The sequence below is a fragment of the Hyla sarda genome, chromosome 10, assembly GCF_029499605.1.
Source record: "Hyla sarda isolate aHylSar1 chromosome 10, aHylSar1.hap1, whole genome shotgun sequence".
In the NCBI taxonomy this organism is placed as follows: domain Eukaryota; kingdom Metazoa; phylum Chordata; class Amphibia; order Anura; family Hylidae; genus Hyla; species Hyla sarda.
The window spans coordinates 80,762,658-80,906,836 of record NC_079198.1 but is presented as its reverse complement, the minus strand read 5'-3'; the positions used below and the strand labels follow the sequence as shown (position 1 = coordinate 80,906,836).

Sequence of the window (144,179 nt, the reverse complement as noted above, 5' to 3'; positions counted from 1 at the left end):
AGCAATTTTGTGCATTAGATTGCTTATAAAAGTCCATATAAAGCATTTTGGTATCATGGCATACAGAATTGTTGAAGCATAAGAATATAACATTATTCATCCTGTAAATGGAAAAAGACAGAAAAAAAGCTGAATTAATGAAACTTGGTCACATTCCATATTAGAAAAAAATATTATGGAAAAAAAATGGTTCAATAAAAGCTATAGATCACTGTACTAAAATTTAGTCCTCAAACAGCCCCATAAACAGAGAATAAAAAGGTTATTGTGATCAGAATTAGGCAAATTTAGACATACTTGTTTTGTTAACCACTTAAGGATGCAGGGCATACATGTACACCCTTGTCCCCTGGGCCTTAAGGCATCAGGGCATACCTGTATATCCTGACGTGTTCTGTACGCTCTGACGCGTTAAGTAACTTTGAAGCGAGCCAAGGAGCTATGCTTGCTTCAGAGCAGTGAGTATCAGCTATTCTCAGCAAAGATCGCACTGCATTAAAAATAAAAGAACTCAAAAGTTGTAAAATTGAATTTTTTTCACCCCACAAATATTTTTGGGTTGCACTATACATTTTATGATAAAATGAAAGATGTCATTGCAAAGTACAATTGGTCCCACAAAATACAAGCCCTCATATGGCACTGTAGATGGAAAAATAAAAGAGTTATGGATCTTAAAAGGCAAAGAAGGAAAAAACTAAACTGAAAAAATGGAAATTGGCGCAAAAAGGGCTGTGTCCTTATGGGATTTTTTGCCTTGGGTTGTGCGCCAAAGATTGCGCCAGAATTTGAACCAGAATTTTAAAAAACCCTGATTACTCTCCATTTTGCTAAGAAAATCAGAAAAAGGGGAGTGACTGTCAGGAAAAGGGGGCATGGTCGCCAAAAAGGGGCATGTTCCCGGCATTTAAAAAAAAAAAACTGCGTATTTACAAAGGTGTCCACAGAAAATTTTGTGGATTTCAGGAAAACCCTACAGATCAGAGCATGTGTAAAAAAAGCAAAATGTAGGGAAAGTGGAAAATGTAGTAAATACCGTGGAAAATAAATTTTAGGGAATCAAAACCCACAAAGAAACCTACACTCCACTCTTCGTAAATAAGGGCCAATGTCTGTTGCTGAAAGGAGCTTCATTGTTGACTGGTGTAAAAAAAAAACAATGTATGGCAATAAAATAAAACAGATAAGGCATTGCATAAAGCTAATCTGTGAACGATACTTACATACCTCTGCTATAACCTGTCAGCGCATACTTAGAGAAGATAAAAGGAAGCACAGCTTCTCATAAGGCAATATGTTGATAATACAATTATTGTGTAAAAATAGTGGAGACCCCCTAAGGGTAACTGCTCACGTTCTTGGGTTGTGTAAACAGACACAACCACTATACAGGAATGAAGAAAGAGATGGAGCATCCTTCCAGGAAGCGACATTAGTCATTCCTGGTCAAGAGATACACAGGATTTTTGGCACAGTCCACCAAACAAGGATTAGTCTGTATAATCACAACTAAACTTTTATTTCAAAGCAAGTGCATAACGCATTTCAGGGTTATAGAATCTCTTCATCAGATAAAAGTGGCGTGAGTACTGCAGACACTGTTAGATAGCTGTTAGGGTATAATAGCAAACTGTACTTTTCCTGGAGCTGATGGTAGTGGCCAAACTTAATAAATTTCTATCCAAGTGTCAAGGAGGTGGGACCATACAATGGCTGGTCAAGTGCCAAAACCTGGCACACCTCATTGCTTACCCTTTTCTTTTAGTTCCCTCCTTGATTGTCATAAAGAGGCCTGTATATCAGTGAAGGGGGGCTTGAAGGTAACAGTAAGCAAGGAGGCATGCCAGGCTTTGGCACTTGATAAGTACAGCCCCATATACTTCACACTTGATTGGAAAATAAAAAGAAACCTTTTATTGGTTTGGCAACAACCATCAGCTCTAGAACAGGCACAGTCTGCTTTTGAACCCTAAGGCTAAGTTTCCACAAAATACTTACCTGTCATATTACACTCCCAAGATTTTTTGCCATTTTTTTTTTAAATATTGTTGGTTTTATCATGACAAGTCATGTGATTATTTCATCATGTGACCTAAGGATTTCCATGAAAGAAATGAGGATAAAAAATGCCAATGCTAAATCAACATCGCATTGGGCTTCTATTGGGAAAAATGTTGTTGTCTCAACATGCTGTAACTTTGGAAAACTGCTATTGATCCCAAAACCGCAAAAAAAACACAAAGATGAGTAAAAAAGGCTAAGTGGGTTTGGTGTTACATTAATTCCTATTGACTTTCAGCTAACATCTGTCTGTGTTGTTTTTCACCCAAAAACGCTGTGCTGCTTTTTTCAAGTAATATACTAGCCTAACAGCTATTCAAGAATGCCTGCAGCTCTTCTTAGCAAACATTGCTGGCAGATACCTTTTAGGTTTTAAAGGGGTACTCCACTGGAAAACATTTTTTTTAAATCAACTGGTGCCAGAAAGTTAAATTGATTTGATAATTACTTCTATTAAAAAATCCTAATCCTTCCAATACTTATCAGCTGCTGTAATGATCCACAGGAAGTTCTTTTCTTTTTGAATTTCCTTTCGGTCTGACCACAGTGCTCTCTGCTGACACTTCTGTCCATTTTAGGAACTGTCCAGATAGGAGAGGTGTTCTATGGGGATTTGCTCCTTCTCTGGACAGTTCCTAAAATGGACAGAAGTGTCAGCAGAGAGCACTGTGCTCAGATAGAAAGGAAATTCAATAAGAAAATAACTTCCTGTGGATCATAACAGCAGCTGATAAGTACTGGAAGGATTAAGATTTTTTAATAGAAGTGATTTATAAATCTGCTTAACTTTCTGGCACCAGTTGGTTTAAAATAAAATGTTTTCTAGTGGAGAATCCCTTTAATTTCAAGAGGCCCAATGAGCGATTTTCCTATGTCCAAAGGCCCCATTTTTCTCGTCTATTATGATTTCTGGCTTCTCATTATAACTGGTTTATTTTCTCTACCCAGGTTGACATAGCTGGATATATCTTCTTACAACCCTGTGTAACAACTGCAGGAAATGTATGAATGCTTGCGCAACAAATCTGGTGTACAAAAAAAATCTGCTAATTTTAGAGGAAAATGGGACATGTTCAAAAATGTATGACTTTTTAGGCCTTAAAAATGGCAAAAAAAAGTCTTCATAAATGTCATTATATATTTGAAACTTTCTTTGTGGAATTTTTTTTTACAACAGATTAAAAAGAAATCATATTTTCTGTAAAAAATTAAAAATATGCCTATTCAAATAAGGCTCCAATGGCCTCTTATGCTGACCGCATACCTCATAGCATATGCTACAGTTTAGAAGATCACACATGCGGAAACATGAGTTGCTTCATTAACTGAAATATATGTAACAATTTCCTGTATCGAGACGCTGCCTATGCATAATATAATGTGTAGTCAAAGAGAGTAGGTGTTAATAACAAGTGAAGGTGACATGACTCATTGTCATGAAACAGGTTTATTCCATGTTGCTGTTGGACACATTTTTATGTACAAACTAAAAATTTGCCTTGTGCTTTTTTTTTTTGTCATTCTTTCTCTTTGTTCACCAGAAGTATATCTACCATGTTTCTACACTGATACTTCTCTGCTTCTCATTTTTTCTCGCTTCTAGTCTTTAAAGTGTACTTCATACCAAAATTAAAACCTCATGGTGTTCCTATTTTCTTATAAACGTTATTTTAAGTGATTTTCTCGATTTCCCGGTTACCAGCTTGGTTTTTCATAGTACACCAATGTTGTCCATGTACACGGTTGTTTTAAATGATCTCTGTTGTTTCAGCAGCTTCCCTCCAGTGTCATTTTTAACATAAATCATTTTATTAACGAAATACGCCTCCTTACCCCAGAAAAAAACTGCTCTAAAGTCTTGGCCAGTAGTTGTCTGCCTTCTCTGCAATCTATCCACTGCTCGTTGTCAGGAGACATCTGTCTCTCATAACAGACCCAGAGCCTGAGCTGTATACCTGCAATCTGTGAGCCAGTCTGCCTGCGGAATATGATCTGCAGTGTTCCTGAAAGGTAAATCAAGGCTTCACTTTATTCTCTTACTACCCATAAAGCTCTAGACAGCTGTAATTTCCCCCTTTAGATTTTCAGCAGCAGCAACAGTAGCTGTATAGAGCTATGTGTAACCCTTTCCTTGCTATGGTCTTTCTACTTGTGTTTCCTTCCTTTTAGCTTACACAACACCTTGCAAACCCAGTGTGTCAATGCCCCATTATACCTCAATATGCAATCTAGTCAGCGGTCAAGTCCTGGAAAACAAAAGTGAGGGAACTCATCCAAGATTTCCACTCAAGGACTGGTCCTGCAGGACTCCTGCTAATGGGAATGGTGTTCCTGCTGTGAAAAAAGTGCAGGAACTCAGTTCCCATGCGTTCCTGCAGGACTTGAGCACTGAATCTAGTACTGTACTATGGAAATCATCAGATCAGCGCAATGTCAGCCTTTTCAGTCCAGTGCATTTTCTACAGCACTATTTTATGGCACTACAGAGAGAAGTATGTTGTGCTGTGCTCAGGGGCATCCCTAGGTGCCCGTGCCCCGAATATAAAGACCAGTGCCCCTGTCAGCTGCCTGTCAGCAAGTGTACTGCCTCTAGGAACGCAGAGGCAGTACACTAGAATGGTTGAGCAGGAGCTGTCAGCTCCCGCTCCTCCATTCATTAAAACGCTGCAGACACTTCATGCTTGCAGAGTGTGAGCGACAGAGACGCAATCCCTGGCAAGCCGAAGTGATGTTGTGACATCATCGCGCCTGCCAGAGATCCGTCCCCGCGGCTCACACACGGCAAGCCAGAAGCAAGGGAAAGACCTGCTCATGGGAGTGTGGATTAGGTGAGTATAATTGTTTTTTTTTTTTTTTTTACTGTTTGAGGCACTATAAGGGCATTATACTAGAGGCATTATATCTGAGGGGCACATTACAGGGGACATTATATCTGAGGGGCATATTACAGGTGGCATTATATCTGAGGGGCAGAGGACAGGGAGCAGTTAATGTAAGGGGCACAGAACAGGGGGCATCATAAGTGAGGGGCACATGACAGGGGGCTTTATAAGTGAGGGGCACATCACGGGAGGCATTATATGAGAGGGGCACATATGACGGGGCATTATATGTGAGGGACACAGGACAGGGGGATTATATGTGGCACATGACAGGGGGAAATATATGTGAGGGGCACAGGGTTACGTGCAGTGGGGGAACGAGGGCATTAGTATTATATGTGGGGGCAAAGAAGGAGGGAATTATTATGTGTGGGGAACAGGACGAGGCATTATTAAGTGGGGCATTTTTATATTTTTTATTTGGCCCTGAGCTGGTCCTGCATCCCATGCCCCCAGTACATGATAAAAGACATCCATGAACCAGTCAAGGATTTTTTGTATAAATAGAGTCCCATAGAAACCCTGCTCCCCCCTTTTTTCCACCACCGAACCTAAACCTAAACCCCAACACAATGTGAAAAACCAACCCCTAGTAAAAAAAAATGCTAATAATATGTAAACACTAAATATATATATATATATATATATTTATATACACAAACAGATATATAATATAAAAAAATTGTAAAAGCTATACAAACCAATCAACAAACAACAATGAGGCTTTCCAGCCACAGAAAGCCCAATTTCAGCGCCTGCAAGCCCTATATTACCATATACCTACAGCACAAAACAAAAAGACTAATGTGTCAGCATCAGCCCACCACCATTGAATTAGACAACAGGCTAAGGCACTTTAACCTGTTAAGGACCCAGGGCGTACCTGTACGCCCTGAGTCCGCTCCCAATCTATAACGCAGGGCCACGCCATAGCGGTTGGGCCCGGCCTCTAACAACCAGAGGCCGGGACCCGTGGCTAATAGCGCGCGGCATTGATCGCACTGCCGCACGCTATTAACCCTTTGTTAGAGGACTTTTGCAGATTCCTGGGGCTCTGGAAGGGTGTCCGGGAGATCAAAACCAGGATCTCCCTCTCCCAGCCAGAGACTCTCACACTTATCCTGATTGATCTTGGACTCGGTTGCCGCCGAGTAGCAGTTCACCTCTGACATCACCCATTGGCCCTCCTCTTGTGAGGAGACAAACACGGCAACATAATCAGCATACGCTACTGCCTTCAGAGCCGAATCCGGCACGCCAAGTCCATTCTCCCATTCTCACCCCCGCCAACAGTCCACAATCAATCCTCCTAAGGAAAGGATCAATTGCAAACACGAACAGCAACAGGCTCAAAGGACAACCCTGACAGATGCCTTATCCAACCTCAAAAAAGCGGCTAATCCAACCATTCACAAGTGGGAAACTCTCTGCCCCTGCAAACAAAGTCTTAAGCAGCCAATCAACAACCCCTCCTCATGGTTAACTGCTTTTGCCTGCTCCAAGGACAGAAAGTACCCCTTCCAGTGGCCAGCCTTACCCTGCTCAACAGCCTTCCGGACACTAAGCACAGCACTAAATGTACTGCGGCCTGGAACAGAGCAATGCTGAGCCCCCGAAAGGAGCAGGAGTGCAAACTCCACCAGCCGGTTAAACAGGACTTTTGCCACAATCTTTCTGTCCGCATTGAAAAGCGCTATGGGATGCCAATTCTCAATGTGGGACCGGTCATTACCCTTAGACAGGATGATCAGTGCTGACCTCCTCATTGACTTCGACAGAGTGCCCGAGGATAGACACTCTTTAAATACCTTGGTCAAGAGGGGAGCCAAAGTGTCCTTAAAGGTCTTATAGAACTCAGATGTTAAGCCATCTGGACCGGGTGACTTCTTGAGGGCAGACCCATCAATCGCCATCCTGACTTCCTCTTCCCGGATCATCTCTGTCAAAATGTCAAGAGAGGGGTCTACTCCTGGTTCAGGGACAGTTTCAGCTAAGAAAGCTGATACCTTTTCTCGATCTAGATACAGTGGGGATCAAAAGTTTGGGCACCCGAGGTAAAAATTTGTATTAATGTGCATAAAGAAGCCAAGGAAAGATTGAAAAATATCCAAAAGGCATCAAATTACAGATTAGACATTCTTATAAGTCAACAAAAGTTAGATTTTATTTCCATCATTTACACTTTCAAAATAACAGAAAACTAAAAAATGGCATCTGCAAAAGTTTGGGCACCCTGCAGAGTTAATATCTTGTGCTGCCCCCTTAGGCAAGTATCACAGCTTGTAAACGCTTTTTGTAGTCAGCCAAGAGTCTTTCAATTCTTGTTTGAGGAATCTTTGCCCATTCTTCCTTACAAAAGTCTTCCAGTTCTTTGAGATTTCTGGGCTGTCTGTCATAAACTGCTCTTTTAAGGTCTATCCATAGATTTTCAATTATGTTGAGGTCAGGAGATTGTGAAGGCCATGATAAAACCTTCAGTTTACGCCTCTTGATGTAATCCCCCGTGGATTTCTTGGTGTGTTTAGGATCATTATCCATTTGTAGAAGCCATCCTATCTTTAACTTCAGCTTTTTCACAGATGGCATCAAGTTAGCATCCAAAATGTTATTGAATCCATTTTTCCTTCTACTCGTGAGATGTTTCCTGTGCCACTGGCTGCAATACAACCCCAAAGCATGATTGATCCACCCCCATGCTTAACAGTTGGACAGAGGTTCTTTTAATTAAATTCTGTTCCCCATCTTCTCCAAATGTACCTTTGCTCATTCCGGCCAAAAAGTTCAATTTTAACCTTATCAATTCACAGAACTTGCAAAGTTCAAACACTGATTTTTGTGGTGAGGACGTAGAAGAGGTTTTCTTCTGGTGACTCTTTCATGAAGACCATATTTGTACAAGTATCTCTTTATAGTTGTTACACTGAGCACTCCGGGTCTCTCTCCTCCCCCGGAGCGTTTGCAGTGTTCTGCTCGCAGTGACCCGGTGAGACTTGCTGACCGGGAGCACTGCTCTGATTCCCCCGGCGGGGATGCGATCCGCGTGGCAGGACGTACCTGCCCGCGGGTTGCATCCCGTTCTGTTTACCTGCCCTGTCCCCCGCCTGCACAGACTCTGCCGGGTCTCTCAGATTTAAAGGGCCAGTACACCATTAAGTGGTGTCTGGCCCCAATCAGTTCTAATCACTCCTACACTATATATACCCACTTCCCCTTCCTGTCCTCGCCGAATATTGTTGCCTTGTGCCAGTGAAAGCGTTTATTGTGAGCCTATTGCCTGTGTATCCAGACCCTTTGCCGTTGCCCCTGACTACGAACCGTTGCTGCCTGCCCTGACCTTCTGCTACGTCTGACCTTGCCTTGCCTTGTCCTTGTGTACAGCGCCTGTCTCAGCTGCCAGAGAGGTTGAGTCGCTATCGGGTGGAACGACCTGGGGTTTACCTGTCGCAGCAAGTCCATCCCACTTTGCGGCGGGCTCTGGTGAATACCAGTAATCCCTCAGACTCCGTTCCCCTGGTACAGCCCACGTCATCGCCTCTCTGGCACAGAGGATCCACTATCCGTGTCCTCCTCGCATACCAGTCCGGATCCTGACAATAGTGGAATAGTGTACCACAACTCCAGTGTCTGCCAGATCTTTCTGGTGGGATTGTGCAGTCAAACGTGGGTATTGAATTGTTTTTCTCACAATCCTGCGAGCTGTTCTGTCTGATATTTTTCTTGGTCTTCCAGATCTTGCTTTAACTTCCACTGTTCCTGATAACTGCCATTTCTTAATTTCATTCCGAACAGAGGATATTGCCTTCTGAAAATGTTTTGCTATCTTCTAATAGCCTTCTCCAGCTTTGTGAGCGTCAACTATTTTTAGTTTCAGTTTTCTAGACAACTGCTTAGAAGAACTCATGGTGCTGATTGTTGGGGCAAGGTCAGATGAGTCTGGGAATTTAAAACCTTTGAGATTGACATCACCTGGTGTTCCCAGATGATGATTGAGAACAATCCATGACAATGACAGGTCTCAGTTTTGCAAAGGGGGCAGTGCATGCTATAAATTCTGCAGGGTGCCCAAACTTTTGCAGATGCCATTTTTTTTGTTTTCTGTTATTTTGAAAGTGTAAATGATGGTAATAAAATCTAACTTTTGTTGACATATTATAAGAATGTCTAATCTGTAATTTGATGCCTTTTGGAGATTTTTCCATCTTTCCTTGGCTTCTTTATGCAAATTATTACACATTTTCACCTGGGGTGCCCAAACTTTTTATCCCCACTGTACTTCCTTACCAAGAGGTGCGAGTAAAATGATCTGATGACCTCCAGGATCCCTGATCTGGACCTCTTCAAGGATCCCATACTATCAATCAGTCCTGAGACTACTTTACTTTTCACTGACATCTTGCAGTTTCTGTAAGGGTCGGGCGAGTGGTACTTCCCTCTCAAAAACCAAAGATGCATGTTTGTCGTACTGGCACTTCATCAGCAAGGACTTTACTCTGGAGATATCATCACGACTGCCTCCAGTCAAGACGAGGTGCTCAAGTTTCTTCCTCAGGCCCTGGTACAAACGTTACCTGTTTAGGCTTCTGAAACCCGAGAGCTGGCGGAAGAATCTCACAACCCTTTTTTAAAGATCTCCCACCACTCTGACTTACTGCTACAAAGGCCCAGCAATGGTACCTGGCTCTGAAGAAAATCCTTAACCCCTTAACGACGCAGGACGTATATTTACGTCCTGCGCCGGCTCCCGCGATATGAAGCGGGATCGCGCCGCGATCCCGCATCATATCGCGTCGGTCCCGGCGCTCATCAATGGCCGGGACCCGCGGCTAATACCACACATCGCCGATCGCGGCGATGTGCGGTATTAACCCTTTAGAAGCGGCGGTCAAAGCTGACCGCCGCTTCTAAAGTGAAAGTGAAAGTGACCCGGCTGCTCAGTCGGGCTGTTCGGGACCGCCGCGGTGAAATTGCTGAGTCGCGAACAGCTGACCGGACACTGGGAGGGCCCTTACCTGCCTCCTCGGTGTCCGATCGGCGAATGACTGCTCTGTGCCTGAGATCCAGGCAGGAGCAGTCAAGCGCCGATAACACTGATCACAGGCGTGTTAATACACGCCTGTGATCTGTGTAAAAGATCAGTGTGTGCAGTATTATAGGTCCCTATGGGACCTATAACACTGCAAAAAGAATGTAAAAAAAAAGTGTTAATAAAGGTCATTTAACCCCTTCCCTAATAAAAGTTTGAATCACCCCCCTTTTCCCATAAAAAAAATTAAAACAGTGTAAAAAAAAAAAAATTAAACATATGTGGTATCGCCACGTGCGTAAATGTCCGAACTATAAAAATGTATCATTAATTAAACCGTACGGTCAATGGCGTACGCGCAAAAAAATTCCAAAGTCCAAAAAAGCGTATTTTGGTCACTTTTTATACCATTAAAAAATGAATAAAAAGTGATCAAAAAGTCCGATCAAAACAAAAATCATACCGATAAAAACTTCAGATCACGGCACAAAAAATGAGTCCTCATGTCGCCCTGTATGTGGAAAAATAAAAAAGTTATAGGGGTCAGAAGATGACATTTTTAAATGTATAAATTTTCCTGCATGTAGTTATGATTTTTTCCAGAAGTGCGACAAAATCAAAACTATATAAGTAGGGTATCATTTTAACCGTATGGACCTACAGAATAATGATAAGGTGTAATTTTTACCGAAATATGCACTGCGTAGAAACGGAAGCCCCCAAAAGTTACAAAATGGCGTTTTTATTTCGATTTTGTCGCACAATGATTTTTTTTCCGTTTCGCCGTGCATTTTTGAGTAAAATGACTAATGTCACTGCAAAGTAGAATTGGCGATGCAAAAAATAAGCTATAATATGGATTTTTAGGTGGAAAATTGAAAGGGTTATGATTTTTAAAAGGTAAGGAGGAAAAAAACGAAAGTGCAAAAACGGAAAAACCCTGAGTCCTTAAGGGGTTAAAGGACTGTCTTATATCCTCTTCTTCCAAGAAAGACGAATTGAGCTTCCAATAGCCTCTGAGCCTCTGCCCATCCGGGGGGGGGGGGGGTCTCTGTAGCATTCAGAGATAACAAAATTAAACAGTGATCGGAGAATTCCACCTCAACAACAGACACTGCTGAAGAGAGACGGCTTCCTCGTTTAAATAAAATCTGTCTATTTTGGACCTACAACTACCCCTATGATAGGTGAATCCCGCCTGGCCTGGGGTGTGCCGGATGTGGACATACACCAGGCGAGCCGGACTCACTACGCTATTAAGGGCGACGCGATCATAAATCTGCTTGTCTCTGGAACCTCCCCAGTCTTGGGACAGCATTAAAGTTCCCTCCAAAGACCACCTGCCGACTTGTTAAAAGATAGGGCTTGATCCTCATAAAGAGATACTTCCGGTCCCACTTAGACTGTGGGCTGTAGATGTTAATAAGGCGAAGTTCTTGTCCCTTCATGAGGACATCTAAGATCAGGCACCTCCCCATTTCTAACTCGATAACCCGTCGGCATTCTACTATTGTGGTAAAAAGGACCGCCACTCCGCTTTACGGCTCTGCTGCAAGAGACCAGTAGGAGGGCCCATTCCTCCACTCTCTTTTAGCCTTATATATAGATGACATGTCTGTAAGCCTGGTCTCCTGCAAAAATAAAATATCAACATTAATAAGGGCAAAAAAATCATAGACCGCAAATTGAGCCATATCTGACTTAATTCTGGCAACATTAATGGATGCCAGAGTCAACGGTGAGGGTGCCGCCATCGAGGGTGATTGAGTTAGACAGCTTTCTTTTTCCCACCATCCTTCCCATTCACCCCACCACCCTCCTCATCAGATGACGGTTTACCCCTTTTTAGTGAAATGGATGTGTCCATTTTTCCTTTATTTACATTTTCCTCATCCCCTGACTCTGAGCCAGTCCCCCCCCTGAAGACATAGGTTCCCCAGGGAGAGGGGACTCAGCGTCTCCTGTGGGCCCCACCGCAACATCCAGAACCACACCCCTAGCCTCCCCCTCTGAAGAGGAAATTTCGCAGAGGGCTCGGAACCTGTTTGAGAGACCAATCAGAGGGAGGTCAGTTGTACCTTCCTTTGGCATCTGGCGGGTGGGAGATGATCTTAAATCTCCCTTTTTCTTATTCTTTATACCCTGCTTTGTTTCTGCCCATCTCCCACTGTCCTCATCCGTGCTCTCACCATGGAAGGACAGCTAGGAGACAGCATCCTCCTCTTTGTGGATCCTCGCAAACTCCTCATTCAGTTCACTATCCCCCAGGGCCTCAGCAGTAAGACTGTCAACAGGGACAGGATCAGAAATCACCTGATTTGGCTGATGCTCCTGTGACTCTTGAATCTCCCTATCCCTTTGGCGCTTCTTGAGATGCCTCAGTTGGGCAGGTGTCTTTTGCTTACTTTTCTTCCCTTGCCCCTGCACCCCTTCATCCCTGCCAGCCATCCCCCCAGCAGAATCCACCTCATGGCTTACGCCCACCGGGGCAAAAAAAACGTGTTGACAAAGGAACGAGGGCAGCGACTAAATGGGTGACCTAAGTCACCACACAGGTGACACCTAATCTCCGTGCAAGATGCAGAGAGATGGTGTATCTCTGGTGTACAACTGGCACTAAAATGTGTGGGGTTGCCACATCTGTGACAGAGCTTCGACTATCCCTGGTAGAAGATCTGGATATGATCTCTTCCGAGGAAGGTCCCAGATGGTATATGGGTAACCGTGTTTCCTGAACGCCTAAGCGAGACCATAAATGTCCAGGCCCCTGACCAGATGACATATTCATCCATGTTCTTTTTTGAGACATCCACTACCTCTCCATACCGACCTAGCAACATCATTATGTCAATACAAGAGAGTGATTTGTTACGGGTTAAAATGGTCGCTTTCTTAACATTGTTTTGGCGAGACACCGCATGAATGGCAAAGTCTTGCCAGCCGGGCTCGTTCTTTGCCAGCTCATAATTCGACCGGAAGAGCTCAAACCCCTCCTGCCGAAACAAAGCTGATATTGAACTATGTGCTACCATAAGGATGTATCAAGGCTTAGATGTCAGTTGCCTTAAAGCCCAACTTCAGCAGAAGCTCAACAACTTTAGATCTTGGAGGACATGTATCACTGCCTCTCCAGCTCAGCCGGACCACATTCCTTCGGAGACCACCTGGCCCGGCTGTCGGGAGGGACCACACAGTATCCCCCTCTTTCCTCTCGGAAGGCCTAAAGACCATGTCTCTCTATCCAAAAGGATAGATCAACCTCCCTACCCTCTACATAGATTGATCTCTCCCCTCTCTGAGGCCCCCAGGAGACACTGCTGCAAATTGCTCTCCCCAGAGCCAAAAGACGAGGAAGGTGCCCCCTCCCCCCAGCGGTGACATTTGCGTAGCTGCGTAGTGGTGCTGCCACCTCTGGGGGTGCAACTGGACCAGGCCCTATATCTCCACCACTAATCTGTACGCCTTCACCACCCTCTTCCACATAATCCTTACTCAAACCATTATTACCTGCTTTAGCTGATGTGCCCCCCATACCTCCACCAGTGCTACAGCCCACACCACCATTTAAAGCCCCCAACACATCCACTTCATTCACCCAAACATTAACCTTCTAATTCATACTGGCTGGACCGATGTGTTCTGGTGCAGATATTGTACCATCAGCATTGGGCACCAGGGCTTGAGCCACCGCCACAAGACAGGCCACCAGTCTCTTATACAAGACTGGGAAGCCCGCCTGTTTATTAGCGGCCCCAGCCCTGTACTGGAATTTTCTCCTCCTGAGCGCCGCTGATCCAGATAAGCGGCGCCAATACAAAATAAAGGTTTAAATCCAGTCTTTCTGGGAGGCGAAGACATCTTAGCCCCAGCAGCTCTTTCACGACAACACCTTTGCTCCAAAGGAGCAACAGTGCCAACGCTCAGAGCCACTGGAGCTCCTGCAGCCGACTCTGGCAAAAAGCCACCCCCCCCCCTCCCGTTAGGGAGCAACCTAATGTGCCAGAGCCTTTACTCCCCATCACTGGGCCAATACTACTGTCCGACCTCACAGCCGATACATTGTCTGCTCCACCACTGTTGCTGCAAACAGCGATGGAGCTCACCACCACACTAGACACATACTCTGCACACTCTCCTGCACTGAGTACACAGCAGAACTCAGGCTGGGCTGAGAAATGGGGTTCACACAGTGAGCTGACCCTGCGGCCAGTCCGGGGGGCTCAGGGAGGGGGGTATATACAAATGTTAATTGCTCCTGAAGCTTTGTCTTCTTTGTCTTCTTCTTTTTCCTTCCCCCAGGTGCCTCCTCTGGTAACTCATTCCCAAACGTGAAGTCTTGGAGGCGACCTGGGGACTCTACGAACTGGATCTGGGCCATCAGTGCCCCTCCCCAGTGACTGGTGCTGCTTTCATCCCCCGAACCGCCAGAGCCATGGCCAGATGAAATCGCCACTTGCCCTGCAGGGAGCCCACTTATGGGTTCAGATGTTGCAGACCCCTGGGTGGATTCGGCTCAACATTATCGGCCTCCGCAGCCTCTCCTTCCTCCTCCACCCATGGCTGAAGCCCCCTCAGCTGTCTCTGCTTCTCTCTCTCCATTGTTTCAAAGTGGTCTTCATTTAAAAGTTTTTCTTTAAATGGCCCTCTTTTCTCGAAAATAAAAGTTCTCTTCTTCTCCATATTCCTAATATCACTTTTCAGCTGTTTAATCCTGGCTGACAGCTCAGCTTTCTTGCGTTTGGGCACAGTGTCCATCAAGGCTTTTGCCTCGCGTACCTCCTCCTTGAGCCTATACAAGCTGATCCTTGCCTCCTCATACCCATGAATGTATTCTGCACACGGGAGCTTTAGGTGACTCCAGGCTCCCGGGCCCTAGACATTCCCCAATCCTCCTCCACACCTCCATGGGCATTTAGCTTTGCCCCAGAAGGAGTATCACAGTCCACGTTATCCAGGCTTGTTCTAACAGTAACTGCACTTCCAGAACTTGTAGCACTTATAACTTTGCTGCTTTTCAGAGCAGCCTTGCGGCTATTTTTTATCTCCATGGGCTCATCGCTGCATCTCCTGGCAGAGTGCCTTAATCTGGAGACCTCTGGTGCAGTTCCTGACGCTGGTCCCTCTGCAACTGGTCGCTGGCTTCCCCTGCCCCCCGCGGACCTACTTTGGGGGGCAGGTGTTGGGGTTCTCCCCAACTCTCCTTCTAGGGAAAGGAAAGTCACTCCGAGCCGAGCACACCAAACGCTCACAGCAGACCCAAACAGGAAGATGGTCCCTCTAGTGGCCAGACTCCAGAGCTGTACTCACTTTTCTGCTGGTCAGGTCACTGTGTACATGCATTACTTATCCTGTACTGATCTTGAGGTATATCCTGTATTATATTCCAGAGCCGAAAATTTACCACCAAAATAAAGTAGAATATGTCACGAAAAAACAATCTCAGAATCAGAATATTCGGTAAAAGCATTTTAGCATTATTAATTTGTAAAGCGACGGTGGTCAGAATTGCGAAAAAGGGCTCAGTCCTTAAGGTGAAAAAGTGGTGCGTCCTTAAGGGGTTAAAGGGGTATTCCAGGAAAATACTTTTTTTTATTAATATATATTAACTGGCTGCAGACAGTTTAACAGATTTGTAAATTACTTCTACTAAAAAATCTTAATCCTTCCAATAATTATCAGCTGCTGAAGTTGAGTTGTTCTTTTCTGTCTGTCAACAGTGCTCTCTTCTGACATCTCTGCTTGTCTCAGGAACTGCACAGAGTAGAAGAGGTTTCCTATGGGAATTTGCTTCTAAACTGGGCAGTTCCCGAGACAGGTGTCATCAGAAAGCACTTAGACAGAAAAGAACAACTCAACTTCAGCAGCTCATAAGTACTGAAAGGATTCATATTTTTTAATAGAAGTAATATACAAATCTGTTTAACTTTCTGGAGCCAGTTGATATATAGAAATGTTTTTTTTTCCTGGATAACCCCTTTAACCCCTTCCCGCTATAGGACGTATGCATACGTCCAATCATCTGACACGTTCGCGCAATTGGACATATGCATACGTCATAGCGATCTCCGGCACTGCCAATGGCAGCGCAGGAGATCGGCGACGGGACCCGGCTGTCAATCACAGCCGGAGTCCCGCCGCAGCTGCCGGAGCCGCGATCGGGCCGGTCCCGGCAGCATTAACCCCATAGATGCCATGATCAATCCTTATCACGGCATCTATGGTGTTGACAGGGGGAACGCTCTCCCCCTGTTCTCCAACGGCGGTGTAGCTGTTGGTTGCTATGGTAGCAGGAGGTCAGATCATGACCTGCTATGGAAGCCAGAGGCTGGAACGCACAGGCTGTAGTGTCTGCAGCTCATCAGGTTATACTGTGCTGCAGTACAAAGGTATTGCAGCATAGTATAACCCGTAAAAAATGCCCCTTTCCCATTAAAAGCCCTGTATTATCACCAAAAGATCCAAAACACAAATCATATACAAAATTGGTATTGCCATATCCATAATGACATGTACTATAAAACTATAATGTAAATTATCCTGCACGGTGAACGCCGTAAAAAAAACATAAAAAAAGCGCTAAATTCGCCAATTTTGGTACAAATAGTGGAATAAAAAATATGAAGAGGTAGCACGTAGCACAAAAATGATACCAATAAAAAGTACAGCTCATCCCGCAAAAAATAAGCCCTTATAAGCAGTTACGGCTGTTGTAAAATGAATGGCAGAAAAAGAATTTTGCTCAGAAAGGGAAAAAGAACATAGAAAGCTATATAAAATGGATATCACCATTATCGTACTGACCCACAGAATAAATATAACATCACTTTTACCGCACAGTGTACACCATAAAAAAACGCCAGAAATTTTCCAGTTTTTCACAATATTTTGACGTTTTTCACAAAAAATGCTTCATGTGTCAAAAAAAATGCACCACTTATATAAAGTACAATATGTCACGAAAAAACAATCTCAGAATCGCTCAGCTCAGAAAAAGCGTTCTAAAGTTATTACCATTTAAAGAGATACATGTCAAATAAAAAAAAAAAAGAGCCTGATCATAGAGGTAAAAAATGGGTCGGTCCTTAAGGGGTTAAGGACGCAGGGTTTTTCCATCTTTGCATTTTCATCTTTTCCTCATCACGTTCTAAAAAATCATAATGCTTTAAATTTTGCACAAAAACTCCATATGATGGCTTACTTTTTGCGCCACCAATTCTACTTTGCAGTGATATTAGTCATTTTACCTAAAAAATCCACGGCGAAACAAAAAAAAGAAATCATTGTGCGACAAAATTGAAGAAAAAATGCCATTTTGTAAATTTGAGGGCTTCCGTTTCTAGGCAGCGCATTTTTCGTTAAAAATTATACCTTATCATTATTCTATTGGTCTATACGGTTAAAATTATACCCTACTTATATAGATTGGATATTGTCGTGCTTCTAAAAAAAAAACATAACTACATGCAGGAAAATTTATACGTAAAAAATTCTCATCTTCTGACCCCTATAACTTTTTTATGTGTCCACGTATGGGCCGGTATAGAGCTCATTTTTTGCACCGTGATCTGAAGTTTTAATTTTTGTATTGATCAGACTTTTTGATCACTTTTTATTCATTTTTTCATGATATAAAAAGTAACCAAAAATACGGTATTTTGGACTTTGGAATTTTTTTTGCGCGTACGCCATTGAGCATGCGGTTTAATTAAACAAATATTTTTATAATTTGGATATTTCCGCACGCGGTGATACCACATATGTTTATTTTTAATTTTATTTACACAGTTTTTTTTTTTTTTATGGGAAAAGGGTTTGATTCAAACTTTTATTAGGGAAGGGGTTAAATGACCCTTATTAACTTTTTTTTCCCACTTTTTTTTGCAGTGTTATAGCTCCCATAGGGACCTATAGCACTGCACACACTGATCCCTGTAAAGCCATAGCTTTGCATTGATCAGTGTTGTAGGCTGTCGATTGCTCAAGCCTGTATCTCAGGCTTGGAGCAATCAATCGCTGATCGGACACGACAGAGACAGGTGCGGGGACCTCCGCTCGCGGCGTGCTGATCGGGACATTGCGATTTTATCACGATGGTCCCAATCAGCCCGACTGAGCTGCCGGGAAGCTTTCACTTTCATTTTAGACACGGCAATCAACTTTAATCGCTATTAGCCCATGGTCCCGGCTATCATTAGCCGCCGGGATCGACCCCGTGACCCCGCATAATTTACCAGGACTGGGCGCAGGGTGTACAGGTACGCCCTGTGTCCTAAAGAGGTTAAAAAAAGAAGAAGCAATCTGATTGTTTGTTATGGGCAACTGCAGCGCTCGTCTTCCACACAGGTTTTGATAAATCTCCCCATTGATTTTTATTATGCCTATTATGTTTTAGTGTCAGTCATGACAGTAGTGGTTAAATAGTAAACTCTTGAAACTTTTTTAAAACGTTTGTCAGTGACTTATTTCCAGAAGGAGTGTAAAGCTATGTGTCATTATATTTACCATCATTATTTGTTAAACACTTGACTAAATATGTGTCTGTCACCACACTTTTAATTTATTCCCACAGGTAAATTAGTACAGGCAAAGATCTCATGCGCTGAACATTATACATTAAAAAATGCCCATAGGAAATGTTATATAAACAAATCCTTCCACAACTCGTATGTCAATGAAGACAAAGGTCCCAGCCTAGGTTCACACATCACTTTTTTAATTGGTGGTGAGGATCACTTTTCTATCAGTCCTTTAACCCCTTGGGGACCAAGCCCATTTTGACCTTAAGGACCAGAGTATTTTTTGCAATTCTGACCACTGTCACTTTATGCATTAATAACTCTGGGATGCTTGTACTTATGAATTTGATTCCGAGATAGTTTTTTCGTGACATATTCTACTTTATGTTAGTGATAAATTTTCGTCGATACTTGCATCATTTCTTGGTAAAAAAAATTCAACAGTTTCATAAAAATTTGAAAATTTAGCATTTTTATAATTTTGAAACTCTCTGCTTGTAAGGAAAATAGACATTCCAAATAAATTATACATTGGTTCACATATACAATATGTCTACTTTATGTTGACATCATAAAGTTGACATATCATTACTTTTTGAAGACATCAGTGGGCTTCAAATATAGCAGCAATTTTCCAAGCAAATTTTAGTTCAGTTTTGAAGTGAATTTGAGGCTCTTTATCTTAGAGATGCCCCATTATGAAAACTGCACCCCGCAACGTATTCAAAAAGACATTCAGAAAGTTTTTTAACCCTTTAGGTGTTTCACAGGAATAGCAGCAAAGTGGAGGTGAAAATTCAAAATCTAAATTGTTTACACTAACATGTTCTTGTAGACACATATTTTTTTTATTGTTACAAGGGGTAAAGGAGAAAAAGACCCCAAAATTTATAACCCAATTACTCTCGAGTAAGGAAATACCTCATATTTGTATGTAAAGTGCTCTTTGGGTGCACTAGAGGGCTCAGAAGGGAAGGAGCGACAATGGGATTTTGGAGAGCAAATTTTGCTGAAATGGTTTTTGCGGGACATGTCGCATTTAGGAAGCCCCCATGGTGCCAGAAGAGCAAAAAACACCCCACATGGCATACTATTTGGGAAACTAAACCCATCAAGGAATGTAACAAGTGGTACAGTGAGCCTTAACACCCCACAGGTGTTAGACAAATTTTCAATAAAGTTGGATGTGAAAATGAAAAATTTTATTTTTTTTACTAAAATGCTGATGTTACCCCAAATTTTTCATTTTTACAAGTGATAATAGTGGAAAATATCCCCCCAAATTTTAAACCCCATTTTCCTCGAGTAAGGAAATATATCATATGTGGATGTAAAGTGCTCTATGGGTGCACTAGAGGAGAAGGGAAGGAGTGACAATTAAATTTTGGAGAGTATATGGTTGGAACAGAAGTTGGGGGTTAAACATGTGTGTTTACAAAGCCCCCATGGTGCCAGAACAGTGGACCCACCCCACAGGTGACTCCATTTCGGAAACTACACCCCTTATAGAAAGTAACAAGGGGTGCAGTGAGCATTTATACCCCACTGGCATTTGACAGATCTTTGGCATAGTGAGCGGTGCAAATGAAAAATTACACTTTTCATTTTCACGGACCACTGTTCCAAAAATCTGTCAGTCACCTGTGGGGTGTAAATGCTCACTGCACCCCTTGTTATGTTCCACGAGGGGTGTAGTTTCCGAAATGGGGTCACATGTGGGTATTTATTTTTTTGCGTTTATGTCAGAACCGCTGTAACCAGCAGCCACCCCTGTGCAAATCACCAATTTAGGCCTCAAATGTACTTGGCGCTCTCACTCCTGAGCCTTGCTGTGCGCCCGTAGAGCATTTTACACCCACATATGGGGTCTTTCCGTACTTGGGAGAAATTGTGTTACAAATTTTGGGGGTCCTCTTACAAATTTTACCCTCTTATAAAAATGAAAAGTATGGGGCAACACCTGCATGTTAGTGTAAAAAAAAAATTTTTTTTACACTAACATGCTGGTGTAGACCCCAAGTTTTCCTTTTCATAGGGGGTAAAAGGAGAAAAAGCCACCAAAAATTTGTAGCACAATTTCTCCCGAGTACAGAGATACACCATGTGTATTTTGTAACAGCTGAAGACTCCGTTTTGGAAAAACTGACGTACAAGACGTTTTTAATTTTTATTGTGTGTGTGTGTGTGTGTGTGTGTGTGGGGGGGGGGGGGGTGACATTGACAGACCGTGCATCCTGGATGTTGTAGTTATGCAACAGCTGGAGGCACACTGGTTGGTATTGGGAAGCACTGAGTTAGGTAACAGTCTGTTTACTAACTCAGTGTTTCCCAACCCATGTGCCTCCAGCTGTTGAAGAACTACAACTCCCAGCATTCATGGTCTGTCAGTGCATGCTGGGAGTTACAGTTTTGCAACAGCAGGAGGCACAGGGGTTGGGAACACTGAGTTAGGAAACAGACAATGTTTCCCAACCAGTGTGCTTCCAGTTGTTGCAATACTACAGCTCCCAGCATGCCCAGGCAGCCAATGGGAGTTGTAGTTATGCAACAACTGGAGGAGAACAGTTTGGAGACCACTGTGTAGTGGTCTCCAAACTGTGGCCCTCCAGATGTTGCAAAACTTCAACTCCAAGCATGCCCAGACTGCCCAGGCATGCTGGAAGTTGTAGTTCGGCAACATCTCAAGGGCCAGATGTTGCCAAACTAAAACTCCCAGCATGCCTGGACAGTCTCGGCATGCTTTGAATTGACATCTAGAGTGCTAAAGTTTGGAGACCACTGTATAGTGGTCTCCAAACTGTGCCCTTCCAGATGTTGCAAAACTACAACTCCCAGCATGCTGAGACTGTCCAGGCATGCTTGGAGTTGTAGTTCTGCAACATCTGAAGGGCCAGATGTTACAGAACTACAACTCACAGCATGCCCTCCAGCTGTCTGGGCATGCTGGGAGTTGTAGTTTTGAAACTCCTAGAAGCAGCAATCAAGATCACTTTATGGCGATCTTCACTGCTGCCTCTTCACATCACCGACGCTGGATCCACTTACCTGCTGCCTCTTTTCTAATGCCGTTTCCTTGTCCCCGCGTGGTCCCCGCAGGTAACTGCCGCTGGTCCCCCCCACACCATCGCCGCCGGGAAATGAGCTTTCACCTCCCCACCCTTGCACTGCGATTCGCCGGTCACTCCTGACTGGCGAATCATAGGGGATGGGAGCGAGGTGGCACCCCTACCACCTCACTCCTATCCTTCAGGATGATCGAGGATGGCTCTGACATCTCCGATCATCCCTATTGTCCGGGCTATCGGGTCATCAGAGACCCGATCAGCCCTGAATTGCCACAAATCGCTGATCTGAATTGATCGCCGACATGGGGGGGGGGGGCCCTAGGGGTTTGCACAGGATGCCTGCTGAGTGATTTTGCTTCCGTTCCCATCCCCATCTGGCTAGTGGCGGGGATCAAAATTCTCACGGGCGTACAGGTACGCCCTGGGTCCGAGTGGTACCAGGGTGCAAGGGCGTACCCATACGCCCTTTTCCCCTAACAGGTTAATGTTAGCAAACAGGGGTGTGGGGAATAAAGGGTCAGGTATCATGGAAAATAATCAAATATAATATGTTTAAAGTGTTACTGTCAATAACAAAATCTTTTGACATGTCACTCAGACATGTCAAATATTTTCTTCATTCGGGGTCTCAGTGCTGAGTCCCTACTGTTCTCTAGATATAGCCAGGAAAAGCATACAATTGTGCACTCTACCCTCTGGTTGCTCCCTGATCTGACTCATTAAAGGAGACCTATCTAGAAAACTGTGATGGTCTCAGCACTGAGATCCCGACTGATCAAAACTTTTGACATGTCTGTGTTACATGTGAAAAGGACTTGAGCCAGTAACTGTCTGAATGGGGCAGGTCCAGGAATGATGTGCCATAGGAAGCAGAATGCAGCAAGTACAGAGCAAGAGCCCTCAGAACAGCAGCTACGGGGGATCAGAGCAGGTTAATATGGCTTGTTATATTTGTATATCCCTCTAACCCATATTTGAACTGGGAATACCACTTTAATATGATATTAGTGAGATAACAGAAAAGTTCAAATCTAAGACCTTCATGGTAAGGTATTTGGATATATTACCAGTGCCACATGCATCACATGAATTTTAAGTAGTTAAATAAGTCTTTAATAGGGATGAGTGACTTGATTGGAAACAAATCTAATTTGCTCCGAATTTTCCCAAAAATTCTGATTTGTCTAAATCAGACTTTTTTGTGACTCGCTTCAGGTGAATCAAGAAAATGATCAGGGAGTCCTGTCAAATTTAGGACTCTCTGCTACCAAAAGTGGAGAACAAGAAGTATGACATTGTATGCATTGGCAGCTTATCTCCCCTGCTGTTTAATATACTGTATGTATTCTTATGCAAAAGCATTGTAGTAGCACATGTATGCACTGAGCCTGGGATTTTTACATATAGCCTTAAATGCTGTGGAGTTTCCATAAGTAAACAGCCACTGAATAGACATACTGTGGTTTGCAAAGAGCCCTTGGAGTTCACTCATATACACCTCCATAGTAGACACCTCAATCTGAAGATGACAGTAGGTAGATAATCTTCATCGATCATGGCCACATCTTATGCTGTTGCTCTTTTCATACTATAATAAATGCTATTAAAGCTGGGCCTATACAGTATGGTTCCTTTTTAGCAAGAAAAGTGACCTTGGAGGCCATATAGAGGAAAATCTTTTCTTTTTGGAACACAGAGTTCTCTGCTGACATCATGACCACAGTGCCCTCTGCTGACATCTCTGTCCATTTTAAGAACTGTCCAGAGTAGGGGAAAATCCCCATAGCAAACATATGCTGCTCTGGACAGTTCCTAAAATGGACAGAGATGTCAGCAGAGAGCACTGTGGTCATGATGTCAGCAGAGAGCACTGTGTTCCAAAAATAAAAGAATTTCCTTTGTAGTATTCAGCAGCTGGAAGGAATATATATATATATATATTTTTTTTATAGAAGTCATTTACAAATCTGTTTAACTTTCTGGCACCAGTTGATTTAAAAAAAAAAAGTTACCACCGGAGTACCCCTTTAAAGACTGGTCATAGAACAATTTTATTTGTCCGATGACAGGTTACAAAATTCTTTACAGAACATGAAATTGCAATGTGAATTTATCTTAAATGGGCACTGTCAGATCCATTGTCTGTGACTCCACATCCTAGTGAAGTGGAGTCACAGACAATGAACATGTAAATTGAGTGGGTGAAGCCCCTCCCCCTATATCCTAGTGAAGTGGAGTCACAGACAATGAATATGTAAATTGAGTGAGCGGAGCCCCCCCCCCCCCGTGCGTGATTGACTGAATTTAACAGAAAATCTTTTGGGAGACATATATCAGGACCTACGGGGACCCTGGTCTAATAGCGTGCGGCACCGATTATTGTGCCGTGCGCTATTAACCCTTTAATCAATTTTCCAATCCCCTTCTGGGAGGAAATCCTCCCTTCCGGGGAGCAATACCCTGTCTGTAACCCAATTAAAATATAGCTTTTATTTATGTTACTTAAAAGTTTGACTGTGGTTGTGAAACTTATATATGTTTAAAATTATCAGGAAAGGCAGTGTTCCTTTTGTATATGCCCACTTAGTGGTGCTATATTGCTGGTGCAAGAGTTATCCAATTTCTCGCTGTGTGTGGTGAGTATGTTACTCTACTGACACACAGTAACTCTGCACTTATTGGACACTGTCTTCCTGTCTAAAATCTAGATGCTTTGCTCTAACGTTTCGTTAGAAAACTAACTTCCTCAGAGAGCTGCCTACTGTGGCGTTCACGTGCGGCACTATCTTTTATAACCCTGTATCGGCGCATCACTTCCGATGCGCCGAGTGAGGTGTTTTGATCCAATCAGGGCTTGGTTGGCAGACTGTGTGTTCCGGCCGCCATTCGCGCGCATGCCCTGTAGTACTATAATCCCGGGCATCTCCTTATCGCTATTGCGCACGCGCATCTTCTCGCGCGTGCGCCGTGTTTCCTGTCCCGTTCTCAGTGGAACGCAAGCTCCGTCTCCTGACACGCAGACTCATTCTTCACTCTCAATATGCGCATTGGTCCCTGATCGGTCTCATTACTCATAGGTAATGTCTATTCTTCATGTCCTTCATATATTTTAGCCTTCCTTGACTATTTCTGGTGCACTATTGTTGTCATATATACATATGGTGGGTAATCTAGATATTAGAACCTTGATTGCTTTTGTTCTCATTATAGGTTTTATTATACATCATTGGATCATTCCTTATAATTATTTTAATTATTTTAATTTTTGTGAGTCTTTTATTGTTGTAGTGATATTGTTTTTCTTGTGTTTATCATTATGTCTCATTTGCTCCTTAATTTCTATAATTCTGTTAGGTTAGACGTATCTAATCCTTCTTAATTTTCATTTTGTGGAGTTTGTTGAGTCATGATGTTTTATATGTCTATTTTTTGTCCTTTTGGTTTTATTAGTATTATTGATTATAAAAATCACATATTATTTGTTATTGTTGATTCCAGACTCACATCCTCCAAGCTCACACCCTTCATCCGTGGGTCCCCATCTTCTCCCAAGGTAATTATTGTATTTTTCTTTGTTTTCATATTTAAGTGTCCGGGGTCGCTTTTTTTATGTATAGATTTCTAGGTTTCCATGTGTCTAGATGTAAAGATTCTCCTACTAATATATATCTATCACCATATGTTATCCTTTCCTTTTTCCTGTCATGTCGGCTAAAGTAAAGGTAGTTGCCAGCACGTGAAAGAAGTATTCACAAATTCACAGATTAGTCCCTATATACTTTTGTTATTTCCAATATTTCCATATACAGGCATCTTCCTCTTTATTCGAGGAAGGGTGTGAAAGAAAAACCTTCATTCAATCCTCCGGGATTTTTACTGTTGAGGCGATAAATCCATTTCGCCTCCTCCTTCAGTAGAGTCTGATTTATATCTCCTTTTCTTGGGCCTATTTCATATTTCTCCAGACCCCAAAATTTTATCTCATCAAGCTTGTTATTGTGTTTTGCTCTCATGTGCCTCGCTATGGGGGTGTCCGTCCCTGTTCTGATTGTACTAATATGTTTACTGATACATTTTCTCAACTCTTGAATAGTTTTTCCAACATATAGTTTGGGGCATGTACATCTTGCTATATATATTACATTCCGGCTACTGCAATTTATAAATTTCCTAATGTCATATTTTCTCCCATCCTGTGGGTTGGTAAAATTCTTTGTTTTTATCATGAATTTGCAGGAGGCACAGTGACCACAGGGATATGATCCCTGTGGGGGGGCCGGCAACCATGTCCCCGATCTTGACTCCTCTCTTCTTTCTTGGTGATGGCTGTGGACAAGTAAGTCTCGTAAGTTCTTGCCCCGTCTGTACGTAATACTTGGCCTCTCTGTCAACGTCTCATTCAGATCTGGGTCTGATTTCAGAATCCTCCAGTATTTTGTCAGAATTGTCCTAACTTTTGAGGCATAGGCATCGTATGTGCCTATGCATCTGATGGTAGGTTTTCCAATTGGTGCTTTCTTTGGTCCCAATATGGTTACACGGTCACTTTGTTTTGCTCTATTATAGGCCCTTCTCATACATCTCTTCGGGTACCCTCTTGCGGTAAATCTCTCCATTAAATTGCTACTTTCTTTCTGGAAGGGGCCATCCTCTGAGCAATTGCGTTTTGCTCGGAGGTATTGACCCACTGGGATGCTTCGTTTCAGACTTTCAGGATGCCAGCTCTCCCAGTGTAAGAAACTGTTGGTCGAGGTTGGCTTTCTATAGATATCCGTTTGGATCCGCTGATTTCTATCTATATAGATAGTCAGGTCCAGGAAATTAATGCTTCGTCCCCCTGTCTCTGCCGTAAACTTCATGCCAATATCATTGTTATTAAGTTCATCTACAAACCTTCCAAACAAAGGCCCATCACCATCCCAAAAAATTAAAATGTCATCTATGTATCTTCCCCAAAAAAGAATGTGCTCCGTGTATTGTGAAAAAACGTCACTAAAAACAATCGTGCTCTCCCACCACCCTAAAAATAAATTAGCAAAAGACGGTGCACAGGCTGTCCCCATGGCGGTGCCCCTCGTCTGTCGATAGAGGGCACCGCCAAAGAGAAAGTAATTGTGTGTCAAAATGAATTCAAGAAGTGTCAAGACTAATTGATTGTGTCTATGAAAATGTGTACTCCGTGTAGAGAGGAAAGTGTTCACCGCTGTGATCCCTAAATCATGTGCTATGTTACTATAGAGGCTCTCTACATCGAGGCTCATTAGAGAGGTGTTCTTATTCACTGTCAAGTCATTTATTTTAAGGACAGTGTCCTTTGTGTCCTTTAAGTGTGAGGGGAGGGAAGATACAAAAGGAGTAAGGATTTTGTCCACATACTGGCTTATTTTCTCCTTCAAATTATTGTTGCCGGAGACTATGGGGCGGCCTTTAACTGGGTTTGTTGATTTGTGTGTTTTTGGTAGGGCATAGAAGGTTGATATTGTAGGGTGAGTATTGAGTAGAAAGGTATATTCATCCTCTGATACTAGTTGTTCATCCTTTGCTGACTTGAGGAGGGCCTGTAATTCACTCAAGAAAAAGTCTGTTGGATCCCTGTCCAGGGGTTCATAGGTGCTCCTATCTTCTCGCACGCGCGAGAAGATGCGCGTGCGCAATAGCGATAAGGAGATGCCCGGGATTATAGTACTACAGGGCATGCGCGCGAATGGCGGCCGGAACACACAGTCTGCCAACCAAGCCCTGATTGGATCAAAACACCTCACTCGGCGCATCGGAAGTGATGCGCCGATACAGGGTTATAAAAGATAGTGCCGCACGTGAACGCCACAGTAGGCAGCTCTCTGAGGAAGTTAGTTTTCTAACGAAACGTTAGAGCAAAGCATCTAGATTTTAGACAGGAAGACAGTGTCCAATAAGTGCAGAGTTACTGTGTGTCAGTAGAGTAACATACTCACCACACACAGCGAGAAATTGGATAACTCTTGCACCAGCAATATAGCACCACTAAGTGGGCATATACAAAAGGAACACTGCCTTTCCTGATAATTTTAAACATATATAAGTTTCACAACCACAGTCAAACTTTTAAGTAACATAAATAAAAGCTATATTTTAATTGGGTTACAGACAGGGTATTGCTCCCCGGAAGGGAGGATTTCCTCCCAGAAGGGGATTGGAAAATTGACTATTGAACCCATAACCCAATGGGACTACTGGTGTTGCTATTAACCCTTTAGACGCGGTGCCGCTACTAAAATGAAAGTGAAAGCTTCCCGACAGCTCAGTCGGGCTGATCGGGACCATTGCAATAAATGTTCCGATCAGCTAGCACGCGAGCGGAGCCCCCCTTACCTTGCTCCGTCACGTCCGATCGGCGATTGATTGCTCCAAGCCTGAGATACAGGCTTGAGCAATAGACCGCCTATAACACTAATCAATGCAAAGCTATGGCTTTGCAGTGAACAGTGTAAAAGATCAGTGTGTGCAGTGTTATAGCCCCCTATGGGAGCTATAACACTGCAAAAAAAAAAGTGAAAAAAAAAGTTCATAAAAGTTATTTAACCCCTTCCCTATTAAAAGTTTGAATCACCCCCCTTTTGCCATAAAAAACTGTGTAAATAAAAATAAACATATGTGTTATCCCCGCATGTAGAAATGTCCAAATTATAAAACGATATAATTAATTAAACTGCACAGTCAATGGCGTAAAAAAAAGTCCAAAATAGCGTATTTTTGGTCACTTTTTATATCATGAAAAAATGAATAAAAAGCGATCAAAAAGTCCGATCAATACAAAAATGGTACTGATAAAAACTTCAGATTACAGCGCAAAAAATTAGCCCTCATACCGGCCCGTATGTGGAAAAATAAAAAAAGTTATAGGGGTCAGAATTTGAGAATGAGAATTTTTAACGTATAAATTTTCCTGCATGTAGTTGTGATCTTTTTTTTTCAGAAGTACGAAAAAAATCTAACCTATATACGTAGGGTATCATTTTAACCGTATGGGCCTACAGAATAAAGATAAGGTGTAAATTTTACAGAAAAAGAATTTACAAAATGGAATTTTTTCTTAAATTTTGTCGCACAAGTAATTTTTTTTCCGTTTCGCCGTGGATTTTTTGTTAAAATGACTAATGTCACTGCAAAGTAGAATTGGTGGTGCAAAAAATAAGCCATCATATGGAATTTTATGTACAACATTTTAAGCGTTATGATTTTTAGAAGGTGATGAGGAAAAAAGGAAAATGCAAAAACGGAAAAACCCTGCGTCCTTAAGGTGTTAAGTGAAAATCGTGAACACTTTACAGTATAAGGGCATATCACATATATCATGTCTGGCTCAGTACTGAGACAGATCACCAGCTACAACTGATGACAAGTACATCAGTCAGTTGTGTATGGTTCGGCACCCAGTTATTTCTGTTTCTGTAAATCTGTTCTGGGATAAAATTTGGCGCATATTTTATTTTACATGCTGTTTTGCCATGAACATGCAGCCATAAATCAAGAAAAATTTGGAAAATCAGAGCAGAGAATAAAATATGTGCCTTATACAATTTGTAGAAAGTTTTTTCTCTCAGCCACACATCAACTTCTTAAAGGAGTTCTCTAAGCTAAAACTTTTAACCCCCACTGTGCCCGGGCTGTAAAACTATTCATAATAACCTTTCACTTACCTGCCTACGATCCCCCGTTGTTCCGATATCGCCGTCCCGTTCTCCGGTCCCGGTCTCTTCCACTTCCTGCGGGTCGGTGACTTCACTCTGCGCTCAGCCTATCAAGTGGCCGCAGCAATGTCCCGTCGCAGCCGCTGATAGGCTGAGCACAGAGTGAAGTCACCGACCCGCAGGAAGTGGAAGCGACCGAGACCGGAGAACTGGACAGCGATATCGGAACAACAGGGGATCGTAGGCAGGTAAGTGAAAGGTTATTATGTATAATTTTACAGCCCGGGCACAGCGGGGGTTAAACGTTTTAGCTTAACGAACTCCTTTAAAGGAGTCCATTTTAAGAACTGTCCAGAGTAGGAGAAAATCCCCATAGCAAACATATGCTGCTCTGGACAGTTCCTAAAATGGACAGAGATGTCAGCAGACAGCACTGTGCTCGTGATGTCAGCAGAGAGCACTGTGTTCCAAAAATAAAAGAATTTCCTCTGTAGTATTCAGCAGCTAATAAGTACTGGAAGGATTAATATTTTTTAATAGAAGTAATTTACAAATCTGTTTAACTTTCTGGCACCAGTTCAAAAAGTTTTCCACAGGAGTACCCCTCTAATGCATGAGTCCTGTAAGCCCCTTTAAGGTTGCATGGGGGGTTCCAGGACCTGTCACTTGGACCATTTTTCAAGAGTTGAAATAATGTTTCCATGATTGAACAGAAGGGTTTATACATCTACTTTTTTAAGCAATAAACAATATAAATATTAATACAGGATGTATGTCCTGTGCTGTGTAGATAATATAAACATGATTTACACTGTGTCTTGATCAGTCAAATGGGGTAGGCAGCTGCCAGCGTGCCAGTAGGTGGTAATAAAAAAGACCGGACTTGGGCATGGGCTGTACTTACCTGGACTCTTGACCTGTTGGGGAAAGGCCCCCTAGGCTTTTAGCCTAATTTGCGTTATAACAAAAAGGCTTATATCTTAGCACTGGAAAGGACTATGGACAGGCCTGCTTTAGGTTTAGCAGCTCAGTACATTTTTATCCAAGCAGACTCTTTACAGTAAGCAGAATAGCAAAATATACTTGATATTATGGGAAATTATGGGAAAACGGTATTTAGCAAAGCTCAGTAGCTACATAGCACACAAGACCATACAATACAGTGCACTTAGATATCAGGCATCCAAGAACTTTAACAATATCTTCTTTATTAGGCAGTAGTCCCAGGATGTAGATTACAGACCAACAGTTGTTTTTGGTACAATACAATAGCTGCTCATTATATGCGTAAGGACTGATGGTCTGTAATCTACATTCTGGGACTAATGCCTAAAAAAGGAGATGTTGGTGTAGTTGTGCTGTGGCCATTTTTTGTCCCAATGCACTATAGAATACGGATAACATGTTGGATTACATATTTTGTTCACACCAAGGAAGTAACTATTTCTACATCTAAATGGAATCAATATTTTCTTACTACACCTAAAATATAAGATTTGACATATGTGAGCTATGAGGAGCTTGTTTCACATCTAAATTAAGTTTCTCTGATCTGATATGTGACAAATGTTGTCGAAAAAGAAGTAAAATAGAGAATGTTTGAGGTTCAGTGAAGCATGAAGCCCCTGCAGGTGCTTCCTTACAAAAACTAATGTCCTTGGGGGTATGGTTCAAAAACAAAATAATATTTTTAAAAAATTTAAAAAGTTGTCAACTGAATTAAATTTGAAAACTGTTTTTAGTTTACATAAATAATAACTTATATTCAAAGTTAATGGGCAGTTTTTACTACATAATTGGAAACATAAGACATTTGGGAATAGATAAATAAGAGTTACACACATTGTTATACATCTACTGACAACCGAACTCTTCAAAAAAAAAAAAAAAAATAACATATTTCATACTTTCTTCTCTATCGTTATAACTCTAGACTATCAAGTTTTAGTTTCCAGAAGCCACATGGGCTGAAGATGGTTTCCTTTCATGTGTCTTTTTGTTTGACACATTTCTTGTGGTCATGTGATGATGATGACATGTACATATCGGGCACTTGGGGGTTATAAAACCCTGAAGGAAACATCCTCTCTTTTAATTGTTAAACTGCGATTAAAAGGTGAGAAAAAAAAAGTTCCACACCGAAAGCCTACAAACAGCCAAACTGTCTACTTCAAAGAAGAAAAACTCCAACTTGCTGTCGCAGAACATGCACTGGCAAAAATGTAAGTTTCTTTTCCTTTGCTAAGACAGATGAACATTAAGAATCTCCTAACAGCGAAAAAATATGTTCATATGTCTATTTTTATCAAATCTGATCGTCATAGTGTACCTGACTGATTAATTTACCTACATAATGTAAATACATTAGGGGAGTAAAAAAATTCTCTTTTTTTTCTTACATTTTTTTTTCATAATACACTTTAATTCATTTAGAATTCAGCTTTACTTTTATTTTTATTTTTTTACAAAAATTCAGCTACATCAAATTTTCCTCTTCAATTTGTTTTTTCTAATCCAGTGACAAATATTAAATATTGATTATGCAAATATTTCAAAGATATTAATTCATTTATTTATTTATTTGTTTATTTATTTATTTATTGGATATGAATGTATGAAATGTAAACATACAAAAATATTAATTCATACAAGAATATTCACTGTAGACTGCAGCAGCATCCTCAATGTGGTCATACTATGACGATGGGTTTTAAGAGTTATGTTATTTGACCCGAAGTGTTTAATCGGTGCTTATCATTGCTGACAGTAACCTGTGTGTTTGTCAATGTGAGTTCCCATTGTTATTGGTGACCAGTTTTATTATGTTGGGTAGCTAGGGTAAAAAACATGACAATGCCATTTTTATAACTAACTTTATTGTCAAAAATAAAACAAGCAACACATTTTTCAAATGTTATTAAAGATATACTTTGCTATTTAGCCAAGTATCCGCATCAGCATGGATGGTACCAACCTGACTGTATCTCCCGCCTACACAATGCCCAATGCAAGCCTGTTGAGAGACCTTGACCTCCCCCCTTTCTCTACTACATAAATTGCAGTAGGGGTAATCCATGACTGATGGTGGAATGGCTTTGCATTCAATTGCTTATGGTTGAAGTGATTTATAGTTTTATGTGGATTGTGGATGATGTATTTTTATGTCTCAACCTTTAATCAGATTTCGTGATCAATCCAAATCATCCAAAAAGGCTGAGTCCAAGGACAATATGGCTGCATATAGTGTATTTCTTTCTATTGTCCCTTATTTTCTATTATTTCCCTTGATGGTATGAAAATATAGATCAGCAAATAAAATAAAGTGTAAGATATGAGCCCCATTTCTCATAAAAACTAAATATTATTCCCTCCACTTCCTTCGATTTGCATCTTATAATCTAAAAATATACAGTAGATAAAAAATGTGAGCCCTCAAATTGATAGGTTATGCTTTATTCAACCCCATAAAGGGGTACTCCGCTGCTCAGTGTTTGGAACAAACTATTTTGAACACTGGAGAAGGGGCCGGGAGCTCATGATGTCATAGCCCCGCCCCTTCATGTGGGGACGTGGCTATGACGTCACGAGCTCCCGGCGCCGGCTTCAATATTTGGAACAGTTTGTTCCAAACGCTGAGCAGCGGAGTACCCCTTTAACCACCCATATTATGTTTATTTTCATCAAGGGGCCATTAAGGGTGTATGGAGAGGGCTTGTGAACCAAGCCCACTTTAGTAGCCGAGAGCCGCACTAATTGTATCAGTGATCTCTACTGTTAACCATTTTGATGCAGACAGTGGCATTTAAATGCCTTTACGTGCTTTATTGATGGTATAATGATATACCTCGCAGCGACTCTGCTAGATCTCTGCATGGCAGGCCTCCTATGGCAGGCTCTACTAATAGAGCACAGATGTAACTGATTACTGCATAGATTTGTATGAGCAAATAAACAATTCCAAAAGTGTTTTAAAAATATAAATGAGCCCCTTCCCTTATAAAAATTTGAATCACCCCCTCTTTCCTATACTTGAAATAAAAACAGAAAAAACAAATGTAACCCCCCGCCCCCCCCAAAAAAATACGTGTTTTGTATCAAAGAATGTGGAATTGTCTAAACTATAGGAATACAACATTATTCATTCTTCTCAGTAAATGGTGTCAATGAAAAAGACAAAACAAAAAACATATACCAGAATTGCTTTCTGTTTGGTCACATCCAGAAAAAAAATGGAATAAAAAAGTAATTAAAAATTTAAATCTATGCCAAATTGTTACTAATGAAAGCTACAGATCAGGGCGTAAAAAAGTAGCCAAATTATCCAAAACTGCTCATTAGGTGGAAAAATAAGAAAGTTATAGGGTTCCAGTTTAATTCTAAGCATACACATTTTTACGTTCTAAATTTAAAGAACTAGTAAAAAAGAAAAATATATATACATAAATTATGTATCGTTGTAATTATACTTAGCTGATGAATCAAGATAACATCAGTCCTCCACAATTTTTTTATTTCACATTACAAATCATTTTTTGGGCAGATTTGCAGCATATTGTATGCTATTTTATGGAAAAATGAATGATGCCATTACAAAGTACAATTGGTTAAAAAACTAAAGTACTCATATGGGTCTTTAGAATGAAAAAAAAAGAGTTATGGCTATTAAAAAGCGAGGAGGAAAAAATGAAAATGCTAAAATTTTAATGTTCTGGGTCATTGAGGGGTTAAAGATATGGTAACATTGCTTTATGCTCCTTACTGGCAGGTTGTATGACTCATCAGAATAAATGCAATCATGGCAAGAACACAACCCAAGAATACTATTATTATGCAAATACAGCAAGATGATGGGAATACGGCTGTCTACATTACCCTTTCCATCTGGGTTCTGGTACTATTGACAGTAAGAGAAATGCAGTCTGCAGTTATTCTTGTCATGTAAAATACCAGAACTGAACAATAAACCCCAGTGGCCTCATTATTAACCCATCAACGACCACGGACGTATATTTACGCCCACGGCTAGCTCCCAATCTGTGATGCGTGCGTCGTATCTGCGGGGTCCCGGTTGCTATCAGCAACCAGGACCTGCCGCTAATACTGGATATCGCCAATTGGGCTGATGTCCAGTATTAACCCTTCAGATGCCGCAATCAAAGTTGAACGGGAAAATACACTGCCGGTTAGCTCAGCGGCGCTGTTCGGGACCGCCGCAGTGAAATCACAGCATCCCGAACAGCTGAGAGGAGAGCGAGAAATGTCTTACCTTCTTCCCGGCTGTTCGATCGCCATTTGATAGCTCCAAGCCTGAAATCCAGGCTTGAACAATCAAGCGCAGAAAACACTGATCAATGCATTCCTATGGCAATGCAGTGAACAGTGCCTGAAATCAGTTTATGCTGTATTATAGCCCCTAGAGGGGGCTATAACTCTGCAGAAAAGAAGTAAAAAAAAAAGTTTATAAATGTGATTTAACCCCTTCCCTAATAAAAATCAGAATCATCCCCCTTTTCCCATAAAAAAAAAAGGTGTAAATAGAAAAAAAAAAACATACGTGGTATCGCGCGTGCTTAAATGTCTGAACCATAAAAATATATTGTTAATTAAACCGCACGGTCAATGGCACAAAAAATTTCCAAAGTCCAAAATAGCGTATTTTTGGTCCCTTTTTATACCATAAAGAATGAATAAAAAGTGATCAAAAAGTCTGATCAAAACAAAAATGGTACCAATAAAAACCAGATCACAGCGCAAAAAAGTCACTTTCTGGGAGTGACTCCTAGACAGGCAGTCTCTGAGTGAGAGAAGCAAGGGAGAAGGGGAGTGAGTGCAATAGGCAGGAGTGGAGTGTGCCTAACCATGTAGCAAGTGTGAGCAGCCTGAGACAAAAAGTGTCAAGACCAAGAGACATTTTGAGTTCTTTTGTCCAGGGGTTGGCTTGAAAATTTAGCCCAGAGGGCAAGCACACAGCACTGGCCTACCTGTTTTAACATGCCTTTCTATAACACCCCCTGCTTTCCTCAGTGACTGTACTAATAGGGTATATAACAAAGAAAAGTTAACAAAACTCTGATCAAAGACAATGTTACCTATGAGTGACTAGATTGACCTGTAATGACCTATATGGGTTTTTGGAACCTATGTAGAGCAGGTATTCACCATGATTTTGTCACTGTATTGGGGAGAATATTGGTGTCTGTTAAGTAGATCTGATTCAGCAGCAATGTAGTGACATTATTCATGTGGTGGTAGTACGTGATCATGATGTGGCAGTATTATTTATCCCCGGAATATTGATGATGTATGGTGATAATATTGGAACCTAATACAGTCTAGCCTAAGTCAATGTGATATATATATATATATATATATATATATATACACACATTTGTCTTTGCTCCTGCACCCTCCTCACTTGTTTAAAAACTACCTATCTGTATTGCCCCACACAGTAATAGTGCCCACTTTGTGCCACCATATGAGTAGGGCCCTATGCGTCCCTTAATACTTAAAATCCCCATATATTATTACGCCCACCTCTGTGTCCTGATATAGGATTTAAACCCACCTCTATGTCCCATGTAGTATAAGGCCCGCCTCTGTGCTTTCATTTAGTATAGGCTCTGTATGTGCCCCTATATTGTAGTTAGGTCCATTTTGTGCCCCATATAGCATTAGGCCCAGCGATCTGAACAGCTACTCTAAGCTGAGAAAAGTCTAGCAGCATTCCGATAAGTGGGAAAAACTTAAAGTTGTTATTTAAGAAATTCAGTTTATAGGGCCGGTCGCCCTGTAGATTGTAGGGTTATGGCCACTAGGGATGTGATGATTTCTCCTGGCTGCTGTGGCCCTCCTGTGAATCCTGGACACATATCCTGGATCCTCATGATAGCTACAAGGCTCCCTTCTAAGCTCCAATATAGTAGTATATCCTCTGTGAAACCCTATATAGTAGTTAGCCCCTCTGTGCCCCCACATAGTATATTGGCCTCTCTGTGCCCCCATGTAGTAGTTAGGTTCACCTCTGTGCCCCCATATAGTAGTTAAGCTGCTCTTTTCCCCCATATAGCAGTTAGGCCCCCCTTTGGCTCCCATATGTTATAAGGCCCCTCTGTGCCCCCATGTAGTGTTTGGCCCCTTGAAAAAAAAATAAAACTTACTTATCCCACTTAAAGCTCCTCCTATCTCTCTGTTCCTCTGCAGGTCCTCTTTTCTCTTCTGGTGCAGGCAGAATGGCCCAGAGGGGCTGCCTGTACCAGGCCCGTCGCTAAAGGACAGGCAAACCAAGCAATTGCTTGGGGCCCCGAGCTGGCCCGGGGCCCCAAGCAGAGCAGATGCTTGTTGTGCTTCCTACAACGCTGCACCCGCCTGAGCGCTCTCTAGAGAGCCTCAGGTGGCTGCAGCACTCCTGGTCACCTCCAGGGTTCCTCCCCTTCCCTGTAGCGTGGCCGAGCTCCTCTTCCTCCTTCCTTTCAGTCCGGCCGGGAACAGGAAACTGAATCTCCTGTACCACGAGGTTCCCGACCGGACCGAGTGACAGCCAGGGCCCCCAAATTTCTTCAAAACGGCCCTGGCCTGTACCCAAAGTTCTGTTGCATTTTCCCTCAACTGTGTGTCTTAAAGATGCGCACACAGCTGAAAGATGCTATCATGAGGATCTAGGAGGGCCAAATGTCCATAGCCCTGCAATCTACTGGGGGATCGTCCCTATTAAGCGAAGCTCTGAATTTCTCTTTACAGTTCAGTGTAGAAATCCAATATGGAGCAGCACACCAAATTGCGGTGGGTGCTATCAGTCAAACCCAGGTCACGGGATACAGGTAGATATATTCCAAAAGAACTGCAGCACTCCAAGTTCAAGTGAAATTAAAGGTAGCGTTTATTCCATCTAGTTCAAAGGCAACATTTCAGCTGCGTACCTGCAGCCTTTATCAAGCCATATCAAGCTTGATAAAGGCTGCAGGTACGCAGCTGAAACATTGCCTTTGAACTAGATGGAATAAACGCTACCTTTAATTTCACTTGAACTTGGAGTGCTGCAGTTCTTTTGGAATATACAGTTCAGAGTAGCTATTCAGATGGCCGGCCCCATATTAATGTACAGTAAATAGAATAAAAATTATACGACCAGAAAATGTTAATAGATTAAAAAAAAAACAGTATTAAACGCATCCATTTTTTAGTTTGTGACTTTTATCTAAGTCATTATTACTGATGGGTCATGATGAACTGTTTTACGTTTCTCATTGCTGTTCTGAATTGCAGTGGGACGGTGATGCAATCTATTGTTCTACATTATGCTACATAGAATAGATTTCCAACATTTCATATCAAGATATACAGTAACTTTTTGACATGACACGATTAGTAATATGCTAAATCTGTGTCAGATTGCAGTTCCCACAGAGATAGCATCTATGTACAATGATGTGTGCTAATTCACAGGGTGCATTCATATGTTTCTACTTATATTTTCCAATGACTGTGATTTTACATATGCAAAAAAGAAAACAAAGAAAATGTTCAAATAGCTTTCAGACACTTTTAAGTACTGATTTCATTACTCCTTCCTTCCTTTTTAACTTTGTAATGCCCTGCATAAAGAGGGATTGATGGTATTAGCAATTAAAGGTGTACTCTGCCACAAGACATCTACTCCCTTAACCAAAGGATAAGGGATAACATGTCTGATCATGGGGGTCCCCGCTGTGGTACCCCAGTCATCTGGTGCATGGAGCGAATTCTGCTCCATGCCGGATGACTGGCGATCACAGCTGCCATGCCCCCTCTATTCATGTCTATGGGAGGAGGCTTGCCGCTGTTAACTAGTCATTACTCCCCCTCCCATAGACATCAATGGAGGGGGCATGGCATGACGTCCCGATCACAGAAGCCCCAGGCAGCCGGACTCCCTGAATCAGACATGTTTTCCACTATCCAAAGGACAGGGGCATGTCTAGGGGTGGAGTACCCCTTTAAGTAGAAACATCCTCTTTAAATGTGCTTAGCACCCCACAGTAAACTTTTACATAGTGGTTGTGCCTGTTTAATCCCCCTTTGGGGCAAATAGAAAAAAGAGCCTCCAGCCCTTCGTCCAGCAGCAATACACCTGTTTAAATTCCAAAGCAACTTCATAGTCTGAGACTTGCCCATTAAAGCAATCAGAATATGGATTTGCCAAAAAGTCCCATAACATCTCTGCCCCCACAACCCCTAACTCCCACAACAACGTCCTACCACCCCAAAGATGAGTCTCGTCACACAGTAATATACATACAGTTTAATGAAGTGACTCACAATTGATGTCTTTTCTGATCAGAGTTGTCCTCCTTTCTTCCCTATCAGGCTTAGACCGGCAAGACAAAATGTCTGGGCAAAACTAATCTCTTCAGCATTTGCAAGACAAACATGTTAGACGCTGCATTTTTCCAGTGCCCTCCTCACCTTTACACAATCTCCCCATGTATAGGCCCCCCTACTAAAATAATGGTCCCCCTTGTTGTCCAGCACAGTAAAAGTGGGTAGGTTAGTAGGTCCCCTATTAAGTAGGTATATCTCCCACAGTAGGCAGGTAGTTCCCCTATTAGGTAGGTATTTCCCCTAGTAGTTAAATATATCCCTTATCAGGTAGTCCCCATAGGCAGGTATGGCCTCAGATAAGGAGTCGCCCCCTATTTAGTAAATACAACCTTAGGCAGGTAGGTAGATTGACTCCTCCCTAAGTAGGTAATTATGGCGAAGGGTAGATAGCCAGGTAGGTAAGTAAATAGGTAGGCAGGTATGTATGTAGCCAAGTAGCTATGTAGGTAAGTAGATAGATAGCCAGGTAGTTAATCAGGTAGTCATGTAGGTAGAAAAACAAAACAACGTAGTCTCAAGGTGATAACAGGTGCTCAACCCCAAGTGCAATTGTGCACTCATACAATGGGGTAGAGGACCCGCACCTATGGACAAAAGTGGGGTTTCAATCCTGTGGTAAATATATACAATGATATTAGCTAATCCTCAAAACTGATGTAAAAATGAGACATTAGCCAGTATATCCTTATATGAAGGACATACCTGAGTTATGTAGGTAGGTAAATAGGTAGCCAGGTAGGTAACCAAGTAGCTAGTAAGGTAAGTAAGTAGATTGCTAGGTAATTAGCCAGGTAGGTAACCAGGTAGCTAGGTAAGTAAGTAGGTGATAAGGTAGCCTCGTAAGTAGCTAGTTAGCTAAGTAGATAGGTAGGTGGGCAGTAGCTAGGTAGCTACATAGGTAGGTAGTCAGTGTACCTGTCAGATCCCACAAAAAATATATATATGTAACTCAGTACCTAATCCTGACCATGTAAATAAAAAATGTATGCCTCTATCACCTATATTTATTATAAAAAATACTTCTTGTCATTAGCTCATAGGTTAGAAATCCTCTCAGGGGAAGGGAGCATGTCCCAGTAGGTATGGAGACCCCGGGTAGTGGTATTTCTTTTTTTATTAAATATAAAAAAAATAATTAAACAACCATATTACAAAAGGTCTTTAATTTTCATCAGTAACAACATATAAAACGTTTTTGTATCTAAAAGTGCCCATTTAATGCCAGAATGAAAAATAGTTCAGATGCTCATGAGTGACGTCAAAGGCAGAGGTAACAGAAATGCAACGCTTTGATGGTCTGCGCCCCTCCCACCAGGTGTGTGCCGGGAGCTGGGTTCATCTAGCTATGGCACTGCTTATGCTACGAATGTCCCTGTCTTGTCTATATGCTTTTTTGAGCACCAGAACTACAGACTACTCAGGACCCCCTTTGATCTGGAATATAGATTTAGTTTCTATTAGGGTTATCTTCTTGAGACTGCCCCTTTGTGAGGCTACCTGACCCTTTGGGAAATATTGTGTTGTAAATGAAGAGTGATTGATCCAGGACTAAATGATGTTTCTCAGAAGAATGGCATTATGCACCATTATTTTAATGAACAAATTCTTATTTACTTCATATTTTGCGTTATATACGCACTCACCGTTCATGCTTTCCATGCTTCTACATTATGTTTCTACCTGTATATTTTGTCAGTGTGATACCGTAACAACACCTTGGCAGGCTTCCTAAAACAGAGCACAATACCACATAAAAAATTCTAAGATTTAAAGAAAGATTTGCAACTAAACTATTACAATCACTTTCATATAACCTGCTGATGGTAGAATTCTTTAGATGTCTTCATTTAGAACAGTACTAGTTTGCTGTAATTTTCAGAATTTTGTGGTTTAGGTGTTTGCTAAATTAATTTTCATGTGAGCTGTCACTATTTAAATGATTGCTTGAAGGAGTTTTCTGAGATTTCATATTGATGGCTCATTCTAAGGATAGGCAAACAATGCAGGTCATCCGCAAGGACCCTGCCAAACAAACAAAGTGTGTGTCAGGATTCGGCAGGCTGGAGGTGGATCCTCTGTGCCAGAGAGGGATTGGCGTGGACCGTGTCGGTGGACCGGTTCTAAGTTGCTACTGGTTTTCACCAGAGCCCGCCGCAAAGCGGGATGGTCTTGCAGCGGCGGTAGCAATCAGGTCGTATCCACCGGCAACGGCTCAACCTCTCTGACTGCTGAGATAGGCGCGGTACAAGGGATTAGACAAGAGCAGGGTCGGATGTAGCAGAAGGTCAGGGCAGGCAGCAAGGATCGTAGTCAGGGGCAACGGCAAGAGGTCTGGAACACTGGCTATGGATACACAAGGAACGCTTTCACTGGCACAATGGCAACAAGATCCGGCAAGGAAGTGCAGGGGAAGTGAGGTAATATAGGGAAGTGCACAGGTGAACATACTAATTAAAACCCATGCGCCAATCAGTGGCACAACCAGCCCTTTAAATTGCAAAGAACCGGCGCGCGCGCACCCTAGGGAGCGGGGCCGCGCGCGCCGGGACAGCACAGACGGGGAGCGGGTCTGGTAAGCATGTCGGGATGCGCATCGCGAGCGGGCGCGTCCCGCATCGCGAATCGCATCCCGGCTAGGGACATTATCGCAGCGCACCCGGTCAGCGGGTCTGACCGGGGCGCTGCGAGTAGGAGAACGCTGTGAGCGCTCCGGGGAGGAGCGGGGATCCGGAGCGCTCAGCGTAACAGTGTGCATTAGATTTTTAACAGTGGCTCTGGCTGTTTTAACATGCACCTAACTGTCATTTTTAAATTGCCTTACTTTTAAGACAAAAATGTGTGCCAGTTTGGCACTCTTTTTGATGTATAGAAGAGCACTTAAAGAGAACATGTCAGCTCTATAGCATGCTCAGAGCTGCAGACTTGCGCAGATGGCTGATAGGAAGATAAAACAAATTATATATGATGGTTATAAAATTACGTTTTTCTTCTAAGCTCAAAATTCATAGAGGCTGTGCTGAGTTTCAGCATACAAATCATCTTCCACCCACCCCTCCATGCTGTGCATGATTGAAGTACAGGGATTAGTGCTGGAGGCAAAGCAGAGAGGGGTTGGTGGGTGAAGGTGTGCATGTTGCAGCTAGGCAATGCCTCTATAATTCTGAAGTTTAGTAGAAGAGCATGTTTTTACAACTTGGCAAACAGCCATCAACTAAGAGACAGTTATTACTTGTTTTATCCCCCCCTCAGATATCTGTCCATGTCTGCAGCTCTGAGCATGATATAGAGTTGACTGATTTTCTTTAAAGGGGTTATCCAGGAATAGAAAAACAAAGCTGCTTTCTTTAAAAAAATGCTCCCCATCTGTGTTCAGGTTAGGTGTGGTTCTGCAGCTCAGTTCTGTTGAAGTGAATGGAGTCAAGTTGTAAAACCACACCCAAACTGAGGACAGGCAGGGAGCTGTTTTGGAAAGAAATTAGCTGTGTTTTTTCTATTCCTAGATAACCCCTTTAAGCCACTGTCCAAACAGTCTAACACTTCTCAAACCACAACAGACACCAGCAGAGGCCACAAACTGGACTATATACATATAGTGCTTGAGAAAGGCTCTATTGAGGAGCCGAAACGTTGCGTTTTCCTACAGATGTGTGAATAAATACACCCTCACTGGGTTACACGTACCTGGAGTGCTGCTCTCTTTGTTCTTTGGAGGATTTCTTTGGGGCCTGAGTCGGACCCTGGAGCTGAGCACCCGACGGGATCTGGAATCCTTGGCAACAGCCACGCATGGTGATTCTTCATCTGGATTGTTTTATATATATATATATATATATATATATATATATATATATTCCAAACAAAAGAATCACTTGCAGCACTCCAATATATGCAAAACATGGACAGCTTTATTCCATCATGTGAACAGGATGCAATGTTTCGGTTGCACTCACAACCATTATCATGCTTGATAATGGTTGCAAGGGCAACCGGAACGTTGCATCCTGTTCACATGATGGAATAAAGCTATCCACGTTTTGCATATATTGGAGTGCTGCAAGTGATTCTTTTGTTTGAAGTATACTATGAAACCTTGACCTGGATTTTCCACTTGCTGGCCCCCTAGCATCATCCTTCAGCAGTGCTGCTCTTTTTCTCCTTTGTGTGTGTGTGTGCATATATATATATATTTTTTTTTATATATATATATATATATACTTATTATTTTATTTTTAACTATGGGCAAAAGTGACAGCCCCAAATATATAAACCAGAGTAGCGTAAATCCCCAGTGATACACTTACTAAAATATATTTTCTGTAGGTTGATATAAATGTGCCGCCTTACATTCATGATGCGTCTACATGGAATGTAATAAGTGACAAGTTTCTCTTCTAGATTGAATCCTTTTTTATGTGGGTTTCTTGGGTTTCATAGGTCATGGTCCTCAAAAAGCACATAGTTTATTCAATTGTGCTTTCTCTTAGTTCCCTTTGACATGTCTAATACTAACATGTTTGTTGAATTTTAGCCTGGAAGTTTTCTAATGATTCGTTTCTATATAACGTATAGTCATTTCACCAATGAGTAAATAAATAGAATCTTAAAACTGAAATTAAGGTGATCGGTGTGAGGTATATTGTAATATACCTTTGGATACTAGTAAAACAAATGACATACAATAATATTGAGTCCATGTGTTAAAGTCTGCCTAAAGGCGGCTTATTTGTCCTCCTAGACCTAAGTTGGTATCTTTTCCTTTGCTTCCCACCATTCCTAAGGACATGACCTTTTTCTATTTTTTTGTTGTTTTTTTTAAATTTTTTGTTAGTGACATAGGTGTGGTCTTTTTTTAGCAGGACCTATGTTAAGCACCATTTTACGTATAAACATTATGGGGGAGATTTATCTAAACCTGTGTAGAGGAAAGTTGCCTAGTTGCCCATAGCAACCAATCAGATTGCTTCTTTCATTTTGCAGAGGCCTTGTCAAAAATATAAGAAGGGATCTGATTGGTTGCTATGGGCAACTAGGCAACTTTTCCTCTGCACAGGTTTTGATAAATGTCCCCCTATAGACATGTTAATGTTTGACTCATATAGAGTTGCATTTATCATTCCCTGCACAAGTGCAGACTGGCAATATTACACAAGTTTTTTTTGGGAGCCCGGTTAAACTACCAAAAAGTTTGCACAAAAAAGGAACCTTTTAAAGAATGTTTTGCACAATATTGCCTTTCTGTACTGGTGATGGGAATGAAAAATTTCCCCCATAATGTTTTATAAAATTGAAGATGAATATCTAACACAGAGTGAAGCAGAATCTGTTGGTTGTTCCCAGTCAGCTGTGTGAAAGTTAAGAAAAATGGTGAGGTAATGAGTTCATGAACCCCATGAGGGACATTTAGCAATGTTTGCTTATGTATTCTTTTTTTTAGTAATTTTTTTCCTTACTTTTTTTTTTGCTTATGTGTGACTTATTTATCAACTGGTTTCAGCCTGTTGATAATTTTCTTTCACGTAAGCAATTTTTCCTTTTTTTTTACTTTGGTAGTAGCTTTTTCTGCTCCATGTTTGAGCTGGAGTAAATTTAGTAAATTTTTTGCCTTGTTGCGACTTTTTTTTGCGCATTTGCGACTGTAGCAGTTGACAAATACCCGACTAAAGCAAATCCATTTAGAAAAATTTACTACGTAAGAAATTTAGAATTTTCTTGCTTTTCTTATTCTTCATGCAAATGGGGCATGGACATGGGGCAAGGAACTCTGGGAAGGCGGGAACAAGGGTAGTAGGGATGACCCTATATCACATGCAAGCTATCAGTAGCCAGTCCCCCTTGATGTCACGGCCCGATATATTCGGCAGCCATATTCTGGCTTGTCACTTCATTCATTACACTGCAGAGAGATAGAACAGACAGCGATGTGTGTTACACAGACATGCTTTTTCCAGCAGCGTTTCACCTCCTAGTCACGTCAACGTTCTGTTGGACAGAGAGCAGTGCGTTTTTCACAGAAAATTATTTTAACTGCAGAGATTAACCTCCCAGTCGCTTTCTACAGCACTGTATTACAGAGAGGGGCAAAGAGCTATGTGTTGCATTTGAACAAGCTGGTTTAGCTGTAGAAACGTTAGGAGAGGTGGAGGGGAATAAGTTTTTAGCACAAATCTGTGTCTTAGTTCCACAAAAAATGGTCTGCTGGTTATACTTGTCTGTAGACGGTATAATACATACCCAGCAGTCCATTCCTAATAGTCTTTGAGAGAGAAAGTGCAATTTTGTGTTTAGTACAAAGCGAGTGCTGCAGCACTGTTTTGTACTGCTGGTGTTGTGCACAAATACTTATTTAAGTGTACTGTAGCGCATTTTTCTGCCCTTATATTTGCATACCCCATACCTACATTTAAGTGGTGTACTATTTTGTACCTATTAATCTGTTAAGGGCCTAGGTACTGTTAAAGTCCAGGCAAAAGTAATCACCAGCTGGTGTTTTACTTATATACTTTTTTAAGCGTACTGTAGCACATTTTTCTGCCCTCATAAGTGCATACCACATACCTACATCTAAGTGGTGTACTATTTTGTACCTGTTAAACTCTCAAGGGCCTAGATAATGTGAAAGGCCAGCCAAAAGTACACACCTGCTGCTGTTCTAGACAAATACTGTTTTAAGCGTAGTGAAGCGTATTGTACTCCCCTCATATACGCACTAAGTATGTCAGGCAGAGAAGTGCGAGGACATGTACAGAGGAGTGGTGAAGGCCTAAATTCATCAGGCGCAGCCAGAGGTCTCAGCAGAGTAGGGGCATGCGGTAGCATGAGTCGTAGTGAGAGATCTGAGCTCCCAGTGTCAACTAGCATTCATGTCTCGACCAGCAACCCAGCAGCCGTGATTGATTGGTTAACTTGGTCATCCACTTAATTCCAAGTGACATCCGACAACCCCAGTCAACAGTCGGTGGGTTCCTCAGACTCAACCCTCAGTTGGCATAGCCCTCATGCTGCTGCTGCTACCTCCAGGCTCTGTCATTGTGCTGCCACATGGTCTCCTCATACTGATGCTGCCACCTCCAGGCTCTGTCATTGTGCTGCTATATGGTCTCCTCATGCTGATGCTACCACCTCCAGGCTCTGTCATTGTGCCGCCATATGGTCTCCTCATACTGATGCTGCCACCTCTAGGCTCTGTCATTGTGCTGCTATATGGTCTCCTCATGCTGATGCTACCACCTCCAGGCTCTGTCATTTTGCCGCCATATGGTCTCCTCATGCTGATGCTGCAACCTCCAGGCTCTCTCATTATGTTGCTCTATGGTCTCCTCATGCTGATGCTGCCACCTCCAGGTTCTCTCATTGTGCTGCTTTATGGTCTCCTCATGCTGATGCTGCCACCTCCAGGCGGCTCTGTCATTGTGCCACCTTGGATACTGCAAAACATAATTAAGGTGCTGGTCCCCAGTTACAGAACATCCTCTGCATTAGACCACAAGTAAGTATTGAGGATATGCATTAACTAAAACTTAACTTTTCTTAGGATAAAATATATTTACCCAAATTGTTTTGAAATCTAACAAAAGGAAAGGAGTGCAAAAAACACGATGTGCCACCTACAACACCAAGTACTGATGCGATGCAAAGACCTCTAAAAGTTGGAAGGGATCAACGTATGGTACATTGTAACAGGTGGTGGTAAAAACTTCCCCTGTAAGTCCCTACACTCGCACTATTAATTCCTTTATTGGCAAATGAATTAAAAGGGTGGCCCCACATAGGAACCTCTCCCTATTTTCACCTAAAAACACTACCATTTCCCAGGGTTCTTAGTTGGAAATAGGGACTGTCTGGGGCTGCCCTTTTTAGGACGAGCAACACTTGCCAAGAAGGGAATTAATAGTGCGAGAGTAGGGCCTTACAGGGGAAGTTTTTACCCCCACCTGTTACAATGGCCCATACGTTGTTTCCTTCCACCTTTTAGAGGTCTTTGCATCCCATCAATACTTGGTGGTGTAGGTGGCACATGGTGTTTTTTGCACACCTTTCCTTTTGTAGATTTCCCAAAAATTTGGGGTCCATATATTTTATCCTAAGAATAGTGTTAAAAGTTACGTTTAACGTAGTGCATATCCTCAATACTTACTTGTGCAAACCAACACTTTGACAAAAAAAGACCGTTTTCTTCTGCCTACCTGCCCCAGCTACTATTCTGATCCTGCCACCCACCTGATGCTACACATCTGATGCCGAGTTCTCCTTCTTTCACCCACCTTCGTCACCAGGTACTGGTATTAACACCCACCACCCCACTCTACAAAAGTGAACGGCAGCGCCGACGTGTGGAGCTGTAACTATGGTCAGGGACAATACAAGTCCTTTATGGCCCACTGGGTGAATGTGGTTCCTGCACAGCCACAACAGCAACTTGGAAAGGTCACGCCGTTTCCGCCTCTACACTCTCAAGCCATTGGTCCTGCGACAGTGTGCGACTCCGCCTTCTCATCCTCCACCGTGTCCCATAGTCACCCCAAGGAGAACTCTTCTGTCCACAAAAAATGTGGAGAGACTGACCTTTGTGAAGATGAATCAGGCATGGATCAGCTAGGATTTCCACCCACCAATGCCTGATGCAGAGTATATTGATCATGGTGCCAAACCAACACTTCACAAATATGGATAGTGCCAAACAGATTTAAGCCTCTGCTCCCCAGTTGCAAACATTCATCCACATCAGACCTTTTTTCACCCATCTTCGTCATCACCGGGTACTGATATTGCCACCCACCGCACCACTCTGTCACCGGGTCACTTGCAGAACTTCTGATGCTGCTGCTGCCACCTCCAGGCTGTCTCATTCTGCCATCATATGAACTCCTCATGCTGCTGCCACCTCCACACTGTGTCATTCAGCCACTTTATGTTCTCCTCATGCTACCACCAACTCCAGGCTGTGCCATTCAGCCACTATATGGTCTCCTCATGCTGCCACCACCTCCACGCTGGTGATCATTCAGTCACTATATGTTCTCCTCATGCTGCCGCCAACTCCGGGCTGTGCCATTCAGCCACTATATGGTCTCCTCATGCTTCTGCCATCTCCAGGCTGTGCCATTCTGCCACTTTATGGTCTCCTCATGCTGTCGCCACCTCCACACTGTGTCATTCAGCCACTATATGTTCTACTCATGCTGCTGCCAAATCCAGGCTGTGCCATTCAGCCCCTATATGGTCTTCTCAGGCTTCCGCTGCCTCCAGGCTGTGTCATTAAGCCACTATATGGTTTACTCATGCTGCTGGCCCTGGGACATTACCTAAAAAATGTTATGGTAGCACAAGCTACCATAAATCATCAATTTAAATTTGAAAATTCATCTTTTAATCTTAGGGATTCTGAAGCCCTATTGTCTCCTCATGCTGCCGCCAGCTCCAGGCTATGTCATTCAGCCACTATATGGTTTACTGATGCTGCTGTGCCTGGGACATTACCTAAAAAATGTTGTGGTAGCACAAGCTACTATAAATCTTCAGTTTAAATTTGAAAATGAATCTTTTAATCTTAGGGATTGTGATGCTCTACTGTCTCCTCTTGCTGCCGCCAATTCCAGGCTGTGTCACTCTGCCAGATTATGGTGACCTCATGCTGCTGCCACCTCTAGGCTCTGTCATTGTGCTGCCATGTGACTCCTTTTTAGATTGGGTTTTGTGGTCATACAGTATTCATTCAAAGTATACACGGGGACATTAAACTTGGGAATTTAATATAAATCTTAAATTTAAAAAAAATCGATGTAATCTTTTCAAGACTGAGGCCCTATGGTTGTCGATGTCATATTACATGTGGAATTATCACAAGAATCCAATTAAAGAGCTGGTAGCGATAATAATGAACCATAACTGATTAAATGAAACATTTGCACTTTCACAGTCGGGGGGGGGGGGGCGTTGCGAGTCAGGGGCTGGAACAGGTGGTATCTCGCCTGACCGTCAGCTTGATGCTCTCCAAAATGGGTAATCAAAATATTTAAATAAAATGAAATAAAAATTACATTAAAAATCTGACACGTCCAGATGTTCTGTGGCAGTGATTCTAATAGTGATGACTGTAATCAGCATGTCATACTGAATGACAGTATTATTTCACCAACACAGCACATTCCCTATGTGTGTTAGGACAAGGCAAAGTGATCTCCACCTCTATTGAGCCTCTCAATAATAGCAGTTTTTAATAGCGATTTGCCGCAAATAAATTTGGTCCGAACTGAATTTTTCAAAAAATTCGGCGAATTGTCCAAATCAAATTTTTCAGAAATTCACTCATCTCCAGTTGTAATGAAATAATTTTTCAGGGTGATTATGCATCTTGCTACAAATCAAAGATTGTTTAAATGGTTAACTAGGGATAGAAAAGCTGAGCTAATTTCCTCCAAAAAAAAGGAACCACCTCTGTCTTCAGGTTGTTTGTAGCATTGCTGCTCAGTTCCATTAAAGTGAATGGAGCCGATATATAATTCCACACACAACTTGAGGGCAGGTGTGGTGCTATTTATAAAAGAAATTAGCTCTGTTTCTCTATCCCTGGATAAAACCATTTTAGGCTTTTCAACAGAAATGACATAGTCAAGTCAATGACATCGGTACAAATCCTGGCTTACAAAAAGTGCTGGAATTTTAGCCAGTGTGGAAGTTTATTGCAGGGATGTATATTGTGATAGATTTATTAAATAGGGCACAAGCAGCCAAAAATCACACATTTCAATAATTTAGTGTTGCTTTAGTTTAGAAATTGGTTAAATTACATCATTTTTGTTAAAGGAAAATGGTCATCCAGTTCACCCATATCAAACCCAATACACTGGGTTATAGTGTGGGTGAACAGGAGACTGATGAGGGGTCACTGACTCCAATAAGTACCTTCGCTCTGGAGATATGTCCCTTCGAGATCCCCTTCATCTTCTGTGAATTGTGCGTGAATTGTGAACTGAGAAGTGGTCTGTGGTCACCACCTGCAGAACCACTCCTTTATTGGGGGTGCCTTGCTAATTGCCTATAATTTCCACCTGTTGTCTGCTCCATTTGCACAACAGCATGTGAAATTGATTGTCAATCAGTGTTGCTTCCTGAGTGGACAGTGTGATTTTACAGAAGCGTGATTGACTTGGAGTTACATTGTGTTGTGTAAGCGTTCCCTTGAGCAGTGTATATTATATCAAAAGTCTATGCAGAAATTTCTCTCATCATTAATTTTAATCCAGCACTATAACTAAAACAAGTGGACAACTAGAAAAAGGTTTCTACTCCAACATAGAAAAGAAAAACAGTGAGACTATGAAATTTTATCATGCTAAATTTTCTGAGAAAATTGTGATAGCTAATTCAATAAAACAATTGTTCTGGATAGCTTTCTTAAAGGGGTACTCCGGTGGTTAATTTTTTTGACTATATGGCATCTTCTTTGTAAGTTTAGTTTTTTTGCAATATACATGTGTTATATGTTTTGGCAGCATGTGTGTGTTTTTCTTACCTGTTTGTTGGGCAGGAAGTTCTGTAGTTCAGAGGGTTTTCTTTTACTGTTGTCCACAGTTCTGAGTCTGTTGTGGACAAGATGTCACAGCTTTTTTTTTTCTCTGTCTGCATGAGAGGAATAAGCCACGCCCCCTGATCTCATCCAGCTGAGTACACAGCTCCTCACCTCCCCTCCCCCTGCTCTGTATTCTAAGGACGCAGGTCTGCACAGGAGAAGGACCTCACAGAGAAAGATAAGTGTTATCTGAAGGGGAGGATGAGAAGGTGCACGGGCTGGGGATGTATGGACTGCAGGGGAATAAATCTCATACTGGGAATGATCTCTACAGGGGAGATTTATCAAAACCTGTGCAGAGGAAAGCTTGCCCAGTTGCCCATAGCAACCAATCAGATCGCTTCTTTCATTTTTCACAGACCCCTTAAAAATGAAAGCAGCAAGCTGATTGGTTGCTATGGGCAACTGGGCAAGTTTTCCTATGCACAGGTTTTGATAAATCTCCCCCTATATGTGAAGGGGGAGGGGGGGACTCCTGAATGACACATGCTGGGAGTCGTAGTCCCTGTTGTGTGTGTGTGTATGCTAGTGTTTACAAACCAGTGTGTCTCCAGCTGTTGCAAAACTACAACTTCCAGCATGCCCTGACAGACTTTGGGCATGCTGGGAGTTGTAGATTTGCAACAGCTGGAGGTACACTGGTTGGGAAACACTGTTCTAGCCTATTCAGCATACACATCATGTTACACCAGTGTTTCCCAACCAGTGTGCCTCCAGCTGTTGCAAAACTACAACTCCTAGCATGCCCAAAGGCTGTCAGGGCATGCTGGGAGTTGTAGTTTTGCAACACCTGGAGGCATCCTGATTGGGAAACACTGGTGTATGTCCTACAGAGGTGTGCTGAACTACAACCCCCAGGAGACTACAGAGGCAGCATTCTGGTGTTATACCACAGACTGAAGACTCCTGAATGACACATGCTGGGAGTTGTAGTCTCTTTTGTGTGTGTATGACAGTGTATCCCAACCAGGGCTGATTTATATTAGTGTGCTGTGTATAAGGGGGCTGACCCGGGAAAAGAGTAAGGTGGGTAAAGGGCGGAACAAACAAACAAACAAAAAAAGGAGCCACCCCAAACCAGCAAGGCATGTGGCATGCTGGGATTTGTAGTTTTCAGGAGAGCAAGAAACAGGAAATAGAAGCAAAGATAGGAAAACAAAGTGGGGGATAAAAAGACAACAAAGAACGGAAATAGAGTAGCCTAAACAACAAGAATAGAAATGAAACAAAACAAATAGGGTAAGTCAAAAACGGAAAAACACGTTGACCACCGGAGTACCCCTTTAAAATCAATAATATTTTTTTACTGGGTCATTGCAGAAGGGTCATTTAGCTTGGAATTCGTGGATTCTTATACATATATACTTGTATATCAGGAAGCAATTGTTGCCCTATGATAAGGAATACTTGCTTCCATCTTATGGGGGGGATTCGACTTCCTCTGGATCAACACTCTAGGGGAAAAAAGTTTAGCTGGTTGGACTTTTTAACATCACCTTGTTACTTTACTAGAGAAGTAGCTCTTATTCTTGCATTTCTCTTGGAAAGATGATCTCTGTGTTAAAAAGAGGTAGTAGGTCAAAGGAGACTGTTAGGAAAAGGATCGTTTTTAAATATTTGGAATAGAAGAATATGTAATAATATCCTAATAACTATCAAAGAATCAACTCGAAATACCTAATTCTCGATGTTGAGAGGGGGAAAAACCTTATAAAACATAGCTTTTAATATAATACTCTAAAATGCACCACACCTTGTGATAAAGAATAAGTGCCCAAATAGTAAAGCAACACAGATAGCAGTTACCACACGTAATGTGGATTTACGATAAAGGAGAAGCATAACTATTGCCAAAGACCACCCAACGCGTTTCTGCCAATACGTGGCTTCCTCAGGGGAAATGTATACAGTATGCAATAGATAGTAATACTGCTATATGACAGAATATCAATAGAGTATAAAACGAAATAGTTTGATTCATAGGGAAACACCCGGTACACAGTGTATATCCCTTAATTATTTTAGCTCATCCAATAGGGAAACACCCGATATATAGTGTAAATCCCTATTGCCATAGTGTGGCTTATCATAACAGGAGGTCAGTCATCCTTCAGGGCAACCTGTAAGTAAAGCATAAACATAGAAAAAGATTTCAATGTGCCATCCGTATTCCATAGTTACTGGCCATTCATAGTATCAATATAAATACCTAGAGAAAAGACACATATTCACAGTTTCCAAGTGTTTGCCCGGATACCTATAATGAAGATACAAGGTCCCAATCAATATGGGAGATGCTAGTACCTGCAATACAAGCAGTGCGCATCGCACCAGCTATCATACTCACACTCCTGTAGCCACACGTCCGGTTAGTGGTTCTCAGATGAGCGCACTAAACCCGCGTTGGCGGGGAGCCGTCTGTCTCTGACGGCTGCTTAGCGCTCACTGAGACCATGCCGGCGTCTGTCGTCATATCCTGTTTCCGGCCGGCGCCGCGTCATTACGCAACGCCCTCTCTGACGACTACAGAGGGCGTTGCTGAATCTGACAGCGGCGTCCGTAGTAACGGAAGCAGTGTATATTTAAGGGGCAATTCGCTTGTTTATAAATGAAGATATACTTAAAAGAACCTGACTAAATGTTAGAATGCACAACAGAGGATAGAGATATGATACTGTAAGTAGAGCAATAAATAGGTAATGATTATTTTGCATATGATAATAAGGTTTATGAGGAGGGGGGGAGGGGGGGGGGGGGGGGGAAACAACAAAAATCCCCAAAGACGGGGGTGCAGCATGAGGTACCCATTACTTAGTGAGACAGATACTAGGTCCCTAAAGGTAAGTTACGCTACCACCACTCGTTCTCATTAAGGATAAATGTTTTCCCCACACCTCACATATATGCAACCATATATATAATATAATACATCATATATATAGTGTATGAATATATGAAGGAAATGCTCAGGTAGGAGGGGATATGCTATCAGAGGGTCAAGACCCAAGGAGGACGACCATTTGCACTATGTTAATCTGAATAGACCAGGTTATCTAAAGAAACCAATGGTTTCCTTAAACAGACGGCTCTCCCACCCCCTATTTCAAGGGGGGATGCCCTAATAAATAGTGTTGGGGTGGTTAATGTGGCCCTAAGGAACCTGAACTGACCCTGTTCTAGCTGTAGCCCCTAACCCTAGGCAGAATTGTCGCCCTTAGAAGGGCGGTCCCGCTCTCGTACCTCCTACTTGGCCTAGTCAATATCCCTAGATAATTCAATTTTGGTGATGCTAACTCAAGAGGCTCACTAAGGCCTCCTCTAACTACCTAGCCAAAGTCACCAATAGAGGGGGAGGGGGGTGAGAGAGCAGTATTCATAGGAAGCATGCATAACTGAGTTGGTCGTTCAGGCCTTCTGGGGCCATAGTTCCTAATTCATAAATCCATCTACATTCTTTGCGTAACAACATCTGATCAAAATTTCCTCCTCTTATAGGTGGTTTTACTTTTTCAAGTCCCAAAAATTGGATGTTATATTGACAATCCCTGTGGCATTGGTTCATGTGACGGGCCAGAGAAGTATCACGATCATGTCTAACATCCCCCATATGCTCAAGAATGCGTTTCTTGAATTCACGGAAGGTCTTGCCTATGTATTTTTTAGAACAGGGACATACTGCCATGTAAATAATGCCTTTGGTACTGCAATTTATGAAGTCTCTAATGATGTATTGTTTTCTTGTGGCTTCACATCTAAAATTTTTAGTTTTACATATATAAGGGCAGGCTTTACAATGTCCACACGAATAATTTCCTATGGGTTTGGGGATTCTATCAAGCCAAGTCACATGACCCGATGCCACATGAGTGAGATGGCTGTGAGTCACCATATCTCCTATATTTCGACCCCTTCTAAAGGTGATTTGGGGGGATTCTGGGATAACATCTCTCAAGTCCGGGTCCATCTGAAGAATCCCCCAATATTTTTTCAAGATCTCGCGCATTTGTGATGCTCCATTATCAAATGTTGCTATTATTCGCATAGTGGGTGTCATAGTGTCACGATTCTTTGGTATAAAAAGTGAATCTCTGGGAGTTTTTAAAGCATATTGATAAGCTGATCGTAAGGCATACTGTGGGTAGCCTCTATTTATAAATCGCCTCCTCAGGTCCTGTGCCTCCCGAACAAAGTCTCCCCTTTCTGAACAGTTCCTCCTGAGGCGGAGATACTGCCCCCTCGGGATACCCCTTTTTAGGGGTCCCGGGTGGCAGCTCTCCCACCTCAGGAGTGAATTTGTAGCAGTCGATTTTCTGTATACAGTCGTCCGAAGACTCCCGTCACTGTTTTTTTGAATCAAAATGTCAAGAAACGGTAAAAACGATGAATTACACTCATATGTAAAGAGTAAGCCTATAGTGTTGATATTGAGAGATTTTAAAAACTCCTCAAACTGTTCCATAGTCCCCTGCCACAGTATGAATATATCATCAATGAAGCGAGCCCATAAAAGGGCTCGCTCACTGAATTGTTCCCGAGACTCAACAAAAACTTGGGTGGCCTCCCACCAGCCCAGAGTGAGATTCGCATAGCTGGGGGCACAAGGGCTCCCCATAGCGGTCCCTCTGAGCTGGTGGAAAAAATTGCCATTAAACAAAAAATAATTATGTGTAAGTACAAAATGCAACAATTCGAGAATCAGGTCGTTATGTGCTCTAAACTGATTACCTCTAAATGCCAAAAAGTAGGCTACCGCTCTTAATCCTATCTCATGCGGTATGGATGAGTACAATGCCTCAACATCAATACTCGTTAATAGGGTATCAGTTTCAACTGTTATCCCTTCTAATTTCTGAAGAAGGTCTGTAGTGTCTCTCGTATATGATGGGAGGGCCTGTACAAATTCTCTGAGGATCTTATCAATGTAGATTCCAACATTTTGAGCAACACCTCCTATCCCTGCCACTATTGGTCGTCCCTTTAGGGGAGAAACCCCTTTGTGGACCTTGGGCAGGGCATAGAAGGTGGGAATGATGGGATTTTTTGGGAGTAGAAATTCATATTCCTGATCGTTTATAAGCTTACTCGACCTTGCTCGAAGCACAATTGACTGAAGCTCTTTTTTATATGGGACAGTCGGATCACCAGGTAAAATTTCATATGTGAATCTATCATTAAGCAATTTATTACACATGTTGACATATTGTGGTCGATCAAGAACCACTATGTTACCCCCCTTTGTCTGCTGCTTTGACTATCAGCTCTTCATTTTTTTGGAGCTGTTGTATCGCTCTACGTTCTTCATAAGTAAAGTTAAGTCTAGATGCAGACAAAGAGGGAATTTCCATTGTTCTAATTTCTTTCGTTATCAATTCCAGGAAGACATCTATACAGGAAGCCTCTCCAATAGGTGGGAAGGATTTATTTTGTAATCTACATGTGGTGAAAGGTCCTTCCCCCTGATTCCTAGAGTTATCATCAATTAAGGACGCTAGGTCTCTTACCGCCGGGAGTTCATTCAAGCCAATGCCAAGTTCTTGGCACTGCTTTCTATCTCGGATCTTATGAAACTTATGCCATTTTAATTAATTTACTTATGAAGAACGTAGAGCGATACAACAGCTCCAAAAAAATGAAGAGCTGATAGTCAAAGCAGCAGACAAAGGGGGTAACATAGTGGTTCTTGATCGACCACAATATGTCAACATGTGTAATAAATTGCTTAATGATAGATTCACATATGAAATTTTACCTGGTGATCCGACTGTCCCATATAAAAAAGAGCTTCAGTCAATTGTGCTTCGAGCAAGGTCGAGTAAGCTTATAAACGATCAGGAATATGAATTTCTACTCCCAAAAAATCCCATCATTCCCACCTTCTATGCCCTGCCCAAGGTCCACAAAGGGGTTTCTCCCCTAAAGGGACGACCAATAGTGGCAGGGATAGGAGGTGTTGCTCAAAATGTTGGAATCTACATTGATAAGATCCTCAGAGAATTTGTACAGGCCCTCCCATCATATACGAGAGACACTACAGACCTTCTTCAGAAATTAGAAGGGATAACAGTTGAAACTGATACCCTATTAACGAGTATTGATGTTGAGGCATTGTACTCATCCATACCGCATGAGATAGGATTAAGAACGGTAGCCTACTTTTTGGCATTTAGAGGTAATCAGTTTAGAGCACATAACGACCTGATTCTCGAATTGTTGCATTTTGTACTTACACATAATTATTTTTTGTTTAATGGCAATTTTTTCCACCAGCTCAGAGGGACCGCTATGGGGAGCCCTTGTGCCCCCAGCTATGCGAATCTCACTCTGGGCTGGTGGGAGGCCACCCAAGTTTTTGTTGAGTCTCGGGAACAATTCAGTGAGCGAGCCCTTTTATGGGCTCGCTTCATTGATGATATATTCATACTGTGGCAGGGGACTATGGAACAGTTTGAGGAGTTTTTAAAATCTCTCAATATCAACACTATAGGCTTACTCTTTACATATGAGTGTAATTCATCGTTTTTACCGTTTCTTGACATTTTGATTCAAAAAAACAGTGACGGGAGTCTTCGGACGACTGTATACAGAAAATCGACTGCTACAAATTCACTCCTGAGGTGGGAGAGCTGCCACCCGGGACCCCTAAAAAGGGGTATCCCGAGGGGGCAGTATCTCCGCCTCAGGAGGAACTGTTCAGAAAGGGGAGACTTTGTTCGGGAGGCACAGGACCTGAGGAGGCGATTTATAAATAGAGGCTACCCACAGTATGCCTTACGATCAGCTTATCAATATGCTTTAAAAACTCCCAGAGATTCACTTTTTATACCAAAGAATCGTGACACTATGACACCCACTATGCGAATAATAGCAACATTTGATAATGGAGCATCACAAATGCGCGAGATCTTGAAAAAATATTGGGGGATTCTTCAGATGGACCCGGACTTGAGAGATGTTATCCCAGAATCCCCCCAAATCACCTTTAGAAGGGGTCGAAATATAGGAGATATGGTGACTCACAGCCATCTCACTCATGTGGCATCGGGTCATGTGACTTGGCTTGATAGAATCCCCAAACCCATAGGAAATTATTCGTGTGGACATTGTAAAGCCTGCCCTTATATATGTAAAACTAAAAATTTTAGATGTGAAGCCACAAGAAAACAATACATCATTAGAGACTTCATAAATTGCAGTACCAAAGGCATTATTTACATGGCAGTATGTCCCTGTTCTAAAAAATACATAGGCAAGACCTTCCGTGAATTCAAGAAACGCATTCTTGAGCATATGGGGGATGTTAGACATGATCGTGATACTTCTCTGGCCCGTCACATGAACCAATACCACAGGGATTGTCAATATAACATCCAATTTTTGGGACTTGAAAAAGTAAAACCACCTATAAGAGGAGGAAATTTTGATCAGATGTTGTTACGCAAAGAATGTAGATGGATTTATGAATTAGGAACTATGGCCGCAGAAGGCCTGAACGACCAACTCAGTTATGCATGCTTCCTATGAATACTGCTCTCTCACCCCCCTCCCCCTCTATTGGTGACTTTGGCTAGGTAGTTAGAGGAGGCCTTAGTGAGCCTCTTGAGTTAGCATCACCAAAATTGAATTATCTAGGGATATTGACTAGGCCAAGTAGGAGGTACGAGAGCGGGACCGCCCTTCTAAGGGCGACAATTCTGCCTAGGGTTAGGGGCTACAGCTAGAACAGGGTCAGTTCAGGTTCCTTAGGGCCACATTAACCACCCCAACACTATTTATTAGGGCATCCCCCCTTGAAATAGGGGGTGGGAGAGCCGTCTGTTTAAGGAAACCATTGGTTTCTTTAGATAACCTGGTCTATTCAGATTAACATAGTGCAAATGGTCGTCCTCCTTGGGTCTTGACCCTCTGATAGCATATCCCCTCCTACCTGAGCATTTCCTTCATATATTCATACACTATATATATGATGTATTATATTATATATATGGTTGCATATATGTGAGGTGTGGGGAAAACATTTATCCTTAATGAGAACGAGTGGTGGTAGCGTAACTTACCTTTAGGGACCTAGTATCTGTCTCACTAAGTAATGGGTACCTCATGCTGCACCCCCGTCTTTGGGGATTTTTGTTGTTTCCCCCCCCCCCCCCTCCCCCCCTCCTCATAAACCTTATTATCATATGCAAAATAATCATTACCTATTTATTGCTCTACTTACAGTATCATATCTCTATCCTCTGTTGTGCATTCTAACATTTAGTCAGGTTCTTTTAAGTATATCTTCATTTATAAACAAGCGAATTGCCCCTTAAATATACACTGCTTCCGTTACTACGGACGCCGCTGTCAGATTCAGCAACGCCCTCTGTAGTCGTCAGAGAGGGCGTTGCGTAATGACGCGGCGCCGGCCGGAAACAGGATATGACGACAGACGCCGGCATGGTCTCAGTGAGCGCTAAGCAGCCGTCAGAGACAGACGGCTCCCCGCCAACGCGGGTTTAGTGCGCTCATCTGAGAACCACTAACCGGACGTGTGGCTACAGGAGTGTGAGTATGATAGCTGGTGCGATGCGCACTGCTTGTATTGCAGGTACTAGCATCTCCCATATTGATTGGGACCTTGTATCTTCATTATAGGTATCCGGGCAAACACTTGGAAACTGTGAATATGTGTCTTTTCTCTAGGTATTTATATTGATACTATGAATGGCCAGTAACTATGGAATACGGATGGCACATTGAAATCTTTTTCTATGTTTATGCTTTACTTACAGGTTGCCCTGAAGGATGACTGACCTCCTGTTATGATAAGCCACACTATGGCAATAGGGATTTACACTATATATCGGGTGTTTCCCTATTGGATGAGCTAAAATAATTAAGGGATATACACTGTGTATCGGGTGTTTCCCTATGAATCAAACTATTTCGTTTTATACTCTATTGATATTCTGTCATATAGCAGTATTACTATCTATTGCATACTGTATACATTTCCCCTGAGGAAGCCACGTATTGGCAGAAACGCGTTGGGTGGTCTTTGGCAATAGTTATGCTTCTCCTTTATCGTAAATCCACATTACGTGTGGTAACTGCTATCTGTGTTGCTTTACTATTTGGGCACTTATTCTTTATCACAAGGTGTGGTGCATTTTAGAGTATTATATTAAAAGCTATGTTTTATAAGGTTTTTCCCCCTCTCAACATCGAGAATTAGGTATTTCGAGTTGATTCTTTGATACATTTTTACCGGGAATTTGGGCCCTTGCAGGCTCATTTATATGCAACTGTTGCAAATCTTTTCTAATATCCTAATAACCTAAACTAATCTGCTACCATGGTTTTAATCAGAACTACATACAGTATTTTATCACTAAGCACATTGTCTATTTCACTTCTTACAGCACACTATTGTTTCTTGCACGGCTTCCCAGGAAGCTTTACCGCCTATTCATGAAACTTTCCACACCTACACACTTCATTAAAAATAAGATCCCTTTGAAGATATCGATCTCCGCTCTGAACACTCCTGTTCTGAATACTAAGAATTGGAAAATGAAAGTCGAGCTAATGAACAGTGTAGACTGAGGAGCCAAGTACAATATATAAGACTAAGAGCAAGTGGTTTTGTTGTTATGGGTTTGGGTTTGTCTCCTTTTTTGTGCACTAAAGATGACACAATGCATGTATGTTTACACGTATAGTCATTTCTAGAGTTATTGCAGTTGTGTTAGGTGTGATGACAAATCAGAACAGAAAAGCAGCCTGAGGGATTCATGTACATTGGTGTATACAAATTTTTTATAGGGCTTTGGAGGGAATTGTATATGGTGATGCTACATATATATATATATATATATATATACATACAGTGATCCCCCGACCTACGATGGCCCCGACATACGGTCATTTCAACATATGATGGCCTCTCATGTTGAAGGCATCATCAATTAAACATGTTGGGGCCATAGCATAAACGGCTATCCGGCAGCGCAGACTGCTTCAGCTGCCACCGGATAGCCGTTTAATGTGTCCCATGTGCTCCGGTGAGTGTCAGTCACATGTCCCTGACACTCCGGACCGTCCTCTTCATGCTTCGCTGCATGGTCGTCACTCTCCATCGTCGTCATCACGTTGCCGCGCATGCCGTCCCGTCATCCAATTGGAGCGGTGTGCGCAGTAACGTGATGACAGTGAAGGAAAGTGACGATCCAGGGCAGCGAAGCATGAAGAGGACGGTCCGGAGTGTCGGGGACATGTGAGTGACACTCACCGGAGCACATGGGACACATTAAATGGCTATCCGGTGGCAGCTGAGCGGCGGGGACATGTAAGTATAACTTTGTCTATTATTATTGCACAGATCTCTCAACATACGATAAATTCAGGTAAACATGGTTCATTTGGAACGAATTACCATCGTATGTTGAGGGATCACTGTGTATATATATATATATATATATATATATATATATACAGTAAAATCTGTAAGACATAATGTATTTACACCCTCTGAAAAAGGGACACTCTCAATAGCAGACTTGGACATACCCGAAAGTGGACAAAACACTCCCATTAGGGGACAAAACACTCCCAATAGGCCACAGTAGGGAACAAAACCCTCCTATTAGGGGACAAATCACTCCCATTAGGGGACAACCAGGCTTATATGCCGGCCCTACTGTTATTTAACGGGGACAGAGGAAGTGAGCCCTAAGCTGTCCATAAGACATCGCTCCCTGCCTACTTGCCTAGACACCCTAGCGGTGAATGACAACTTGGAGCCGGTCCCTTCCTGCGCTAAAGTGCAATGGCGTCAAAGTCAACAAAATAAACAGAACTGTACATGTCAGGGACAAGTCAGGAACATAACCGAACCAACAAACAGATATATAAATACAAACAAGGCAGCATACAGCATACTAACTGGAAACCAGAATCAAGATTAACGGCACATATGATAATATGAACTGGATATCGAGATAAGTATACACCAGACAAAACCAGGAGATGCATAGGATGAACAGGTTTTTATATTTTTTTAAACAAATTTAATTTTATTATTCCTTTTTACATCAACTGCAATAAATATTACATCATCATAGAAATACAACCCATATCACAAACAATATCTCACATATAATTAAATCCCCCCCCCCCCCCTTTACACTCATGAAATTTAGGCCTAGTTTCCTGTCCGAACTTACAGCTATACATTTCAATTTCCACTTCCCTCCAAAAAAAAAAAAAAAAAAAAAAAAAAAAAAAAAAAATATATATATATATATATATATATATATATATATTTTAAACCCTACCACACCATTCCTCAACACCTCCTTTCCCTTCCGCACTTTCTCCTCTTTCCCCTTTCCTTCTTTCTAGCTGCTTTTGCCATTTAATATTTTCCAAAGTGTATATCATAAATTATATTTCAGCTTACTTTAGCTTACTCCTCTTGCCAAAAAGAGATGGTACCCTCCCATGGCACCAGCCTTCATAACTCTCTTGTGATCTACTGTTGATGTGTTTATTACCTATCCCCAGGATCAATCAAGATTAACGGCAAATATGATAATATGAACTGTATATCGAGATAAGTATGCAGCAGACAAAACCAGGAGATGCAGGGGATGAACAGGTTACCTGAATATCAAATACCAAACAGGTCAAGAAATATAAAACAATGTTCACACTGGACTCAAAACAAGGAAAATACTAGACACCCCACTCCAAACATGGAGGGACATCAATACCAAAGCCAAATAGACTCCTAGCCAGTGGGCACAATCCACCGAGTGATCAGGGTACTAGCCTAGAAGGAAACAGAAATACTAAATACAAGCAAACACAGGTACAGGCACAAGACTCACTCACTCCTAGATAGACAGATTAGCATAAGGCTCAGGAATTCTATCCTAGGAGTAGCAGGAACTAACAAGGTCAAACTCAGGATATATGTTAAAACAGACAAAAGCTTAAGATGCATAGTAAACAATACATGGTCAGAGTACAGATCTAATTACCAGCAGCCAACAGCACCTCCCAGGGCTGGAGCGTTAACTCTTCACAAACCATGGACATTACATATACCTTGTAAACAGGGCCACCATCAGGGGGCACAACCAATACCCCAGTAAGGGGCTCAGGCCCCCGATGCAACCTTCCACAGAAGAAGAAGACTGCTATTAAAATAGTGATCTCCTGCTTCTGTATATCCGCCGGCCACATCATTCCCCCTCTCTCCTTCCCTGATCCCCTGTACCACTTTATCTCCCCTGTGCAAAATAATCCCCCTTTTTTTTTACACCTTGTGCCACATCATTTCCACTTGATCCCCCCCCGTGCTATTTAATTACCCCTTTATTACCTTCTGTGCAAATTCATCACACCCTCTTTACCACCCCCTGTGCCATTTCTTTCGCCTTTATCCCCCAGTGAAATTTCCTTTCCCCTTTATCCCCCTATGCCACTTAATAAAGAGGGTGGTGATAAACTTACACAGAGGGTAATAAAGGGGGGGATGAAATGGCACAGGAGGATCAAGGGGAAATGATGTCGCACAGGGGGTAAGGGGGAGATAATCTGGCACAAGGCACAGGGGGAAATAAGGTGGCACAGGGTCTAAAGTTGGGATAACATGATACAGGGGAGGGATGAGGGGGAATTAAATGGCACTAGGAGATTCTACTATAATATTGCTTTTTTTTTATCATGTTTTATAGGGTGAATACGGTATTAGGTCATTTAGAAAGATTGTTTAGCCTTTTTTCCCAATAAGGGACATCTCTCTATAGTGGACACTTTATTCCCTGTGAGTGTCCGCTGTTGGGAGAGTCTACTATATCTAGAAAGAAGGAAAAGGGAAAGAGGAGAAGCTGCGGAAGTGAAAAGAGGTGTTGAGGAGTGGTGTGGTAGGGTTTAAAATATATATATATATATATTTGTAGGGAAGTGGAAATTGAAATGTATAGCTGTAAGTTCGGACAGAGAACTTGGCCTAAATTTGAGGAGTAAAAACGGGGAGGGGGGGGGGTTTAATAATATGTGAGATATTGTTTGTGATATGGGTTGTATTTATATGATGATGTAATATTTATTGCAGTTGATGTAAAAAGGAATAATAAAATAACATTTATAAAACTCAATGTGTGTATGTATGTATGTATGTATGTGTGTATGTTCCAGCATCACGTCCAAACGGCTAAAGATATTAACATGAAACCTGGCACACATGTTACTGTTACGCCGAGCGCTCCGGGTCCCCGCTCCTCCCCGGAGCGCTCGCTACACTCTCCCCGCTGCAGCGCTCCGGTCAGATCCACTGACCCGGGGCGCTGCGATTCCGCTTCCAGCCGGGATGCGATTCGCGATGCGGGTAGCGCCCGCTCGCGATGCGCACCCCGGCTCCCATACCTGACTCGCTCTCCCTCGGTCCTGTCCCGGCGCGCGCGGCCCCGCTCCCTAGGGCGCGCGCGCGCCGGGTCTTTGCGATTTAAAGGGCCACTGCGCCGCAGTGATTCCAATTAGTGTCTTCACCTGTGCACTTCCCTATATCACCTCACTTCCCCTGCACTTCCTTGCCGGATCTTGTTGCCATCGTGCCAGTGAAAGCGTTTCCTTGTGTGTTCCTAGCCTGTGTTCCAGACCTCCTGCCGTTGCCCCTGACTACGATCCTTGCTGCCTGCCCCGACCTTCTGCTACGTCCGACCTTGCTTCTGTCTACTCCCTTGTACCGCGCCTATCTTCAGCAGCCAGAGAGGTGAGCCGTTGCTAGTGGATACGACCTGGTCACTACCGCCGCAGCAAGACCATCCCGCTTTGCGGCGGGCTCTGGTGAAAACCAGTAGTGACTTAGAACCGATGCACTAGCACGGTCCACGCCAATCCCTCTCTGGCACAGAGGATCCACTACCTGCCAGCCGGCATCGTGACAGTAGATCCGGCCATGGATCCCGCTGAAGTTCCTCTGCCAGTTGTCGCTGACCTTACCACGGTGGTCGCCCAGCAGTCACAACAGATAGCGCAACAAGGCCAACAGCTGTCTCAACTGACCGTTATGCTACAGCAGTTACTACCACAGCTTCAGCAGTCATCTCCTCCGCCAGCTCCTGCACCTCCTCCGCAGCGAGTGGCCGCTCCTGGTCTACGCCTATCCTTGCCGGATAAATTTGATGGGGACTCTAAGTTTTGCCGTGGCTTTCTTTCCCAATGTTCCCTGCATCTGGAGATGATGTCGGACTTGTTTCCCACTGAAAGGTCTAAGGTGGCTTTCGTAGTCAGCCTTCTGTCTGGAAAAGCCCTGTCTTGGGCCACACCGCTCTGGGACCGCAATGACCCCGTCACTGCCTCTGTACACTCCTTCTTCTCGGAAATCCGAAGTGTCTTTGAGGAACCTGCCCGAGCCTCTTCTGCTGAGACTGCCCTGTTGAACCTGGTCCAGGGTAATTCTTCCGTTGGCGAGTATGCCGTACAATTCCGTACTCTTGCTTCAGAATTATCCTGGAATAATGAGGCCCTCTGCGCGACCTTTAAAAAAGGCCTATCCAGCAACATTAAAGATGTTCTGGCCGCACGAGAAATTCCTGCTAATCTACATGAACTCATTCACCTAGCCACTCGCATTGACATGCGTTTTTCCGAAAGGCGTCAGGACCTCCGCCAAGATATGGACTCTGTTCGCACGAGGCGTTTCTTCTCCTCGGCTCCTCTCTCCTCTGGTCCCCTGCAATCCGTTCCTGTGCCTCCCGCCGTGGAGGCTATGCAGGTCGACCGGTCTCGCCTGACACCTCAAGAGAGGACACGACGCCGCATGGAGAACCTCTGCCTGTACTGTGCTAGTACCGAACACTTCCTGAGGGATTGTCCTATCCGTCCTCCCCGCCTGGAAAGACGTACGCTGACTCCGCACAAAGGTGAGACAGTCCTTGATGTCTACTCTGCTTCTCCACGTCTTACTGTGCCTGTGCGGATGTCTGCCTCTGCCTTCTCCTTCTCTACTGTGGCCTTCTTGGACTCTGGATCTGCAGGAAATTTTATTTTGGCCTCTCTCGTCAACAGGTTCAACATCCCAGTGACCAGTCTCGCCAGACCCCTTTACATCAATTGTGTAAACAATGAAAGATTGGACTGTACCATACGTTTCCGCACGGAGCCCCTTCTAATGAGCATCGGATCTCATCACGAGAGGATTGAACTTTTGGTCCTCCCCAATTGCACCTCGGAAATTCTCCTTGGACTTCCCTGGCTTCAACTTCATTCCCCAACCCTGGATTGGTCCACTGGGGAGATCAAGAGTTGGGGGCCCTCTTGTTCCAAGGACTGTCTAAAACCGGTTCCCAGTAACCCTTGCCGTGACTCTGTGGTTCCTCCAGTAACCGGTCTCCCTAAGGCCTATATGGACTTCGCGGATGTTTTCTGCAAAAAACAAGCTGAGACTCTACCTCCTCACAGGCCTTATGATTGTCCTATCGACCTCCTCCCGGGCACTACTCCACCCCGGGGCAGAATTTATCCTCTCTCTGCCCCAGAGACTCTTGCCATGTCTGAATACGTCCAGGAAAATTTAAAAAAGGGCTTTATCCGTAAATCCTCCTCTCCTGCCGGAGCCGGATTTTTCTTTGTGTCCAAAAAAGATGGCTCCCTACGTCCTTGCATTGACTACCGCGGTCTTAATAAAATCACGGTTAAGAACCGCTACCCCCTACCCCTCATCTCTGAACTCTTTGATCGCCTCCAAGGTGCCCACATCTTTACTAAACTGGACTTAAGAGGTGCCTATAACCTCATCCGCATCAGAGAGGGGGATGAGTGGAAAACGGCATTTAACACCAGAGATGGACACTTTGAGTATCTGGTCATGCCCTTTGGCCTGTGCAACGCCCCTGCTGTTTTCCAAGACTTTGTTAATGAAATTTTTCGTGATCTGTTATACTCCTGTGTTGTTGTATATCTGGACGATATCCTAATTTTTTCTGCCAATCTAGAAGAACACCGCCAGCATGTCCGTATGGTTCTTCAGAGACTTCGTGACAATCAACTCTATGCCAAAATTGAGAAATGTCTGTTTGAATGCCAATCTCTTCCTTTTCTAGGATATTTGGTCTCTGGCCAGGGACTACAAATGGATCCAGACAAACTCTCTGCCGTCTTAGATTGGCCACGCCCCTCCGGACTCCGTGCTATCCAACGCTTTTTGGGGTTCGCCAATTATTACAGGCAATTTATTCCACATTTTTCTACCGTTGTGGCTCCTATCGTGGCTTTAACCAAAAAAAATGCCGATCCCAAGTCTTGGCCTCCTCAAGCGGAAGACGCCTTTAAACGACTCAAGTCTGCCTTTTCTTCGGCTCCCGTGCTCTCCAGACCTGACCCTTCCAAACCCTTCCTATTGGAGGTTGATGCCTCCTCAGTGGGAGCTGGAGCTGTTCTTCTACAAAAAAATTCTTCCGGGCATGCTGTCACTTGTGGTTTTTTCTCTAGGACCTTCTCTCCGGCGGAGAGGAACTACTCCATTGGGGATCGAGAACTTCTAGCCATTAAATTAGCACTTGAGGAATGGAGGCATCTGCTGGAGGGATCAAGATTTCCAGTTATTATTTACACCGACCACAAGAACCTCTCCTACCTCCAGTCTGCCCAACGGCTGAATCCTCGCCAGGCCCGGTGGTCTCTGTTCTTTGCCCGATTTAATTTTGAGATTCACTTTCGTCCTGCCGATAAGAACATTAGGGCCGATGCTCTCTCTCGTTCCTCGGATGCCTCAGAAGTTGAACTCTCTCCGCAACACATCATTCCACCTGACTGCCTGATCTCCACTTCTCCAGCCTCCATCAGGCAAACTCCTCCAGGAAAGACCTTTGTTTCTCCACGCCAACGCCTCGGAATCCTCAAATGGGGTCACTCCTCCCATCTCGCAGGTCATGTGGGCATCAAGAAATCTGTGCAACTCATCTCCCGCTTCTATTGGTGGCCGACTCTGGAGACGGATGTTGTGGACTTTGTGCGAGCCTGCACTATCTGTGCCCGGGATAAGACTCCTCGCCAGAAGCCCGCTGGTTTTCTTCATCCCCTGCCTGTCCCCGAACAGCCTTGGTCTCTGATTGGTATGGATTTTATTACTGATTTACCCCCTTCCCGTGGCAACACTGTTATTTGGGTGGTCGTTGATCGATTCTCCAAAATGGCACATTTCATCCCTCTTCCTGGTCTTCCTTCAGCGCCTCAGTTGGCTAAACAATTTTTTGTACACATTTTTCGTCTTCACGGGTTGCCTACGCAGATCGTCTCGGATAGAGGCGTCCAATTCGTGTCTGAATTCTGGAGGGCTCTCTGTAAACAACTCAAGATTAAATTAAATTTTTCTTCTGCATATCATCCCCAGTCCAATGGACAAGTAGAAAGAATTAACCAGGTCTTGGGTGATTATTTGCGACATTTTGTTTCCTCCCGCCAGGATGACTGGGCAGATCTCCTTCCATGGGCCGAATTCTCGTATAACTTCAGAGTCTCTGAATCTTCCTCCAAATCCCCATTTTTCGTGGTGTACGGCCGTCACCCTCTTCCCCCCCTCCCTACCCCCTTGCCCTCTGGTCTGCCCGCTGTGGATGAAATTTCTCGTGACCTTTCCATCATATGGAGAGAGACCCAAAATTCTCTCTTACAGGCTTCATCACGCATGAAGAAGTTCGCGGATAAGAAAAGAAGAGCTCCTCCCGTTTTTTCCCCTGGAGACAAGGTATGGCTCTCTGCTAAATATGTCCGCTTCCGTGTCCCTAGCTACAAGTTGGGACCACGCTATCTTGGTCCTTTCAAAATTTTGTGTCAAATTAATCCTGTCTCTTACAAACTTCTTCTTCCTCCTTCTCTTCGTATCCCTAATGCCTTTCACGTTTCTCTTCTTAAACCACTCATCCTCAACCGTTTTTCTCCCAAATCTGTTCCTCCCACTCCTGTTTCCGGCTCCTCGGACATCTTCTCTGTCAAAGAGATCTTAGCTTCTAAAAAGGTCAGAGGGAAAACCTTTTTTTTAGTGGACTGGGAGGGTTGTGGTCCTGAAGAGAGATCCTGGGAACCTGAGGACAACATCCTAGACAAAAGTCTGCTCCTCAGGTTCTCAGGCTCTAAGAAGAGGGGGAGACCCAAGGGGGGGGTACTGTTACGCCGAGCGCTCCGGGTCCCCGCTCCTCCCCGGAGCGCTCGCTACACTCTCCCCGCTGCAGCGCTCCGGTCAGATCCACTGACCCGGGGCGCTGCGATTCCGCTTCCAGCCGGGATGCGATTCGCGATGCGGGTAGCGCCCGCTCGCGATGCGCACCCCGGCTCCCATACCTGACTCGCTCTCCCTCGGTCCTGTCCCGGCGCGCGCGGCCCCGCTCCCTAGGGCGCGCGCGCGCCGGGTCTTTGCGATTTAAAGGGCCACTGCGCCGCTGATTGGCGCAGTGATTCCAATTAGTGTCTTCACCTGTGCACTTCCCTATATCACCTCACTTCCCCTGCACTTCCTTGCCGGATCTTGTTGCCATCGTGCCAGTGAAAGCGTTTCCTTGTGTGTTCCTAGCCTGTGTTCCAGACCTCCTGCCGTTGCCCCTGACTACGATCCTTGCTGCCTGCCCCGACCTTCTGCTACGTCCGACCTTGCTTCTGTCTACTCCCTTGTACCGCGCCTATCTTCAGCAGCCAGAGAGGTGAGCCGTTGCTAGTGGATACGACCTGGTCACTACCGCCGCAGCAAGACCATCCCGCTTTGCGGCGGGCTCTGGTGAAAACCAGTAGTGACTTAGAACCGATCCACTAGCACGGTCCACGCCAATCCCTCTCTGGCACAGAGGATCCACTACCTGCCAGCCGGCATCGTGACAGTTACTTATATGTCAACAACAAACAAGTCTATGGGAAATATATGTTACTGCATAACTTCCAAACAGCTGGAGATATTTTGATAATACTTGGTCACATGTTACTTATATGTCCACTTAAAGTATAGGATAGTTAATTTAAACCTTAACTATCCCCATTTGTGAGGGTTGGGGTTTTTGTTTAAAGTCCCATGCAAATCTATCGGAAATGTATGTTCCCACATAACTTCCGTACGGCTGGAGATATTTCAATAATACCTGGTACACATTTTACTTATATGTGAAATAAAAATAAATGATAGTTAAATTAACCCTTACCTACACCCTTATATAAAAGATGGGTTTTTGTTTCAAGTCCCATGCAAGTATATGGGACTTCCAGTATCTTACTCCACATGCTCCGCTCTGCATCTCCTGGTGAAGGTGTAGTCCGGCTTTAAAGCCACACCCCATCTCACAAAGACACGCCCACTGTTTAAGCCCCACCCCTTTTATTCTCCACCCTTTTTGTGCATCGGTCTGGCTTGCAAATCACGCCCAGTCCCACAAAGCCGCGTCCCCTTCTATTGCCAGCTTACAATATCTTCATCACAAAGCAGTCCCCCCTGAGGACAAGATATCAGGTTGGGATATGAGGATGGGATATGAGGTCAGGATATGAGGACAGGATAGGAGATCGAGATAGGAGGATGGGATATGAGGTCAACATATAATGATGGGATATGATGACGGGGTATATGAGGACAGGATAAGAGGTCGAGATAGGAGGTTGGGATAGGAGGTCGGGATAGGAGGATGGGATATGAGAATGAGATAGGAGTTCCAGATATAAGGACGGGATAGGAGATCAGGATAGCAGGTTGGGATATGAGGTTGAGATATGAGGACGGGATATAAGGTAGGGATATAAGGTTGAGATATGAGGACGGGATATGGGGTTGGGATATCACAAAAATATATGAGGATGGCATATGAAGTCAAAAGCTTCCTTGGGATGGGATATGAAGTCAAAAGCTTTGTTGATTTTCCTCCCCAACAAGGATTAGGAAGGAAAAACCGGGCAACAACGGGTACTAAGCTAGTATATATTTATACACAAGCAGGAAAATACAGCAGCACACTGCAAGCACAAAGATATAATGTGTCTGACCTTTGCTGGCTTCTGACTACTAACCTGTGCTTCCTGCCCTAACCTGTTTGCCCATCCTGACCATGCACATACTCTTTCAATCCAAGACCTTGGCCAGTACTCAGACTTGTCTATGCTTGATACTTTGGGCCCGTGCATGGATATTTCATTGCCCTTTAGGCTAGGCACCACATATACAGACACCACTCTCAGATAGTAGTTTCCTGCAGCCCAGCCCCTCATCCAGAGAATGGTTAAAATCTACATATATGAAGTACAGCTTACCCTTTCATATTCCTAAAATGGATACAGAATATTTGAAATGTGTGATGACTCGATCTTGCAAATAGGTGCGATTGCAGTATGGAGGCAAGGAAACAGTACTTTTCAAATCAAAGTTCAGTGTTTTATTGACACTTGGCAAATAGCAAACAGTTTTTAAATGCAGAACAAAAGGAAAACGTAACAAAAGTCCACCTGTTATTTCCTTGGGTGTTTGTTCACACCTGAGTCCATGCCATGCGGCATCAAGCAAGTCTTTTCCAGGCCTCCAGGCAGGCTGTTCTCCAGCTTCCAACCTTGGAGCAAACAAAGGGAAAAACTCCACTCTCAAATCCCCCTCAGCTGATGAAACAGGCTGTCTTTAAGGCCAACAAAAGGCGGCCTGGATTGTGCGGAATGACCCCTATCCTGCACTTGGTCATTCCCAGTAAGAGCAGAACAGGATTGGCTTTCCAGCCATACTACGGCCATAGTGTCAGTCTGCATCACAGCACTGAATAAATACCAGCTCTTACTTCACCAAGGCCAGGAGCCTTGGTGACACATTTCGCCCATCCATCACGATGCCTTTCACCTTCTCACATTTGATACATTCACCTTTTTAGAATAATTCCTGTAGAAGAAGAAATATCATTTTCCTTGTGAGTGTTTTCAGAATAACCACAAACCAGATATAATATTTTCACAATAGATCTGTCTTATTAACACTAGAAATGAAGACGAAAAATGAAAGTAACATATGTAGTGACATACCCGGACCACCAGAAACTAGATACTAGCAGAAATGAAACTACAAAACTATACGTATTGGCTGCTGATAGCACACATGCCTATACAAAGAAAGAGAAGTATAATTTTATTAATAATAATCAGCTATACCAGTATAAAGTTCTATGTATATACCGATTCCCTTGCTAAGTCACCTTGATAGAAAATGGGGCCCTGGAGGACAAGAATAGTAATGCTCTCTTTATTTTGACCATGTTGTATCAAATAATACAGAAATATACAGCTCAGACACCAACACTGCCTAATATTGAAATAATATTCTTTTAAGGCTAGGAACACACATTGCAGATATGCTGTAGATGCCAAAGGCAATAGTGGATCCAGATGGAAGTGGGGAGAATAACACCTTCCTTTATATTTCTCCTTCTAGCTAGATCGACATTAGCCTTTGGCTCATTTTCTGCTGCAGAAAATCTGCAGCTTATATGCACTGTGTATTCCTAGCCTATGGTCAGCATTTTTAGCCAAAACTGGGAGTCCAAACACAAAAAAACGGTCCAGATTTTTCCATTATTCTGTAGTTTTTCTCTGTGTGGCTTTCACTTCTGGTTTTGGTTAACAGTACTGACCAAAATACCATGTGTGAACCCAGCCATAAATAGCCCACATAGGCCTGCCATATACTGTAGTTTAAACATGATACTGAAAGTTTTTGTTATTCCAAGATAAAAAAGTTACCCTTATCTGCAAGACAGAACAAAACTAGCTGATCAGTGAGGGTCCTACAACTGGGACCCCCATTTATCCAAAGAACAGAGGTCATTTGTCCCCAAATGAATTGAGTGACAGCATGCATTTCTGTATAGCTTCTGATTTGTGGAAAACCCCTTTAATACCACCATACAGTACAGTGCTGAATAATAATTGCAGATTTTGTTTACTTTTTGAGGCTTACCTATAAAAAAAGGACAAAATGCTGACATACATGCAAAGCTAGATGCAAAGAACAAGTTGCATTTCATGTTCTATTTACCTCTGAGCTTCTGAGCCTTGGGCTGGGTTCACACAATCGAAAAATTGACAGAATGTCTGCACGAAAAACAGGTGCGGACATTCCGTACATATGACCAATCAGCAGCCGCTAGGGCCGCTCGGAAATGCGGCAATACATTTCCTTGCAAAAACAAGGAAGATGTTCAATGTTTTTGTGGATGCCGGAATCAGGAATTTTGCGCCAGAAACATCTGCACAGTGCAGCAGAATCCCATGTGTGCAGCAAAATATGGCCAGATTTTGGCATTTAAATGGAGAAAAAAGTATTTTCATCAACTTTTATTCAATCTTTGACAGTGGGGGTCTGGCTGCTGAGACCCCACTGATCATTAGAACAAACGAACAAAAGAGTTTTCAGTGGAAATGCTATGTGAGAACATAGCCTCATAGGGAAAAGTCCAACAGTGGTGTCTTGCATCTACAATAAAGCTCAAATTTAATATCCCAGAAAAATTGAAGAACTTTTCCCTAACAAATCTTGGATACAGGCATGCTTAAATATGGATTATATATATGTATGCAGGGGTGGATTAACTACTATACACCAAAATGTTCACAAAACCTAGACCCCCCCCCCCCCCCCCAACCCCACATCATACCAAACTAGACCAGTATAATACTACCAACATCAAAAATAATACCACTACACAAAGGACTAATAATACCGCCAATGTCATTATTATACATTATTACCACACAGTGACCGAATAATGTCGCCATATACTGAAAAAAAAACAGTATCAAGACCAATATTATCAATGATACCTCTATACAGGAGTGCACCACAGATGCGCTGCCAGCACGCACAGAGTTACGGCACAGCGAGCTCCCTGCTGCTACTGCCATAGCTCTGTGTGTCATGACCCACTAATAACCCCCACAGTAGTTAGATCTAGTGTTGCTCGCGAATATTCGCAAAACGAATGTTATTCGCGAATATCACATATTCGCAAATTCGCAAATATTCGCGAATATAGCACTATATATTCGTAATTATGAATATTCGTTTTTTTTTTTTTTTTTATTCATTTTTTTTTCTTCACAGTGATCATCCCTCTCTGCTTCCAGCTTGTATGGTGTAAAGAAGGCTGGCGTTCGAATTTTCGCATATACGAAAATTAGCATATCCTAATTTTTCGCATATGCGAATTTTCATTTATGTTAATTTTTTATGCGAATTTTCGCATACGCGAATTTTTCACATAAGCGAATTTTTACATATGCAAAAATAAAACGAGGATATTACGAATATGCGAATATTCGCGAATATATGACGAATATTCGTCCATATATTCGCGAATTTTCGCGAATTCGAATATGGCCTATGCTGCTCAACACTAGTTAGATCCCATAATTCCTCATGTTCCTCACAGTAGATAGTAGTGATGTTCCAATATTGGTATCAACGCCATTACTGTATATGTCCCCAATACCTATTTCAAGGGGCACTCCGGTGCCCCCGCATTCTGAACATTTTCTTCCCAACGCTTGGAGCGGGCCGCCGTGACGCCCTGACCCTTTCAAAAACTTCATGGAGGAAGAAGTGGCGCCGAGTAGCATGGTAAGAGATGGTGTCCCAGAGTTAGTGTCAGGGGAGATGAAAGTTGAAGCAGGGAGACAGCACAGCTGTCAAACTCAGTGACAAGGAGAGGGAGGACAAGGGAGCTCATCACTTCTGGGTCTTCAGGAGACTGGGAAAGCTGGGGCTGGGTGACTGACAGTACACTGTGCTCCCCAACTTTATAAACTACCTGTCACTCAGCTTTACCAGTCTCCTAAAGGGAATATCTACATAGACTGCACCAGGACTGTTTAATGGCAGAGTACTATTGTGTCATGTTACTTCACTACATGTCTCCTTTCCAATCTAGATGCTTCACCAGACAGATATTCCCTTCAGAAGGCTGGGAAAGCTGGATGACAGGCAGTACACATAAAGATGGGAAAGCAGTGTGAGCACTGTACTGTGTACTGCCTGTCACACAGCCTTCCCAGTCTCCTGAATATAGTCTTCATATACTTATATAGTTCCCCACACAGTAGATACACACATAAATATACATATACACTGCACAGATACAGACACATGCACTTTACATGTAAACAATTACAAACACATGTGTACTGCCCGTCACTCAGCTTTCCCGATCTCCTGAATATAGTCTTCATATACGCATATAGTTCCCCACACAGTAGATACACACATAACATATACATTGCACAGATAAAGACACATGCCCTTTACATGTAAACAATTACAAACACATGTGTACTGCCCGCCACTCAGCTTTCCCAATCTCCTGAATATAGTCTTCATATACCCATATAGTTCCCCACACAGTAGATACACACATAACATATACATTGCAGAGAGACAGACACATGCACTTTACATGTAAACAATTACAAACTCATACAAACAGACATACACACAAGTAGCTACATACACACACTTACTTTTAGGCAAGATTAGGCAGCTCCAGGGGGTCCACTTCTTGTGTAGCCTCCAGCTTCACTTCTGCTAGCACTAGACACCCTACAGCCCCTCTTATCTCCACTGCTGAACAGTATACAGCAGGAGGTCGGGGATATTACTGAGGGGCAGGGGAGGGGCCCAGGAGAGAGTTTGGGTAAGTCTTCATGCCTGTGCTGAACCCCAGAGCTTCTAAGCAGGTAGGTCTGCAGAGTCCATGCAGGGTGGGGGAAGAGGACAGGCCCAGTGGTCAGTGGAGTGCAGGAGGATGATGACAGAGCCTCTGGGCCCCTGTATATAGTGCACTTGGTCGGGGCCCCTGACTGCAGTTCTGCCTGTACTGCCCTGATGGAGGTCTTGCACCTCTGTATTTTGGTCATTAGTTTATTCTTTTCTTTCCCCCCTTTTACTCTTGGTGTGTCACCACAACCTCATTTCATCATCATTTCATCTGTCCATTTACCTTCCAAACAGGTTTTTTTTGGGGAAAACTGCCACTGGCAGTTTTTGAGCCGAAGTCAGAAGTGGATCCAGCAGGAAGGAGAAGTGTACGTCCTTCCTTTATGTTTCCCATTCCTTTAAAATCCAACTCTGGCTTTGACTCAAAAACTGCAGTAGCAGTTTTCCAAAAAAATACAAGAGAAAAACCCAGTGTGGAAACCTAGCCTCAGGGCTATTCATCAGGAGGAACGGAAGTGATTTGTCAAAATACTTTTTTTTTAACACCCCTTGCCAATCACCTTAAATAACATGTAAATATTTATAGAACAGGTTGTTGTAGTTTTGTTAAAACTGAATTTATGTTTATTTTTGTTGTTTTGTCATTATATCAGAAAACTTCTACATTTTTTTTTCTGTGGTCCTTCTCCTAACAGCGGCAGTGCCCAAACACAGAGCACCATCATAGTATTGTGCAGGACCTCTGAGTCCTTTTACATTGTAGGTCCTCAAGTGGGTAACTACAAAAAAAAAAAAATATATATATATATATATATATATTTATATATGTAATTCTCCATATTTCTGTTTTTGAACCTAGCCCTAAAGGGGTACTACAGTGGCCAGTGTGGAACTAAATGTTCCAAACGCTGTTTTCGCCCTGTGGTCGCCCTTGCCCCCTTCGTGCCCCCCCTCAATGCAAGCCTATGAGAGGGGGCGTGACGGCTATCATGCCCCCTCCCATAGACTTGCATCGAGGGGGCGTGGTCGTGATGTCACAAGGGACATGGCCGACCCCGCAGTGCGAAAACAGTGTTCGGAACATTTAGTACCACACTGGCCAGTGGAGTACCCCTTTAACATGGAGGGCTGCCCCATCATCACATTGCAGTTATCATCCAGAGCCTCTGTCATGATTCACTATCACAGGAAATGTGTGACTATCTAAGAGATTTTCGTGATTCGGATTTGTACATTGATTGTCATAGTACAGAACACAGTACAATATGTACAAGTTCAGTCTGTATGTTGGAGGGGCTCAGGAGAGATGGGGAGATGTACTTTTTACATGGGACTGTATGTGGGAGGGGCTAAGGGGAGCAGGTGATGTATTTTACATAGGACTGTATATAGGATGGAGTGATGTATTTTTTACATGAGACTGTATGTAAGAGGGGCTGAGGGGAGATGGGGTGATGTATTTTTACAAAGGATTGTATATTAGAGAGGCTGGGGGACGATGTTAATTTTACATAGGACTATATCCTGGAGGGGCTGAGAGGAGAGGGAGTGATGTATTTTTACATAGGACTGTATGTTGGAGGTGCTGAGTGGAAGGGATGATGTTGTTTTACATAGGACTTTATGTTTGAGGGGGTAATGTATTTTTACATAGGATTGTATGTTGGAGGGGCTGAGGGGGGCACCATTTTCTGTTCTTGCCTTGAGTGCAAAAAGAGCTAGCCACTGCTCTGGGGAGCATTGTGGGTTTTTTGTCTTTAACAGAAGGGTACCAACAATTTTGTCCATGTCTGTAGTGACTAGATTTGAACTGTATATAGCCATGTTGTAACATCATTTCTTGTACTGTGGGGGAGATTTATCAAAACCAGTCCAGAGGAAAAGTTTCCCAGTTGCCCATAGCAACCAATCAGCTCACTTCTTTCATTTTTAACAAGGCCTCTGCAAAATGAAAGAAGCGATCTGATTGATTGCTATGGGCAACTGGGAAACTTTTCCTCTGCACAGGTTTTGATAAATCTCCCCCTATGTGTTGATACATTGTTGTTTACATTTTTGTTTATATATTTTTTAACATTTATTTTTGTTTGCACTTTAAAAATTTGTATAAATAAATTAACAACTTAGCCCCTTGATAAAAAGATGTGTTGTCTCTATACAGTCTGAAATTGTCAGCTCTAATACGAATGTGTTAGAGTGGGCAAAGACATCCACCCACAAAAGAGAGTAAAAACACCTGTAAGGGGCTGAGTAGTGGATCCACTTGCCTGTGTGGACAATGACTGAGCCGTACAAGGGAGCGGAAACTAAGGTGCTGCTGGTTTTCACTTGCTGCGGCAGGAGGCACTCAGGTCACTACCCCTAGCACGATCCGTCCACACAGGTTGCCCAGATGTAACTCGGCACATAGTCAGATGAAGCACAAGTCAAAAGGGCAGGCAGCTAGGAAGTGTAGACAGGTCACAAGCAATAGGTCAGGAGTCAGAGGAGCAAGGTCAGGTCAGGAGCTGGAGTTCCGGAACACTAAGTAGGCAAACACTGAGGAAAGCTTTCTCATGGCACAAGGCACGAAGATCCGGCACCAAGATAGGGAGGTGCTGGACTTAAATTAGGTCCGCTCTGCAGCTGACCAATTAAGGGTGTACTGGCCCTTTAAATCTAGTAGCGTCAGCCCACGTGCCCTAAGGAAGGGGGAGGCACGTGCCGGCGATGCGCAGAGAGAGGGGACCAGGAACACTGTGGGGTAAGGAGATGCCCAGGACCCGTATGTGGGCGCATCCCGCACCGCGAGTCCCAGAGCCACTGGTGCCAGCAGGGAGGGAGAGCTCACGGACGGAATGAATGACTGGAGGGCTGCCCATAACAACACCTTTTTGGCAAATATTGACCTTTTTTAGGTCCACTTTAGATAATAGATATCTGAATATCTAAAACCACTTGTAGGGGGCGCTTAAGAGCTAACTGTTTATGAAAATTCATTGAATTTCAGTGAGAGCTGCAACGTGCAATACCTGTTATGTCTAGTACAAAGCTTAAATGGGAACTTTGGTGGGAAAAAAAAATATTTCAAATCAACTGGTACCAGAAAGTTAAACATATTTGTAAATTACTACTATTTAAAAATCTTAATCCTTCCAGTACTTATCAGCTGCTGCATGCTCCACAGGAATTTGTGTAGTTCTTTCCAGTCTGACCACAGTGCTCTCTGCTGGCAACTCTGTTCATTAGAGTTGGGCGAATATTTCAAAAATACGATTAGATTTTGCTCCATTTTCCGAAAAAATGTGGTTTGATCCGAATATATTTGCGTTGAATTGTTATCAAAAACGGCTATTTCAGAGCTACAGAGAGCATCAATAGGGGTGCAGAACACTTTGCCTTGCCGTAACACGCATAGGGAGTGTGATGGGGTAGTGAAATAATACTGTTATTTAATATGACATGTAGATTACAGGCGTCGCTATAAGGCTAAGTTTCCACTTGTTTTTTTTTCTGGCAGTTTTTGGACATCTGCACTGCAGTTTTTGAGCCAACGCCAGAAGTTTTTTCAAAAGTAATAGGACATATAAAGGAAGAACTTATACTTCTCCCTTATGGATCCACTTCTGCGTTTGGCTCAAAAACTGCAGTGGCAGTTTTCCAAAAACTGCCAGAAAAAAAACAAGTGGAAACTTAGCCTTAGAGTCTCTGCCGCAGAGTGGCACAATGACAGAGTCTGGATGTGACAGCAGGGCAGGAGACCATATGGCGTCACAATTGAAGAGATTAAAGAGATTTTTGAGATATCAATTGAAGAGTTTAAAGAGATTAACAAGTTTAATGTGCCACCAGCAGCATGAGATCATATGGCAGCACAATATAAGAATCTGGAGGTGGCGCCAGCCTATGTAGGCCGCAGAGCGGCACAATGGGAGAGTAGTTTGTCAGTTTGTCCCCCCTCCCAGTGGTGCAGGCCTCACCCAGGTGGGCTGCTGGGTAGATCCTGCCATTATCATATGCTTGTCTAAAATATTAAGCCATGCACGTGTAAGTAAATACGGCTGGCACTGTGAAACTGCGTATGAAACTGTGAATATGTAATTTAATCAGTTATGGTTTATATTTAATGCTCCAACCTGTTTCCTTGGTTTCTTGTTGTAATTCCAGAGCTAATATATGACTATGAGAATCTTAACCCCTTAAGAATCGGGGGTTTTTCCGTTTTTGCATTTTCGTTTTTTGCTCCTTGCCTTTAAAAAATCATAACTCTTTCAATTTTGCACCTAAAAATCCATATGATGGCTTATTTTTTGCGCCACCAATTCTACTTTGTAATGACGTCAGTCATTTTGCCCAAAAATCTACGGTGAAATGGAAAAAAAATCATTGTGCGACAAAATTGAAAAAAAAACGCCATTTTGTAACTTTTGGGGGCTTCCGTTTCTACGTAGTACATTTTTCGGTAAAAATGACACCTTATCTTTATTCTGTAGGTCCATACAATTAAAATGATACCCTACTTATATAGGTTTGATTTTGTCGGACTTCTGGAAAAAATCATAACTACGGTACATGCAGGAAAATTAATATGTTTAAAATTGTCATCTTCTGACCCCTATAACTTTTTTATTTTTCCGTGTATGGGGCAGTATGAGGGCTCATTTTTTGCGCCGTGATCTGAAGTTTTTAATGATACCATTTTTGCATTGATAGGACTTATTGATCGGATTTTTAAATGATATAAAAAGTGACCAAAAATGCACTATTTTGGACTTTGGTATTTTTTTGCGCGCACGCCATTGACCGAGCGGTTTAATTAATTATATATTTTTATAATTCGGACATTTCCGCACGCGGTGATACCATATATGTTTCTTTTTATTTTTATTTACACTGTGTTTTTTTTATTATTGGAAAAGGGGGGTGATTCAAACTTTTAATAGGGGAGGAGTTAAATGATCTTTATTCACTTTTTTTTTCACTTTTTTTTTGCAGTGTTATAGGTCCCATAGGGACCTATAACACTGCACACACTGATCTTCATCATTGATCACTGGTTTCTCATAGGAAACCAGTGATCGACGATTCTGCCGCATGACTGCTCATGCCTGGATCTCAGGCACTGAGCAGTCATTCGGCGATCGGACAGCGAGGAGGCAGGTAGGGGCCCTCCCGCTGTCCTGTAAGCTGTTTGGGATGCCGTGATTTTGCCGCGGCTATCCCGAACAGCCCACTGAGCTAGCCGGCAACTTTCGCTTTCGCTTTTAGCAGCGCGGCTCAGCTCTGAGCGCGCGGCTAAAGGGTTAATAGCGTGCGGCGCCGCGATCGGCGCTGCGATCGGTGCTGCGCGCTATTAGAGGCGGGTCCCGGCTTCACTATGACGCAGGGCCCGCCGTGATATGATGCGGGGTTACTGTGTACCGGTACGTCCTTGGTCCTTAAGGGGTTAAGGAGGGTATGCTTTGCGGTGTACCAGTGGCTGAAGTGCATGCAAAGTTTCCTAGCCATTTTTAGGATGTCTTGCAGATGGGTGGAAGATTCAAGGAACCGCTTGATAACACGTTTTCTTGGAGCCTGGATGTGGCAGCAGCCTGATGATCACAATTGAAGAGATTAAAGAGATTTTTCAAATGTCAATTGAAGATTTTGAAGAGATTAACAAGTTAAATGTGCCAGCAGCACGAGGAGATCACATGGTGGCACACTGACACAGCCTGGAGGTGGCCACAGCCTATGTAGGCCACAGGGCGGCACAATGACAGAGCCTGGAGGTTGCAGCAGCACCACCAGACCATAAGGCGGCACAATGACAGAGCCTGGAGGTTGCAGCAGCACCACCAGACCATAAGGCGGCACAATGACAGAGCCTGGAGGTGGCAGCAGCAGCATGAGGAGATCATATTGTGCCACAATGACAGACCCTAGAGGTGGCAGCAGCATCAGGAGTCCTGAAAGGTACACAGTGACAGAGTGGGGCGGTGGGTGGTGATACCAGTACCCACTGACGAAAGTGGGTGAAAGAAGGAGCACTTGATGTGGCACCATGGATAATCTAGTCTGTTGCATCAGGCATTGGTGGGTGGAAATCCTGGCTGATTAAAAGCCAGATTCTTCTTGACAAAGGTCAGTCTCTCCACATTTTTTGGTGGACAGACGAGGGGTTACTATGGTCCCCGCCACACTAAACACCCGCTCTGATGCCACACTACTGGCCGAACAGGATAGCTTTTCCAGGGCAAACTCTGCTAGTTCCGGCCAAAAATCAGGTTTGGCTACCCAGCAGTCCAGCGGATCTTCAATGTGGGTTGTCAGGGTCATGTCTAAGTATGCCACCTGCTGGTTCAGGTCCTGCTCAAGGTCTACCTGCTGCTGCTGATTAGTTGCTTCACTATGCGGGTGAAGAAAGCTACTAATCAGTGACTGTAGACTCAGGCTGCTGCTGCTGAAGCTGGTACTGCTCCTGCCACCCCACCCTAACAGCCATGGCAGTGGAATGTGAGATCAGAGCCCCCCCCCCAGTCAGACCTGCGAGAGGATTGACGATGGTGCAGATAGGCATCGGCCAACTGACTAAGTAGGGTGTCTGTGTAGTAGGTCAGTTTGTCCTCCCTCTCAGTGGGTGTAAAAAAGGCCCCCGTTTTGTGCCGGTAGCAAGGGTCCAACAAGGTGGAGAGCTAGAAATCATCCCACTGCTGAATGGTGACAATTCGGCAGTCACTATGCAAGCAAGTGAGCATGTATCGTGCCATTTGTGCAAGTGACTCGGAGGAACTCCCTCCCTCCATCCCCACTGTATACTGCCACAGTGTGTCTGTGTCCTCTGTCTCTCCTTCCTCATAACCCTCTAGCTCCTCTGGTTGCTCCTGCTCCTCCTCACCTGTCAACTGAGTATAAAAACCACCCATTTCGCTACACATTGCCTGTGCTCCACTGTCCCCCTCCTCCTCCTCTTCCAGTTCAGCCCCCACAGGACTCATGTAGCCACGAGGTGTAAGCGCCACGTCTCCAGTTCCCTGACCAGCCATTGTTTCCACCATCTGTTGTACAAAATGAAGCAGTGGAATGATGTCATTCATGCCGTACTCCTGGTGACTGACAAATAATGTTGCTTCCTCAAAGGGCCTGGGCAAACAGCAGGTGTCACGTATGAGCTGCCACTGGTTGACATCAAAGTTACACAGGAGAGTACCCCTATCCGCTTGGATCATCAAGAAATTATTGATGGCCTTTCTCTGTTCGTATAGTAGGTCCAACATATGGAGGGTGGATTCCAATGTGTGGAAACGTTGCATATCAGACTATGTTGGGGGACACAGAGAAAGCCATGATTTGATTTCCTAACAAATCACTTTGAGCAGTTCCTCCCGTGTGACTCCGTTCGCCAAGGCAAACCATGTGAAGAACAGCATGACAACGCTGTGCCCTGCACACATGGTATGCTGGAGGGGTACTGTGACTTGTCCGTGCTGTGGAGGCTGAGTACTTGGTGGAGGATGATGAAGCAGAGTCGGACATTGTCGCAGGACCAACGGCATGACAGTGTGGAGGCGGAAGCGGCATGACCTGGCCAAGTTGCTGGGGTGGCTGTGCAGGAACCACATTCACCCAGTGGGCAGTAAAGGACATGCATTGTCCCTGACCATAGTTACAGCTCCACATGTTGGCGCTGCTGTGCACTTTGGTACACACCGACAGGCTCAAGGATTGGCCTCCTTCTGCTCTACATACACTGCTTTAAAAAAAATAAAGGAACACTTAAACAACACAATGTAACTCCAAGTCACACTTCTGTGAAATCACACTGTCCACTCAGGAAGCAACACTGATTGACAATCAATTTCACATATTGTTGTGCAAATGGAACAGACAACAGATGAAAATTATAGGCAATTAGCAAGAGATTCATCAAAGTTGGTGTAGGTAGATGTTTTTTGTAGATAGTTTTTTTGGTTTACATTTGGTGCAATTGCACCAAATTTAGCATACATGTGCAAGCCACATGATACATTTTGTGCAAAGTTCTAAATCTCCACACAGTTCTATGGTGGAGATTTATCAAAACCTGTCCAGAGGAAAATTTGTTGAGTTGCCCATAGCAACCAATCAGATCGCTTCTTTCATTTTTGAAAAGGCCTCTGAAAATGAAAGAAGCGATCTGATTGGTTGCTATGGGCAACTCAGCAGTTTTTCCTCTGGACAGGTTTTGATGAATCTTCCCCCATGTGTACACCTGAGCTGCACCTCATAGGAAAAGTGGACACAGAGATTTTGTTCTATTGCTGTGAGGCCATGATTCCATTGAGGTTTTTTGTCCACCATCAAAATTGCCAGAAAAACTGTCACAGCTTTTTCCTGCAATTTGGCAGTTTTTCTTGCATTTTTGCAGATTTGTAGAAACAGTCATTTTTGTACCCTGTGGACATTTTGTCACTGCCTTCAGGGTACCACTCCATTGGATCGGATGCAGAGCGCTTGGCCCACGGAGTGTAAGGAGGTAAGGAGTGATGTATGGCATATACATATACAGGGTGCTGGAACTTGTAGTAGAACTGGACAATTGAATGCAGACCATGCTGACTTTACAGATGACAGGGATTGACTTGACTCATAAGCTGTGACTTTATCTTACTTGACTTGATGGTGGCTGCAGGACTGGACTTTGAGGTCTCCAACACTCTGGACACACACACTAGGCACGACTGCACTGGACCTCATTTTAGCAGATGAGCAGAGCTCAAAGATAGAGAAGCTTGCTCCATCCAGGGCATAAATGGGGAGACTAGCAGGGAGCCCATAATTCACTCTTGGGATCACCTGGTCACTGGTACCTCCTGGGTAACAATCATATGACATATCACATGATATAACTCTTAAAGCAACATTACATTTTATAACACTTTACATGGTAAAACATATGTACAATGGGGAAACAAGTGCAGGGGGCCTTGGGGACACTGAAGGAGGCTGCCTGACAGGACAGCAGGAGCACGGTGTAACCCCTCCTGTACTGGGCTACCACATGTACTAACCTTTTTTTGTTTTTTTATTTCTTTTCTTCTCATTTCAGATACGTGAATGCGGAGGACTACGTCAGATTTGATGGAATGTCGAGCGTTTTTTTTACTTCAATAAAAGGGTTAACAAGGGCTGTGGGGGAGTGTTTTTTTAATTATTATTTTTTCAATGTGTTGTGTTTTTTATAATTGAATTTTCAAGCTTAGTAGTGGAAGCCGTCTTGTAGATGGAATCCATTGCTAAGCCGGGGCTTGGTGTTAGCCCCAAAAACAGCTAGCGCTAGCCCCCAATTATTGCCCTGATACCCACCGCCACAGGGGTACAAGGAAGAGCCGGTACCAACAGGCCCGGAGCATCAAATATGGCGCTCCTGGGCCTAGGCGGTAACAGGCTGGTGTTGTTTAGGCTGGGGAGGGCCAGTAACAATGGTCCTCTCCCACCCTGGTAACATAAGGCTGTTGCTGCTTGGTTGGTATCTGGCTGATACTGAAAATATGAACTGCACACATTTTTTATTTATTTATAAAAAAAAAAAAAAAGCATAGGGTATTTTAAGTATCAGCAGATACCAACCAAGCAGTAACAGCCTGATGTTACCAGGATGGGCGAGGACCATTGTTATTGGCCCTCCCCAGCCTAAATAATGCCAGCCTATTACCGCCTAGGCCCAGGAGAACCATTTTTGACGTTCCTGGGCTGTTGCTACCGGCTCTTCCCGGCACCCCTGGGGTGGTGGGTATCGGGGTAATAATTGGGGGTTAGCGCTAGCTGTTTTTGGGGCTAACGCTAAGCTCCTGCTTAGTAATTGATTCTGTCTATAAGACGGCTTCCACTACTAAGCCTGAAAATTCAATTCTAAACACGACACACTGATTTTTTTTTAAAACACTCCCCCACAGCCCTCGTAAACCCTTTTATTGAAATTTAAAAAACGCTGGACATAGTTGCAATCCACCAAATCTGATGTAGTCCTCCGGATTCACGTGTCTGAAATGAGAAGATAAGAAAATCCCAAAAAATGGGTTAGTACATTTTTTGTGCCCTCCCTGGGGAGAGCGCACATAATGCAGTTTAAACAGTGAGCTTCCAGCTGTTGTAAAACTACAACTCCCAGCATGCCCAGACAGCCAAAGGCTTTCCGGGGATGCTGGGAGTTGTAGTTTAGCAACAGTTGGAGGCACCCTGGATGGAAAACACTTCCCTACATACTGTATCTCATCCACCATACTGTGCCTCATAACACACTCCCCAACCATGCTGTGGCTCATAAGCCCCCCAACCCCATGCTGTTCCCCTCAGACTCACTCACTGCTGCTATTCTTCTTTCCCATGCTGGTGTTAACAACCTGCTCCCTTGCTGCGCTGACACAGGGGAAGTCAGCACAGCTCTGTCACACTCCGCCCATGCTAGATGTACCCCATCACTGGGTTAACCCCTAGGCGGCTCGGCCATCCGGAGTCTGGCGATCGGCGGTGACGACGTGGCCGGGAGGGGTATGTTATATTAAACTAGTTTTACTTGGGACTGGGTGCCTTCTGCAGGTGCGTCCGATCGTCTGTGTCACTCACAGAAACAGCGGGTGGCAAGGACAGTCAGACACACCTGGGCCAAGGTGTCACCCCACCAGAGGGTGTCACCCAGTGCATTCTGCACCCCTATTGCAGCACCACTGTTAACAAGCGGGTGGCACATGCCGCTCCACAGCTGTCATCATTCATAATCCCAGGAGACAGGAACTCTTATTGGTGAATAGCTTTTCACCAATCAGATCTCCTGTCTCCCGGCGGCGGAGATTATGAATGATGACGGCTGTATACAGTAGCCTGGAGCCAACGGGGAGCGCACTGGAACCACATGTGCCGCCGGCTTGTAAAGTTAATAAATGCAGATCGCAGCGGGTCACAGAAGAATGACCCGCTGCAATTTGTCCCTTAGCCCCTGGACTACATCTTCCATCATTGACAGAGTCTGTACATGATGGGAGTAGTAGTCCTAACTGTCCCAAAAGAGTCCTGCAGCCGGTGGATGTGCAAGTGCCATCCCTCAGCACTGTGGCACAACTACTCCCATCATGGGACAGACTCTGTCCCATGATGGGAGTAGTTGTAGTTTAGCAGTGTTGAGGTACGGCTCCTGCATCCCCCGGCTGTCTCAGTAGGACACTTTCCTATGTGTCCTTTTTGATGGTGTATTTTTTCGTCAAAAAACACGTATTTGTGCAAAAAATGCGTCTAAATAAAAAGAAACGCACATGATAAATTAGTATCCACTGCAAAATGCTTTCTACAATACACAAAAAAATAGACTACTTGCTTTTTGCTCTATGAAAAAAGATAAGTCTTTTAGGGCTTTTACACTTACTGCCCCCTATTAGCTTTAACCAGAAAAAATGTAGAACTGCGTAGTGCGTATATATTTCACTTTTTTTTACAGTAATACACCCCAGTACGGTTGCAACAGAAAAAAGCGTACTCCCTCTCTCTCTCTCTGAACTGTCCCTGCCTGCACTATGGTTGCTTGCAGTCTTTGAATGGGGATTTGTCCCAGTTTTGAACTCAATTGGCAGACTCTGAAACAACTTCTGAACTGTCCCTGCCTGCACTATGGTTGCTTGCAGTCTTTGAATGGGGAGAACTTCCTGTGATGATCTCAATAGGCAGACTATGAAACGACTTCTAAACTCTCCCTGCCTGCCTGCAGTGATGCGTTCTTGAGGTCAATGGATTTCACCTGTGCTGATCTCTCTGTACTGTAAGTAAAGCTGATTAGTGACCACACAGTGTCTGTTCTCTCTCTAGCCAGAAGGAATGCAGGCTTGAAGTGAATGGATTTGCCACTGCAGAGATCTGTATTGTCAGTAATGGTTATTAGTGCACCCACACAGTCTCTGCTCTCTCAGAAAAACTTTCGGGAAATGCCCGTCTTCGGCAATGGCTGCCAAATATATAGAGCTGTGACATCACAGGGCTGGCTGCTGATAGGCTGCATGCCGCCATGGGATTCAGGGTGATCCCACCTACCCGCCTTCCCAGACTTCCTTGCCCCATGTGCTCACACATGTAGCTGCCATTTTAGCCCCCTGGCCCACACAAAGTGTAGTGAATGAAGTGGTTCGTTACCACAAAGCGTGAAGAAATTCGGATGCGTTCAGAATCAAATTTTTCATAAAATTTGCAACAAATTCGACTTTGTCAGCTACGATTCGCCCATCTCTACTGTCCATAACAGGAACTGTCCAGAGCAGGAGAGGTTTTTCTATGGGCATTTGCTCCTACTCTGGACAGTTCCTGACATGGACAGAGGTGTCAGCAGAGAGCACTGTGTTCAGACTGGAAAGAACTACACAACTTTCTCTGTAGTATACAGCAGATGATAGGTTCTGGAAGGGTTAATATTTTTCAGTAGACGTAATTTACAAATCTGTTTAACTTTTTGGCACGAGTTGATTTGAAAACATTTGTTTTCCACTTGTTTTCTTCCGGAGTTTCCCTTTAAGTAGTGCATGCTACTGAGATTCACAGAAAATCAAGGAGATTAGTCTTGCAGCACCTCCTCAGGGCCTGTACTAGACATAACACAATGGATCACTTATGCCTGAAGAGCTCTTTACAACCTATAGCTTTGTAGCAGCATTAAGATGTATCATTTACCAAATCCACACAGAAGTATTAGCCTTACTAGACAATAACAAAATAGCACTCACTTTGAGATAAAGATTCAGGTTTGTAGAAAGCTAACAGGATTATAATGGTGTGAAGAAATAATGATCAATATATAGATATGAACATGTACTGTATTTGCCATTTAGATGAATCCATAAGATGGCAGTGTCTTCTCTTATATATACAGTTATACAGCATAACTAGGTCTATAACCAGCTAAAAAGTGCCCTATCAATTTTGAATCACCGAAGAAATCAGAAGAGAAGAGGTGTGTCTAAAATAGAGAATAGCTATCAATTCCTGACATGTGTGTTTTAAATAATGGGACATTCTTGTCTTCTCTTATCAAGATGCTATTAAAACAAAGAAAGAGAAATGAAGTGTACATAGGACAAAATAATGACCTTTTATTCAAACACAAAATATCAAACATGAAATACATAGAAGCATAAAGGCATTAAAAAAAAACATGCTGCAAAACCACAAACATTGGACGGAAACTCGACAGAAGTCAATAGGGTCTCTCGGTATCTGTCGGTGTCCATCATGCAGAGGACTATGAGGCTCTGTTCATATTCTGAACGGAACACGTGACAGAGGCCAAGAATATAATAACATAAGTGGCTGCTCAGGCTCAAGCTGTAAGAAATTTAGGTTGACTCTAGGTCTGATATACTAATAAGGATCATGCAGTTCATGCTGGGCATTTTAAGGGGTTATCCGGTTAATAACTCTTCTGATCGCAGGGCATAGGACTGGTGGAAATTTATTGAGAATTTTAGCCAATACCAAGCAACTTAAAGTGGTAATTTAATCTTTAATCCCCTTATTAATAAAAAAAATTACCCCTAGTCCACTTTGTTTTTTTTTTCTATCCTTCATTCTCCACAGGGCTGCAAGGAATTGTCCCTGCAGCGTCAATGGGTGGGGTGACTGATGTGTGGGAGGGGGAAAAGGAGAAAAAAGGATTCCTGTTTAGCTATTTACGGATGAAAAAAATAAATTTTACTATGTGTTAACATGGCCTTAAAGTGTAACTACAAAGTTTTTGTAAAATAACTATGGTGCAGCACTGTGGAAAATTAGCCTCTTGTTCAGAAAGGCTCCTAAATACCTGAACAGAGCGCTGTTTTCACCCACTCCTTGCTGCTCGCAACTCTGTATTAAGTGCCAAGCATCTTGCTTGGTCTCCAACGAAACCATACCTAGCACGAGCACGACCCAGCATTTTCATTTTTTGCATTTTTATTTAAAAAAAAGAAAGGCCTACCAAAATCCCTATTACCAGGCTCATGATGCTCTTCAATTTGGCCCTGGGTTTCTATTGGGTGACTGGAAGCTAAGAACCCTGAGGAACTAATGCAGAAGGTTTCTTAACTTGAAATACTGTCTCACTTGTTGGCAGAGTTGACAGGCCTTCTGAAACCTGGTAACCTACTTGTAAGGTTGCCTATACCAGCAGCAGTGTTGTGCTGCACAACAAAACCGCACTCAAAACCACACTTGCTTTGGCTGTACTGTGTCCATAGACAGAAAAATAAAAAGGTATGGGTGTCAAAATATGGCGATGTAAACCAATACAACATATACATATTATTTATAAATGTCATAGTACATAACAAACTATAACCATACTGAATAAAACAGAAGTATCCATGTTTTTAAGTGTTCAGTGCTTATTTATAATGCCCAATAATGAGGTTTACTTAAACTACATAGCTCTGCCCGCTCATTTGTTTAACCCCTTAAGGACCCTTGACGTACGCCTACGTCATGACACCCTGGTACTTAAGGACCCATTACGTAGGCGTACGTCATGGAGAATTCCGGCCCCCGCCGCGCCGGGCGGGGATTGGACCAGGATGCCTGCTGAAATCATTCAGCAGGCATCCCGTGCAAACGCCCAGGGGGGTCATCAGACCCCGCCCATGTCGGCAATCGTGGCAAATGGCAAGTGAATTCACACTTGCGATTTGCGCGATTCCGGGTCATTACGGGTCTATGGTGACCCAGTGACCCGGAATATAAGGGGGATCGCGGTTTTCTAAGACACCCAGGTGCCACCCCTCCTATCCCTGCTATTGGTGGTCTAGACACGACCACCAATAGCAGATCGGGGGCGGGGGGGGGGGGGGTTAACTTTTGTTTCCCCATCCTGCCCTGCCTATTGTGGGCAGGCAGGACGGGGAAATGACGGGGATCGGCGCTGAAGATCCACTTACCCATCCGGGCGGGCGTCGGAGGCTGCGGGCGACGGAGATCGGCGGGCGGCGATGTCATGCGGCTGGATCGTACGGAAGCCGGTGAGTTGCCTAGCAACATCTGGAGGGTACAGTTTGAGACCACTATACTGTGGTCTCTAACTGTAGCCCTCCAGCTGTTGCAAAACTACAACTCCCAGCATGCCCAGACAGCTGTTTGGGCATGCTGGAATATGTAGTTTTGCAACAGCTGGAGGGCTACAGTTAGAGACCACTATGCAGTGGTTTCTAACTGTAGCCCTCCAGATCTTGCAAAACTACAACTCCTAGCATGCCCAAACAGTTGTTTGCTGTCAGGGCATGCTGGGATTTGTAGTTTTGCAACAGCTGGAGGTCCACAGTTTGGAGATCACTTTGCAGTATTCTCTAAAACTGTAGCCCTCCAGATGTTGCAAAACTGCAAATCCCAGCATGCCCAAACAGCAAACAGCTGTCTCGGCATGCTGGGAGTTGTAGTTGTGTACCTCCAGCTATTGCATAACTACATCTCCCAGCCTGCCCTTCGGCAATCAGTACATGCTGGGAGTTGTAGTTTTGCAACAGCTGGAGGTACAGTGGTTGGAAAATACTGAGTTAGGTAACAGAACCTAACGGAAGGTTTTCCAACCAGTGTGCCTCCAGCTGTTGCAAAAGTACAACTCCCAGCATGCACGGTCTGTCAGTACATGCTGGGAGTAGTAGTTTTGAAACAGCTGGAGGTTTGTTTGCCCCCCCCCCCCCACCGCCCCATGTGAACGTACAGGGTACATTCACACAGGCAGGTTTACAGTAAGTTTCCTGCTTCAAGTTTGGGCTGCGGCAAATTTTTTGCCGCAGCGCAAACTCCTAGCAGGAAACACACCAGTGCGAATGTACCCTAAAAACACTACACTAACACATAATAAAGGGTAAAACACAACATATTCATCCCCTTACACTGTCCGCCCCAATAAAAATTAAAAACATATTGTATGGCAGTGTTTCCAAAACAGAGCCTCCAGCTGTTGCAAAACAACAACTCCCAGCATTTCCGGACAGCCACTGACTGTCCAGGCATGCTGGGAATTTAGCAACAGCTGGAGGCACCCTGTTTGGGAATCACTGGCGTAGAATACCCCTATGTCCACCCCTATGCAATCCCTAATTTAATCCTTAAATGCGCATGGCGCTCTCTCACTTCGGAGCCCTGTCGTATTTCAAGGAAACAGTTTAGGGGTATTTCCGTACTCAGGAGAAATTGCACTACAAATTTTGGGGGTCTTTTTTTCCTTTTACCCCTTATGAAAAGGAAAAGTTGGGGGCTACACCAGCTTGTTAGTGTAAAAAAAAAAAAAAAAATTACACTAAAAGGCTGGTGTCGCCCCATACTTTTTATTTTCACAAGCGTTAAAAGGAAAAAAAAGACCACCAAAATTTGGTATTTCTCTCCTGAATACGGAAATACCCCATATGTGGGCGTAAAATGCTCTGCGGACGCACAACAAGGTTCAGGAGTGAGAGTGCACTATGTACATTTGAGGCCTAAATTGGTGATTTGCACAGGGGTGGCTGATTTTACAGCGGTTCTGACATAAACGCAAAAAAAGAAATACCAACATGTGACCCCATTTTGAAAACTACAACCCTCATGTAATGTAATAAGGGGTACAGTGAGCCCTGACGCCTTCTAGTGGGACCCCCAAGAAGTCTAAAGCCCCACAGGTGTCTGACAGATTTTTGGAACAGTGGTCCGTAAAAATGAAAAATTTAATTTTTCATTTGCACAGCCCACTGTTCCAAAGATCTGTCAAACGCCAGTGGGGTGTAAATACTCACTGCACCCCTTATTAAATCCTGTGAGGGGTGTAGTTTCCAAAATGGGGTAACATGTGGGGGGGGGGGGTCCACTGTTCTGGCACCACGGGGGGGGGGGGGGGGGGGCTTTGTAAACGCACATGGCCCCTGACTTCCATTCCAAACAATTTTTTTCCGAAAAGCTCAATGGCGCTCCTCCTCTTCATAGCATTGTAGTGCACCAGCAGAGCACTTGATGTCCACACATGGGGTATTTCCATACTCAGAAGAGATGGGGTTACATACTTTGGGGGGCATTTTGTCCTATTACCCCTTGTAAAAAAATATTTTTTTTAGGGAAAACCAGCATTTTAGTGGAAAAAAAAATCATTTACACATCCAACTTTAACGAAAAGTCGTCAAACACCTGTGGGGTGTTAAGGCTCACTGGACCCCTTGTTACGTGCCTTGAGGGGTGTCGTTTCCAAAATAGTATGCCATGTGGGTTTTTTTTTGCAGTCCTGGCACCATAATGGCTTCCTAAATGGGACATGCCCCCCAAAAATCATTTCAGCAAAATTAGCTTTTCAAAAGCCAAATGTGACTCCTTCTCTTCTGAGCATTGTAGTTTGCCCGCAAAGCATTTTACGTCCTAACATGGGGTATTTCCATACTCAGAAGAGATGGGGTTACAAATTTGGGGGGGCATTTTGTCCTATTATCCCTTGTAAAAAAAAAAATTGGAGGGAAAACTAGCATTTTAGTGAAAAAAAATTTAAATCATTTACGCATCCAACTTTAACGAAAAGTCGTCAAACAACTGTGCGTGGTCATAAATAGCAGCATAGAATAATCTACTAGATATACTCCTAGGTGACCAAACAGTGTTATACAAGACTTTTAGGGCTCTACAATAATGTTATACACACATTTTTAGGCAATTGGTGAAGTGCAGGTTCATTTAGAACTAGTTTAGTCAAAACGAGAACTTCTTGCCAGAGTTCGGCCAACGGGCAGAACCAGTCGCTCATTTAAACTCCTAATACAACATTTAAAGGAAAAGCTGTAGGACATGTAGGACTTTTCTGTTAGAAGGCAATGGCTAAATCAGTCTACCAGAAAAACATAATATGTTGAACATTTTTTGCATTGCAACTGGGCTGATTTTATAATTGTGCATGATGTCTTATCAGTGATAAAGGGTTGAGATTTATCACAGCGCAAAAAAACAGAACAGTTCAGTGAGAAAATTCAACACAGATGACATTTATCAAGCTGTGCCAGAGGTGCAGAGCCTCTAAAGTCGCACTTTTTTGGATAAAAATGTGCAACTTTAGGGGCATAAAGAGGGCCTGATGAAGTCTACAAAATCTTATAGTAGATTTCAATCTGTATTTGTATAGTCGGTTTTAGGATTTGTATATTTTTTCTGCTATGTGTCTGTTCACACTGTGTTTTCTCTTGTATCCATTTATATGAAGTTCTGTGTTTTTATATTTCTGTTTTCCTACTGGGTCAGCTTCTGACTACACTGTGGATTGTACCGCTGGCCAGTAGTCTATTTGGATTTATTATTAATGGCTACTTCATTAGTGGAGTGGAGTGTCCAGTTTGTGTGTCCAGTGTGAACAATGTCCTATGTTAGATCCTTGTTACTGCTCCATGTGGACTCCTTGTCTACTGGAGGTGTTCTGAAGGGATTGCGATTATTCCTGTCTTTTGTTCAGTGTGAATGTTTTTTTTTTATAAATATATCCTGTGTATCTAGGCATCCCTGTTACCTGTCCATGGGGACTCCTTGTCTACTGAAGGTTTTATGTGGGATTGCGATAATTCCTGTTTAGCGATAGATCCCGTTTACTTGTCTGTGGGGACTCAGAGGGCATTTTTATTCATATGTATGCTGGAGATTTTTCTAGGGTATTCAGCTTATTCCTGTTTTGTTTCTGGAGTATGTTCAGACTCTGTTTTACTGTCTGGTATTTTGAGCTCTATATGTTTATTAGTTCTTTATTCAGAACTTTTGGAGTTCTGTTCATGACCACTTATCTATAGTGTCCTCTGTTCATGACCAACGATCTATAGTATCCTCTGTACTAACTCTCTGATCTGTGCCCTCTGAACTTTTATACTATGGAGTTCTATGTTCCTGTATGTTTCTGGTTTGTGACCGACTATTTGTTAGTATGTTTATATTAGGCCCCTGCCCTTTAGTTCAGGGAGGGACCGGTGCCCAGTTGTCCATCCACCGGTTAGGGTGGATGGGCAAGTAGGCAGGGAGAGTGGTTTTAGGGTCAGTTTAGGGTTCACTCTCGCTGTCCCCTGGTCAGTCCCTGACAGTAGTTCTTTACTGTAAGAGGAGTGAGACTATGGAACTCTCTCCCAGAGGATATGGTCATGGTGAACACAAAAAAAAAAGAGTTCAGAAGGAGCCTGGATTTCTAGAGAGTAATAACATTATAGGTTAAAACTATTAGATTTAGAAGTACAAAACATTGGTCCAGGAATTTTTTCAGATTTTTTAGTATCAGCTGAGGTGTTGATGTCCATAAATTATGTTGCTTCGCATTTCACTGCCTCATCCTTTACAGAGTTCCACATCTCACCCCAACTCTTTACAGTACTCCACATCTCACCCCCATCCTTTATAGTGCTCTACATCTAGGACCATCCAGGGTTGCATGGCACTCAACAGGACTTTTTGAAAATTAGTCTTTATGTATTTTTCTGCCTAATGCAGTATGTAATGGAATATGTAATGGTATTTTAGCAGCTGTTCTCTTGATCCCATGCATGGATCTGGCAGAAATCTGCCTCAATGTGCCTTTATCTGCACAAACCCGTCTGTGCTATGAATCAGCCACAAATCTTTTAATAGTGCAATAATCACTGTTAAGTTTTCGTGTATTATGTAATGTTTTCATACCTTGTCCAAGGCATTGAACTTTTTCACTCTTTTCGGCAGCAGAGAGATCCTTTCTTCTTCCCTATATTGCTTGAAAATGGTGCTCTGCTTAATAATGTGGAAAACCCACCTTTAGTAGTTTTTCCTTAAATTGGGCTCACCTGGCTATCTAATTATCACAGGTGTCCGAGATTGTTTTCAGTGATCAAAAGAGCCCTGGCATACAATGGCTGTTACGTTATGCACTCCGGCCACACACGCTGGCCATGAGCACATGATCCCGTTACCTGCTGCTGCCGGCGGGGTTGGGACTCGCATCACGGGATGTGCCCGCATGCGAGACCCAGGCCGTCACTCACCTGGTGCTTCTCCTGCCCCAGCCTCTGTCTCACTGCTCCTGCGCACGTGTCCCCATCCCCTAGGGCGCGCGCGTGCTGGAGCTTTAAGATTTAAAGGGCCAGTGCGCTCATTAGTGGGATTCATCTATGGCTCATTTATATATTCCTCCACCCTCCTCACTCCCCTGCCAGATCTTTGTTGACTTGAGCCTGAGAGAAAGCATTCTCGTTTCTGCCTTGCCGTGTATCTGATCCTTCGCTTTGTGACCCGACCTTGCTTCTCTGCCGCCTGCCTATTGACCTCCTGCTATGTCCTGACTACGCAACCGTGCCGCCTGCCCTGACCTGCTATCCAGACTATGAGCTGCCTTATCCCTCCTGTGCCTCGCATCTCCTCAGCCGCCTGTGTGGTCGAGACGTGCCAGGGGTAGCGCCCTGGGTGCCGCCTGCAGCAGCAAGTCCATCCTGCTTTGCGGCGGGCTCTGGTGAAAACCAGCAGCACCTTAGACTCCACTCCCTGGTACGGTCGGAGTCATCAGCCACACAGGTCCAGCGGATCTACATCCACCGGGGTTCCTGTCTTCTGAAACTGGAGTGTTACAATGCCATACATAAGTTAAACTGAAAAACAAAATATTTAATATGTGACACTTAAATAGAATTTGCATAATCATTTGGGACAGGGTGTATATTAACAAGAATTCTCCAAGTAATACTATGGCCCTGATTTACTAATGTCAATCTGACTCTTTGTCTCGGGTCTGCGACCAAATTTGTGTCGCATAGCCCATGCGACACTTTGTGCGACACAATTTCCCGACACAAAATACCATCACCGAAAAAGGGGCGTGTTCCCTAAAAAAAGAAAATACACTCCGAATAGGATGTAAAACTCACAGGAAAACATGTCAATTTAGCTTCACCAAAACCCGACAGCTCTGAGCTGTTGGGAAATTACCGAGTGAATCCTACCCCCATCATGGAACAGGGTCTGTTCCATGTTGGGGGCAGTAGTACAGTGGCTGAGGGATTAATCGCACCGGGTCTCACTTCTGAGACCCGATCCAATCAGAATTTATTAAGCAGGGCACCAGGTGGAATGCTCCGCTCCCCAGCGATGTACAATGTACTTTTACTTTCATTTTTAAATTCCCCACCGGGAGCGCTAAATGGCCAGTACTGAGAAGCCATTTAGGGTTCCTGGCAGGGTTTTCAAATAGAAGTGCTGCGGTGGGGAAAGATATATAGAATCGCTGGGGGGGTATATATATGGACCCCGCTGCACTCCTATATATCTTGCCCCCTGCTGCGCTATATATGCTTGCTCCCCGCAGCGCATTTATATAGGTGATGAAAAGTATTCTAACAGCAGCGCATCTTGCCGGGAAGACGGCTGGCCCGATGCGCTGCTGAAAGAATACTTGTCATTCATAGGGCTGTGGCAGCGTCTGTATATAGATGCGCTGTGGGGTCAGACATGTATCCATATATCTGGCCCCCACAGCACTTCGATAATCATATGCCTGCGCAGCGCTATGAATAAAAAGTATTCTATCAGCAACGCATTGGGCTGGCTTCCCGGCCAGAGGCGTTGCTGTATTAGAATACTTTTCATTCATGGTGATGCGGAGGCATATGATTATAGAAGCACTGTGGGGGCCAGATATATAGCGTTATCTGGCCCCCACAGTGCTTCTACGTACATATGCCGCTTCAGTACTATGAAAGGCAAGTATTCTATTAGCAGCAAATTGGGCCAGCCCGATGCGCCGCTAATATAATACTTTCCATTCATAGCGCTGCCGGGGGCTTATAATATCTCTGTGGGGAGAAAATATATATACACATGCGCTGTGGGGGACAATATCTATATAAATGTGCTGCGGGGGACAAGACTTATATTGCGCAGCAAGGGGGCAAGATATATAGAAGTGCTGCGAGGGCCAGACATATAACACCCCCCCCCCAGCGATTCTATACATCTTTTCCCACCGCAGCACTTCTATTTGAAAACCCCGCCGGGAGCCCTAAATGGCTCCTCAGTACCAGCCATTCAGGGCTCCAAGCAGGGGATTTAAAAATGAAAGTAAAAGTATACTGTACATCACTGGGGAGGAGCATCCCTCCTGCTCCCCTGCTTAATAACTTCTGATTGGGTCTCAGAAGTGACCCAGTGTGATCAATCCCTTAGCCCCTGTACTACTGCCCCCAACATGGAACAGACCCTGTTCCATGATTGGGGTAGTAGTACAAACACTAATGTAGTATGAATTTACAGAGACTGATGGCTGTCTGAATGCTGACTTTGATCATGTTATCTTGTACAACTTTTTAAAATTCTTTTTGACCCATATATTAATCTGTTCTGTGTATTTGCTTCTCCCTTTCCTATCTTTATTGGATGTTTCTGTAATCATCTTGGCAATACTGCCTGTCAGGGCAGAATACATTTCGTGCGACAGATTTAAACCCGTGCGACACAAAAAAAAACAGAGATGGGCGACAGATTAGTAAATCAGGGAAAAAAAAGAACAGAGTAAAAAGACCTATGTGTCAATTACATTCACTTATAGAACGTACCTTTGAACTTACGATGTCTAGATGATGTCTAGATGTTTGCTATGTATAGCTGTCACTAGATACATGCACTTACAGTCCCTGTTGCAATGCAAATGTGTGAGCACACACATCCTCAATGCTCAGTTCCATGGTTGGGCCTATAGAAAGCGAGCATGTTCTCTTCATATTTCCCCCTTCTTCATCCAGAAAATAACACAAGTGGCCCTGGAAGTAGTGGCAATTAAAGGGGTCATGGTGAGCAGAGTTTAGTCCAGCCATAATATATATCTAGTACCCCATAAAAAGGCCAATGTTGAGCAGACCTCTTAAATGTTAAATTGTAACAAATAAAGAACATAAAGGCAGTTAGAGGTCTGTTTGTTCGTCTTTTAATAAGCTGAAGATTTGTTATATATTCACATTCTTTGGGGTAAGCCAAAAATTTCGAGCACTGTACAGAAGAAAAGTCAATATTTGTTCCTGGCAATGGGACTTGGCAACATAGAATAGTAAAGTATAAGAAATATTTGCCAACGTGAATAAATATGTCAGGTAACCATACGAATAAAGCTGAACTGTCATTCAAAAGTATCTCAGGTATATGGATGTGGATGAAATGTGGCCGCAAAATGACTATTCTGAGTTTATGTTGGTTGAGAAGAGATTTTTCTGTAGTGCATCTGTGAATAAGGATTTTATATAGTGTGGATTAAAGATGATGGGGTAGATTTACTTATCAAAATATACCAGAAGCCTGGTTCAAATTGAGCCAGAATTCTGCTGCACACGCCATGGGCCACATTTATTGAAGGGGTAGTCCAGTGGTGAAAAACGTATCCCCTATCCTAAGGATAGGGGATAAGTGTCACGATGCCGGCTGGCAGGTAGTGGATCCTCTGTGCCAGAGAGGGATTGGCGTGGACCGTGCTAGTGGATCGGTTCTAAGTCACTACTGGTTTTCACCAGAGCCCGCCGCAAAGCGGGATGGACTTGCTGCGGCGGTAGTGACCAGGTCGTATCCACTAGCAACGGCTCAACCTCTCTGACTGCTGAAGATAGGCGCGGTACAAGGGAGTAGACAGAAGCAAGGTCGGACGTAGCAGAAGGTCGGGGCAGGCAGCAAGGATCGTAGTCAGGGGCAACGGCAGGAGGTCTGGAACACAGGCTAGGAACACACAAGGAAACGCTTTCACTGGCACGATGGCAACAAGATCCGGCAAGGGAGTGCAGGGGAAGTGAGGTGATATAGGGAAGTGCACAGGTGAACACACTAATTGGAATCACTGCGCCAATCAGCGGCGCAGTGGCCCTTTAAATCGCAAAGACCCGGCGCGCGCGCGCCCTAGGGAGCGGGGCCGCGCGCGCCGGGACAGGACCGAGGGAGAGCGAGTCAGGTACGGGAGCCGGGGTGCGCATCGCGAGCGGGCGCTACCCGCATCGCGGATCGCATCCCGGCTGGAAGCGGAATCGCAGCGCCCCGGGTCAGTGGATCTGACCGGAGCGCTGCAGTGGGGAGAGTGTAGCGAGCGCTCCGGGGAGGAGCGGGGACCCGGAGCGCTCGGCGTAACAGTACCCCCCCCCTTGGGTCTCCCCCTCTTCTTAGAGCCTGAGAACCTGAGGAGCAGACTTTTGTCTAGGATGTTGTCCTCAGGTTCCCAGGATCTCTCTTCTGGACCACAACCCTCCCAATCCACTAAAAAAAAGGTTTTCCCTCTGACCTTTTTAGATGCTAGAATCTCTTTGACGGAGAAGATGTCCGAGGAGCCGGAAACAGGAGTGGGAGGAACAGATTTGGGAGAGAAACGGTTGATGATGAGTGGTTTAAGAAGAGAAACGTGAAAGGCATTAGGAATACGAAGAGAAGGAGGAAGAAGAAGTTTGTAAGAGACAGGATTAATCTGACACAAAATTTTGAAAGGACCAAGATAGCGTGGTCCCAACTTGTAGCTAGGGACACGGAAGCGGACATATTTAGCGGAGAGCCATACCTTGTCTCCAGGGGAAAAAATGGGAGGAGCTCTTCTTTTCTTATCCGCGAACTTCTTCATGCGTGATGAAGCCTGTAAGAGAGAATTTTGGGTCTCTCTCCATATGATGGAAAGGTCACGAGAAATTTCATCCACAGCGGGCAGACCAGAGGGCAAGGGGGTAGGGAGGGGGGGAAGAGGGTGACGGCCGTACACCACGAAAAATGGGGATTTGGAGGAAGATTCAGAGACTCGGAAGTTATACGAGAATTCGGCCCATGGAAGGAGATCTGCCCAGTCATCCTGGCGGGAGGAAACAAAATGTCGTAAATAATCACCCAAGACCTGGTTAATTCTTTCTACTTGTCCATTGGATTGGGGATGATATGCAGAAGAAAAATTTAATTTAATCTTGAGTTGTTTACAGAGAGCCCTCCAGAATTTAGACACGAATTGGACGCCTCTATTCGAGACTATCTGTGTGGGCAACCCGTGAAGACGAAAAATGTGTACAAAAAATTGTTTAGCCAACTGAGGCGCTGAAGGAAGACCAGGAAGAGGGATGAAATGTGCCATTTTGGAGAATCGATCAACGACCACCCAAATAACAGTGTTGCCACGGGAAGGGGGTAAATCAGTAATAAAATCCATACCAATCAGAGACCAAGGCTGTTCGGGGACAGGCAGGGGATGAAGAAAACCAGCGGGCTTCTGGCGAGGAGTCTTATCCCGGGCACAGATAGTGCAGGCTCGTACAAAGTCCACAACATCCGTCTCCAGAGTCAGCCACCAATAGAAGCGGGAGATGAGTTGCACAGATTTCTTGATGCCCACATGACCTGCGAGATGGGAGGAGTGACCCCATTTGAGGATTCCGAGGCGTTGGCGTGGAGAAACAAAGGTCTTTCCTGGAGGAGTTTGCCTGATGGAGGCTGGAGAAGTGGAAATCAGGCAGTCAGGAGGAATGATGTGTTGCGGAGAGAGTTCAACTTCCGAGGCATCCGAGGAACGAGAGAGAGCATCGGCCCTAATGTTCTTATCGGCAGGCCGAAAGTGAATTTCAAAATTAAATCGGGCAAAGAACAGAGACCACCGGGCCTGGCGAGGATTCAGCCGTTGGGCAGACTGGAGGTAGGAGAGGTTCTTGTGATCGGTGTAAATAATAACTGGAAATCTTGATCCCTCCAGCAGATGCCTCCATTCCTCAAGTGCTAATTTGATGGCTAGAAGCTCTCGATCCCCGATGGAGTAGTTCCTCTCCGCCGGAGAGAAGGTCCTAGAAAAAAAACCACAAGTGACAGCATGCCCGGAAGAATTTTTTTGTAGAAGAACAGCTCCAGCTCCCACTGAGGAGGCATCAACCTCCAATAGGAAGGGTTTGGAAGGGTCAGGTCTGGAGAGCACGGGAGCCGAAGAAAAGGCAGACTTGAGTCGTTTAAAGGCGTCTTCCGCTTGAGGAGGCCAAGACTTGGGATCGGCATTTTTTTTGGTTAAAGCCACGATAGGAGCCACAACGGTAGAAAAATGTGGAATAAATTGCCTGTAATAATTGGCGAACCCCAAAAAGCGTTGGATAGCACGGAGTCCGGAGGGGCGTGGCCAATCTAAGACGGCAGAGAGTTTGTCTGGATCCATTTGTAGTCCCTGGCCAGAGACCAAGTATCCTAGAAAAGGAAGAGATTGGCATTCAAACAGACATTTCTCAATTTTGGCATAGAGTTGATTGTCACGAAGTCTCTGAAGAACCATACGGACATGCTGGCGGTGTTCTTCTAGATTGGCAGAAAAAATTAGGATATCGTCCAGATATACAACAACACAGGAGTATAAAAGATCACGAAAAATTTCATTAACAAAGTCTTGGAAGACGGCAGGGGCGTTGCACAGGCCAAAGGGCATGACCAGATACTCAAAGTGTCCATCTCTGGTGTTAAATGCCGTTTTCCATTCATCCCCCTCTCTGATGCGGATGAGATTATAAGCACCTCTTAAGTCCAGTTTAGTAAAGATGTGGGCACCTTGGAGGCGATCAAAGAGTTCAGAGATGAGGGGTAGGGGGTAGCGGTTCTTAACCGTGATTTTATTAAGACCGCGGTAGTCAATGCAAGGACGTAGGGAACCATCTTTTTTGGACACAAAGAAAAATCCGGCTCCGGCAGGAGAGGAGGATTTACGGATAAAGCCCTTTTTTAAATTTTCCTGGACGTATTCAGACATGGCAAGAGTCTCTGGGGCGGACAGAGGATAAATTCTGCCCCGGGGTGGAGTAGTGCCCGGGAGGAGGTCAATAGGACAATCATAAGGCCTGTGAGGAGGTAGAGTCTCAGCTTGTTTTTTGCAGAAAACATCCGCAAAGTCCATATAGGCTTTAGGGAGACCGGTTACTGGAGGAACCACAGAGTCACGGCAAGGGTTACTGGGAACCGGTTTTAGACAGTCCTTGGAACAAGAGGGCCCCCAACTCTTGATCTCCCCAGTGGACCAATCCAGGGTTGGGGAATGAAGTTGAAGCCAGGGAAGTCCAAGGAGAATTTCAGAAGTGCAATTGGGGAGGACCAAAAGTTCAATCCTCTCGTGATGAGATCCGATACACATTAGAAGGGGCTCCGTGCGGAAACGTATGGTACAGTCCAATCTTTCATTGTTTACACAATTGATGTAAAGGGGTCTGGCGAGACTGGTCACTGGGATGTTGAACCTGTTGACGAGAGAGGCCAAAATAAAATTTCCTGCAGATCCAGAGTCCAAGAAGGCCATAGTAGAGAAGGAGAAGGCAGAGGCAGACATCCGCACAGGCACAGTAAGACGTGGAGAAGCAGAGTAGACATCAAGGACTGTCTCACCTTTGTGCGGAGTCAGCGTACGTTTTTCCAGGCGGGGAGGACGGATAGGACAATCCCTCAGGAAGTGTTCGGTACTAGCACAGTACAGGCAGAGATTCTCCATGCGGCGTCGTGTCCTCTCTTGAGGTGTCAGGCGAAACCGGTCGACCTGCATAGCCTCCACGGCGGGAGGCACAGGAACGGATTGCAGGGGACCAGAGGAGAGAGGAGCCGAGTAGAAGAAACGCCTCGTGCGAACAGAGTCCATATCTTGGCGGAGCTCCTGACGCCTTTCGGAAAAACGCATGTCAATGCGAGTGGCTAGGTGAATGAGTTCATGTAGATTAGCAGGGATTTCTCGTGCGGCCAGAACATCTTTAATGTTGCTGGATAGGCCTTTTTTAAAGGTCGCGCAGAGGGCCTCATTATTCCAGGATAATTCTGAAGCAAGAGTACGGAATTGTACGGCATACTCGCCAACGGAAGAATTACCCTGGACCAGGTTCAACAGGGCAGTCTCAGCAGAAGAGGCTCGGGCAGGTTCCTCAAAGACACTTCGGATTTCCGAGAAGAAGGAGTGTACAGAGGCAGTGACGGGGTCATTGCGGTCCCAGAGCGGTGTGGCCCATGACAGAGCTTTTCCAGACAGAAGGCTGACTACGAAAGCCACCTTAGACCTTTCAGTGGGAAACTGGTCCGACATCATCTCCAGGTGCAGGGAACATTGGGAAAGAAAGCCACGGCAAAACTTAGAGTCCCCATCAAATTTATCCGGCAAGGATAGGCGTAGACCAGAGGCGGCCACTCGCTGCGGAGGAGGTGCAGGAGCTGGCGGAGGAGATGATTGCTGAAGCTGTGGTAGTAACTGCTGTAGCATAACGGTCAGTTGAGACAGCTGTTGGCCTTGTTGCGCTATCTGTTGTGACTGCTGGGCGACCACCGTGGTGAGGTCAGCGACAACTGGCAGAGGAACTTCAGCGGGATCCATGGCCGGATCTACTGTCCGCGATTGGTGATGTCCTGTATTAGCCGCGGGTCCCGGCCGTTGCTGGCCGCAGGGACCGCGGCGAAAGGTGTGTATTCGCCGTATAAGACGCACCAACGTTTTCCCCCCAGTTTTGGGGAAGAAAAAGTGCGTCTTATACGGCGAAAAATACGGTATATTGCAACAATTGCCATATCACATTTCTAGTTACACCCATTTCCATCAAGCCACACATCTTTGCCTATAGGCCACACCCCATACCAAAAAATGTGTCATAAAAATAAATGTGATAAAAGGCGTGAACTCAAGTTTTTGGCCCAAATTGAGATCTCATTTTAGTACATTTGGAATAGTAAATCTGCCCTACTGTGTTTGATACTTTCTGCCTATACAGTCAGTACAACAGTATATATATAAAGTAGAGCATGTGTGCTTTATGGCATTTACTATTAATGTAAGCTATTAGAATGAAACAGCTCTAGTCTCCAGGAAGTAATTGAGTAATGCCACTCTCCCAGAGATTAGAGATAGATATGGGAGCTGTATAATGCTTTATTTGGGTGTTTATCAGGCCTTATCTAGGCTTCTAACAGTACAATAGGTTTATTATTTGTAATTAACTCTACTGCTCCTTAAAGGGGTACTCCACTGGCCAGCGTTCGGAACATTCACTTCCAAATGCTGTGTGGGAACTGCGGGAGTCGGCCACGTCCCCTCATGATGTCACATCACGCCTCCCATAGACTTGCATCAAGGGGGCATGGCGTGACGCCAGGAGGGGGCATGGCCGACCCCGCAGCGTGCACACAGCGTTCTTCTAAACAGTAAAACTAAGAAACAAACTAAAAAAAAAACAGGAAATGTTTCTGTGCTCCATGGATCAGTGCTTGATATGACAGGACTTAAATTAACAAAGACTAAAACAGTGTAAATAATATGCAACTCTCTGATATGTGCTAATGTTTACAATATTGTATATCTCTAAGTTTAATGGCCATTTTAGTTTCAACAAATAAATAATATACCTTGCACAATGAATATGTTAAAATGTACAAATTCTAAATATACTCTCTTTATCAATTCCAGGAGATTCAAGATCTCTGCTTGCTGCCTATGTGATTTATATTAGTGGAGAAATGCGGTCCAGTCATGATTACAGTCCATGATGTGCTGTAAATATATACAGTAGTACGTGATATAGTTGTGTCTTTTAACAAAATGTATATCCTTATGGTCATAGTAACATAGTAACATAGTTCATAAGGTTGAAAAAAGACCAAAGTCCATCACGTTCAACCTATAACCCTAATAAGTCCCTACTGAGTTAATCCAGAGGAAAGCAAAAAAAAAAACTCATACTAGATGCAAAAAATTCCTTCCCGACTCCAATTGTGGCAGTCAGAATAGATCCCTGGATCAACTTTCTGTCCGTATAATTCTAATATACATAACCAGCAATGTTCTTACTCTCCAAAAATGCAACCAGACCCCTTTTAAATTATTTTACAGAGTTCCCCATGACCACCTCCTCCGGGAGAGAATTCCACAGTCTCACTGCTCTTACAGTAAAGAACCCCCGTCAGTGCTGGTGTAGAAACCTTCTTTCCTCTAAACGGAGAGGATGCCCTCTTGTTATCACATGACAGGACAAATAGTGAGTTAATAGTGAAGGCCCCCATTCTCTTGACTGCAAGCAGAGATCTTGAAAACTATTAAGGGTTGATGCACAAAATATATTCGAAGAAATATGGATATGATACTTTGCATAACTCTATTTTATGGAATAAATAAATTTTACAGTATTTGCTAAAACTAGAATACCATTAAAGGGAAATTTCGGGGAACTGGACCTATCAGACACTCATCCCCTATCAACAGAATATGGGAAAAGTGTCTGGTCATGGGGGGGGGGGGGGGGGGGTGTCCAACCGCTGGAACCCCCTGCAATCTCCTGTATGGGGCCCTGGCTGCTTACCCGTCCTCAACGTGCTCCGGCCCCCACCTTCCTGGACAAGCACAAGTTATGGCCCACTCAACCAGTCACCGATTGAGGCCGGATATTGCTGCCGCCAGTGCTTGGCTGTCACTTTTGCTCATCCAGGAAGGTCAGGGCCTGAGCGTGCCGAGGACGGGTAAGTAGCCAGAGCCCCGTACAGGAGATTGTGGGGGGGTCCCAGTGATCAGACACCTATACCATATCCTGAGTTCAGTTCCCTGGAGTACCCCTTTAAGAGTTTTTCCCATTTGTTATTATACGAAAATATGTGTCACATACCAACATCCATGCTATGAAATTTTATGTCTGCAGATTGCTGAGCTTTTACCGTGTAAATAATGACCAGGCCAATGACTTCCTATATGATGGGAGTAAATTCCATGGAGGAAAAATGGCCCCATTGATTTGTGCAAGAAATGTAGGCGACACTAATAATCTCTCAGCCTTTCCAGACATATCCCATGAAGCTTCATCTTATGTGTACTTAATCAACATCTATTGCCCTGACTATAAATTGCAAAGTAATATGGACTGAAGTTGCTCCTATTTAATCAGATTTATTAGACGGAGTGTAAACCACTTCATCATGTTAATGAATGATCTAGACATGTTGCGTGCTAAAAGCGAAAAGTGCTTGGCTTCTTGATGTATTTGTTCTGCACAACATTGTTCAACAAGAAGAAAAATGCAGGAAAGGTGTCATTACATTGGCTTGTATTTCTGTTAGAAACAGCCAGTTCTTTTCATCTGTAGATATGATTATATTTCGCATTTCTTATTCCAATGACTCAGTGTAAAAATATGAAATTATTTCACAAAGTACAAATATAGAAACAATTCCAAGCATTGGCATAGCTGGGACAGACAGAACAGACCTGCATTCTGGGGCTTCTGACTGATCTGTTAAAGGGGTACTCCGCTGCCCCAGTGTTCGTAACATTTTGTTCCAAATGCTTGGAGCAAGCGGCAGGGGTCGTGATGTCACGGCCACACCCCTGGTGATGTCACACCACGCCCCCTCCCATAGACTTGCATTGAGGGGGGTGGTGTGACATCATGAGGGGGCGTGGCCGTGACATCATGACCCCCCACCGCCCGCAGCCAGAGTTCTATATGAATGCCGGGAGCTGCACAGAATTCGTGGGGGTCCCAGCTGTGGGACCCCCACAATCAGACCTCCTCTATTTTTTCGATAGGGGATAAGATTTCTAGGGTCGGAGTACTCCTTTAATGTACTGACAATAGTGACAGAGGGAAGTTCATCTCTCCGATACATTGCCAGCCTGGACTCTATGACTTATGAGAGGCATGGCTGTTAGCGAATCAAACTAAGGCTAGTTTTTTGTCCAGGAAAGAGAGAGGATATACGGTAAGATGGGTGTAGGGATGGATATGTCCTGCAAAAAAGGAAAGAGATTGTGTTCAATAATAACAAGGAAGATTTCTAGGTGCATTGCGATGCACATAAGACCAATTTGCTATGAAAATTTCTGCCCCAAAATTCGGTACAGTGCAGCAGCCTCTTATTGTTGTCAATGGGATTCTGCTGTACCATTCACGTTATGGAATTTCTACTTCAAATGTTCCACTGTGGAAATTCAGAACCCGACTCATGTTCATTCTTTCTGCGGAATCCGTATGGAATTCATTGGCGTCTATTGAAACGGCGCATTTCTAAGCGGTCCTAGTGCCGGCTTGTTTTGCTGGAGCCCGCTTCAGACAAAATCACCGCCCATGATATCGCTGAACAGATGCGTAGAGGAGAAACAAATCGGAATCGTCACCACCTGTATTGCGGTGCAGGAGAAGACAACTCACAGTTCGTGCTGGAATACGGTGCTCTGCGGGTCGTAGTTAGCAGTAGCTTTTAGACCGTTAGTAGAAGAGACCACGGAACTTGAAATATCCGATGCACTTAAAAGATATTTATTGCGGCACACATGTTACACAGGAGAGAATTCTCTCCTGTGTAACATGTGGGCCGCAATAAATATCTTTTAAGTGCATCAAATATTTCGAGTACCGTGGTCTCTTCTACTACCTATTTCTGAACAGAGATTCCATAGTGTGACTGAACCCCAAAAGGAATCTGCAGTACAACCTTACACCAGATTCCTCTTTTTGGCTCTCCTCCTTCGTTCCTCTTTTTTTCAAATTTGGAATGAAAATGGAGTGATCGAGAGCTTTTGTATTTGGATCAAGCGAAGGAATTGAATGTGAGTAGTCTCCCCTATATGATAAATTATTAAAATAAAAAAGAGCAAAATATCCTTTTTGAAGGTCCTCCCCAAAATTGTTGATCCTGGGGGGTGTGTATGGAGCACAAGTAGTCAGGGAGGAGTGAGGCGTGAAGGCGCAGCACTCTTTGCTGGCAAGGGGAGGAAATTTGTAAATACTAAACTAATAGGGAATGAGGAAGGTGGGGGAAAAAAAGGGAAAAACAAACAAAAAATATATATATATAATAAGGGGATCGAAGGATGATATGTATGGTAGAGATCGTGAGAGTGAGGAAGGAGGTGAAAGGGAGGAAATGAGTGGTGCGGTTGGGCCTGGATTGAAAGGTGGATTCTGAGAGGGGGAGGAGCCAAATTGTATTTTCTTATTTTGTTTGGCTTTAGTGATAGGGAGGTCTATTAAGGGGTGGGGGGGGGGAGGAGTAGAGGTAGTATTAGATAAGGCAAAAGGAATATTTAGATGGGAGGGTCGGACGGGGCACTGGAACCGGATGGGAGAAATGTATGGGGGGGAAGGGGTGGAATATTGATAATAGACAAATAAAAATGGAAATGTGATTTTAAATGGAATGTAGAATTGTTGTTGAAATAAAACAATTATATAAAAAAAAAATGCAGATTTGCTGTGGGAATACCACTATGGATTGCCCTAAGGATTTCCTATGAATGCTTTAATTTCACATATGTAACAATAGGGTTGTTTGTGGATTTTATGTTGGATTTTTACTTCCCAATTAAAGTAAATATGAAAAATCTGGGATTTCCTTAGTAACATAGTTACATAGTTTCAGGGCTTAAGTCCTCCAGGAACTCATGGGAACAGAGTCCCTGCACTTTTTCCACAGCAGTAACGCAGTTTCTATTAGCAGGAGTCCTGCAGAACCAGCCCTTAAAGGGGTACTCTGCCCCTAGACATCTTATACCTGGGGTCCCGCCGCTGGGGACCCCAACGATCTTGGCTGCAGCACCCCAGATATCTGTTGCATGGAGTGTACTTCGCTCCATGCTGAATGACTGGCGAAGAGGGGCAGAGGCTTGTGACGTCATGGCCAGGCCCCCTCAATGCAAGTCTATGGAAGTGGGAGTGACGGCCGTCATGCCCCCTCCTATAGACTTGCATTGAGGGGGCCTGGCCCTGACATCACGAGCCTCCGGCGTTGCACCTAATGCTCTAAACGAATGTCGGGTGCAGCAGGGAGAACGGGGTGGTCCCCAGAGGCGGGACCATTGCAATCAGACATCTTGTCCCCTATCCTTTGGATAGGGGATAAGATGTCTAGGGGCGGTGTACCCCTTTAAGTGGAAATGTTGGGTGAGTTCCCACACTTTTTTTCCCCAGGACTTGACCCCTGCATAGTTTATAGTTACATAGTTTAGGCCCAAATTACTGAGGTGATAACTTTATCTTAGTCCAGGCAAATTCATTTCATCATATTGTAGTAGAAGAGCTTAACGGGGACAGGTCAGATGGCATACATAGAGTGTAGGACAAATGGTCAGTCTGGACCTGGATAGTGAACAAAACATATAAAGGAATAGGAAAGCATTACTTTATATGTCCTGAAATAAATTTGGCATACCTCCAGATTGTAAGAAAGATGAGAAGAAGCCTGCAGCCTTTTTATGTCCTGGCTTTCTATGTACTTTTAGGGTCTTCATTCTCTCTAAACAATGCAAGCTGCAAGGTAAAAATAAAATATCAGCTACAACAACTCGTAAAGTAGTAGGTACATGCTCTCATATATAGCATTAGCCACAATTCCAGTTACATACTGTCACGATTCGGCTTCCAGGTAGTGGATCCTCAGTGCCAGAGAGGGATTGGCGTGGACCGTGCTAGTGGACCGGTTCTAAGCCACTACTGGTTTTCACCAGAGCCCGCCGCAAAGCGGGATGGTCTTGCTGCGGCGGTAGTGACCAGGTCGTATCCACTAGCAACGGCTCACCTCTCTGGCTGCTGAAGATGGGCGCGGTACAAGGGAGTAGGCAGAAGCAAGGTCAGACGTAGCAGAAGGTCGGGGGCAGGCGGCAAGGTTCGTAGTCAGGATGGGTAGCAGAAGTTCAGGTACACAGGCTTTGGACACACTAAACGCTTTCACTGGCACAAGGCAACAAGATCCGGCAAGGGAGTGCAAGGGAGGAGACTAGATATAGCCAGGGAGCAGGTGGGAGCCAATTAAGCTAATTGGGCCAGGCACCAATCATTGGTGCACTGGCCCTTTAAGTCTCAGAGAGCTGGCGCGCGCGCGCCCTAGAGAGCGGAGCCGCGCGCGCCAGCACATGACAGCAGGGGACCGGGACGAGTAAGTGACCTGGGATGCGATTCGCGAGCGGGCGCGTCCCGCTGTGCGAATCGCATCCCCAACGGCCAAAACAGTGCAGCGCTCCCGGTCAGCGGGACTGACCGGGGCGCTGCAGGGAGAAAGACGCCGTGAGCGCTCCGGGGAGGAGCGGGGACCCGGAGCGCTAGGCGTAACAGTACCCCCCCCCTTAGGTCTCCCCTTCTCTTTGTCCGGTAACTGCCTCCCCTGGGATGAGGACACCGGGAAAGAATGGAGGGTTTCCTCAACGGCAGGCAGTACAGCAGGAGTGGGAATGGGGAGGGAGGGCAGAGGGCGAGGCCTGGCACGGGGCAGTGTGACACCAGGACGGGGGCCATGGGGAGGCACAGAGGCTTGCCTGATGGGACTGGGAGGGGGGGAGAGACACTTCCTGTGGCAGGCAGAGTCCCAGTTCCTGATCTCCCCGGTGGTCCAATCAATGGTGGGGGAATGAAGCCGGAGCCAAGGCAGACCGAGGAGGACCTCAGAGGTACAGTTGGGGAGAATGAAGAACTCAATCCTTTCGTGGTGGGATCCGATAGACATCAGGAGGGGTTCTGTGCGGTAACGCACGGTGCAGTCCAATCTGGCTCCGTTGACCGCGGAAATGTAGAGCGGTTTGACGAGACGGGTCACCGGGATGCTGAATCTATTAACAAAGGACTCCAACATAAAATTCCCGGAGGCACCAGAGTCCAAGCAGGCCACGGCTGAGATGGAGGAGTTGGCTGTAGAGGAAATCCGCACGGGCACCGTGAGACGTGGAGAAGAAGACTTAGAAGCAAAAGATGCCACACCCACGTGAGCTGGGTGCGTGCGTGCGTTTCCCAGGCGTGGAGGACGGATAGGGCAATCCACCAAGAAATGCTCAGTACTGGCACAGTACAGACAGAGATTTTCTTCTCTACGGCGATTCCTCTCTTCCTGGGTCAGGCGAGACCGATCCACTTGCATGGCCTCCTCGGCGGGAGGCCCAGGCGAAGACTGCAAAGGATGCTGTGGGAGAGGTGCCCAGAGATCTAAGTCTTTTTCCTGGCGGAGCTCTTGGTGTCGCTCAGAAAAACGCATGTCAATGCGGGTAGCCAAATGGATGAGTTCTTGGAGGTTGGCAGGAATCTCTCGTGCGGCCAGCACATCCTTGATGCGACTGGATAGGCCTTTTTTAAAGGTCGCGCAGAGAGCCTCATTATTCCAGGATAGTTCAGAAGCAAAAGTACGGAATTGTATGGCGTACTCGCCAACGGAAGAATTACCCTGGACCAGGTTCAGCAAGGCAGTCTCAGCAGAAGAGGCTCGGGCAGGTTCCTCAAAGACACTTCGGAGTTCAGCAAAGAAGGACTGGACTGTGGCTGTGGCAGGATCATTGCGGTCCCAGAGCGGTGTGGCCCAAGACAAGGCCTTTCCTGAAAGAAGACTTACTACGAATGCCACCTTAGACCGTTCAGTAGGAAACAAGTCTGACAACATCTCCATATGCAGGGAACACTGAGACAAAAATCCACGGCAGAGTCTGGAGTCCCCATCAAATTTGTCCGGCAGGGACAAGCGGAGGTTAGGAGCGGCCACTCGCTGCGGAGGAGGTGCAGGAGCTGGCGGAGGAGATGGTTGCTGCTGTAGCAGAGGCAGAATTTGCTGTAACATGGCGGTCAACTGCGACAGCTGCTGTCCCTGTTGGGCAATCTGCTGCGATTGCTGAGCGACCACCGTGGGAAGATCAGCGAGACTTGGCAGCGGCACCTCAGCGGGATCCATGGCCGGATCTACTGTCACGATTCGGCTTCCAGGTAGTGGATCCTCAGTGCCAGAGAGGGATTGGCGTGGACCGTGCTAGTGGACCGGTTCTAAGCCACTACTGGTTTTCACCAGAGCCCGCCGCAAAGCGGGATGGTCTTGCTGCGGCGGTAGTGACCAGGTCGTATCCACTAGCAACGGCTCACCTCTCTGGCTGCTGAAGATGGGCGCGGTACAAGGGAGTAGGCAGAAGCAAGGTCAGACGTAGCAGAAGGTCGGGGGCAGGCGGCAAGGTTCGTAGTCAGGATGGGTAGCAGAAGTTCAGGTACACAGGCTTTGGACACACTAAACGCTTTCACTGGCACAAGGCAACAAGATCCGGCAAGGGAGTGCAAGGGAGGAGACTAGATATAGCCAGGGAGCAGGTGGGAGCCAATTAAGCTAATTGGGCCAGGCACCAATCATTGGTGCACTGGCCCTTTAAGTCTCAGAGAGCTGGCGCGCGCGCGCCCTAGAGAGCGGAGCCGCGCGCGCCAGCACATGACAGCAGGGGACCGGGACGAGTAAGTGACCTGGGATGCGATTCGCGAGCGGGCGCGTCCCGCTGTGCGAATCGCATCCCCAACGGCCAAAACAGTGCAGCGCTCCCGGTCAGCGGGACTGACCGGGGCGCTGCAGGGAGAAAGACGCCGTGAGCGCTCCGGGGAGGAGCGGGGACCCGGAGCGCTAGGCGTAACACATACCATACAAGTGATAGCCATATGCCCCTCCATAAGTGCCAGTCTCATGCTCGACCATACATAGTGTCAGGATAAAAAATGTCTGCCACATGCCCTCCCATATACTTTGCCTGCCACGTGTATTCTGATTATTTGCGATAGGTGCCAGCCTCATGCCCTTCCATACACAGTTGCAACTTCAAATTATAGCAAGCACAATGGTGTCGGGGAAAACAGCTGCCTCCCTTGCTTAGGAGAAGATGCATCACAATTCCCCCAAACTTTTTAGCACCCTCTGGTGGCTGCATACTTGAAACACCCTTCACTGAACATAGTTGGAAGTAGCAACATGTGAGTATACTGTGGCATGGCTTGTATGGGAACACTGTGGCTAATGATCTTGATGAATGAGGATTACAGTAATAATAATATTTATAGAGACCCAACATATTCTGCAGCATTTTACAATTCTGGGGGTACTTGTATTAACAAATGCTGAGGGCATTATGGTTAGCACTAATCCGGGGCAGCTCACATTGATGGGAACATGTTGGTGTTATTTATGTGGGATATAACGTCAATGAGATGTTGCAGTTTAGCTGGTATTAATTGGGAGCATTGTGGAAGGTACTTCTCTACTTGGCAATGGGTACTCATTGTAGCCAATGAGGTTGTTACTCAAGTGGTTACTCCCTCCGTCCATCTGTTATTTTATTATTTTCCCAACATTTATAATGGATTCACAGATTTTTCATATGTTAAATAGTCTTACTCTGCAGGAATGCTATGTGCTATGAGATATGACATGGCGCTTCAGTCTATAGCACTTTGCTATAGCATTCAATCACTTAACTCATTCACTCATTTCACATAACCACATTTTGCATAAGCAATCTTTACTCCAAAGTTAATAATCTGTGACTCACATATTCCTTTTAACTTTAAAGATGAAACCATCCCTCCACCTATACAGTTACATTTATTGACTATTTAAAATTGTAACCTTGGTTTCAGGAGCTTGTATTGCAATTCTGCTAGGTGTGTCTATCTTTATGATGTACTTTACAGTGTCTGTTTAAAGTATAAACTTCAAATAAACAGTAAAAAAAAAAGGATAAAGAAGAGTTGTAGAAATGGCCTTCCACTATTAGAAATGATGATATAAAAGTAGGATACATTCTTAAAGGGGTTATCCAGGAAAAAACTTTTTTTATATATCAACTGGCTCCAGAAAGTTAAACAGATTTGTAAATTACTTCTATAAAAAAATATTAATCCTTTCATTACTTATGAGCTTCTAAAGTTAAGGTTGTTCTTTTCTGTCTAAGTCCTCTCTGATGACACGTGTCTCGGGAAACGCCCAGTTTAGAAGAGGTTTGCTATGGAGATTTGCTTCTAAACTGGGCGTTTCCCGAGACACGTGTCATCAGAGAGCACTTAGACAGAAAAGAACAACTTTAACTTCAGAAGCTCATAAGTACTGAAAGTATTAAGATTTTTTAATAGAAGTAATTTACAAATCTGTTAAACTTTCTGGAGCCAGTTGATATATATATAAAAAATTTTTTTTCCTGGAATACCCCTTTAAGGGTGTATGGTTACAGAACCAGACTACTCAAAGCTTGTTTGTAGTCTGTAGTCATGGAGACAGATACATTTGCATATGAGTTGTACATAAAATGATTGCAGTTAATTTTTATTAAAAAAGAGGATCTTAAGATGACTTAAATTATGAGCACATTTAAAGGGGTACTCCAGTGGGGGAAAAAAATTTCAAAACAGCCAGAAAGATAAACATATTTATAAATTACTTCTATTTAAAAATCTTAATCCTTCTTGTACTTTTCAACTGATGTATGCTCCAGAGGAAGTTGTGTAGTTCTTTCCAGTCTGACCACAGTGCTCTCTGCTGACACCTCTGTACATGTCAGGAACTGTCCAGAGCAGAAAAGGTTTGCTATGGGGAGATGCTCCTACTCTGGACATTTCCTCACACTGACAGACGTGTCAGCAGAGAGCACTGTGGTCAGACCGGAAAGAACTACACAAATTCCTCTGGAGCATACAGCAGGTGATAAGTACTGGAACACTTAAGATTTTTAAATAAAAGTAATTTACAAACATGTTTATCTTTCTGGAAGGAGTTGATTTGAAAAATTTACTACCACCTCCCCTTTAACTTCTTATATACAGTACTGTATAACAAGTGAAATCAAATACCCTTGTTTAGTGTACTTTTTCTTTTTTTGTTTTCTAGCTGTGACTTCAGATCAGCACCAGCATAACCAAAACCGACCTTATCTTGGCGTGCGAGTCAAAGAACCCGTCAAAGAGCTCCTGAAAAGAAAAAGAGGGAACTTAGGTGGTTCTACGTCTGTAACACCCACGGTAACGTGACCCAATGTGTAATATATGTTTTCTAAAATAATGTAAAATTTTTCATAACAAGGATGCAAAAAAAACAATAGAGAGTGTTTTCTAGGAGTTAATAAACCCATACAACTTAGTAAAAATGGTGTACCTGTGAAATCACCAGATTTTGGTTTTCCCAATATTGTGCTTGTTTTCATTTTAAAGTTCCGATGTAAGAATGTGTTAGATTTTCCTGATTTAGGTTGGTAACTTAAATTGCCAGACTGCCGTGTAAATCACCCAATGTTGGTGTCATCATTACTAACATCATATACATATCAATTGTACATGCGTGGTATAGATACCGGAATTTACCATTCCCTGCACCAAAAAACGCAAAATTGAGCAAAATTGTTTGCACAAAGTGGGAGATTTTGCAACATATTTGTCCAAAGTTGGGGCTTACTCGAAACATTTGCACAATTTTGCCACTGGTGAAGGGAATGTACAGTGCGTGTTCTGCTCATATATGTGATGTCATTATTGATGTACATTGGAGTAAAAACCTTCTGGAATAAATAACTTGTTGAGTGTATGACGTGATCTAGAATGGAAGCAGGAAGTCACATGAGCTGTATGGGAATCACCAGATCGGTATGGAAACAGGGGTATAATACACTCTTGTTGTAATGTCTGTTTATCTGTATTTTGTATATTCTTCTCTAGGTCCTGTTTAGACATTGTTTGTTAATTCTCCATGGGAGTTAACCTTCCTGATTTCAGCACTGGGAGGATATACAGTATAAGACCTCTTCAGGTGTTGTTCTGTGCTGATTATTATACCTGTATTCTTGCCATGTTGGCATGATGTTCACTATGTCTGTTTGTGCACATTTCCTGAGTTTTAACCATGGTCATCTGTCCTGTGTGATATATAGATTTTAGTCTGCTTTCATTTGTCAGGTTTTTGTATTCTTGTATGTTAATTCTGTATTTGCTTTGTGTTGCCTTAGTCTGTAATCACACTGTGCGTTTTTCTCAGTCCTGTTTTGACCTTGTTTGATCCTGCAACTCCTAGGATAGAATCCTGTTCTGAGCCTTGTGCTAATCCATCTATCTAGGAGTGAGTGAGTATTGTGTCTGTTCTCGTGTTTGCTTGTGTTTAAGATTTTTGTTTCCTTCTAGGCCAGTATTCTAATCACTCGGTGGATAGTGCCCACTGGCTATTTGGCTTTGGTATTGATGTCCCTCCATTCTTGGAGTGGGGTGTCTAGTGTGTTCCTTGTTGTGAGAACAGTGTGAACAGTGCTCTTGATTTCCTGACCTGTTTAGTTATCTGACATGCAGTTAACCTGTTCATCCCCTGTTTCTCCTGGTTTTGTCTGCTGTATACTTATCCCCATATCAAGTCTTGTTCATATTATCATATCTGACGTTAATCTTGATCCCGGTTTCTGAACTGTATGTTAGTATACTATATCCTGCCTTGTTTGTATTTACATATCTTCTTGTTGATTATTGAATTCCCATTATGCTCCCCCGACTTTGTACAGTTCCCTTTGTTTTGTTGACTTCGACACCTATGCACTTTAGCGCAAGGAAGGGACCAGCTCCAAGTTGTCGATACATTGTTATGGGTGGATGGGCAAGTAGGCAGGGAGAGTGGTTGTTAGGGACAGCTTTAGGGCTCACAACTCCCTTCGCCCTTGACACTTGTATAATATTGCTTTGGAAATGGATGGGAAAAAAAGTAGTCACTGAAAACTGCTTTAATTGCATACAATATTTTTACAGGTATATGCTTGTAAAATACAGGGGAATATTTTTTAAAAAACCCTCCAGGGAAAAAGTTGCTGAGTTGCCCATAGCAACCAATCAGATTGCTTCTTTTATTTTGCAGAGGCCTTTTCAAAAATGAAAGAAACAATCTAATTGGTTGCTATGGGCAACTAAGCCACTTTTCTTCTGGACAGGTTTTAATAAATCTCCCCCACAATGTATATGCAGCAGATTTTATGCTGTATTCATCTACTTATTTATATTGAGTTACACAGCATGACATCCACAGCACAAAATCTGCAGTGTATATAGTACATGTGAACATACCCTAAAAAATGTAATGTATAAAGTAAATGGTAATAAATGTGTTTGCAAAGTTACTTTACTTTTCTGAATTATATCAATATTAAAACAGGAAAATTGTTCTTAAAGGTGTATTAGGTCATAAATAAAGTTACTGAATTAGAATAACCTATTATAATAACAGTGGGTTACCTGTCTCATCATTACCTGCCTCCCCATATGTGCACCCGGTATTGAGCAAAACGGCTTCATTCACACCGTATCTATAAACTGACAGCTAGGCGTCTCCAACCAACTGACATAAGTAAACAGAAGGCTGACATAAAGGGATACCTCAAAAACCCTCTAGCCTTCCAGTACTTATCAGGTGCTATATGCCCTGAAGGAAGTCATGTGTTCTTTCCAGTCAAACATTCTGCTCTCTGCTCTGCTCTCTGCTACCACCTCTTTTTTTGCCAGGAACTGTCCAGAGCAGGAGCAGATCCCCTTAGCAAACCCTTTCTGCTCTGGACAGTTGCTGACATGGATAAAGGTGAGAGCAGAGAACACCTTGTCTGAATGGAAAGAATTCTTCATCCAGGGAATATAGAATTGGATAAGTACTGGAAGGCTTGAGTTTTTTTTTTTTTTTTATAGAAGTAATCTACACATTTCTATTACTTATTTTGCTAGTATATAGCAGAATATGCTAGTAAACTTACTTTGACATACATGTTAGCTGATCTAAGAATTCCTCCTTTACAATACCATAGCTTTCTCCTCCAGTGAGCACCTCTGTTAGGGTATATCCACTCTCCGGCCACTGGATCGGGAGGGAGAATTTCAAAATTGCCTGCTGCCATATCCCTGCCAGATCTGCACTTAAGTCTTCAATTCAATGAGCTGAACAGATTTTGCTTGTGACTCTGGTTTGCTCACCAGAGTCACAAGTCAATGAGGTCAATGAGGTCAATATAGATTGTCCTTAATTTTATAAGACAATAGAGACTGGAAAGAAAAATCTACATTTTAACCTCCACTGTTGAAGATAATTACCAAGCAAATTAACTTTTCACAAATCTCTAGAGTTCAACTTGTAATAAGCTTTTACCTTTATTTCTAGGTGCCCACATCTTACCAGACTCTTCCACAGTACACGTCAGTAGGTAATCATTCAGAGTAGTGTTTTTATTTTAATGAATATGTTTCTTTATCCTAATATGTCATTTTAATCATCATGTCATTATGATTTATTAACTAGTCTCAAATACCACCGAGCTTCCCTATGTTGATTTGGATGCTACAACATCATTACTGCCAATACAAGATGAAGGCACGTTCTACACTGGATGGATTTCTCAGCCGTCCTCCTTTCAGCCCATAACACAATGGACAACGTGCCCAGAGTACATTTCACATGAGACTGTCAGCTGCCCATACACAGGAGATATGTATGTCCAGCCAATGTGTCAGGGCTATACTGTGGTTGGCCCACCTTCAGTCCTAACTTACACTTCACAACCTCTACTAACAAATTTCACAGTAAGTCAACATTTATTTAAACATTATATTGGTGGATATTGTAAGGATTACATTGTAGCAGTACAAGACTATAAAATAAAAAAAAGCAGAAGGGGAGGATGATGGGAGATGCAGTAACGGACAAGCTGCTGGGTCTTTACTACAGCCAAAATACTCAAAAACACAGTCAGAATGAATCCAAATTTAGGTAATCAGTACTCTAAAATTCTAGTGTATAACTGCTGGATGGCAGTTGCCATGGGTATTGCAAGCATAATAATGACAACAACAAAAAATGTACCTTCCCCTGGGACACCTGAAATCAACCTTAGTCATAGTTTATCCATAATGTGGCTACATTTTAGAAGAGTGTTAGTCTAAAGACAATTCCATGTTGGACGTACCATCGTTTCCTATGACAGGTCATCAACAAGGGTGTGCCCCTATTCATCAGCGGGGGGGGGGGGGGATGGATGAGTTGGGGAGATTGACTTACTGTTTCTATGAACCACCATTATTAATTATTAATATAACATTTTTCCTGACAGGCAAGAAACACCACTCCATGTGTTGCAACCCCGATAGAATATGCGGAGCAGCAAACACCATTGACTTACTTTCCATGGGCACAGACCATTCCAAGTCTTCCTACTGCAACTCATTCAATACCATATCAAGCAACTTCAACCACAATTCCAAGCCAACAGTTTGTGCCCATACCAATCGCTATAACAGATTCTGTGCCACAGGAACTTGATGAGCCAAGACGAGACATCAACAATGTGCCAATAGAAAAACTACTGCAGGGAGAGGAAGGGAATGATTCATATGTTCTACATCACACTCTTCCCATTGAAAGCCTGTAAAATATATATGTTTCTATAGTATAATATTTAAGAGTCTGTAATTTGAGTTGATGTGAAGTAGTTCTAAATACTACAAATAATAAAGGGGTATTTCTGCCAAAACCATTTTTATCACACAAGGCTTCAGATGGGAATCAAAATGGTCACAAACACAACAAAGAATCTGAAAATGACAATAATAATTTATAGCTTTGTTTTCATGTACAACTATCCACACCACCACTTTGTTGCTGTCTTCAATTTCTTGCTGCCTGATCCGCAAGTCATCTGGGCAGTCCCTGTGGCTTCTTTGCCCCAACAGTCTTGATTGATAGATCTGTCCCTGTTTGGATATAGGGAAGGATCTATTAATCAAGGCTGGAGGGGCAGGAAGAAGCCACCAGACACCACGCTAATCATGGTTCAGGCAGCATTACAGTTATGGCAGGTTCCTTTTAAGAATAAACATTGCATTTACTCCCTGCATCAAAAAAATATGCCGCAAATTAGTCTTGTCTACTAGACCTGCATTTTACATCACACTCTGCCACTGAAGAACAGGAAAATAATTTTATCATTTGCATGGGGCAATGTCTGCTATAGCTTAGTTGTCTGCAACATATGTTTTGGTGACTAGATGATGAGGTCCCAGCTACTCCTATACCTTCCTCTATTGCCAGAATTGAATGGGCAGATACAGTGTCATCCTTCTTTTTCTGCTGCAAATTTTAGATTGCTCTAGTCCTGTCTCTCTCTCTCTATCTCCCTCTCTCTCTCTCTCCCTCTCTCTCTCTCTCTCTCTCTCTCTCTCTCTCTCTCTCTCCTATCCCTATTATGTTAGTCATAGCCACTGGACCTCCAGTCATCTCCCACAATCGACCCTCTGTCTGCCATACCACACTGACTTTCTGTTTAGACTAGACTGACAGGACGAATTCCTCAAAAATCCATGATTATGGACAATTTTCTATAAGATACTTAAGGATAGAATCTCTCAAATATTGTCTGCACAATATATATATATATATATATATATATATGTATATAATATATATAGAAAATTTACAGTTCTATTGTTTCTCAGATCAATGTTTTAACCCTTCCTGGATATTGGCACCACACTGGTATGTGCCAGTCCTGTTAGAGAACATGTTAGAAAAACATAATCTTTAAATATCTAGAAAAAATTACTTTTACTTTACTGAATTCCTGCCGAACTTTGGGGTAGATGCCATTTGGACCCTTCCTTATCCGCCTCCACCCTAGAGTCTAGCGGAATTCCACAAGCAAAAATTCAGAAGTGTGAATGGGAGTGCGGAATCCAATAGAAGTCTATGGGATTTAATTTGAGGCGGATTTCCGCAAGAGGAAATTCTGCAACGTGAATAGACCCTTACACCCAGATTTATTCTCAGTAGAGGGGGTATCAGCAATTTCAGCTTTACTATAAAGGTTAAGAAAAAATTGTTGTTCTCTTTATTTTCTGTGGCTATATGTTTCTGTGTTTCAGTCTTTTTACACAATTATGCTTCTCTTTATACATGTATTATCTCCTTTACAGTTTTATTTATCCAAAAATATAAAATATTTGCACTGAGCATTGTTCATTGACATAGCTAAGTCTATCTTTCTTACATTTTTATGTCTGTCTCGCCCATGAATGAAGTCAGGAACACCTGTAACAAAGTATACAATAAATGAATAGAATAGTTTTGGAATGCTTACAATGCTGATATGTATTTTATGATTTAATCTTCTTTCCTGACATCTAAAGATAAGTAAGGAATGAACGTCTAATTCATAAAGGTTATATATAGGGCTCATATCAAATGGTTGCACAAATATGCCGACAGCCTATTTATGAATACCTACTGTAAACCATTGAAAAAAAATTCCATTGTCTTCTGGTTCACAAGTTTTTAAGTTACCCAGCCACACCTTTAACCTACAGATTCAATAAAAGCGTGAAGAATGAAGAATATTTACCAGAGGAACTGTTATCAGCAAACACCTTCATCTAAAGTAGATGAGTTTCAATTATTCATTATGTGTGTGCACGAGTGTAAAAAAAAAATATATATATATATATATATATATATATATATATATATATATACATATATATATATATATATATATATATATATACATATACATAGTAAGGTAGAGGCGGCACTCCAGGATGAAAATATTTATTCACTCATCTGGGTAAAGCAACGTTTTGGCTCGATGTGTCAAAATCATTAAGAGACCATGATCGGTCATATAAAGTAGTGTAACAAATACAGTCATGCAGTCCCATATGCAGTATAAACATCTCCATGGTGAGATCGTGTATAGTGCTCACATATATTACAGATACAGTCCAAAAATGTATAGCGGGTCCGGATTCAAGGGCGGCGCTCACCTGTTGACGGGAACAGCGCAGTCCAATAGCAGTCGTTCTTCCTTCAGACACATTGGCCCTTATTTACTCAGAGTGTTGTGTAGGTTTCTTTGTGGGTTTTAATCCTCTACAATTCTTTTTCTACAGTATTTACTAAGGTTTCCCTACACTTTCCCTACACTTTGCTTTTTTTACACATGCTCTGATCTGTGAGGTTTTCCTCAGCTGACATCCACCACATTTTCTGTGAAAACCTTAGTAAATATGTTGGGTTTTTGTGAAAATGTTGTGAACACGCCCCGTTTTGGTGACCATGCTCCCTTCTCCCGGCAGCCGCATCCCTTTTTTGGGTTTTCTTAGCAAAATGGAGATTTAGTCGGGGTTTTTTCAATTCTGGCGCAAACTCTGGCACAGACAGAATCTGGCGCACAACCCGACAAAACATGTTGGGTTTGCAATAGTAAATGAGGGCCATTGTGTTTGTAAACATTAATACTGCGCATGTTCTAGATCGCTGTATCCGGTTCAGGCCGGAAGTCATCAGTGATCACGGGTTCTTGCGCTGGGTTACTTCAAAGTGTATGATTCGCATGTTCCTTGCGCATGCGTGTGTTGATAACTTCTATTGCACCCGCCATATTAAGTGTTGGCACTTGTAAACAATATACAAACAGCCCTGCCCATTGTGATTGGCTATATCTGGGTCATCCAATATGTCATATACCACCTACACAGAAAGGGATAAGAAAAACAATTTAAAAAAAAAAAACTTTAAAGAATTTCCTGAAGATTATACATGTTCATCTACAATAAAACAAAAAAAAATTGTGACTGTGGAGAAATAAAAACTATACATATAGTACAAAAATGGACCCTACTACGGATTAGTTGACAACAATATATTGAGTGTATCACTCAGGGTAGTGCAGACCTCCTAATATATCCAACAAATTTCAATTCAAGTTATATATAAACATTGTCACGATGCCGGCTGGCAGGTAGTGGATCCTCTGTGCCAGAGAGGGATTGGCGTGGACCGTGCTAGTGGATCGGTTCTAAGTCACTACTGGTTTTCACCAGAGCCCGCCGCAAAGCGGGATGGTCTTGCTGCGGCGGTAGTGACCAGGTCGTATCCACTAGCAACGGCTCACCTCTCTGGCTGCTGAAGATAGGCGCGGTACAAGGGAGTAGACAGAAGCAAGGTCGGACGTAGCAGAAGGTCGGGGCAGGCAGCAAGGATCGTAGTCAGGGGCAACGGCAGGAGGTCTGGAACACAGGCTAGGAACACACAAGGAAACGCTTTCACTGGCACGATGGCAACAAGATCCGGCAAGGGAGTGCAGGGGAAGTGAGGTGATATAGGGAAGTGCACAGGTGAACACACTAATTGGAATCACTGCGCCAATCAGCGGCGCAGTGGCCCTTTAAATCGCAAAGACCTGGCGCGCGCGCGCCCTAGGGAGCGGGGCCGCGCGCGCCGGGACAGGACCGAGGGAGAGCGAGTCAGGTACGGGAGCCGGGGTGCGCATCGCGAGCGGGCGCTACCCGCATCGCGAATCGCATCCCGGCTGGAAGCGGAATCGCAGCGCCCCGGGTCAGTGGATCTGACCGGAGCGCTGCAGTGGGGAGAGTGTAGCGAGCGCTCCGGGGAGGAGCGGGGACCCGGAGCGCTCGGCGTAACAGTACCCCCCCCTTGGGTCTCCCCCTCTTCTTAGAGCCTGAGAACCTGAGGAGCAGACTTTTGTCTAGGATGTTGTCCTCAGGTTCCCAGGATCTCTCTTCTGGACCACAACCCTCCCAATCCACTAAAAAAAGGTTTTCCCTCTGACCTTTTTAGAAGCTAGGATCTCTTTGACGGAGAAGATGTCCGAGGAGCCGGAAACAGGAGTGGGAGGAACAGATTTGGGAGAGAAACGGTTGATGATGAGTGGTTTAAGAAGAGAAACGTGAAAGGCATTAGGGATACGAAGAGAAGGAGGAAGAAGAAGTTTGTAAGAGACAGGATTAATCTGACACAAAACTTTGAAAGGACCAAGATAGCGTGGTCCCAACTTGTAGCTAGGGACACGGAAGCGGACATATTTAGCGGAGAGCCATACCTTGTCTCCAGGGGAAAAAATGGGAGGAGCTCTTCTTTTCTTATCCGCGAATTTCTTCATGCGTGATGAAGCCTGTAAGAGAGAATTTTGGGTCTCTCTCCATATGATGAAAAGGTCACGAGAAACTTCATCCACAGCGGGCAGACCAGAGGGCAAGGGGGTAGGGAGGGGGGGAAGAGGGTGACGGCCGTACACCACGAAAAATGGGGATTTGGAGGAAGATTCAGAGACTCTGAAGTTATACGAGAATTCGGCCCATGGAAGGAGATCTGCCCAGTCATCCTGGCGGGAGGAAACAAAATGTCGTAAATAATCACCCAAGACCTGGTTAATTCTTTCTACTTGTCCATTGGATTGGGGATGATAAGCAGAAGAAAAATTTAATTTAATCTTGAGTTGTTTACAGAGAGCCCTCCAGAATTTAGACACGAATTGGACGCCTCTATCCGAGACGATCTGCGTAGGCAACCCGTGAAGACGAAAAATGTGTACAAAAAATTGTTTAGCCAACTGAGGCGCTGAAGGAAGACCAGGAAGAGGGACGAAATGTGCCATTTTGGAGAATCGATCAACGACCACCCAAATAACAGTGTTGCCACGGGAAGGGGGTAAATCAGTAATAAAATCCATGCCAATCAGAGACCAAGGCTGTTCGGGGACAGGCAGGGGATGAAGAAAACCAGCGGGCTTCTGGCGAGGAGTCTTATCCCGGGCACAGATAGTGCAGGCTCGCACAAAGTCCACAACATCTGTCTCCAGAGTCGGCCACCAATAGAAGCGGGAGATGAGTTGCACAGATTTCTTGATGCCCACATGACCTGCGAGATGGGAGGAGTGACCCCATTTGAGGATTCCGAGGCGTTGGCGTGGAGAAACAAAGGTCTTTCCTGGAGGAGTTTGCCTGATGGAGGCTGGAGAAGTGGAGATCAGGCAGTCAGGTGGAATGATGTGTTGCGGAGAGAGTTCAACCTCTGAGGCATCCGAGGAACGAGAGAGAGCATCGGCCCTAATGTTCTTATCGGCAGGCCGAAAGTGAATTTCAAAATTAAATCGGGCAAAGAACAGAGACCACCGGGCCTGGCGAGGATTCAGCCGTTGGGCAGACTGGAGGTAGGAGAGGTTCTTGTGATCGGTGTAAATAATAACTGGAAATCTTGATCCCTCCAGCAGATGCCTCCATTCCTCAAGTGCTAATTTGATGGCTAGAAGCTCTCGATCCCCGATGGAGTAGTTCCTCTCCGCCGGAGAGAAGGTCCTAGAAAAAAAAACCACAAGTGACAGCATGCCCGGAAGAATTTTTTTGTAGAAGAACAGCTCCAGCTCCCACTGAGGAGGCATCAACCTCCAATAGGAAGGGTTTGGAAGGGTCAGGTCTAGAGAGCACGGGAGCCGAAGAAAAGGCAGACTTGAGTCGTTTAAAGGCGTCTTCCGCTTGAGGAGGCCAAGACTTGGGATCGGCATTTTTTTTGGTTAAAGCCACGATAGGAGCCACAACGGTAGAAAAATGTGGAATAAATTGCCTGTAATAATTGTCGAACCCCAAAAAGCGTTGGATAGCACGGAGTCCGGAGGGGCGTGGCCAATCTAAGACGGCAGAGAGTTTGTCTGGATCCATTTGTAGTCCCTGGCGAGAGACCAAGTATCCTAGAAAAGGAAGAGATTGGCATTCAAACAGACATTTCTCAATTTTGGCATAGAGTTGATTGTCACGAAGTCTCTGAAGAACCATACGGACATGCTGGCGGTGTTCTTCTAGATTGGCAGAAAAAATTAGGATATCGTCCAGATATACAACAACACAGGAGTATAAAAGATCACGAAAAATTTCATTAACAAAGTCTTGGAAGACAGCAGGGGCGTTGCACAGGCCAAAGGGCATGACCAGATACTCAAAGTGTCCATTTCTGGTGTTAAATGCCGTTTTCCACTCATCCCCCTCTCTGATGCGGATGAGGTTATAAGCACCTCTTAAGTCCAGTTTAGTAAAGATGTGGGCACCTTGGAGGCGATCAAAGAGTTCAGAGATGAGGGGTAGGGGGTAGCGGTTCTTAACCGTGATTTTATTAAGACCGCGGTAGTCAATGCAAGGACGTAGGGAGCCATCTTTTTTGGACACAAAGAAAAATCCGGCTCCGGCAGGAGAGGAGGATTTACGGATAAAGCCCTTTTTTAAATTTTCCTGGACGTATTCAGACATGGCAAGAGTCTCTGGGGCAGAGAGAGGATAAATTCTGCCCCGGGGTGGAGTAGTGCCCGGGAGGAGGTCGATAGGGCAATCATAAGGCCTGTGAGGAGGTAGAGTCTCAGCTTGTTTTTTGCAGAAAACATCCGCGAAGTCCATATAGGCCTTAGGGAGACCGGTTACTGGAGGAACCACAGAGTCACGGCAAGGGTTACTGGGAACCGGTTTTAGACAGTCCTTGGAACAAGAGGGCCCCCAACTCTTGATCTCCCCAGTGGACCAATCCAGGGTTGGGGAATGAAGTTGAAGCCAGGGAAGTCCAAGGAGAATTTCCGAGGTGCAATTGGGGAGGACCAAAAGTTCAATCCTCTCGTGATGAGATCCGATGCTCATTAGAAGGGGCTCCGTGCGGAAACGTATGGTACAGTCCAATCTTTCATTGTTTACACAATTGATGTAAAGGGGTCTGGCGAGACTGGTCACTGGGATGTTGAACCTGTTGACGAGGGAGGCCAAAATAAAATTTCCTGCAGATCCAGAGTCCAAGAAGGCCACAGTAGAGAAGGAGAAGGCAGAGGCAGACATCCGCACAGGCACAGTAAGACGTGGAGAAGCAGAGTAGACATCAAGGACTGTCTCACCTTTGTGCGGAGTCAGCGTACGTCTTTCCAGGCGGGGAGGACGGATAGGACAATCCCTCAGGAAGTGTTCGGTACTAGCACAGTACAGGCAGAGGTTCTCCATGCGGCGTCGTGTCCTCTCTTGAGGTGTCAGGCGAGACCGGTCGACCTGCATAGCCTCCACGGCGGGAGGCACAGGAACGGATTGCAGGGGACCAGAGGAGAGAGGAGCCGAGGAGAAGAAACGCCTCGTGCGAACAGAGTCCATATCTTGGCGGAGCTCCTGACGCCTTTCGGAAAAACGCATGTCAATGCGAGTGGCTAGGTGAATGAGTTCATGTAGATTAGCAGGAATTTCTCGTGCGGCCAGAACATCTTTAATGTTGCTGGATAGGCCTTTTTTAAAGGTCGCGCAGAGGGCCTCATTATTCCAGGATAATTCTGAAGCAAGAGTACGGAATTGTACGGCATACTCGCCAACGGAAGAATTACCCTGGACCAGGTTCAACAGGGCAGTCTCAGCAGAAGAGGCTCGGGCAGGTTCCTCAAAGACACTTCGGATTTCCGAGAAGAAGGAGTGTACAGAGGCAGTGACGGGGTCATTGCGGTCCCAGAGCGGTGTGGCCCAAGACAGGGCTTTTCCAGACAGACGGCTGACTACGAAAGCCACCTTAGACCTTTCAGTGGGAAACTGGTCCGACATCATCTCCAGATGCAGGGAACATTGGGAAAGAAAGCCACGGCAAAACTTAGAGTCCCCATCAAATTTATCCGGCAAGGATAGGCGTAGACCAGGAGCGGCCACTCGCTGCGGAGGAGGTGCAGGAGCTGGCGGAGGAGATGACTGCTGAAGCTGTGGTAGTAACTGCTGTAGCATAACGGTCAGTTGAGACAGCTGTTGGCCTTGTTGCGCTATCTGTTGTGACTGCTGGGCGACCACCGTGGTGAGGTCAGCGACAACTGGCAGAGGAACTTCAGCGGGATCCATGGCCGGATCTACTGTCACGATGCCGGCTGGCAGGTAGTGGATCCTCTGTGCCAGAGAGGGATTGGCGTGGACCGTGCTAGTGGATCGGTTCTAAGTCACTACTGGTTTTCACCAGAGCCCGCCGCAAAGCGGGATGGTCTTGCTGCGGCGGTAGTGACCAGGTCGTATCCACTAGCAACGGCTCACCTCTCTGGCTGCTGAAGATAGGCGCGGTACAAGGGAGTAGACAGAAGCAAGGTCGGACGTAGCAGAAGGTCGGGGCAGGCAGCAAGGATCGTAGTCAGGGGCAACGGCAGGAGGTCTGGAACACAGGCTAGGAACACACAAGGAAACGCTTTCACTGGCACGATGGCAACAAGATCCGGCAAGGGAGTGCAGGGGAAGTGAGGTGATATAGGGAAGTGCACAGGTGAACACACTAATTGGAATCACTGCGCCAATCAGCGGCGCAGTGGCCCTTTAAATCGCAAAGACCCGGCGCGCGCGTGCCCTAGGGAGCGGGGCCGCGCGCGCCGGGACAGGACCGAGGGAGAGCGAGTCAGGTACGGGAGCCGGGGTGCGCATCGCGAGCGGGCGCTACCCGCATCGCGAATCGCATCCCGGCTGGAAGCGGAATCGCAGCGCCCCGGGTCAGTGGATCTGACCGGAGCGCTGCAGTGGGGAGAGTGTAGCGAGCGCTCCGGGGAGGAGCGGGGACCCGGAGCGCTCGGCGTAACAAACATTATTATAGGATTCAAAAAACACCCGATTGAAAAATCCATATTCAGCCCTGCTGGGTACATTGAACCAAGTTTGTGTATCCATACAACCTCTTTTTGTTTTAATATCTTAATTCTATTGCCTCCCTGTCTGGGCATAGGGACATGTTCAATGATAGAGAACCTTAATTGATTAATTGTATGTCCAACATCAATAAAGTGTCTCGGAATGGGTAACTCTATCTTTTTTAGTTCTGATAGAGGATTTGTGGTTGTTGAGTCTAATTTTGCACTATGTGCTAGTTTCTCCCACATATATAAGCTTGCATGGTCACGAGATCACATAGATAACATGGTCTGTTTTGCATGTTAAGTGTTGTCTGATTTTGTATTTTTGCAGTGTTTGTGGATGGATAAAATATTCTCCCTTGTTCATCAAACTGCAATTTTCACAGCTCAGGCATGAGGAGCAACCCGGTCTGAGTTGTGAAGCCAAATTCATTTTTTGGGGGGTAATGTCAGATTTGACAATCCTATCCCTTAAATGACTCATTCTCCTTTATGAGAATAAAGGTGGAATCATCAGTTCTGGTATATTTGTATAAGTATGTGACAGTATTGACCAATGTTTGTGAATGATTTGCGCAATATCCTTGCTGAGCATATTATATGTAGAGCTGAATGGTATTCTATTGGATTGGTTATCCCAGGACACCGGTTGTAGTAGTTGAGTCTTATTGATTTGTCTTGCCCTATCCTGTTGTTATTTTAATAGTTTTCTAGGGTAACCCCTGGAGACTAATTTTTCATTCATGTCCAGTAGTCTCTTCTCAAGATGTTCTGGATCGTCTACGATCCTTTTGACCCTAAGAAACTGACTATATGGCAAGGAACGGACCATCCTTTTTGGATGTAAACTATCAAAATGTAGCAAACTATTCCTGTCAGTGTCCTTGACATATAGATCTGTTTTGAGTTTATGTTCCACTACATAAACCCAGGTATCCCAAAATTGGATACCCTCTTTGGAATAAACCATTGTAAATGTAATATCTTGGACAATATGATTAAGATAATCAAGAAACTCACTTAATTGTGACTCATCTCCACACCAAATGGTGAAGATGTCATCTATATATCTCCACCTTTTCAGAACTCGGCAATTGGCAATATTCAGATAAACAAGAGAAACACAACTGGGGACCGAGATCAACTCGATGAAGAAAAAACAGAGACCACAAGGAAACAAGGCATCACAACAGCAGTATTTTTTAGGACTGGGCGAGAATGCAAGACAGATGGAGGAGGAGGGTGGTCATCGAGGACAACATGAACAGAAAACCAGCAGCCATGAGGAGCAACCGGAGAGTAAAGAATACAAGGACAAGTGGTAAATATATCATCTTATTCTCTCTCACCTATGGAAATGAATGTGCTGAATAAGGGTTTGTCATTCTGCCCAACAGCTGGTGTGGACTGGGTTCGATTATATGCTGACCTGGCAGCTTTATATAGAAATGTGAAGCTAAAACTGTGGTTTTCCACAAATGTTAGTGTGGTACAACCACGGGTTAATTGTGAACTTACCCTGAAAAAATGGGGGTTATTTAATAAAAGTGATTTTATGTCCCAACTCACTCCTCAAGCTGTCGATACTTTCTCTGAATTAGAGAACATAGATATAGAGACCTTGAAGAGAAACAGAAAGGAATTGTTAAGTGGGGCAGACCCAATATGTCCAAAATTGAGAGGGAAACATTGGAGGCCCTGGTCCATAATGACGACCTAGTGATTAAACCTGTTGATGAGGTAGAGGGAGGTGCAGTCGTCATTATGGACCAAAGCCTATATTTAGAGGAATTGTATAGACAGCTTAATGACACTTCAGTGTATAAGCGTACCACTGTTAATCCAAAAATGATGATCACAAAAAGGTTAAAAACACTTGTGGACCATGCTCTAGCGGTGGATGTCATTTACAGTTATTTACATAAATTTCTATTACCTACCCATCCCGTTACTCCCATCATCTATATTTTGCCCAAGATTCATAAAAATTTGGAGCGCCCTCCTGGGCGCCCGATTGTATCGGGCCGAGATTCAATTCTCACTCCGGAAGCAATCTTTGTGGATAAGGTCCTGAGAACGTATGCCACTAGAGCAAGGTCATATCTAAAGGATACGGCCGATTTTCTGAATAAAATATCTAACGAAACTCTGCCCAACAATGTACTTTTGGTATCGTTTGATGTGACGAGTCTCTATACCAGTATTAATCATGAGAGAGGGTTAGCATGTGTCAGTAAAGCTCTATCTGAGTCAAACTGCTCCAATGATTGTAAAGAATTTTTATTAGATCTGGTCGAGATTATCTTTACCTGCAATTACTTTCTATGTGACAACCAATATTATATTCAATTAAAAGGTACGCCATGGGGTCCGAGCTGCTGAGATGTCGGTCTATATATCCCACCACTTCAGCTGAGTGCTGAAATGGTAGAGATATATAGACGGCATCTTCACCATTTGGTGTGGAGATGAGTCACAATTAAGTCAGTTTCTTGATTATCTTAATCATATTGACCCAGATATTAAATTTAAAATGGTTTATTCCAAAGACGGTATCCAATTTTTGGATACCTGGGTTTATGTAGCGGAGCATGAAATCAAAACTGATCTGTATGTCAAGGACACTGACAGGAATAGTTTGCTACATTTTGATTTTGGCTTACTCAAGTTTCTGTGTCAGCAGTGGGGTCCTCTTGGGTCTCCTGCCCTAGTGTTTCATTTCATTTAAATGACGACGGATAGTTTGCGCTGACACTGATGTTCCCCGAGCCTGCAGGACAGCTTGAATATCTATGTAGTTTTGCTTTTTTAGGTCTCTGTGTCAGCAGTGGGGTCCTCTTGGGTCTCCTGCCATAGTGTTTCATTTAATTTAAATGACGACGGATAGTTTGCACTGACACTGATGTTCCCCGAGCCTGCAGGACAGCTTGAATATCTTTGGAACTCGTTTGGGGCTGCTTATCCACCATCTGGACTATCCTGCGTTGACAGCTTTCATCAATTTTTCTCATCCGTCCACACCCAGGGAGATTAGGTAGAGTGCCAGGGGTTGCAAACTTCTTGATAATGTTGCGCACTGTTGACAATGTCAAATCTAGAACTCTGGAGATGGATTTGTAACCTTGAGATTGTTGAAAATTTTCCACAATTTTGGTTCGCAAGTCCTCAGACAGTTATCTTCTCCTCTTTCTGTTGTCCATGCTTAGTGTGGCACACACAAACACACAATTCAAAAACTAAGTGAACGTCTCTCCTTTTTATCTGCTTTCAGGTGTGATTTTTATATTTCCCACACCTGTTACTTGCCCCAGGTGAGTTTAAAAGAGCATCACATGCTTTAAACAATCTTATTTATCCACAATTTTGAAAGGGTGCCAATAATTTTGTCCAGCCCATTATGGGAGTTTGGTGGGACATAGTCCAATTTGCATGTTTTCCTCCCTTTTTTGGTTTAGTTGCAATACACACAAAGGAAGTAAAATATGTGTATAGCAAAACGTGTTACTGCAATCCTTTTCTGTGAGAAATACTTAATTTTCTTGAAAAATGTCAGGGGTGCCAACATTTATGGCCATGACTATATATATATATATATATATATATATATATATATATATGTAGAAAGGAGCAGCACACTTAAGCTGTGGGTGCTATCGGTGCAAATTTCCCGTCACGGGTGGTGTAGATAAATGTTCAAGAAGACCGCAGCACTCAAAGTAATGGTGAAAAACGTGAGAAAGCGTTTATTCCATCAAGTTCAAAAAGGGCGACGTTTCAGCTGCGTACATGCAGCCTTTATCAAGCAATTACACAATGTGACTGAAGTAGTATAAATATGGTGGACTTCGTGACATCACTGTGACATAATGCATTAACATAATTACAATAACAAAAGCAGGATCACATGATCGGGATAGTTACAATATAATACAATGGTGCAGTATCATGAACCAATATACATAGTATGCCAAGTGTTCAAAATCGTGCATATACAGTGCAAATTAACACAAACAAACATAAAATAAACTCACAGTGACGGGAGCTTTGGGCGGGACCTGCCTGATGCCAAATGAAAGCGCCAGAGGCGTCATCACGCTGTGACAGATGTGCGCGCGGATCGCACAGGGAAAAGTGGAAGCTCAGGAGCTCAACCGGAAGTGATGCATACAAGCATGCGCAGTGATGCCGGGAATCCTCCACGGCCATGGCAGTAATGGGCAAAACATAGGGCAGTGTATACAGAGTATGTGTGAATGAATGAAATAGATGTAAGGCGGTAAATGAGCAAGAATGGAAAGATAATAAAAATAAATTAGTAGAAGATGGAAAACAGAAGAATTTTAGAAGAAAACGTCGGACAAAAAGTGAGAAATACTGATGACATAAAAATGAAGAGTAGGGAAGTAAAAAAAAGAGAAATATGATTATTGGTAATAAAATGAATAACAAATAAATAAGAATTGGAAAGAGAGGTTAGCCTTGCACATATGTGACCCGAAGTGGAAAATAACAAAAACCACTCTTGTTTCTTATGCAAGAAAGTGCAAGATATGATGAGTAGTAAGCAATAACTACCCTGGAGGCAGGATCAAGACATGCATGATTGTCCATGCTGATGGACACAGAAATCTGGACTCCCATGGGTTATATGTCAGGTACCCACGGGGGTAATCCTGGGACTCAACATATGGAGAGAAAAAAAAATTGGTCCCTGTACTAAACAGGGAACCAACATGTCTCCAAATCTCGGGAGTGGCAACAGTAATTCCCCAGCCAGAAGTGTCCCACTCATACATAGATACATACATGATCCTGGTCTTGGTGTGGAGATACAGAGAAAATGAAGGTACCAACCGTGGCTGTAAGTATCTAAATATAAAACCACACATTACCGGGGTGCAAGTTGCAGCTCTAATAAGGACCATGGAAATGACTAAAGAAGGGCCCAAAACAAAAAAAGGAGGGAACTGAAAACGGACTAAAAGAAAAACGACAAAGCTGAGAGATTGTCTGAGAAGAAAAGAAGAGAAGAAGAGTTTTAGTAAGGAAGGTGAAATGTAAAACAAAGAGAGGATAGTTCACAAAATTGACTGTCAGGGTATCATAAAAGAACTACTCAAGTTAATATAAGTAAATGTGTTGTAGCTATTCAGGTTGAGCTTCTGTTTCCTGAGAAGACCTTGTAATGAAGGAAGTAAATGTTCAAGCAGGTTCCGTCACGCCGTCTCTGGAAGAATAAAAAAGAGGAGATGAAAATCTCAAATAAACATTGTGTAAACATAGCATAACTTAGGGCGAACAATCTACAGGGCTGTCAAGCAGATCAGACAAAATGCATAATTATACATTAGTGATAGGGAAATCAACGTTGAGGCCATTGGGTTAATGGGTCTGGAGTTCAAATATCCAACATAGTTCACAGCGGTGAAGAGCGGAGATGCGATCACATCCCCTTTTAGGTGGGGGGGGGGGGGGTATGGTCAATCAGAGCAAAAGGTCCCGCTCTGAGTGGCCCCATTCGACAAAATGTTTAGGAAGGGGAGATCCAGTCTCCTCTTCCTAATTGTATACCGATGGTTGAGCCGTGTGCGGAATTTGCCAGTGGTCTCGCCAACGTATAATAAATTACATGGGCAGAGAAGGACGTAAATGACAAAATTAGATGAACAGGTGAGATAATACTTAATCTTATATATTTTGCCCTGCTTGAGGTGCACGAATAAACATCTTTTATCATTTTGGAACAATTGATACAATGTCAGCAGGGAAAGCAACCCTTACTTTTGACAGTGATGTACTGTTGTTTTGTAGAAACTTTAGAGCCAATATCAGCTCGAACGAGCTTATCACGAAGGTTAGGTGCACGTTTGTACAACATTAAAGGAGGAAGTTGAAAAATGTTAGGGAATGCACATTTGAGGATGTGCCAATGCTGTTTCACAATCGTGGCAATAAAGTGGGATTGCTCATTGTACTGGCATACAAATGTCATGCGATGCAGAGAGGACTTAGGAGAAGTGTCAGTAATCAGTTTCTTGCGATCAAGGGCAAGAACTTGATTTTTGCATTGTGAAACAAGTTTGGTGAGAGACCCCCGTTGAATGAAATTGGTGGCAATACCATCTAGAGTAGAGGTAATAGCAGGTTCTTGACTGACTATGCATCTTGCTCTGAGCATTTGGCTCCATGGCAGGGACTTGGTCATAGACCGTGGATGTTGGCTGGTGTAGTGTAGTATGGAATTGCAGTCGGTGGGTTTGGTAAATAAACTAGTGGAAAGTGAATGTGAATCGACTGAAACTAATGTGTCCAGAAACTGAATGGAAGTGCGAGAGGAATTGAGAGTGAATTGCCAAAATCATTAGGAATGGATGTGTACAATGATACAGTGTCGAACGATGCCAATATGACATCGTCCGGAATTTTTAAACAACAACAAAAAATGTGGTCTCAAAAGGCTGGAGGTGCTCAACCCAAAATGCAGTTGTGCATATATACTGGGGGAGCAGATCCTGCCCTTGTAGTCCGTTGCAAGGGGCGATCCCCAGCATAAAAATGCATACAATGGAGGATGCCTGCAGTGGACTACAAGTGCCACAATAGAATCCTACACCAGATAAACGGTGTGGATGTGTTACAATTAGAATAATACAATACAGAAATTTAGGTGCACTACTGTGGTAGATGTATACAATGACATTGGCTAATCCCTCAACACTGATGTCAAAATTGAGACATTCGCCAGTGTATCCTTATATTAAGGACACACCAGAGCCCGCACACCAACGCCAAGGTTTCTCAGATGGCACGGGACCTAACGCTAACCTACCTGTGCGTGAAAAACAAAAAACAGGGGCTAGTGGGCAATTACAGCAGCACTAGGCCGACCTGCAGGCTGCTCACAGTTCCCTCCAGCGTGACTGAGCACACATACAATGGAAGGAGGGAGAGAGGATACAAGCCCCACCCAAGTTGGCTGATATAGGTGCATGGCTTCACAGGTGCAACCCTAATGCTGCCTGGAAAATGTTCAAGGCGCATTAACATATGGCGTTTACACACCCAACTGCATTTGGGGTTGAGCACCTCCATCTTTTTGAGTCCACGTTTTTTTTTGTTGTTGTTTAAAAATTTATACTTGGAGGTGTGTAAACTCCATATGTTAATGCGCCTTGAACATTTTCCAGGCAGCATTAGGGTTGCATCTGTGAGGCCATGCACCTATATCAGCCAACTTGGGTGGGGCTTGTAGCCTCTCTCCCTCCTCCCATTGTATGTGTGCTCAGTCACGCTGGAGGGAACTGGGAGCAGGCTGCATGTCGGCCTAGTGCTGCTGTAATTGCCCACTGGCCCCTGGTTTTTGCTTTTCACGCACAGGTGGGTTAGCGTTAGGTCCCGTGCCATCTGAGAAACCTTGGCGTTGGTGTGCAGGCTCTGGTGTGTCCTTAATATAAGGATACATTGGCGAATGTCTCAATTTTAACATCAGTGTTGAGGGATTAGCCAATGTCCTTGTATACATCTACCACAGTAGTGCACCTAAATTTCTGTATTGTATCGTCCGGAATTGTAACGGAATCCAACTTTTGCAAGAAATGAGAGGTGTCTCGTAGGAACAATTTAGCTTTCATGGTATACAGACGTAATAATTCGTCCAGAAAAATTGATGCATGACTTGTAATCGAATTACGGAGACTATGGGTCGTCCGGGGGGGTCAGACACTTTGGTAGAAGGTATAACACAGGTATAACAGGATTGGAAACCAGAAGAAAATAAAAAAAGAGCTTCATCAATAAGATGTTGGTCACGTGCATCCTGGAGGATGCGTGTGAGTTTGACTGTAAAATCTCTAGTAGGATCACTTGCAAGTTCAAGATATGTGTTGGAGTCACTAAGTTGTCATTGAGCTTCACAAATATATTTGCTACGATCCAGGACAACAATTGCTCCACCTTTGTCTGCCGGCTTCAGAACAAGATTGTGGTCCTAGATCAATGAATGAAGTGTCTGCAATTGGGGAGTAGTAAGATTAGGGTGAAGAAGTTGTTGTCATTTGGATCTAAGATTAGCAATATCCTGACTGACAAATGAGAAATAGGTGTCTAATACAATAGGTGTCTAATAGGTGTCTTTTTTTAGGAAGATCAAAATTAGCAAGTTTGAAGAAAGCTGGAGCTGAGGGGGTGGAGGCGGATATCGGCTTTTGGTTGGCCGGGTCAGCTTTTTTATATCTAGACATATATATAATTATCATCCACAATCTGTTTCAGGCTGCATGCACAGAGCAGAACTGTGGGGAAAAGAACACCAGAAAAACGCCTTTTTGTTTTGTATTTCTTTTTCCTCCTATACAGGTCTATAGCAGGAAAAACAGAGATTTCCTAAAAAAAAATGCAATTTTAGAAAACTACCATTGAGCTCAAAAACACCACAAAGGGTTAAGTAATGCTAAAAGAAAAAAATTCTTGTAGGTATGGCATTTCATATATTTCTATTGAGCCCCTGCTAACATCTGGCTGCAGTGTTTTTGCCCTCAAACAACCCCATACAGTGAGTGGGATGCTTTCACATGCTTTTCGACAAAACGTCAAGTGTAATCCTAGCCTCAGATATATTCCCCAGATATCAGACTGATTAAAAGGGGTTATCCAGGAATAGAACATAAAGCTAATTTCTTCTAAACAGCACCACACCTGTCCTCAGGTTGTGTGTGCTATTGCAACTTGACTCCATTTACTCCAAAGGAACTGAGATGTAATACCATATACAACCTGAAGACAGGGTGTGGTGCCTGTTTTTGGAATAAATCTGCTCTGTTTTTCTAATCTTGGAATCCCACTTTTAGCATCTGAGATGCCCTGAAAAATAATCTGATCCCTAGAAGACCCATCTTACAAACTTACAAAACTTGAATGTTTTGGTACCAGACACCAAATGACACCTTCAGAGGTCTTGAGACAGGTAAATATTTTATTTTATATTTTCATGTGACAACACTGAAGAAATTACCCTCTGCTACAATGTAAAGTAGTAAGTGCATAGTTTGTATAACAGTGCTTAATGTAGTGTCCCTTCAGATTAACTCAACACAAAGCTAATAAGGTCTAAACCATGGCAACAAAAGTGAGTACACCCCTAAGTAGAAATGTCCAAATTGGGCCCAAATAGACATTCTCCCTTCCGATGTCATGTTAGTTGTTCATGTTAAAAGGTCTCAGGTGTTAATGGGGACCAGGTATCTTAAATTTGGTGTTAAGTATTGTCACACTCTAATACTGGTCACTGGAAATTCAACATGGGACCTCATTGCAAATAATTTTCTGAGCATCTTAAAAAAAACACATTGCTCTACATAAAGATGGCTTATCCTATTAGATGATTGCCAAGAACCTAAAACTGACCTGCAGCACGACCTGGCCATGGTCGATCAAAGAAGTTGAGTGCGCATGCTTACCGTCATAACCAGGAGTTGTCTTTGGGAAATAGCCATATGAGTGCTGCTAACATTGCTGCTGAGGTTGCAGGGTCAGCCTGTCAGTGCTTAGACCATATGCTGCACACTGCATCAAATTGGTCTGCATGGCTGTCATCCCAGTAGGAAGCCTCTTCTATAGCACAAGAAAGCCTCAAATAGTTTACTGAAGACAAGAAGACTGAGGACATGAATTACTAAGACCATGTCCTTTGCTCTGATGAGACCAAGATAAACTTTTTTTAGTTTAAATGGTGTCAAGCATGTGTGGTGGAAAACAGGTGAAGAGTACAAAGCAAAGTAACTGTGTCTTGCCTACAATCAAGCATAGTGGTGGGAGGGTTATGGTCTGGGCCTTCATAAGTGCTGCTGGCGCTGTGCAGCTACAGTAAATTGAGGGAACCATGAATGCCAACATGTACTGTGATGAAATAAAAGACAAAGGGAGGTGAAGATTGCTATGGACTAGGTTACTGGAGAATGAAAAGATGGCTTTTACTGGGTGGTGTTATGCTCAGAGCACAACACTTCATAGTGTTTGGTATACAAATAGTGGTCAGCCACATCTGGACCCTCTGGTAGAAATCAACATCAACTGAAGTGTGAATCAGAGGAACAAGTGCTGTGAACCATGCAGGCAAAACTGGGACATCCGACAAGGCGCTTCTCAGCATTAAACAGAGTAGCTTTTTTGAATGGCATGTCACCAACTAAGACTGTTCTGTTTAATGTGGGGAAGTGCCTTGTTGGATGTCTCAGTTTTGCATGATTCACAACACTTATTCTCCTGAACATGTACTGTGACATTCAGAGACTTGGTTTCAGGGCAGTAGTCCAACATGATAACTACACCAAAGATGACCATTGCCTTGCTGAAGAAGCTGAGGGTAAAGGTGATAGACTGGCCAATCATGCCTCTGGGAAGGAATTTTTCCTCTGTCATGGGGCATTTGGTATCAGCCTCATGGATGGGGTTTTTGACTTTCTCTGGATGAACACAGAAGGGTTTTAGGTTGAACTCGATGGTCTCTTGTCTTTTTTGAACATTACAAACTATGTTACTATATTTCCCGTATACACTCATTTATTGTGAATGAGACAAGAGCTGAGACATTATTACTTGGAAATGAGACTGGACTAGAAATACTGCAAAAAATATACAGAATTTGCAAGTATCATGTGTGTCTACTGTAGACTATTAGCTGTTATAGGTTTGTCTTGCTTTAATAGAAATGCAGGCAAATTTACAAAACAAAAACAGCCATAAGAGTACAAACCCATTTTATGGCTGTATTTTTATAGCCGTGAATAAAGTTTCCACTATTTGAGCCATTTTTAAGCCTCATTTTAGTTCTCATTTCAATTAGTCTTTTTTACCAATACCAAAAGTACAATAGGCACAGAGACAAACTGCAATAGAAACATTTTCTCTTGATGTTTATGTTGGCATGCCATGAGAATGGAATACCACAGCATGCCCCCACCGGCTCCACTCATCTAAAAGTACCAAAGCTCAAAAGAGCACACTTTTGAGTCCTGCAAAAAAAATATATACAGTATACTCTCACAAATGTGCCTAACATAGCCACTTTTAGACTGTTTGGCACATTGCAGTGATTCGATTGCCTTGGCGCATCCTGTGGTATACATCAGTATTCCATTGCCCTAGTTTACTGACATATAGTATACCACAAAATGTACTTAGTATAATGGGTGGTGATTCAAAAAAATACACAGAGTATCCTAATAACTGATTCAATGTTGTAAGCACATATATACCGTTTTGACTCTACTGCATTCCAGCCCCAGCTGTCATGTTAAAGAGGTCCTCTGAGATTTTTATGGTCCTCAATATGAGGTTGGTGAGAGTCTTACCTTTGTAACCTACCCAATCACTGTTTGAAGGTCCACAGTGCTCCAGCATGTACCATGTTGTCTTCATTGCTTACAAGGAACAGCTCTGTACTTTTAGTGGCAGTTATACCTGCTATTACAGCATATTCTATTAACTTAAAGCATACCTGTCAGATCCCACAAAAAATAATAATAATAATAATAAGATATGTTACTCAGTACCTAATCCTGACCATATACATCAAATTTTTATGCCTCCATCACTTATATTTATCATAAAGATACCTCTTTTCATTAGCTCACAGAGTTAGAAATCCTCTCGGGGGAGGGGGCATGTCGTGGTGGTGGGAGATGATTGGTGTGTGATGGAAGGGGGCATGCCCCTCCCTTGTGGTGGTGGGAGGTGATTGGTTTGTCTGCTCATGCAGCCTTATCCATGAGACATCTCTTGTCCATGACTCATGGACAAGCCTGAGCCTGCTGCAGGACTGGTTAGTGTCCCAGTACATATGGGGACCTCTAGTATTGGGTTTTCCAGGAGCCATTTTCTTAATTAAATATTCTAATTTTTTCAAACAACCATATTACAAAAGGTGGTTAATTTTCATCGGTATCAACATATAAAAAGTTTTGGATCATAAAATCATTTTACACAGCTTTTGACATAGTAAAGATTTGTTAAGTGGGGTCTGTGTGCTCAGACCTGGACATATTGCTAAAATAAACAGGCAGAAGCGCTCACTTTTAGAGCTGAACTAAGTGGTGCAGAGGAGAAATACACGGGCACCGCATTCAGCTCAGCTTTTTTGATTTTAGTAATTTTAGTAATTTTTTTTGTTATCAGTGGGGGTCTCAACATGCAGACTCTCACCAATCTAACCTCATTATTAAAAGAATCCAGGGCTGTGCTTCTAATCTGTGGTATTCCATTTTTCTTCACACTATGTAACATTTCGTTGCAATATTTTACGTGCTGCCTTGTATTCTTTTTTGTAGATTTATTGTCCAGACCTTGGACCAGGCCCAGTAAGGCATACACTGTGAGATTACAGACTTGTAACATATCCTGTACTGTTGGCTATTTGTGTGTAGAGTCCAATCTATATTGAATAACATCATGGCCTCCTCATACAGATGATCAGTAGGGGTGGCAAGAGTTGGCCCTCCACAGACCTAATATGATTTGCAACATCTAAGCTACATCTCAAATACTGCACACGTACACTCAGAGTGCCAGATACAGGGGTGTACCTATAGGTGGTGCAGAAGTAGCAGTTGCATCAGGGCCCTGGTGCCCAAGGGGGCCCCAAAGACAGACCCTGTTACAGATTTTGCATTGGGGCCCAGAAGACACAAGTTACACCTCTGTTCAGATAACTGTCACAAACTGTCGCATAAATAGCACCATAAAAAAAAAAATTTACTGTCAAAATTTTTTTTTAATGGAGACTTAGTTCATTCTACCCAATCATTCTTTGATAAGAACAGATTTGTCAGTAATCAGGCTTTGTGCGCCTTTATTTAATCTTCAATATTCAAAGACCAACTGCAGGACACAGCAGGATAAGAAGAGATACTTGCAAGCGCTGAGAAGAAAGAGGGGAGAGAAAAAAAGGAGGGCAGCGCAACAACAAGGAGGGCAGCGTAATTCCACTAGTATTGGTGGTAGAGATCCTAAGTGCAGATGTACGTAGGCCACACAGTTCAACCACTAAGGACAAGGGTGGACTGACAACTCATGGGGTCTCCGGGCAATAGAGGATCATGGGGCCCCCATGCGCGTAGGCCTCATGCCGCTCGGTATCATCAACTAATGAGAAGGCTGATGCTGGTCGATGTCTAGCATTAACCCTTTAGACTCCGCAAGTAAAGTTGATTGTGGCATCTAAAATGGAAAAAACCTCACCTAAAATTGCTAGCTCAGTGGGTTCATTGGGATCACTGTGACACAATCGCAGGATCCCAATCAGCTGAGAGGAAGGCAGGAGGACCCTTACCTGCCTCCACGCCGTCCAATCCGTGCTCCAATAGTGCAGGGAGCATCAGTAGCCGATAACACGATCAGTGTTTGCAATCTAAAGATTACATGTAATAGTCTCCTATGGGCACTAAAAAATTGTAAAGAAAATATTTTAAAAAATGTGAATATATATGAATAAGCCCCTTCCCTAATATAAGTTTTTTTTTTTTTTTTTTATGAAATTATGTAAAAAAAAAACACTATTAAAAGGTCAATGGCATACATGTAAAAAAAAAATATCAACAACCAGAATTGTTGATTTTTGGTTACTTCATATAGCAGAAAAGAAAAAAGTGATTAAAATGTTCCATCAAAAAATGTCCCATCAAAACAAAAATGGTACCGATAAAAACAAAAATGGTACAGATAAAAACTAAATAAAATAAAACCTATATAAATTGGGCCTTACTATAATTGTATGGACCTAGAGGATAAAGATAATGTGTCATTTATATTGCAAAGTGCACTACATAGAAACACTTACACTTACATATAACCCCCTCCCATGCAGAGTTAGGAGGTTGGCCAACTTTTAATGTCTTTATTTAACACTTTTCACTATCCACCCCTAAGGCTCCTGATAGGAAAACACTGCTTTAGTACCCTAACAGGGTGCATCCAGCTGTTGAAAAGCTACGTCTTCCAGCCAAAGGCTGTCCAGGCATGCTGGGAGTTGTAGTTTTGCAACAGCTGGAGGCACACTGTTTGGAAAACACTGTACTAGAGCCATCAGGTATCCCTCACATGTGTGGTGTATAAATCAGTGTTTTCCAACCAGGGTGCCTCCAGATGTTGCAAAACTACAACTCCCAGCATGCCTGGATGGCTATTGGCTTGAAGTTGTAGTTTTGCAACAACTAGAGGCACCTTGGTTGGAAGCCCCTGGTGCAGGCCCATGATTAAACACTTAGAGGAAGATGAATATTTTCAGTGCCGGCTGCCTCACTCCCCCACGCAACCTCTGAGGCAGCTGTGCAAGCAGACAGGACAACATTTTTTTTTTAACCCGTTAAAGAGTAGCTCCCACCATCTGTTTTTTTGTTTTCTTCTGTCCCTACCTATTGTTAATCTATCCCTAACCCCCTCCCTGCCTTTAAAAAAAACTTTTTTTCAACTCACAAAGCGGTCATCTTCATCTCATCTTTCTTGCTGCGCTGTCCTCTCCCGGAAGCTGGCTTCCCCAGCAGGCGCGACGTCACTGACGCCTGCTGGGCGCTGACTTCCGCCCTCACTTCATCTATGCTGCGCTCCTGTCGGGAGCGCGCATAGATGATCAGCGAATCGCATGGCAGGCTGCTCCGGGGTCTCCTCCTCCCTGTTTAGCAGTGCATGTGCTACCCAGGGATGAGGAGTATAGGAGTAGCCTGCCTATAAATATACACCTGCCGAGACCCGTGTAAAGTTGTAGTGGAGCTTCAGTGCGGCACTGATAACTAGTGTTCGTACTGTCTCCACTGCACTTTACATCCCGGGGGCAGGGATGGGCTGCGCGCAAATCTAAGCAGCCAATGCATGCAGCCCCGGCGTTCACTGTGCTCACTCCCGCCTGTCTGATTGACATCTGCAATCTGAGTAAGGGAATTAAGTCCAGAAATGCGTCATTGCAACTGTATATAACTTTTTTATTTATTTTCTGTGCGTGTCAATAAATATATTGATACTTTAAAAAAAAAAAAATAATCAATGACTCCTGAGGTTTCATCCTGATGCAGCGCCGATTCCAGTGCGATTTTTTCTCTCTTCTTCATACTTGCAGGCACTGACCAGGAGTACGAAATTCAAACAGTTGTCACAGACATATAAAATGATTAAAGGTTTATTGGAAACAGACAAAACAACGGCCCTGATTTACTACTGTAAACCTGGCATGTTTTGTCGGGTTGTGTGCCAAAAATTGTGTCTGCGCCAAATTGTGCGACCAGAAAATTAAAAAAAACAGACTAACTCTCCATTTTAGGAGACCCCAAAAAAGGGCATGTTGCTGATATTTTCAAAAAAATCCAACATATTTACTTATGTTTTCACAGAAAATGTGGTGGATTTGAGCTCTGGAAACCCCCACAGCTCAGAGCATGTGTGAAAAAATGAAAAAGCAAAAAATAGGGAAAACATTAATAAATACAGTGGGAAAATACCTGTCAGGAATAAAAACCCACAAAGAAAACTACACTACACTCTAAGTAAATCAGGTCCATAGGGGTTTATTTACTAAGAGTGGAGTGTAGTTTTCTTTGTAGGTTTTGATTCCCGACAGGTATTTTCTAAGATATTTACTAATGTTTCCCTACATTTTGCATTTTTCCCTACGTTTTGCTCTTTTTACAACTGTTCTGATTTGTTGGGTTTTCCTCAGCTCAAATCAACCTCATTTACTGTGGAAACCTTAGTAAATATGTCGGCCCTTTCCCATGTGATCACGCCCCCTTTTCATCTTTTTCTTGTAAAATGGAGGGTTTGGGGTTTTTTTTGGTCATAAATTGTGTTGCACTGAACGTGCGACACAATTTGGGTGCAAAACCAGAGAAAAGGGTGGGTTAGTAAATAGACCCCATAGTGTTTAAAGGAAGAATCATCCTCTTCACCCTCCTTAATGTTCAAGCTAACTGTGAAACCATCACTTCTAATCAGGACTTTACTTAATTTTGCTCAATGTGCTAAATAGAGAAGGTTAAACAAAAAACCTCCATAAATGCTAGACACAGCCTCTCCAAAACTACCAGCCACAATACTCCATGAGGGCCATAGTGCCCCCTATAAGTGCCAAATGCAGTATTTACTTACTTTTTACTTTCTCTAGTAAGTCACTGACAAAGTAAAATAGATAATACTTGAGCAACAAGAAAACATTCACAAATAATTTCTTTATGTCTTAAGAAACAGTTAACATACCCACAGAATGCTTCATATTTACACAT

At 43.6% G+C, this 144,179-nt stretch overlaps 1 protein-coding gene and 1 long non-coding RNA gene across 2 annotated transcripts; one reads left to right on the top strand and one right to left on the bottom strand.

Annotated features, from left to right (window-relative positions):
• Window positions 1-31,270: 31,270 nt before the first annotated feature.
• POU2AF1 (POU class 2 homeobox associating factor 1) lies at window positions 31,271-119,640 on the top strand. The gene is made up of 5 exons (XM_056543667.1): window positions 31,271-31,439; window positions 114,354-114,484; window positions 117,633-117,675; window positions 117,771-118,051; window positions 118,579-119,640. The coding sequence occupies exons 1-5, from the start codon at window positions 31,424-31,426 to the stop codon at window positions 118,894-118,896; spliced, it is 789 nt and encodes a 262-aa protein (XP_056399642.1). The 5' UTR covers window positions 31,271-31,423; the 3' UTR covers window positions 118,897-119,640.
• On the bottom strand, window positions 108,714-114,436 carry LOC130294171 (uncharacterized). The gene is made up of 3 exons (XR_008848416.1): window positions 114,317-114,436; window positions 108,906-109,003; window positions 108,714-108,832 (listed from the first exon to the last, which is right to left on the bottom strand). It is a non-coding gene; the product is annotated as an uncharacterized LOC130294171 (long non-coding RNA).
• Window positions 119,641-144,179: the final 24,539 nt, after the last annotated feature.

Excerpts from the sequence above, each read along its gene's own strand:
- POU2AF1 (XM_056543667.1), top strand. Across the intron at positions 114,485-117,632 it reads CTACGTCTGTAACACCCACG|GTGCCCACATCTTACCAGAC; the intron begins GTAACGTGACCC and ends CTTTATTTCTAG. Across the intron at positions 117,676-117,770 it reads TCCACAGTACACGTCAGTAG|TCTCAAATACCACCGAGCTT; the intron begins GTAATCATTCAG and ends TTTATTAACTAG.